The following is a 144,179-nucleotide window of genomic DNA, read 5'->3' as shown; positions in this document are numbered from 1 at the left end:
GAAAACATTTGCCTTGACTTCCACAGGATCCAACTTATGATGTAAACGTTGAAACAACTTGAGTCACATTCCTTAAAGTCCCATGGGAAGTTCTTCCTCACCTCCCACACCCCCACAAGGGGGTGGAACCAGATAGTTCCTGGGTTCATCTCTCAGCCCAGACATCACATTTAGACTTCAAATTATGCAAATAATTCCGATGCTAAAATTCAATCACTACATGTGCCTTTAAAATGAATGGCAAACTGCTTATTTGTATCCTGAATCAAGGGGTTATGCCCCTTTAAATGTTCTTTCCATTCCCTGTGCTTGCTGTAATCAGCAGATGGCCATATCTTCCCCATGTAACACCCCCCCCTTCCCCTTAAAACAGACCCTTCTAATAGCTCCTATCCTGCATTGACCAAAGCCATTAGAAGGATTGGGCCATTACTATCCTGTGTAGCGAACACATAATGCTCCCAGGGACTGCCTTTCCAACCCTCTTTGCTTGTTTTGATGGATGAAATCAGGGCCCAGTGGTGGGTGAAAAATCACCATGAGGGTGATGGCCTTTCTTTTCAAGGACACCTCCCAAACAGATTTGGGGTTCTTTTGTTAAAACAATGGCTTTGTGGATAGAGCACGCTCTAAAAGGACACAACACTCAGACCTCTGCTGCTTGTTACTATACTAGTACTCATTCTTTCCTGAACATGACCTCACTGTCCACCCAGTCTTATTTATGCTGTAAAAGACCAGCAGCCAGCAGCCCTGCCCAGAGCCACGTTGCAGGGCTCAGGAAGGCTCTAAAACACTGCCACCCAGTGGCGAGATGTGGTATGACAACACACACAAGCTTAGAAGTGGAAGGAAAAAGAACAGGGCAAAAGCTGCAGAAAAGAGCGTTCCCTAACACAGACAATAGCTGGCTTGGGGACGGCCAACTAGGGCAGGTGACAGAGACATGGAGAAAGACAGCTGGAGAAGGAAGAGGAATTAAGAAATGTAAAGGATGGTACATTTGAGCCATCCTTTCTAAATGGAAGAACACACACTTTCTCTCAAGTGAGAGGAGGAGGGAGAAGTCAGGAAGATGAGTCAATGAGTCTGTCTCCACAGGGGTGACTCAGTCTCAGCCATGTCCCAGTTTTGAAAGATCCTGGGGCTCCACTGAATTTGAGGGAAGTCACTGTACCCCAGTTTCTTCGCCTGAAGAGGCTAGCTAGATCTCCAGGTCCCCTTTGTTTTCTGAGAAACCCAGTAAACATGATATAAAGGAATGCAGAAAATAGAATCCGTGGGCAGTCCTTGCATCATTTGTGTGACTTATAATTCCAGTTATAAGTAAAGCAGAACACACACACACACACACACACACACACACACACACACACACACACACACACACACACACACACACACACACACACACACACACCTATGCCTATTTTCATCTCCTGGTGGTCAGAACTAGCTGGGAAAGACACAGAAGGGATTGTTCCAGCGTGTGGGTGATTCTCAGATAGAAACTGCTGAAACTTCAGTAGATGAAAGTCAGCCCGTAGAAATCTGGAAGCTTCCAGCATGTTCAGTGCACGAGGGGGAAAGGTTGATCAGGAATGACATACCAAATAGGCTGTACTCTATTAAAATCAAGTTAAACCAGGAGCAAATAGGTTAATAATTTTGTATGTGCTTCTTTTCAGTAATATTTTCTTTTCTTCTATGTTTTTTTTTGGGGGTCCGGTTGTGGGGCCTGAACTCTGGGTCTGGATGCTGTCCCTCAGCTCTTCAGCTCAAGGCTAGCGCTCTACCACTTGAGCCACAGCGCCACTTCCAGCTTTTTTTTTCTTTTTGCTTATGTGGTGCTGAGGAATCGAACCCAAGGCCTCATGCATGCAAGGCAAGCACTCTACCACTGAGCCACCTTCCCAGTCCCTTCTTCTATGTTTTTATGTGTTGGTAGTGGGACTTGAATTCAGGGCTTGGGTGCTATTCCTTACCTTTGTCATTCAGTACTGGCTCTCTACCCCTTAAGTCACACTTCCATTTTCAGTTTTTTGGTGGTTAATCAGAGATAAAAGTCTCATAGAGTTTTCTGCCCAGGTTAGCATTAGATCTCAGCTTCCAGAGTAGCTGGGATTACAGTTGTGAGCCACCAGCACCAGCAATATTTTCATTAAAGTTTTTTTTTCTGTTAAAGGGCAAAGTAATTCCAAAGAAATTAGATTCTGTGGGTTGAAATGTAAGAATTCAGGCAAGGGGGCCAGGAAAACGCATGTCCCAGTTCCTGCAATGCTCGCTGATCGTTCCTACCATGTGTTAGCCCAGCATTGCTTATTTCTTAGGAAAAGGCACACGTGATCACTATTTTAAAGACTGTTAGAATCACTTTCGTATCCAAGTTCTGAAGGAAGATTTGAGTTCAGGCTCCATTTGGAGAAGTCTAGGTTATATTTTCTCCCAGCACTTAGGTTTTGACGGTTTCGGCTTATCTAAAGTGTTCACATTGCTTCGCGGGAGCAGCGAAGCTAGGGATTGAAATTCTGTCTTGATGAAAATTTGAACTGAAATGCTCTGCCCAGTGCCACTTTTATAAGCTGGGAGCCATCAAGCTGGCTACAAATACCTCAAGGGGTCCTTGCAGTTGCTCGACATAAATCAGCAAAATGACAGGCAATTGACTTGGAAGACAGCTCTCACATGGTTGAGTAGCAGAGCTGCTGGAGGCAGATGAGGGCATTTTCCTATAAACGTGTCTGTGATTAGCACCAGAGTAAACAGAGTTTGGCCTCCATCCGTCAGGCTCCAGCCTGCTCTGGAGCCTTCATTAGGTAGAAATCCACATGGCCCTTGGTGCGGCAAAATTGGCAAATCTGAGAAATAAGGTTGTGTTTCAACAACTGCGCAGAAGGTAAGCAAGAAAGGAACTTGATTGTGTTGTGTTTTCAGAGGGTGATAAGAGTCAAGTATGGGAATTAGATGCAAAAGCGGTTCTGCTTGGAGTATCTGTTTTGATGCTGTTGAACCAAAATTGGCAGAGATCAGCTTTTGGCTATGTGGAAAGGTGCCAATTGGAAAGATGGACTGGATGAGGATTGTCTGTGATCACTAAGACCTGTGCCTAAAGAGACCAGGAGGGTCACACCACAAGTAAGTGGTGAGTGTGGCCAAGGCCACCTCGACTAGGCAGCTGCTGCTGAGGAGGCAGAGGGAGTGTGCACCAGCACCACCCATGTTGCCAACTGGACCACAGAGCTCTGGTTTGTTCTATTGACTGTTTCATGGAAAGCATCCGCTATGCCAAATCAAATACGTCTACAACTGAAACATCCAGCATCTCAAACTCCTTCTGAGCCATGCCAGGGTTTGGAGCTATTTCCAAGGAGAGGGAAGAGACAGCGAGAAGAAAGAAGAAAGGAGGAGGAGGAGGAGGAGGAGGAGGAGGAGGAGGAGGAAGACAATGTGGTGAAGGAGAAGACACAGAGAAAAGGAGAGAGAGGATGGAGAGAGAGAATGGAGAAGGAGATGGAGAGAGAAAGAAGGAGAGAGGGCCAGAGAAGGGAGAGAAGAGGACAGAGGAAGGGAGGAGAGGGAAGGGAAGGGAAGGCAAGGGGAAAAAAGAGAGAAGAGAGATTGCATTGACTTCCCCCCCAAAAAAAAACCTTAACAAAGGAATGCAAAAGCTATCTGCTTCCCAGACCTAATAAGTTTAAAAGCTTAAAAAATAATCACGAACCTAGATCTTTCATGATGTAACTTCAAACAACTGTTTTTTCCTCTCTCTTTCTTTCTTTCTTTTTCTCTCTGTCTTTCTTCTTTCTTCTTTCTTTCTTTCTTTCTTTCTTTCTTTCTTTCTTTCTTTCTTTCTTTCTTTCTTTCTTTCTTTCTCTGAGGATACACTTGGTTAGCTTACTTGGCTTGTGCTCTGGCTTTTTGCTGATTGTTTTGGAGCTGAAGTATCACACACTTGTCTGACCAGGCTGGCTTTGAGCCCAAATCATCTGGATCACAGACTCCTGAATAGCTAGGATTACAGGAACGAGCCACCACCGCCCATCTACACTTCTTTTTATTCTAAACCAATGGAATGAACAATTGCCCATCATCAACTGTAATTTTGAAGCTCTGATTTCTCTTCTGTCATGAGTTCTCTCTGCCTCCTGGGTCCCATGCTGGGAAGAGCAGGCATGGCTGGCCACGGGAAGGTGTGTGCATCTCCTGTGAGGTCTCCTTTTGGGGAATCACACCCATCGAGTGTGTGAACCTCACTCAGCATCATTAGTTTCTGCTTGTTTGACTTTGAGAAAAGTGTCAACCCTTTGAAATCTTGGTTTCCCCATTTTCAAGATAGGGACTACAATAGTGCTTCTTCTGCAGTCTTGAAACAAGAAGGAAGTGAAATGCTCAAAGTCCATCCCTCCTGATGACGGAGAGGGAAGAGCTTGGAGTGATCCTAGGTAGATGGCAGATGAAGCCTTTCATCAAGATAGGAGCTAAGAGAGGGGGACAGGTGTCCTTGAATTTAGGTTATCACTAATTGAAGTCACCTTTGGAACTTTGTCAGGTCTAGTAAAACATAGGGATGGGTCTTTTTATTCTTTTCCTTTTCTGGTACTGGGACTTAAACTCAGGGCCTATGTGCTGCCTTAAGTTTTGTTTTATTTTTCTTCACTCAAGGCTGGGACTTTACCATTTGAGCCACATCTCCGCTTTGTTTTTTGTTTTTTTTTTGCTAGTTAATTGGAGATGAGAGTCTCACAGACTTTTTTACCTGGCCTAACATTCAAACCATGGTCTTCAGATCTCAGCTTCCTGAGTAGTTTGTAGGAATGCAGGCGTGAGCCATTGATGCTCAGCTCCAAAGTCTTTGCATTTTTGGCTGCAGCCAGTAGACAGTTCCTTGGGAAATGAATAAGAACTTGATTTCACCTTCAGGACGTTTCTAGCTGAATGAAGAAGCAACAGAAACACACAGCAACCAAGGAACTCTCTTGAAACAAAACACCGACTAGGACAAATTAGGGGACATCTGCTGAGTTTTTGTTGTTGCAGAAAACAAACGATTAGAGGCAGTTGAGATGCCCCAGGAACAGAGGGGAGATGCATCTGAGCTTTCTTTCCATGAGGGAATGAAGCTGGACCAGCCACAGAAAAAGGAGTCAGCCCTGCCTGCAGTGATGGATGATTCCAGGTGAATCTGTTGGGATGTTTTACTGTCTTGGAGCAATTCCCCGCCCCTCTCCCCCTCATAGGGACTTTGTTCAGCTGAGTCCATTTCCCTTAAAAAAACAAAAAAAAAGTCATTTCCTTTGGTGTGGGTTTTATTCTTCAGGTCCTGTCACTTTGGAGGCCCCTCTTCCCTCTAGATGAGCTCCACCAGACTGGGACAAGTTTCTCAGTGTATGTGGGGAGGAGGAAAGGACACCAAATGAATTCCAGACTTCTGCCTGGAGCAGCTGTCAGTTCACCGTTGTGACCCTATGGAATGGAGGGGTGCTAGTAAGGGGTAGTGACACCTAGGGCTGGGGAAACCATTAGGCTTAGTGGCATCTACTACACTGGGCTGATCAGGGGGGGTCCTAGGGCTCAGTGTAGACAGGGCCAGAGGCTATGTGAGGGTGGAGCCACAGGCTCTGTGGGGCGGGACCAGGGACTCTGGGGGCAGAGTGGGGCTTGAGGAGTTTGGATACAGGTATCTGCTGTCTGCTTGCTGAGCCCTGAGCCCTGCAGGAACCACAATGGGAAGCAAACACACCTCTCTCCATCTGTGTGGTGATGGCAGTGTACACGACAAAGTGTGGAGGGGGAATGAAGGGCGGCCCCCAGAACTGGGAGGACAGCCCAGGCTCTGCTCTTTCAGCACTGTTGCTCCTTAACTGTAAGGGCACCAGAGGAGGGGCCTGGGAGGCAGAAGATGGTGGATGCTGGGCCCTGCCAGGTGGATGGACAAATGCTGAGATGGACAGAAACCCTGGGACTTGAACATCTCTATGTCAGGGGAGTTAGATGCTGATTTCTGCTGAAAGAGAATAGGCCCCACAGGTCAGCAGGTGGCTGGTTGGGGGCCGGCCAGCTTGCGTTCCACAACCCCATGCAGGCTTTCCTTGTTATTTATTACCCTACTCTCTGGGTGGTCAGGACCAGTTCTGCCTCCCTTAGGAAGCAGCCAGACTGACTGGAGATCCAGGTGCCCTGCCTAATCCTTACACATGGGGACATAGAACAGGACTGGCCGTCAGGAACCTGTCTTCACTAAGGGCATCTAGGCCCATCAGGCGGTGGTTAGATAGCCTAAATCTTTCCCTGGCTTCAGGGAAGCTCTCCACCAGCTGGTAACACCTTCAAACAGGTATCTATTCCTTCACTCCCTGTGGCTGCCTTTGAATTTGAACTCTGCAAAGCCAAAGTGACAATAAAAACAAACAAAGCGGGTGCTGCTATGGGAGGGCAGCAGGCAGGTGACCTGGAACTCAGGAGGTGCTGTCTTTTTTTTTCTAGGTCTTCAGTTTCCCCATTTCCAAATAAAGCCGCTCAGGATCCACACGCTGCCGCAGCTCTGATTCCAATGTGGAAATATAGCAGCATGCAATATGTTGTTTTGGCAGGGAGCTATGAATTTCAGGATGGAATGTCTGTCACGGGGACCCATCCAATTAACTCACTTGTCGAGAAATCAGAATAAATAGTGGAGGGAGGTGAGTGCAGATTTTGCTCAGAATTTCATTCCTTGTTTGCTTTCTGGCCTAGGCAGGTTTGCAATCACCAAGACAGACGGGGAAGGAAAGAAAACAGGGCTCCAAGTGGGTCAGCCCTTTGATGGGTCATTTGCATTCATTTTGGAGCTCCAAAGGGTCAGCCCTTTGATGGGTCATTTCCATTCATTTTGGAGATGTTACAGAGACACCGTGGCAAGGAGACTCAGGGCTGTTGTGAGGTCTGAGACTGATGTGGTCTAGGAAAAGGATTTACTTTCTCTGTCCATGAAAGAATTAAAAGACAGAAAAGTAGTTAAGGTAATAGTGCTTATTCGAAGTTGAAAGTCTTGAAAGTAGTGGGACTTTGTTTAGGAAGGGGCCCCAAAGAGGACTCAATGGAGTGGTGTTGGAAGGCAGTTTTATACAATGGGGCTCTTCCCATAGCTCCTCCTCTGGGCTTTATACTGGTTGCTTGGTGGCTTGTGTATGTGCCAGCTTGGCTCTTTTCATTAACTGAGCAGGCACCCAGGGAATTATGGGAAGAAGTGTTTGAATGGGGCCTCAAAGCATTATGGGAAGAAGCAGCATTTGATCAGGAGCCCAAAGCATTATGGGAATGAGAAGTGCCATGACAACTCGTGTATAATCTGCCACAGGTTGTACCCACCACTTTTATACCTATCTACCTAAAAGTGCCCTTTCTTTCTTTCAAAATGAAGCTGGGCCTCTCTGGAGAAGTTTCTGTACCTTCCTAGGCTTTCCAACATGGAGTTATTGGGTGAGCAGCCCAGCCTGAGCTAGGCCTGTGTTAAGCATATGACAGGGAGATCACCAGACACTGCCAGCAGTGGTGGCTGGCAGTTAGAGTGGTGACATGGCTCCCCTGTACCTGAGAACCTGGCATCTGTGTGAACTCCATGAGAAGGATCTTGCTACAGCATCAAGTCTCTCAGGAAAGCAACAACCCAGATGTGTGGCAAGATGGTTCTCTGGAGGATACTGGTCATACTGTGATTAGTGTGGGTCCCCATTGTTGTGAAAACATTCCAGGAAGAAGCAAGTGGCACTGGGAGGGTTGGAGAACTCAGCTTTATTACACGGGTAGGTCCAGAGGAGTTCCTACTCCAAAGTCTGAACCCCAAAGACAGGAGTACAATCCTTTTACACCATTTGGGTTCTGCGTTTTAGCTCTGGGTAGTGGACAGGTGTTTGGAGTTTTGGTTTATCCGGAAGATTAAAGTTTCTTGAAAATTACTCAAAGCATAAAGCTCAAGCCAGTTCTGATCAAGCTGGTTCTGGCCATAGTAGCCTTTTCCTTACCAGGTTGAGCTAGTTCTAATAATGGCAGTCTTATTATATTTTTTATCACCCCCTTTGATATTCTCTCTGTATTAGAGAGCATCATCTTTAGTAAATTGTGTTGATCTAGGGGTTAATATCTTTGCAACACAAGGTTGGGTACAGCCACCTTCCTTTCTACTGCCAGCTCTAGGAAGCTAAAGAGTGAGAGAATTATGATGAGGCAGTATGAACAGAATGATTAAGCACTCTGCTGTTATGACTAAGTCTAGGCCCACTAAGTCTAGAGCCTGCCTAGTCTTGAGAACCATTCTCCAAACTGCTCCTGATGGGCGGGTCTTGGGAAACTCAGCTAACAATGCCCCTGGCCCTCAGTTCAACCTGTAAATGGGTTGAAGGTACAGAAACTTCTCCAATATGGTTTATCCTGATCCAGTGGTGTACGCACAATTCTGATATTCATCCTCCGATGTTATGGTTTTTATGCACAATACAGTCATGGTTATTATTGCTAATACTCTGTTCTGGAAGGTCATCCTCAGGCTTCTGCTGTATGTGTGGATGGATCCGTCAGCCAAAGAGTGACCAAAGAGGGGCTGTTGTCTTGTTCTCTGCTCAAAGTGATTCGCAGCAGGTCTTCTGGTGAGCTTTTGACTTTCTAGGTCTCTGGATCCCCTGAGACAGCTGTTCTCTTAACATGTACAGGGTGGATCCAAGGAGTGACACCTGTAGCCTTTCAGCAGTAGGCATTGTTAAGATCACAGCATGGGACCCTACCAGCTGGGTGGGGGCAGTTTCTTTTCTCTAGGGGTGTGTGTGTGTGTGTGTGTGTGTGTGTGTGTGTGTGTGTGTGTGTGTGTGTGTGTGTGTGTGTGTGTGTGTGCATATGCACCAATAATGAGGATTGAACTCCAGGCCTGGGCACTTTCTCTGAGCTCTTTTGCTTAAGACTGCCACTCTACCACTAGAGTCACAGCTCCACTTCTAGCTTTTTGTGGTTAATTGGAGATACGAGTCTCACAGACATTTCCTGCCCAGGCTGGCTTCCAACCACAATCCTCAGTTTTTGGTCCACACTGACTCCCTTGCTTGTTAAGGGTGAGTCCAGGTGAGGGATGCTCTTTCCAACACTTCCCAGGAGATATGATGGAGTGGTCTCTCCCTTCACTCTGTCCCTGAATGGCTTTGAGCTGCTGTGACAGCTCTGTTTCTCGTAATTATTCAGAATCTCACCTTAACCTGCCCAGAATAGATGGGAGCTCGCCATGCAAAACCTCAAAAGGGGATAACCCCAAGGAATTAGGTACACATTGGACTCAAAGAAGAACCATCAGAGATTTGAGTACTTTTAAGCTTATGCTATGAGTAATTTTCAGGGTCACCCAGGGTGCCCCAGTCTCTTGGGAGAGATTGGGTAAGGGGTTTTTAGGGTACTATTCATGTACTCAACTCTCCCTGAACTCTGTGTGTGTGGTAGGCTGTATGGAGTTTTCATATGATACTTAAAGGCTTAGGCATAATCTGAGAAATCTCAGAAATAAATGCTGGCCCATTGTCTGATCCTATAGACAGAGGCAGTGAGTATCATGGTATGATCTTTTTATTTTTTTTTTCCGGTCCGGTCGTGGGGCCTGAACTCTGGGCCTGGGCGCTGTCCCTCAGCTCTTCAGCTCAAGGCTAGCACTCTACCACTTGAGCCACAGCACCACTTCCAGCTTTTTTCTTTTTGCTTATGTGGTGCTGAGGAATCGAACCCAGGGCCTCAGGCATGCAAGGCAAGCGCTCTACCACTGAGCCACTTTCCCAGCCCCATGATCTTTTTAAAAAGTGTCTTGGCCATCTCCCGGGCCCACTCACTGCATAGTGAGTAGGTGTATACCAGCACTAAAAGATAATGGGGGCTGGAAAAGTGGCTCAGTGGTAGAGTGCTTGCCTTGCATGCATGAGGCCCTGGGTTCAATTCCTCAGCACCACATAAGCAGAAAAAGCCGGGAGTGGCGCTATGGCTCAAGTGGTAGAGCACTAGACTTGAGCTGAAGAGCTGAGGGACAGTGCCCAGGCCCAGAGTTCAGGCCCACGACTGACAAAAAAAAAAAGATAATGGGATCCTTGGTCTGGCTTTATCCCTGTGAAGTTCACTTCTGTGTCCTTGCAGGGAGGTGTCCCCAGAGTTTGTATGTCAGAGGTCTTGACAGTTCATTGGTTTCCTTTATTTTTTGCACAGTTTATAGATCTTTGACTGAGATGCGTACACAGGGTGGGGAATCTAACAATAAAGCAATATCATTCTAACAAGGACTCCAGTTTAGTTTTCCTCCAGTGCCATTTCATGGTACTAGATTACTAGCTGATAGGCCAAATATTATGGGACAAAGAGGTACTGGTTGGGGAGTCTCCACTAATCTTCTGTAGTCTGATGTCCTCCTTCTGAGTTTACCCATTTCTCCTGTTCTTGGCTATACTTCAGACTTTCTGGCAGGCTTGGGGCCACTAACACCTGGGCTTTTAGGCTTTTAGCAGCCTGCTTTGTCACCTGGTCCGCATACTTATTTCCTTTACAGGCTGGGTCATTGCCCTTCTGATGCCCTCTGCAGTGAATTACAGCTACCTGCAGTGAGACCAAATGCCTTGAGCAGTCGGAGGATTTCTTCCCTGCATTTGATTTCTTTTCCTTCTGCCGAGAGGAGGCCCCTAAATCACTCCATGTATGTGAAGGGTAATGCAGACATGTCTGGAGTCAGTGTAGATGTTAACTCACCTGGTGGCAGCCAGTTCCAGAGCCCTAATTAGGGCCCAAAGTTCCACCCATTGGGCCAACCACCCCTTTGCCTCCAATGTCTGGTTCTGGGTAGTGATTGCACATCCTTCCCTGATATAAATACTCCTATCAGGGAAGGAGGTCAAGTCTAGGGACTTGAGGGATTGGTCAGTTAGGTGAGGTCTGCTTGGAAACACTCTGTCTATCAGGTCTTTACAGATGTGGTCCAGGGGGTCTGGGTCTGCTGGCAGGAAGGCAGCTGGATTTATTACTCTGTTTCCAGCTTGACCCATGGATTCACAGAGTAATGCCTGATAGTGCATTACTTGGTGCTAGCTAGCCACCTGTAACTTTTGCTATCCATTAAGGTGATCACTGCATGAGGCTCTTTGACATTGATATTCCAGCCCAGTGTTAGCTTATCTGCCTCTTGAACTAGACTTACAGTGGCAGCTAGGGCCCAGAGGCCTGGTAACCATCATGTTGCCAAAGAGTCCAATTGTTTGGAGAAATAAGCCACTGGCCACTGCCCTGGTCCAAATTCTTGGGTGATGATGCCCAGGGTCATTTGGCTCTTCTCTAGGACAAAGAGGTTGAATTCCTGAGTTATATCAGCCAGTCCAGGCACTGGGGCAGAGGTCAGCAGTGCTTGATTCCCTGAAAAGCTTGTTTTTGTTTTGTTTTGCTTTGCTTTTCATTTTTCTATAGCAAGGGCTCTTATTCTGAGTCTTTTACAACTTCATATAGAGGCCAAGCTAATACCCCATATTCTGGTATCCAAATTCTGCAGAATCCAGCTGAACCTAGGAATTCCTACACATTTTTCCCCCCTTGGTGTTCGGCCTAGGTATTGAGCAGATAGCTTGCTTTCTCTCTGGCTCCAGTGATCTGCACCCATGGGAGACTAGGAAGCCCAGATATTTTTACCATTGTTGACATATCTGGATCTTTCCCAGTAGACTCGGTATCCTGCCTCTGTTAAAAGGGTCAGAAATGCCCAGGTGCCCCTCCAGCCATCCTTTTGGTTGGGAGGAGGTCATCCACATACTGTAATAAAACATAGTTCAGTTGGTTCCCTGGGAAGATGGCCAAATCTCCAGCTAAGGCTTCCCCAAATAAAATGGGGGAGTTCTTAAACCCTTGTTGGATCCAGGTCTAGTGATTTCTTTTCCCCATGTCAGGATCCTCCCATTAAAAGTGGCTGGCTCACCGGGGCCAGGTGCAGAAAGAAGAAAGGTGTCATTGAGATCCAGGGAAGTGAACCAGCTAGTTTGTACAGCTCTGAGACTTAAGGTGATATATGGCTTTGGGACTACTATTATTGTTACTGTGGTATTATTAACCACCTATAAGTCCAGGCTGGCAGTCTGGGGACTGCCCACAGGGACAACCCTTGCTTTTTCATCAGCAGCAATGGAGTGTTCTATGGTTACTGGCATTCCATCAGGACACCTGCTTTCTGAAGCCTCTGGGTATGGATTTTGATGCCCAGCTGAGCATCACGAGGGGTTGGGTACTACCTCTGTCTCATGGGGTTTCCTCCTGGGGGTGGTGAGTTTTAGCCATGCCAGGAGAATTGAGTTCTGCCCAAACAGGTAATAGGCTAGCTGGACTGACATTCACCTCATCTTGATTGAAGAAACACCACTGTGATTCTCATGGTAATATCACTTTCTATTCTTAAGGTCTCCTTAGTTCCCAGTGTCAGGCAGGCTGGCTCCCTCTGGATGAAGGTGATCTGAGCTTCCAATTTGGACAGAAGGTCTCTTCCCAGGTAGGGGGATTCAGCAGTCTGGTAAGTGTAGTCTAGTAAGTACATATAACTCATGGGATAGCCACCAAGTTGGCAGACTTGGGTTTGACAAAAAGGCCATTTGGCCTGGGAGCCAGCAGCCTCCCATGATGGTGATTTCCTTGCAGTGAATGGGGCCACTGGATGTGTCACAATAGAATGCTCTGCCCTGGAATCTAGAATGAAAGGCACTGCATCCCCCTCCACCATCACTTTGACTGTGGGCTCCTAGGGACCAACGGTCAGGGAGCTCAGATCCCCCAGTCTGAATCTTGTGTAGCCATACCAATGAGGTTTTCCTGCCGGGACTCTGCCGATACTTTCTTTTTCAGTGTGGTGGTGTTTTCTCACCTGAGTTGGCCTGGCCTCCATTTCAGTTAGGGCATCTATTTTTCCAATGGCTGAATTTCCTGCAATAAGTATATTTGTTTTTCTGTAGGGGAGGGGATACCCATGGTCAGCTTCTTGTTTTGCTGTAGTCCAGGGCATTGCATAGGGTTAGGATATCTAAGATTTGCTGGTCTGCTTATTTCCAGCTGCCTTGGTCTCCAGCAGCTGGGTGGCATTCATCCCTTCAAATGCCTCTAATTTTTGAAATTCCATCCATTTGTCTATATAGGACTGGGCCAATCACTCAAGTTAGCTGGTGCGTCTGAAAGACGGACACCAGGAGGCCTAAGAGGGCCTGCAGTTTCTGAATAAGGGGCTCTATGGTGTTTCCAGTTCAAGAGGTCAGTAGTATTGAAGAATTGATAATGGAATATAGGTGGCCCCTCTTGGACTGTGCCATCCAGGCCAAGTGGCTAAGGGCATCAAGCTTTTCAAAGGGGCATTTGCAATGCCTGAGCTTGAGCCTGCTGTGTAGGTCTGCCTGAGGCATCAAGCCACAAATGTGGGGTTTGTCTGTACTGGTTGAGGCAAGACTGATGGTGGTGGGCTTTCAGACGATGCCCCAGGCACCTCTATCTGCTGCAGAGGTGCAGTGGGGACATATAGCAGAGGTTCAGGTGCCTTTACCCTGGGGATTCTCCTGATATATATGGGTTTCTTTTCTTTCTAAGACCCTAAAGGTTTTCCAAGACCCAACACTGACCTTGTAAATTTGCACAGAAGCTCATCCATGATGGCAGGGTTAAAGCAATCAGTATCCAGGAGTCTACAAAGGGAAACTAGTCTAGGTGAACAAGCTCTCTGTCACCAGAAGGTAGACTTCCCTGGGAAGTCACCCTGGGACTGGTGAGTGCCTTCCATTGGCTGATCTATACTGAAAGTCAGCCATTCAACAAAACAGAGGGTCCAAAGAGGCCTGGGAATCGTTTCCACTCTGTAATCTCCAAAATACGCCTTTTTAAGGTTCTTAAGCATACAATCTAAGATTGTTGGTTCTGAAGGACTCTAGCCCATCTTCTTCCCTGCTTCCCTGTCATGGCAGACAAGGGAAGGTCACGTGTGTACTCTACCTGGCCTCATCTCTAAAGGCGTCTTGGCTGAAGCTGTGCCTGGTTAGAGTTTCTACTACAGGATGTGAATGACCATCATGCCAGGCAAAGTCACCATTCCATGGCCTCAGGTTAGGACCCATTCAGATTCAGTAACTTTTGGTCAAGGAGCCACAAATAGTTTCACCTTCACTCACACTTTCATACAAAAGGCTAAACCAATCCTTCCTGGCTGTGGGAGTGCCCTGAACTGGTGGCCCTCTCTAAAGAGAATCCTTGAACCGATGACTTCTTTTAGAACAAGGAGCCTACACTGGTGGCTCTCTTTAGAAAGGGCTGTGGGAAGTGATCAGGCTCTCTTTTTGTCCTGGTGGACAGAGCTGGCTGGGTCAGAGACCCCTGGGCCCTTACTTGATTCAGAAGCAGATGTGTGGGAGATGGTTGCTTTTTCAGAGCTGTGAGCATCCAGAAGGAGAACCTGAGTAGCCATCAGGTGGCACCGCCTTCTTCAAATCCAGGAACTTCACACGCTCTTGAGAGCAGAGGCCTGTACTGGTGGCTCCGATGGCAGCACAGTTGGGTTGCTGTTTCCTAGTCAGGAAACCAAAATATCGTGAGAAATGCTGGGTGGGGGGTGGAGGTGGGGTAGTGGGGGACGAGCAGCATTTGGAGAGTTGAACTCTCCAAATTTATTATGAAGGCGGGCCCAAAGGATTTCCTCCTTTGAAATCTGAGCCCCGACTTGGGCTCTGGGTTTTAGTTCTGGGTAGAGCACAGGTGTTTTCAGTTTTGATTGGCCTCAACCATTACAGTTTCTTGAAAATTACTTGAAGTGTAAAGCTCAAGCCAATTCGGGTCAAACTGGTTCTGGCAAGAGTAGGCTTTTCCTTGAGCCAGTTCTGCTAATGGAAGGTTTTTCTTATCACTATGGGATAGACTATAAGAGGCAACTCATAAAACGTTTTTACTGAGTCCTGTGAATTAACTAAAACTCCCCCAACTTTGTATCTATGTTCTTTGATCTGAGCTATTCTCAGCTACAGTCCCTTTGCCATCACCTTGTCTCCAGATAACCATATTATGTGGAAGGTAAACTGCCCCTCAATCAAACCAAGCAATGGCATCTTCTTACTGTCTTAAAGCAAACAGCCAAAACCAGGAGACCACCTTGTTCCTATTCTGTTCCAGTTATAAAATGATACCTTCTCTGGAACTCCTCCAGAGACAAAGACTGAGCTAATGGTCAACCAAGCCATTTCTTTAACTTGGATCTGTGTCCTTCTCTCCCTCCCTGCCCACATTTCTTCTTATTTAACCTGAAGTCAATGTCTATAGCTCTGAAGATGTACTGAAGTATTGTCTTCCCATGGAGGAAAGACAATATTATTTGGCATATGGAGAAGGGGTATGACTAGACTTTACTTGATACTTCTGGATTTCAGGTCTGGGGTACAAACACCTGGTTTTAGGACCCCACTGCAGTGCTGCATAGGAGACTCCCAGCACTAGAGATTGCCTTTGAATGCATTTAGAAGAAGTTTGAAGATAACACTTTGGGCTGGGTATCTCTGTATTTCCTCTGTGGCTCTCAGCCTTTGGCTCATTGCCCAGGTAGAAATAAAGCCCAAGGCCATTTTCACATGCAGTCTGTATTCTTGGGTTCTTAAGGAACCTAACAAGCCAGTGTTACACAGTCAGAGGGGCAGCAAGGAGAATACATTTAACTGTCTGGGAAACAACAACAACAACAAAAATCCTTGGCCCCTAGGGCCTACACACCTTTTCTAGTCTAGTGCTTTTGCAAACCTCTTTCTCAGGAATCCAATGGCTCCTAGCCTCCCCTTTCATAAGTTCACACCCCTGAACTTTGCATCCGTATTTTTCCCACAGTCTTGGAAGACTTCAATCCAAGGGAAGTATAGTTGGCCTTTCCCTTTGGAGCAAAGTGCCCCCAAATATTGATACCAGGAAGGGCAGGCTATATGCAGCCCAAGCTCATGCTGGCTGTCAATCAGGAGGCAAAGGCATCTTCTACAAGGGCTGCAGACTCCTTTGTCTTTGTGCTCCATGCTGCTTGCATTTCAAAGGCTTCTAGCAAATTCCCGGTGTCATTCCTGGAACCTTCACGAGTCTCCATGGTGACTAGTAAGTAGGCCCAAGGTCTTTCTTTTCTGATTTTTTTCTTTTTTCAACAGATTAGAGCTGAGGCTTGAGCTTTAACAACAACAACAACAACAACAAAAACAACAACAAAAAACACAAAAAAATCAAGCCACCAAATGCGAACTCCCCTAGCTCTTCTCTACTCTACAGAAATCCCATTCTATATAAATACATATTCTAGTCCTTACCTGCCTATGTCCAGACCATAAAAAAATCAACAAAACTCAACAAAACATGCATCTGGGTTTTGGCTTTGTTTTGTTTTGCTTTGTTTCCTTTGCAAATATTTGAAAAAGGAACCTGGTTTTCCTGATTTCCTCCATGAAAAGGCTCTGTGTGAACTGTTGCACTCTGCAACAGATACACCCAGCCCCTGGCCCAGAGTGTAATGAACTGTTTAGTCAGCCCTGGCACCCACAGAGGATGAACAGCAGTCTGTAAGTCTCCCATTGCATTTGGCAGATGTGTCCACTTATAACTCCTAGGGTTTTCCTCATACACAAATTACTTAGTGATAGGCTCCTATCCTAAGAGCTTCCTTGTTGGCCGATGGTGTAAATGTCAGAGTGTATTTACACAAACCTAGATGGTGTATGCCAGTCACTTCATAGGCCCTGTTCATGCAATGAAGAGACACAGTAAACACGAGAAGTGTGAGGAGCAGCCATTCTCACACTGTTTAGTGTGTATAATCAACCTTTTAATAAGTAGGAGAGCTGCCTAAGATTTGGGTTCACTTTCTCTGCCAATTAAAAAAAAATTAAAGGAGCATGGTGCCAGTGGCTCACACCTGTAATCCTAGCTACTCAGGAGGCTGAGATCTGAGGATCACTGTTTGAAGTCAGCTCAGGAAAGAAAAGTCCATGAGATTCTTATCTTCAATAAACCACTCAGAAAAAAACTGGAAGTGGTGCTGTGGCTCAAGTGGTAGAGCACTAGCTTTGAGCACAGAGAGTCTCGGGACAGAGTCTGGGCCCTGAGTTCAAGCCTCAGGACCAGAAAAATTAAAACATTAAAAAAAATTTAAAGGGCAGGAAAATGTTTAAAGGAGATAGAGCAGGTTCATCTGAGAGGGAAAGAACTAGCTAAATGGATTTCTTGCATGCAAGAAGGGGACCTGGGGCCTAGGGTCCAATGGAGATCTCTCAGAGGGTGGTTGTATTGGTACAAGGACTCCTCTGATATTTCCTTCTCCAAACTTTGTGCTGACTGGTTGATGGCTGTGCATGCCGGCCTTGGCTCTTTACATTGGGTACCCTCACCTCCCCCCATGGGAAGAAGAAATGCTAGGATGGGCCTCATATTATCTACCACATGTTATGTCCTCCATTTTATATTCCTATCTACTTAACAATTTCTTTTTTTTCTCTCAGGAGTGTATGCTAACCATAGAAGTGTAATGTAGTTTAATGTGTGAACCAGAAATGTAGTCTGTTAGCATCATTATTAAGTCTTATGTATGCACATAATTGTGTTGCTATATCTTGGTATGATTGGCAGCACAGGTGTATGTACATTAGCTATTGTTGCTGACAGTGAGCACTCTATTGTATTACAATGTTTTGATGGCTACAGTGTTTTTAGGTGTTGGATTCTTTTTTTTTGCCATTATCATCTTCTGGGACTCCCACCATATATGGAGTTTACCATTGACTGAATCACAGGACAATTTGGGTGCACATTAGGATCTAAATATTACCATTACCACTGTGGCCTCAAGATCCTGAGCAACAACTTCTCTAGCCATAAAAGAAATGCAAATCAAAACAACATTGGGCTTCCACCTCACCCCAGTTAGAATGGCTATAATCTAGAAATCTAATAACAACAGAAGCTGGAGGGGATGTGGACAGAAGGGAACCCTACTGCACTGTTAGTGGGAGTATAAACTTTTTTTAACCATTTTAGAAAGCAGTGTGGAGGTTCCTCAAAAGACATAGAGCTCCCCTGTGACCCAGCAATCCCACTTTTGGGCATTTACCCAAAGGATTACAAACAAGGCCATACTGAAGCTACCAGCACAACTATGTTTATCACAGCATTATTCACCATAGCTAAGATATGGAAGCAACTCATATGCCCCTCAGTAGATGAATGGATCAAGAAAATGTGATATATATATATATATATATATATATATATATATATATGTATGTATACATAATGGAATTCTATGCCTCCATCAGAAAGAATGACACCATCTCATTTGTTAAGAAATGGAAAGACTTGGAAAAATTATATTAAGTGAAGTAAACCAAGCCCAAAGAAACATAGGTTCCATGGTTTCCCTTATTTGCAATAATTCGTATATGTTTAGGACAAGCAGAGAAGGTCAAAAGCTATATACCTATGACCATATAAGATGATGCTAAGAGAAATGAAACCCAAATAGGGACACAAAAGATTTTATCTTTGTTGCAGCTGTTTTTAAAGAATGTACTTATAATGTATTATGTGATTTTTTTTTATTTCTTTTGTATGTTCTTCCTCCCATGGTATAACTCATTTTCACTGTGCCCTGTAGAGGACACTATGTTGAAAACGAACTTTACAGATTCAGGTACTGGGGGGCAGGAGTTGGGGAGGTGGGAAGGGAAGGGATGGTAAGAGCAAAACAAAGGAGGGGATAACAATGCTCAATAGGAAATGTACTCATTACCTTACTCATGTAACTGTAACCCCTTTGTACTGTATCTTTACAATAAAAAAAAAAAGAACCGGAGCAAGAATCTGGGAGATTTTTCAAATGAGATTGAACATTAAACTTTGTCAGTAGATTGACATACCCAGATTTGTATAATCTTCTGGGAGTAAAAATCCTGTATCATGTGTTTTTTCAGTGCTGTGTTGCTCAATATATAATCAAGGAAGTGAAGCTGTGGCTCAAGCCAGCCTTGAACAAAACAAAACAAGTGAGAAGCAAAGTTCTGATTTCAAGCCTCAGTACTGGCACACACAAGCAAAGCTGGGTCAAACCTGTGATCTTAGCTACTCAGAATACTGACATCTGAGAATCAAGGTTTGAAGGCAGCCAAGGCAAGGAAGTCCATGGAACTCTTATCTCTCACTGGAAAAAAGCTGGAAGTGGAGGTATGGCTCAAGTGGTAGAGCAACAGCCTTGAATAGAAAAAGTCTAATCAAGAGGCCACGCTTTCTTTAAGCCTCAGTAATATTTATTTATGTATATATATACATATATGTTATATATATAGCTACATATACAGTATGTACATATATATAAATATGCATATATGCTATACCTGTGAATGTATATTTATTCAGGAAGAACTGCTGGTTCTGTCACTCCCACCCCCAGATCAAAGTAGGACACTTGAATTTCCAGAAGTCTTCAGAGGCATTGTATTCTCCATGGGTGGCCATTACAGGCTCTGTATGCCAAAGCTTTGTAGTGGGCTGTGTGTGTGTGTGTGTGTGTGTGTGTGTGTGTGTGTGTGTGTGTGTGTGTGTGTGTGTGTGTGTGTAACCCTCTCTGTTGTATTAGTCTGAGAGGAGGCTTACTGCAAGGTTGCAGGGGTTTTCTCTCCACCCACATACCAAACTGTCCATGTCACTTCCATTTTGTCTCCTATCAGACTTTGTCTTGCCTCCAGGGTAGGCAGGAAGCCTTGCAAGTAAAGGGTACGATCTTGTTTCTAGAAGCTTCTAACAATGGAGGCTTTTCCAATGGGTTAACCTCACTCAGACTTGCTCTGCTGTTTTACATCATGATTTCTTAATTTTCCAGGAGACACAGAGCCTTTGAAAATACAATAAAAGCCCCAAACCCTCTCTCAGAAATGTGTGCACACAGGAAACATTACAGAGAAACTGAGGAGTTTGCTGGACTTCTGGGAAGAATCCTGCTTCGGGAGGCATTGACTCTTGCCTGGGAACTTTCTAGTCCTTGTTGTGGACTTCAGATGAGCCCCATTCTTCAGCTGCCAGACACAGCAGCGATAGCTGAATCCTGGCAGTGGGCCCTGTGGTAGGTCAGGCCAGGCTGAGGCCCTCACAACTTGCAGATTTACTTTCAAATCCTCAGTTCCCAGATGCTGTGCACACCAGCATGAAAGGCCTGGCTCTCTCCCCAAACTGCACTTCACACCTCTCATAAAACTCTACTTTGGAGAGGTCAAAGTCCCAATTCCAAACCTCGCAGTGCTCAGGCTCAGCATCTGGGTCTAGAAGGTCCCCAAAACAATGACTCTGAGAAAGACACAATTTGGGAGTCCTAATCTAACCTAAAGCTTAAAAAAATCACACACACTGTTCAATATTTCTACCAATTCTTTTTTTGTGTGTGTGTGCCAGCCCTATGATTTGAACTCCAGGCCTGGGCTCTCTTTCTGAGCTTCTTTTGCTCAAGGCTGGTGTTCTTCCATGTAAACCACAGCTTCATTTCCAGCTTTGTTTTGGGTAGTTAAATAGAGATGAGTCTCACAGACTTTCTGACCTGGGCTGGCTTTGAACTACAATCCTCAGATCTCAGTCTCCTGAGTTGCTAGGATTATAAGTGTGAGCCACTGGCACCTGGCACTTCTAATTATTTTTTTGGTGATGGAATAACTTTAATTCCCCTGCCCAGTGAGCTGTCTATTCATATTTCTTTCCTTGGTCTGCTATCACAAATTAATACAAACCTTGTGAGTTGAAAGAACACAGATTTATCCTCCCATGATTCTGGATGCCAGAGACTGAAAATAAACATTTTCTCTCAGAAAGTTCTAGCAGCATTTTTGGTCACCTGGTTCTCAGTGTTCCTGGGGCATGGCTCTATCACTGTATGGCTGGGTCCATCTTCACAGCGCTCCACCCTTCTTCTCTGATGTGTATATCTTTTATGGGTATCTCTTCCATGGACATTTGTCATTGGAATTTGGGTCTACTCAGACAATTCAGGATAATTGATCAAGATCCTTATCTCCCTTATATCTGCAAAAGCATCTTTCTTTTCCAAATGAAGTTGCATTCATAGGACCCAGGAGTTGGGTTTTGGAATATCTTTGTGAGGAGCCTTCATTCAAATCCCTTTACTATTGCTCATTCACATCGGAGTCTCCAGCAGTGCCTGGCCCAGTCAGAATTCATTAGTCATGCATGTATTTGCTTCTGATGGTTTGGATTTAAACTTGGATCCAAACACTCTTTCTGTCCCATTACCAGGTCTCAGTCAAGGGCCATACGTGTTTGGAATAAAATCCACATCTTTGGCATTCCTTGACTATAAAAAATAGTTGCCCAACTAATTAGACTATACAGTTTCTTATTGCCCACAGGGATTTCTGTTGGAGTATTTTATTTCATTGTTTCCGTTTAGCACATGGCACGTATACAGACATTACATAGACAGAAAGTGACTATGTTGGAAAGCTTTTCTTTCCTTAAGGGTAGAATCTTCTTAGACCCTCAGTGGTTGAAAATAGATAAGATTTTATTGATGAGGGAACTGTTTCTATTATGCATTTCATTATAGTTAAGATAAAAAGCTACAGATTTATTTATTTAGTGCTGGTAATGGGGCTTGAACTCTAAAGTATCACAACTTTGCTGGGCTTTCGAACTCAAAGCTGGTGCTCTACCATTTGAGTCATACTTCTGCCTTTGTTGTTGTTGCTAATTAGAGCTAAGAGTCTCACAAAGAGAGCTAAGGGCATTTCTATTTGGGCTGGCTTTGAATCACAATCTTCAGATCTCAGCCTCCCAAGTAGTAAGGATTACAGGTGTGAGCCACTGAGTCCCAACTAAAAAGCTACACCTTTATAGAATATAACTACCCATTTGCCAATGATTCTGCTGTGGGAAGGCTCACTGATACTTAGTGAATTCCATGTATTTGTTTAGACGATATGCACATAGATCAAGAGACATTCTTCTTCCTCCTTTAAAAATATAGCCAGTATAATCCCCCTAAGAGACCATAAATGAACATTGTAAGGTTTTAGGCAAGGTAAGAATACGCAGGAGGAGGTAAAGGTGAAGAAAGGAAAGTTTATTGGGGTACACTCTCAGGCAGACTCCTTGGTCAGGGTCTGGTTTATATGGCCAGGGTCAGCAGGAACTTTTAGCACGTAACTTATTTTGCGAGTTTGAACAGCTTCAGGGTAGTGAAGAATGATTGGGACAGGTGGTGTATAAGGAAGTGGCTTTTCTCAGCTGCCTCTGCCCTCCATTGGTCTGACAAACATCATCAGGCTTTACCCTACTCTGGAGAACACATTTCAAGCTTTCCATAAAGTACTTTTGACTTTACAATCAAGAACAGTTTGATAAGGTTAACATGAGAATCAGTCTGGCTTTAAAAAGCAATCTCTTTGGTGTGTAATTCACATGCTATGCACCTTGCAATTCATGTAGCTAGTCATATTTTATTTATTTACATTTTTGCTCGTCATAGGAAGTGTTTGGAATCCAGAATCCAACCCTCCCCCCTGAAAAAAAATCAAGGAATATCCAAATTCTTTGGTCTCTATTCATTGTGAAAATTAGTTCAAGTTGCTTGATTTTTCTTGTTTTTAATTCACATTCTTTGTAAATACAAGGATTCTGGGAATAGGACTTGATTAATAATTGTTTATCCGTTGTTCCCATGAACAAGCAATAGAAGAGTCCAGAGAGAAGCAGAGAAAAGTGAGTTCCCTGTCTGCTAAAGGATGTCATGGACATTAGAAAATGGCAGAAACGCACCCAGAAAATCAAAACATCCTGCTCTACTCATCCAAGTTGAAATAGGAAAAGTTTAAGATGCATTATATACCAGGACTTTGAACTTCATGTCATAATAAAATCCAGCAACACACAACATCAATTGGTGAAATCAGACCCTCTAAAACAAACAACCTACATGTTACCCCAAGGGAACTAGAGCCCATGTCCAAGTTCAAAGAATGGTTAGAGCAATCTCCTTCATAGACTGCTTTCTGTTCTTCAAGGACTTGGGCAGACTTTCTTTCTGTCTTAGATGTACTGTCGATCATGTACAAATAGGCTACTTCATCTGCAAAACACTAGCAAACTGGTCTATTACAGTTAGTAAGCCTTATTGTTTCAGAGTGCTTTGTATTGCATTTCTTTTTAACTCATTGTAAAGTCTATATTTTTAGTTAACATTCTCATTCTCTCTGTCTTTGTCTGTCTCTCTGTCTATCTCTGTCTCTGTCTCTGTTTCTCTGTCTGTCTGTCTGTCTCTCTGTCTCTCTCTGTCTCTCTCTCTCTCTCTCTGTCTCTCTCTCTGTCTCTCTCTCTGTAGTACTGGGGCTTGAACTCAAGGCTTTACAATTGCCAGGCAGACACTTTACCTTAAAACCATACCTCCAGCCCTTTGGGGAACTAATTATCTTTAAGATAGTGTCTCATTTCCTGACAAACATGTGTCTAGACTGTGATAAGCCTGTTCTAGGCTTTTTGTCATTGCTGGATGACAGGCATGTTCATCATGGCAATGGAGTCTCATGAACTTTCTGCCTGGGCTGGTCTGAAATCCCAATTCTCCCAATCTCAACCTCCCAAGCAGTTGGATTACAGGCAATAGCCATCGATGCATGGCTAACATCTTGAATTGAACTGCTTGATAATCAAAGGTGGCTTTAAAGTCAGCTTTATTAATGAATGTGTGTTGGCATGTGTGCTTTTATAACCAAATACAACAGATTCACATCTTGGTGAGCATAAAGCTAAAACAAACACACCCCCAAAATAAGAGTGGACAAAGAGTTCTTACCTACAGCAGGTAAAGTGGGTATTGGAGTTATTTTTAAAGTAATCGCCTCTGTGAATAAAGAAGCCTGGGGATTGTAGTGAAGGAGGCTACATAAATTCCCATAAGAGGGCACCTTAGGAGCGGATATATTCTGGAACATGCTTGATTAAGGAATATATTTCTGAGCATGCTCGGTTCAAGGTCATAGTTCAAGAAAGAAAGATAATGGGTAGATTTTTGGCAAGCTTCTTTTAAGTGATGGAACACATGCTTGAAAGGTTAAAATGGCCCACAGGAATGCTTTGGGGCATGCTCACCTTGCAACATTAAAATACTTCAGCTGAAGAAAAGGAAAGGATAAGAACGCTTTGAAGGTGCTTTAATGTAGGAGTTTGGCCCTGACAGTTTCTGCCTTGCTGAGCAGCTAACATTTTGACTTTGTATTAAACTTTCTCCTTGCTGCTCACTGACTACAGATAGAGGATTATTTATTCATTGAGAGGCTGGATTTTCCTATGTAGCTTTGTGAGAGAAACTAGATAGGTTATTTTTGCATAAAACTGGGTTCAGACCAAGTAGAGTTAGGAGACGAGTGACTCTAGATTCTAAAACTCGCTGTGGTCACCACTAGACAAAAAGGCAGAATTCAGAGGTTTTGTCTTTGTAACTCTTTTTTTTTTTTAAATTTATTTTTTTGTGCTAGTAATGAGGTTTGAACTCAGGACCTGAGTGTTATCCTTGCATATTTTTGCTCAAGGCTAGTGCTCTACAGCTTGAGTCATAACTTCCCTTTGGGCTTTTTGGTGGTAATTTGATATATAGTCTCACAGACTTTCTTGCCCAAGCTGGCTTTGAACCACTATCTTCATATTTCAGTCTCCGGAATAGCTAAGATTAGAAGTTGTCTTTGTAACTTAGGCACTATGTAATATACACCTTGGATACGACTATGTATTGAAACTTACTTTTTAATTTGTCAGATATGTGGTAGATGTATAATCTGTCCACATAGAGGCCTTCTACATCTCTCCTTCCTCCTCCTTTTTGGTAGTAGTGGGGATAGAATTCTTGGGCTTGCTAGGCCAGTTAAGCCGCAAGTTCTTTTGCTTTAAGTCTGATTTTCAGATATGGTATCAAAGGTTTGCATAGGCCAGCCTTGGATTGTGGTCACCCTACCTCTGCCTCCTAAGTATCTGGAATTGTAGGCATAACCATCATATCTGGCCTATACGGGCCTTCTTGAGAGTGGGTAGGGTGTTGGACAGAAGCTGCAAACCTGCACTTTCTGGCCACAGGGTTAAACCAAAATATGCAAGTATTTGGAACTCTTTGTCCCTGGGTTACTACCAAATGCTTTGGAAGTGTGTGTGTGTGTGTGTGTGTGTGTGTGTGTGTGTGTGTGTGTGTGTGTGTGTGTGTGTGTGTGTGTGTGTGTGTGTTGAACATACTGTGAAATCTCACTTGCTGATAGTTTTTATAAATCCAAGCCTTTTTTTTGTTTGTTTTTTTTCTGGAATCATCCATTAGTTCTGCTTGGTTCATCCAATTTCAGACTCACTCACTCTGGATTTCAAGATACTTTTCCATCTTGAAATATTTTTATTTTTTTCTGCCCGAAGTGCTCCTTCTTGGTTTTCCATGATCTTTCCCGGGCATCCCATGACTCTCTGGGACCTAACCTAACACCAATTCTCCTGTCACGAAAGCTCCCCCAGGAGTGCTTTGGGATCCTGCTAAGGCCTTGGTCTCTGTCTATTTTGATTCTCTGTCTATTTTGATCCTATTTTACACTTAGTATCTTGTTCTTTGCTGAATCAAGAGGAGAAATCAGGCACCAAGCCAGATTTCCCAGTACTTATTGAATGTGAATCCCTCATGTTAGCTAACTCTCATGTGCCTCACTTTAATTCTGGTGTTTTGATCTATCTTTTCTAAGTTGTGGTAAAAAACAAGCATACTAGAAAATCAAAATTCTTGTCATGTTTGGCGCATGCAAGGCATGAACTCACCCTCTTGCTGGACTTGAATGACTGCTCCTTTGATTTAAGAGCTGTGCGATCTTTTGTAAGTTATTTACCTTTTCTGTGCCTACAAAGTAGAAATAATAATCATCCCTATTTCCTAGACTTTTATAAAGACCCTATAGGATAGAGTCTAATAACATTACATATTCAACCTCTTAGCTATTTTGGTCATTCACTTTACATTCTCCTCTTTCTTTCGTTCTTTTCTTTTCTTCTTTCTTTCTTTTTTTTTTGTCGGTCATGGGGCTTGAACTCTGGGCCTGAGTGCTGTCTCTCAGCTCTTCAGCTCAAGGCTAGTGCTCTACCACTTGAGCTACAGCGCCACTTCAGGTTTTCTAGTGGTTTTATTGGAGATAGGAGTTTCACGGTCTTTCCTGCCCGGGCTGGCTTTGAACTGAGATCCTCAGATCTCAGCCTCCTCAGTAGCTAGGATTACAGGTGTGAGCCACTGGCACCCAGTGCATTCTCCTCTTTCTTGAGAGATCATTTGTGGTTTTGAATTGTATTGTAACTAAAAGAAAGCCAAGAGCCAAGCCATCAACTTCTGTAATGGAATGAGATCTAATGTCCAGGCACAACAAGTGTTCTTCATTGGAAAGCTACAGCCTGATACCTTTGGACGTTTTTGGGTACTGATTAGAAGGTCCTATTAAAGATGAAAAGATCACCCTTCTCCATACAGCTTGATAGCTGTGTGTGCGCTTTTCCACAGCACCTATTCACAGACATGAACTGACTGTTGAGGGTGTGTTGGATGATCTGGAGAAGGTATGTTTATACCTGCTTCATTGCTGGGTTTCCTGGGTCTAGTTCTACCTGGATAAAGACAAACTGGGAAGACAAAGCTCTCTGTGTTCATTCGGGATCCTGGTGAGGAGGGCATCTTCCCCTTCTGGAAATATTCAGCACAGAGAAGCCAACATCAATAGCTGCAAAAAGGATCAGGTCCTTGATGACTTAAAACCAGCCATTAGCAACAGAAGTGATGGCAAATTAAGGCCACTGGCAGGCTTGCTGGAATGATCCAGGGGATTTGTCTTCATCACAAGGAGCAGAGTGGGCTACTGCTGGGAGAAAAGGGCTGAAGGCTGCCCTGGTTCTTCTGGATGGGGCTCAGAGTGGGTTTTATTACCATGGTTACAGCATCCTGTATCCTTTGAATGGCTTGTAGTTGTAGTTGTAGTTACCCAAAGAACCAGCACAGTTACAGAGCTTCAGGTCCCCCAAAAGAAGTTTGTTTCCTTTTGGGGGAACATGTGCGTTTAACTCCTGCATCTGTACCGTTCCCAGGGTCCCCAAGGGAATGCCACCTACTTTGGAGGCACATTATGCTCTTCTGGTAATCTGCAATATGTCCTTATGCTCATCCCCTTTCTTGCTGTTCCTTGTTCCCTGTGCTTAGGGACTATGGCCAGTGGGGTTTGTCTTCTCTTACAGTAAGTGCACTGTGGAGAGTGCAAATGGTACAGTTGCCCTCACTTCATTTCTACTTAGACCGGGGCCTTCTCTGTTTATTTCCACATGGATTCTGGAGAGGAAAGTAAAATAATGCTTGTGACCTTTCAGCAGGGCACCAGCTGCTTCTCCGCCCTTTCCCCTGTGATTTAGCAGAGCGCACAGCCAGTTCTGTAATAGCCTTGTTTCTGGAATTCTAACCTCCTTCCCAGCAGAGTATGACTCATGCTGAGAGCTACATGCTGCACCCAGGGTCACTTGGCAGAGCAAATGCTCAATGGAGATGCACTTCCAAACACGGAAATCTGTCCATGGGAGCAGATTAGGTTTAGTTAAAAACAAAAACAAATAAAAAAAATCCCACTTTGTCCTGACTCATCTTCAGGTTCAAACCTGTGATCCTCCTTTTAGCTCTCCAAGGATATAATGAGAAAGAGGTACAAAAATGGGCACCATAGTATTCTGCATTATACCCAGGAGAGTGCTTGAGTACTAGGACTGTACCAAGCTCCAAGGAAGGGGGGTAGGGCGTGAATTGAGGCTGAGCTACAAACAACATTGGCAGACACTGTCATCATCCAAACTTTTCACATTTTTATATTGGGACTTGAACTCAGGGCCTTTGTTTGCTTGGTTGCCACTCTACCACTTGAGCCACACTGCCCGCCCTGTTTTTCTTTATTTTTTTTTCTTTGCTGGTTAATTTGGAGGTAAAATCTCTCAGACTGGTCTCCCCAAGCTGATTTTGAACCTTTTCCAGATCTCAGACTCCTGGTAACTAAGATTACAGGTGTGACACAGACACCTAGCTTCTTCAAAAAGAAGTGTGTGTGTGTGTGTGTGTGTGTGTGTGTGTGTGTGTGTGTGTGTGTGTGTGTGTGTGTGTGTGTGTGTGCTGGGGCTTAAACTCAGGGCCTTGTTTGCTCAAGACTAGCCCTCTATCACTTTGAACCACTGAGCCACTTCTGGTTTTCTGGTGCTTCATTGGAGGTAAGTATCTCATGGACTTTTCTGCCCAGGCTGGCTTAGAACCTTGGTCCTCAGATCAGCCCCTATTTTTTTTTTTTTTTTGTCAGTTATGGGGCTTGGGCTCTGGACTGGGCGTTGTCCCAGCGCTCTTCAGCTCAAGGCGAGCACTCTACCACATGAGTCACAGTGCCACTTCCGGTTTTCTGGTGGTTAATTGGAGATAAGAATCTGATGGCCTTTCCTGCGTGGGCTGGCTTTGAATCATGATGCTCAGATCTCAGTCTCCTCAGTAGCTTGGATTATAGGCGTGAGCCACCAGCACTCAACAAGAGTACCTGAACTCTTTTCATCCAGGTTTTACCCATGTCACCAGTTTGTACAGAGGTCTGGGTGGGAGCTCAGGCTTTGACGCTGGATGGACTGGAAGAAGGAATGGGTGCTGGTTTTCCCAGCCAGAAACTAAAGGAATTCATCTTCTACAATCATGAGTACTGGGATGGTCCCAGCCTCCACCCTCTCAGCCTCCAAAAATGTTCTGTCAGGGCCAAGCCCAATTGCTCCCCGTTTCTTCCTTCTAAAAACAAGAAACGTCGACACTTGGTCAAGCTGTAGTTTTTGTAATAAATACTGGAGGATGTAGGATGTGGGGAAAAGGAGAGAAGAGGAGCTGGGTGTTTGGACAAGTTTAGGGTGGAGTTAGAGACTGTGGAATGGGCTGGAAATACACAGAATATGCTTCTTACAGTATGCCATGGCTTCCCTTTGGTTTTTCAGAGAATAAGTAAGAGACTGAAATTACTTTGTTTGCTGGACTGTGTTGTTCTGCCTCTGTAGGAAAGACCAGGCTGTGCTCACATGGGTGAGTGGATTCTGGGCCCATTTATCTCAACAGGACAAGCCTTGGAAAGTGTGATCCTTCCTAGAAGTTCAACTGAAAGGCAGAGGGAGAAATGGGGAATTCCTGGGTGCACCCAATAGGTCATGGTAGAATATGGAGGTGGGGTGGCATTGGTTTATATTCAGACTGTGTTTGCTCTTGGCTTAATGCTCTGCTAGGAAATTGGTGTCCTGCCTACCTGGATGTAGGGTGACTAACTGCATTTTACTCTAAGTTATTGTTGTCTTCACTATTGGCATCTGGAAATGAGAGGGATGAGTACAGAGACACTTAAAGGCCTGTATATGACCGCTTCTGTTGCTGGCACCTTTTCTCTTAGAAAAAGACATTGGCTCATGACTGAATGATCCCTGCACATAGAGAAAAAAAGCATCTTTTCTCTTAGTTCAGTTTTTGTTTAAAGGGACTCAAAGAGACAACTGAAAAGATGCTTCTTCTAAGCCTGGTGAATTAACAAAAAGTCCCCAAACTTTGAATCTGTGCCCTTTGATCTCAGGTATTCTCAGCTGAAGTCCCTTTGTAATCTCCGAGTGTGCAGGAGGAAAGAGAAGACACAGATAGGCATCTTCTGTGGAAGGTACACTGTCCCTCAAACAGTCAATATCTTCTATTATCCTAAAGCAAACAGCCCCAAACTCAGGAGACTACCTCGGTCCTATAATAAAATGATAACTTCTTTGGAATTCCTCTAAGAACAAAGCTAATGGCCAACCAGGCCACACCTGTGACCTGAGACTGTTTTAACTCTGCACACCTTCCTCATCCTCTGCCAGTTCTCCCTATTTAACCTGAAGCCAATGTCTGAGCCTCTGAAGACAGCTGAAGATGTGCTAAAGTACGGCCTTCCGTGGCTGCCATGTAAGAAGTCTCCTTTCCCCGCCCTTCACCGTGTCTCTTTATTTGGCATATGAGGGCAAGTGGCCCGACCTAACTTGGGACTGCTGGACTTGGGTCTGGGATTTAAAAAACTTGGTTTCAGACCATACTCTTTCTATAGGCTGTTCAGGAAATGGCTGTTAGAAGTTGGAGTAAAAAAAAAAAAAAAAAGCTAATGGTTTTATTTCTGTCTCTTTCTCTCCACAGATGAGTTTGAAATTCTTGCCTGGGGCCATATGGAGAGGATTTTCCAGAAAGAAATTTATATACTGTTCTGTTTCTACTCAACTGTGTAAGTGAGCCTTTTGAAATAGCCCTGTCCTTACATCAGACTGTGACATGAATAATTGTTTAATTGCCTTTTAGGCTACATAAGATAAGGAACCATGTCTCAAAATTATATAATTCTCTTAAGCAAATGATAGTCAAACTTCCCCCTGCAGTTTTCAAAAAAGAAAAGAATTTCTCACATAGGTTAAACATTTTATTCTTTCTCAAATGCTTTGGCCTCTATTTTGTTAAATTGGATAATGTACACAAAAGCATGTGTATAAATTTATCACATAACAAAAAAAGTTCAATTTTGTCACGATTGTGGATTTGAATGTAGTGTTGAATGGGAACTCAGTCACGAGAGAGAAGCCGCATTTTGAGAGGTCAAATTGGGAGCCTTGATTGGAGAGCTGGCAGCTGCAGGCGAACTCTTGTCTCAAAGACCCACAGTACCCAGAATACACTTAACACGGTTAGAAAACCGAGCCATGGCAGTAGTAAAGCAAACAAGAAGCAGAAAACAATACCAACAAACCAGATCACCTTCAATGAAGAGCTGAAGTGTGACATCATGTTACTGAAGGAGAGCCAAGAGACATGAGACAGGAGTCATGGAGTAATGTTGCCTGAGCTGGTCTGGGCCTACATAGGGTCAGCCTCAAGGGACAGGGTTACAGGAACCTGGAGACTCATGAGTTCAAAGCACAGGACTGACAGGACCAGTAATCTATTGTCCAAGTCCCCACCCCTGCCTCTAGGAAATCAGGTATGCCTACCATCTGGGGGTGGAATTTCCCTGTCTCTACCATGAAGACAAGATGGAAGTCTGGGCCTGGGCGCTGTCCCTCAGCTCTTCAGCCCAAGGCTAGCACTCTACCACTTTAGTCACAGCACTACTTCTGGTTTTCTGGTGGTTTATTGGAGATAAGAGTCTCATGGTCTTTCTTGCCTGGACTGGCTTTGAACCATAATCCTCAGATCTCAGACTCCTGAGTAACTAGGATTACAGGCAGGAGCCACTGGTTCCTGGCTTATTTGTCTTTTTTTAAATGGTAGGCCTTGTGACTACTGAGATTCAGCTTCCTGTTACAAGAGTAGGGCCAGTCTCAGGTGACTCATATCTATAAAACTAGCTAGATCCTAGATCTCAGGAGGCTGAACTCTGAGGATCAGGGTACAAAGCCAACTCAGGAAGAAAAATCCCCAAGATTTTTATTTATAATTAGCAGCAAAAAGCTAGAAGTGGAGCTATGGCTCAAGTGGTAGAGCATCAGTCTTGAGGAGGAAAAATAAAAAACTGTCTGTACCTAAGCCCTGAATTCAAGCCCTAGTACTGTGGGTGGGGTGGGGGTGGTGTGGTGGAGGTGGGGGTAGAAATAGGTTCTATTCTGTTTGCCCAGTTCTTTATGTATAGAGAATCTTTTAAGCCAGACCTAAAATGCATACTTTAGCAGCTTTTGCCAAACAGTTTAACAGAGGCTAAGGATCACCTGGAACCCTCCAGAAAGTGGAGTCTGAAGCTGGGTGTGCAGGTGTATTCTAATATAGTTGAATTCTCACTAGCCCTGTTTTCTTCCTTCAAAGACTTTAGGCACTGACCTGACTTTAAAAAACAAACAAACTAATAAAACTCAGGGGCTGGGAAGGTAGCTCAGTGGTAGAGTGCTTGCCTTGCATGCATGAGGCCCTGGGTTCGATTCCTCAGCACCACATAAGCAAAAAGAAAAAAGCTGGAAGTGGCGCTGTGGCTCAAGCGGTAGAGCGCTAGCCTTGAGCTGAAGAGCTGAGGGACAGCGCCCAAGCTGAGAGTTCAGGCCCCAAGACTGGACCCCCCACAAAAAAAAATCTCATTCAGTTGCCAGTCTTCTGCAGATTTCTTTTTATTAGGCCAGAGCAGAGGAGCTATTGTATTCCCCAGATTAAAATTGTTTTTCTTTTAAAAATTAGCGTCTCTGAAGTGACCTTACAATTGGCTTGCTTGGTAGGTGTTCTATCCCTTGAACCACACTTCCAACTGGGCAGGTTCAAATTGTGATCCTGCAGATTTTAGCCTTCTGAGTAGCTAGGATTATAGATATGAGCCACTAGCACCTGACCTTCCCCCCACCCTATTTACTGGTTGAGGACATCTCTTTCCATCTCCTTCCCTCTCCTTCCCTCCCTCTTTCTTTCCTTCTTTCTTTCTTTCTTCCTCTTTCTTTCTTTCTTTCTTTCTTTCTTTCTTTCTTTCTTTCTTCCTTCCTTCCTTCCTTTCATTTTCTTTTTTCTTTTGTTCTTTCTTTTTCTTTCTTTCCCTCTCTCTGTCTCTATCTCTCTCCTGCTTTCTTTCTCTTTCTCTCCTTCTTCCTTCCTTCCTTTCTTCCTTCCTTCCTTCCTTCTTTCCTCCCTCCCTCCCTCCCTTCTTTTTATCCTTTCATGTATGCCAGTACTGGGACTCAAATTCAGGACCTGGGCGCTGTCCCTTAACTTTTTCTTCTCAAGGCTGGCACTCTACCACTTGGGCCACACTTCTACTTATGACTTTTCCATGGCCACTCAGATATAAGAGTCTCTTGGATTTATCTCTCTGGTGGACTTTGAACCACGAACCACTTTGAACCTCATCATATCTTAACCTCCTAATTAGCTAGGATTACCGGCGTGAGCCACTGGTGCCTGGCTTTCAAGACCTTTTTCTATTACATATATCTACCTTGAGAACAGGCATTTTGGGGGGCAGAAAGCCAAAGCCAGTTGTTCTATGAGTTTAGTGCAGCTAGAATGCCTTACAAATATTAAATTACGTTCTTCTCGGTCTCTGCCTACATTTCTGGCTATATGTTATGGTGTCTGATCATTCAGCTCTCTGGGGAGCCATTAAGAGTTTTACTATTTTAGAATGTATTATAGTACATCAAAAAGCTATACTTCCTAGATGAAGGCAATATAGAGATTTGAGACTGCTTGGCTACAGACAAGTCAGTAGAAGGGAAATCACACGTGGGAATATGGCTCAATCTTAGTAAGGGGACAGCCTCAGTGGTAGTCCCTTTGGGACTGGATGTAGGAATGAAAGAAGATATAACCAAGACATTTAGCTCCATATATCAAATAGAAATTTCAAAAAAAAGCAAAGTTTATGCTATTGATGGATGCAAATTGTTTCAACATTTAAAATCTCAGCAAAGTCTTCTTCCTTTTCTGCCCTGTGAGAAGCAGTGAGAAAGAGCAAAATGTATGTTGTATGCATTTTGGAGGTCAAGTGTGACAGAGTCAGCTCTGGGGAGGATAAAAAAAAATCAAGAAATTTGGAGTGAGACCAAGTAGGGGTCAAATCCTGCCTCTGACAATTTAGGCAAATAATATCCCTAAGACTGATTTTTCTCCATCTAGAAAATGGATCAGAATAAACATAATAGAGTCAGGTATGCAAGAAATGGAAGGAAGCCACTATTTGGGGGCCTTTTTATATAAGTTAGACAATGTCACACTTTCTGCATTTACTTATATAATTGTGTGTGTGTGTGTGTGTGTGTGTGTGTGTGTGTGTGCACATGCATCCGAGTGCATGTGGGTGTGCATGCCAGTGTTGGGGTTTGAACTCAGGTTCTTTAGTTCTCGCTTGGCTTTTCCAAACTCAAGGCCTGTACTCTACCACTTGAGCCACACTTCTACTTCAGGCTTTTTGGTGGTTAACTGGAGATAAGAGTCTCTTGCACTATCTGCTCAGGCTGGCTTCAACCTGTTGATCCTCAGATCTCAGCCTCCTGAGTAGCTAGGATTTCAGGTATAAGCCACTGGGTTAGAGAAAAAGAAAATGAGTAGCATGCTTTTTTTTTTAATCTAGAGAATCAAAATATTTCTTCCTCAAAATTCAATCATTGCTGCATAATAAGGACAGAACACTGTGTGATCTTGTTTTGAGACTTTCTAGCTTTCCATCTCAGAAAATGATGTTTTACTTCTCATCCTTGAATACTATTCCCAATGGCTCATCTTTCTGATAATGCCTTTCAGGACCTCGAACAAACTAACAATATAAGAGATGGATGATTTGGGATTATTCAGCAGCTTCTTGCTATCACGAACAGTTTTTCAGTTCTGTTTACTCTTGGGCAATTTCATCTTTGACGTTGAGTCCTGTCACCTGTCAATGGAATGAGCAGTTTGTACACAGAGGCAAAAGCTGAGACAGAATGGAAGGCTGGCAGTGCTCATCAGCGCCCCCTCTGACCATGCTGACAATGGCACACAAATGCTACCAAAGGCTGAGGCTCAGGTTCTTAACAGAATCCAGGACATTGAGGGCCCAGCCTGCTGGCCTGACCTGACCTGACACTTGGGACCTGTTCTTTATCTGCTGTTATTTGATTAGAGGAAAGAACAGGGTGAAAGTTTACAAATATTGTGCAATTGAAAAGGCAGTCTTGCATAATACTAATAAATCTGGCACAAGGTTCACAGGGAATCAAAACAACTTAGGAAATGTCAGGATTTTTTTTTCTGTTGAAATGTCTGATAATTAACCACTTCTTGTTTTCTAAGATACAAAATGTTTTTTTGTTTTTTTGGGGGGGTCTGGTCATGGGGTCTGAACTCTGGGCTGGGGTGCCGTCCCTCAGCTCTTCAGCTCAAGGCTAGCACTCTACCACTTGAGCCACAGCACCACTTCCAGCTTTTTTGCTTATGTGGTGCTGAGGAATCGAACCCAGGGCCTCATGCATGCAAGGCAAGCGCTCTACCACTGAGCCACCTTCCCAGCCCACAAAAATGTTTTTTGTTTTTGTTTTTGTTTGTCGGTTGTGGGGCTTGAACTCTGGGCCTGGGCGCTGTCCCTCAGCTCTTCAGCTCAAAGCTAGCATTCTACCACTTGAGCTGCAGCACCACTTCTAGTTTTCTTGTGGTTTATTGGGGTTAAGAGTCTCATGGACTTTGCTGCCTGGGCTGGCTTTGAACCATGATCCTCAGGTCTCAGCCTCCTGAGTAGCTAGGATTACAGGCTTGAGCCATTGGTGCCTAGCTACAAAGATTTTTTTTTTAAATTATGTCAGTACTGGGGCTTAAACTCTGGGCCTGGGAACTGTCCCTTAGCTTTTTTATTCAAGTTTGGTGCTCTACTACTTGAGCCATACCTCCACTTTTGGCTTTTCTTTTTTCAGTCTCCCAGGTATTCCTGCCTGGGAGGCTTTGAACCACAATCCACATGGCTCAGCCTCTTGAGCAGCTAGGATTACAGTTGTGAGCCATTGGTACCTGGCATATTTGATATTTTTAAGTGGTGTTCACTCACAACATTCCAAGCAGAGGAATTTTTAATTTTATCTTTACATTTTATAGGAGAACATGGATATTCAAAGAAATGGACAGATTCAGTTTGTGGTGGGTGGAATTAAGAAGATTATTACTGAGACTCCCAGGAGAAAAGTCATAACGGAAAATATTTCTACATTTCAGTATCAAAAACACACACATGCACATGCATACACTAAGAACAATGAACAATATAAGTCAGCTGTACATGATTATTTAATAAAGCAAAAATTCAAATGATAATCTTTGAAAAAGATAAACACCTTTAATATATAAAGAGCTCTTATAGACCAATATAGGAAAAAAATGGATCCACATTTTACCAACACAGCAAATTCACAATGGAAAAACAATAATGACCAATCAACATAAACATGCCCTTTAGCCATTAGTGACAAAATAAAACACAAAACAATACAATTCTCCAACCTAGTGGGGATAAAAATGAAAATACCATTTGGGCGCTAGTGACTCACACCTGTAACCCTAGGTACTCAGGAGGCTGAGATCTGAGTTCGATCACAGTTCAAACCCAGCCTGGGCAGGAAAGTCTATGAGATTCTTATCTCTAATAAACAACTAAAAAAAGCTCAAAGTGGCTCTGTGGCTCAAGGGGTAAAGCACTCACCTTGAGCAAAAGAAGCTCAGACACAACATCCAGGCCTAGAGTTTAAGCCCCAGGTCTGGGGAGAAAAAAAAGAAAGAAAAAGAAAAGAAAAGAAAAAGAAAATATCCAGGATTGGCAAGCAGTTGCGGAATTAGAGAAATAGGCACCTTTGTACTATGTAGCTGAGACAGTGTGACCTTTTGGAGAACAATTTGACATTTTATATCAAAATCCTTGAAAGAAAGCATAACATTGATTCACTGTAGAGTCAAATTCCAGCAGACAACTGGACAAGTTGCCAAGAATCTAAGAGCAAAAATGTAAATAGTGTTTTTGTTTAGAACAGTAAAAACTTAGAAGTAAGTTAAAATATTGGTAATATACTATCATTCAAAAAAAGAGAAAACTTTACCAACTTCTAGGAGTAGTTAAATAAAATTTTATTTAAGAAAAATATGGCTAGGCACTGGTGTCTCACACTTGTAATCCTAGCTACTCAAGAGGCTGAGATCCAAGACATACAGTCCAAAGCCAGCTCACACAAGAAAATCTGAGACTCTTACCTCCAATTACTTACCATAAAAGCCAGAAGGGGAGCTGTGCTTCAAGTAGCAGAACACTAGCCTTAAGCAAAGAGCTCAGGAAAAGTTCCAAGCCCCCCTACCCCCACTCTATTGTCCCAGGCCAATACAGATGCCAGGAGTGTGTGAACTTGTTTGATGTGCTTGCAGGGCAATTCACCTAAGCTGGGCTGTAAACATCCCATGGTGGGTCCAACTGAAAAGTCCCTACCTCCCTTAACCTCTGCCTCCTTGCTCAGACCTCATATAAAAACCCAGCTCCTGTCCCAACTCTCTGGCACAACCTCCAAACCTCGCTGTTCTTCAATAAACAGTCCTCACATATTTTCTTTTTCTTTCCTTTTTTTTTTTTTTTTTTTTTGGTTGGTTGTGGGGGCTGAACTCTGGGCCTGGCCGCTGTCCTTCAGCTCTTCAGCTCAAGGCTAGTACTCTACCACTTTGAGCCACAGTGCCACTTCCAGCTTTTTCTGCTTATGTGGTATTGAGGAATCGAACCCAGGGCCTCATGCATGCCAGGCAAGCACTCTACCAACTGAGCCACCTTCCCAGCTAGTCCTCGCTTGTTGATGATCGAGTCTTGTCTATTCCTTTTCTGTTGTCCTCCATTTTCCCAACACTCAGAAGGCTGAGATCTGAGAAATGAGGTTTTTAGCCAGCCTGGGCAGAAACAGCCACAAGGCTCTTCTCCAATTAACCAGCAAAAAGCTGGAAGTGGAGGTGTTACTCAAGTGGTGGAGCATCAGCCTTGAGAAAAAGCCCAATGAGAATGTGAATAGCTGAGTTCAAGCTCCAGTATTGGCACAGAGAGAAGGGAGGGGGGAGAGAGAGAGAGAGAGAGAGAGAGAGAGAGAGAGAGAGAGAGAGAGAGAGAGAGAGAGAGAGAGAGAGAGAGAGAAGTGTATGCTAATGAATACATGCACATACATAACTAGGATGGGGGGCAGGGAGGGAGCACAGTTCTTTATACATAAAACAATTCACTTAGTCCTTATCATTTCCTCTTCAAATTGGTGCTATAATAAAGTCAATTTCCCAAATGATGAAACTGAGGCAAAAGAAGATGGCATTTGCTTACAATCACATTGCTGGCAAGTGGCAGAGTCAGGGCTTAAATCCAGGCAAAATGGCTCCAAAGTCTCTGCCTTGTGCTATTGCAGGTAAGAGAATATACTCTCTGTGGGTTCTGCTTGACTTGGACTGAGAAAGGCTTGGGACACCCTCATGAACCAACATTTCTTCTTATTAATTTAAAAATGAAATCAGTATTTTCTGGTTCTTCTATATTTAAATAATTGCTTCCTGGTAAGAAATTACAAGTTTTTGTAAAGACGTCCAGTTGAGCCAATTCCACATTCCCCTTGTTCCAGTGCTTTGGCAATATATAGGCCAAAATAGGATAAAGAGAGGCCTAGCTTTAGCTTTCCTAACCCCTCTCTCTGCCAAGTTCTTGATGGTAAACCTCACCAAGACAGAAAATGGGTCAGAGGGTGTTTTTTCTTTAAATTTAATTTATTTTATTCCATTTCATTCTGAACATTCTGTGCTTATTAATGTTTCCTTCTGAAGGAATTACTGCATGCAGCCAGCATTCCAAAGGCCTGATGTGCAGACCATGAATTCAGGGCTCTGGACAGACTCCCTTCCCACTGCTGTCTGCCAGCCTTACCAAGATCCTCGTGATTTATGCTTGGTGTTTGCTCAGAATCCCAGACGGCAGTGGTATGAGGAAAAATAGTTTTTTTCTCGTTCAACTCATTTGGGCTCTAGATTTCATAACACATATCAGCATGCTGATTTTTCTTCTTCTTCTTCTTCTTCTTCTCCTCCTCCTCCTCCTCCTCCTCCTCCTCCTCCTCCTCCTCCTCCTCCTCCTCCTCCTCCTCCTCCTCCTCCTCCTTCTCCTCCTCTTCCTCCTCCTCCTTTTTCTCCTCCTCCTCCACTGTGTTTTTTTCCTTCTCCCTCTCCTCCTTCCCCTCCTTCTCTTCTTTCTCCTCTTCCTCCTGCTCCTTCTCCCCCTCCCCTTCCTCCTCCTTGTTACAAAGAGGTTACAGTTCCATAAGTCAGTTTATGAGTACAATGCAAAAAAATTAAAAAAAGAATTTGGTATTGATTTTTTTCTGAAACCAGTGTCAAACTTTATCAACTATAGATGGCTCCAACTAAATTCTCCATCCCCACAGATGATGATGCTGGTGATGGTGGCTGCTACAGCTTCTGGCCTTCACCCAGTGCTTTGCACATCTTCCTTAAATGACTGTTCTCAGAAAGGGAGACCAGGGCATCTTCACCATCAGTCAGGCCTAGTACAGAGCTCAGGGTTAGAAGTATAGGGCTCTTAAACTTAGTTCTGTCCAGGTTCAAAGTCTCTGTCTGACAGTTGAAGTCTTGGATGAAGACTAGAGGTTACTACTGATGATGTGGAGACTTTCCACCCAACAGTCCTCGAAAGGAACACTAACAGGGCCTGCAGACTCTACCCATGTTGTTTGTGGCCCCAAGGAATGAATGGGTGAATGGTTACAGGAATAGAGCTACTTCTAACACATAAAAAGATGTGGGCCATGGGGGAAAAATAACAGCCATTATGTAAAGTTTCTTTTTTAATAGGAGGGAGGGATTTTTTCCATGAATAGAGTGACAGGAAGTCTGAATTTTAGATGTGGCTTTGATTCTCTTTAGGTCTCTTAGGAAGAAGTTCTTTACATTCTGGAGGAATGAGAGTTGGCTAAGTATTGCCGGGAGAAAAGGAAAGACTCACCCTAGATCCCAGTCTGGACTCTGGTGTAGAGACTGGAGAACTTTTTCTTAAAGGGGCCAGCCAATAAATGTTTCAGATTTCCAGAGTCAGGAAAAGTCTCTGTTCAGACTATTCCCAGCCTTGCTGTTGTTACACAGAAACCCTCACACATAAACCATAGGGCTGTGTCTCAATACAATGCTGTTTATAGATGTCAACCGTGAACTTAAAATAAGTTTTGTATTTCATAAGACATTACTCTTCTTTTGATTTTTTTTTGGGGGGGAGTGAGTGGTCGGGAAACCAGGCCCCCTACTTTGCTAGGAGAGGTCTCTCTGATCATTAAGTTTCATCCCCAGTTCCTCTTTTTCTGATACCTGCCATTTAAAAAGTAACCAATATTCTTCACTCTGGTTGGCTATGCAAACACAAGCAGCAGGCTGGACTTTCCCTGGGGACCCTAGTTGGCTCATTTGCTCTAGAGGTCATGCTGCTGGGAAGAGGGAACCTTTCCATTTCCTCCATAATAACATCACAGCCACTGCAGTGGGTGTTTGTGGACCCACACTAGCATGTCAGTTAAATGTCTATGTTGACATTTAATCATCGGAGTATGGTCTGAGGAGATAGGCATTTGGGAGCTGACTGGATCAGATCATGGAGATCCCTTGATGGGGACCACCCTTCTGCCCTGTGAGGGTGTGTGGAAGGAACCATTTATGAAGCAGGGAGCAGCCCTCAACAGATACCACATCTGCTGGTGCCTTGATCTTTTAACTTTCCCCAGAAATAAAAGTTTCTCTTGTTTATACACCCTGCATTGTCCCCATCATCATGTGACAATAACCCAGACTAAGATACCTGCCCATTGGCTAGGAAGGGATTTTTACAAGTGCTTTTTCTGTGTGACTTCTGGCATGTCACTCTAGTTCCCTTTCCATAAAGTATATGAAGTCCAACGCTACTGGTTCACACCTGTAATCCTAGCTACTCAGGAGGTTGATATCTGAGGATCACAGTTCAAAGCCTATGAAGACTCTTATTTCTAACTATCAAAAAGCTAGAATTGGAGGTGCGGCTCAAGCGGTAGAATGTCAGCCTTCAGTGTAAAAAAAAGCTCAGGGACAGTGCCTAAGCCCTGAGTTCAAGCCTCAGTACTTGCACACACACACACACACACACACACACACACACACACACACACACACACACACACGATGTGTATAGTCCTTAACCCAGAGAATTTAAAAATATTAATGTAAGTATAGCTTTTCCAATAGTTCCTGACACAGAGAAGTCTTTCTAAATATTAGCCATTATCATTCTTGTTGTCATGGTTACACTGTAGCTGGGATGCAGAAGGAAGTGACACTCCAATACCTGGCTAGATCATATGTTAGTTCCAGGAGTAGCAATGATGTTGAGGCCATTACATGGTCTCCAGGACAATCTCTTGGCCTTCCTACTCTTCTTAGAGTAATAACCTCTTAGGGTTGGACACTCTCAGAATGTTCTCATGCATACTCCCAGCCAAGGAGGGATTGATCTGCAGCCACAGTTACAGAGAACCACTCTTCTGTTTTTTTTATTTTTGTTTTTGTTTTTGTCGGTCATGCGTTTTGCACTCAGGCCTTGGGCACTGTCCCTGAGCTTGAGCTAGTGCTTTTCCACTTTAAGCCACAGGGCCACTTCTAGTTTTCTGAGGGTTAATTGGAGATAAGAGTCTCACGGACTTTCCTGCCCAAGCTGGCTTTGAACCATCATCCTCAGATCTCAGTCTCCTGAGTAGTTAGGATTACAGGCATGAGCCACCAGCACCTGCCTATGTTTGCATTCTTTTATGAGATGTTTGTTCACTTAGGTACAGACACAAGAGACCCAGGGAGAAGCTCAGGGAAGGAGCCATAGCACAGCATGTAGAGCGATGGGAGGGACAGCAAGGAGCTCAGTACGCAGAAGGCTGGAGCAAGGGAAAGGTTTGAGCCAATGCTTTTATTGGAGCTTTTTAAAGAAAGGCAGGAAGTACAGGAGGAATATCTTAGAATAAGCTTGTGTGACTAATCCCATCAGGCTTTAAGCCAGCAAGGAGAGGGGTAGGGATGGGGTAGGTTGGGTAGGGGGTCTCTAATTATGGAGGAACATTACCATCTAGAGGTGAGGTCCTGCTAGAGGTTTATTTGCCTATCAAAACCCTGCTCCCAGACGGCACTGTAACCTTAGCTACTCAGGAGGCTGAGAGCTGAGGATCCTGGTTCAGAGTCAGCCCAGGCAGGAATGTCTTTGAGACTCTTCTCTCCAGTGAACCATCAGCAGGCTGGAAGTGGAGCTGTGGCTCAAGTAGTAGAGCCCTCATTTTGAACACAAAAGCCAAGGGACAGCACCCAGGAGGCGTGTGCGCACACGTGCGTATGCGCACACACCACACACACACACACACACACACACACACACACACACACAAAAGCCTGCTCCTGAGGTACATCTGAGTCCCTGATCTTCAATAATTCCAAAAGTACAGAAAATTTAAAAGTATTTATGAGAAAACCCTCTCCAGTGAGATTTCAACTACATCCAACACCGTTCAAATTTCTGGATTTGTTCTTGGGTTGCCTTCATAGTCAACACTTTTGTTCCTGAACTTTATGACCCTCCCCTCTGATACAGCCCTATGTTTCTGACTCTCCAGATATGTCATGCCCAGATGAATGTCCATGTTCCTATCTGCCTTCTCCAACAGTGTTTGACCGCTTGTAGCTGACTTGCCTTTGAGATCTCTGGAGAAAGGGAACAGGCATCTTCAAGTCCCAAGTGTTAGCATTATCCCTGCCTCTGGTCCTCAGCTCCATCCAGACTTGAGCTCCTCCCTGCCCTAGAATTCCCACCATATAGCTGGCCACTCTCTTTCCACCTGCCCATACCACCAGCCCCAGAGCTACCTGCCACCTGGATAAGGGTAGATGCCATGTGCTTCCTCTCCCAGGAGATATGGTCCCTTTAATAAACCTTATAATAATCTTTCTCCTGTGCCTGCCTGCCTCTGCATGGTCCCCTGGGATGGTTGTGAAGGATTCTAACATCAAGCATGTGGTCCATGAGAACATCTCATCCAGTGTTTGCTGACTTTGTTGGTATCTCATTCTCACACTTGGTTCTCATGGATAGACTCAGTCTTCTTAGCATCACCTGCATTTCCTCCATGTGCTTCCATTCACCCTCTTCATGTGCCTGATGCACATAGCTGCAGCAGCAACCTAACCTACATTAGCTTCACTGCCCCATGGCTCTGAGTGATCCACCAGCAATTAAGGATGCAACCAAGGTGCCAAAGAATGTACGTCACCAGCATCAGCTTCTTGGCCTGGGTAAACATATGTGTAAACGCTAGAGGAGTATTTATCTGGGCAGGCAGGAAGTAGTGAGCTCAAGGAACCACACAGCTGGCGTCCAGTGAGGTAAGCACAGAGGGAAGGCAGGAGAATTTTCCATTCTATTAAAGCATGAGTAAAGTTGTCAGGAATCGGTGGGTGCAGTGAGTACGAATTGCAACTCATTTGCATAAAATCTCTTTGCAAATCTGGGCTTTTATTTCGCCATATGTTTCTACTTGAGCTTTTACAAGACTTTGACAGTTACAATTGCAGGGGGAAAAAAAAGATCCAAAGCCTGTTCAGGATATTTTGTTCATTTATTTAACAAACATTCAGTAGTACTTATTTATGCCAGACCGTGTTCTAAGGACTTTATTTATAACTATGACACAGGGCTGCTTATCATTCATTTATGCATTCATTCAATAAAAGTAAATTAGATAATTTCTCCAAAACTGCACTGTACTTGGAATAAAAAAAGGCCCAAGATATATTTGTTGTTGTTTATCCTCTCAGTGGTTTAGTGGGAGAGCCTGACAGACAAATCAACAGTATAACACTTGTAGTGGTGGTGGTTCAAGGGCCTGCATGGTGGATGCCATTTGTCTTCCAAGACAAAGGGGAAAGCCATCTAACTTAACTTGAGTAGGTAGTGTTGAATCTGTGCTTAGAAAGTGAGTGAGGGTCTCTGAGACGAGGAAGGGGTATCATAGTAGGCACTGCCTGGGTTCAGCAGGGCCAGGGGAGCTTAGTTCACATCTGCCTCAAGCCAAGGGTCAGGAAGACTCTTGTCAGCTCAAGAGGTTGTTATGAGGTACCACGCTCTGGATAGCTTAAGAAGCACAATTGAGCCTGGCACAGTGGCTTATGCCTGTAATCCTAGCTACTCAGGATATCTGAGGATCTTGGTTCCTAGTCAGCCTGGGTAGAAAACTCTGTGAGAATCTTATCTCTAAGTAATCACCAAAACCAAGGCAGAAGTAGAGCTGTGACTTAAGTGGTAAAGTGCCAGGTTTGAGTGGAAAAGCTGAGGGCCCAATTTCAGGCCCTGGATGCATTGGTAACACTCATCCACCTACACCCCCCCCACCCATTCCCCCCACCCCACCTCCACACAAATAAATAAATAACCCTGTACCAAAGTTTGAAACCACAAGAATTCACTGCTGATTAGTACAGGAATGGAAGATTTCTTTTGTAAAGTAATGATATGTGTTTCCAGAACCTTGCATTCTCATTTCTCTTATCCCAATAATTCCATTTTTGGAGAATTTAGGAATCATAAAAATTATAGTGCTAAGATATTCCTTGTAGCTTGTAAGGAAAAAGTGGAAGTGACCAACGTGTTCAAGAGTAAAGAAGTGTGTCAACAAACAAGACTGCATCTACTTGATGAAAAATAATGTGGATGGGGCTGGGAAGGTGGCTCAGTGGTAGAGTGCTTGCCTTGCATGCTTGAGGCCCTGGGTTCGATTCCTCAGCACCACATAAGCAAAAAAGAAAAAAGCTGGAAGTGGCTCTGTGGCTCAAAGGGTAGAGTGCTAGCCTTGAGCTGAAGAGCTGAGGGACAGTGCCCAGGCCCAGAGTTCAGGCCCCACGACCAGACCACCCCACCCCCCAAAAAAGAAAAATAATGTGGAGATTTTAAACATGAATGGATGAAGTCATAATATTCAATGTGTATCTGTGAAAATGGAAGCAGGTAGCTTGAGGGGATGGGTGAGGCTGGGAGAGATGGAGGAGAATGATGAGAGAGGTGACATTGATCAAGATGACAGATAAGTTGATATTAGGCAAAATGAGCCCCAAGGTAAGGACTCCTATGGTTTTTCTTTCTTGCCATTGTTTCTAACATATTTATAAGATGATTTCTTTGTCGTTTTGTATGTCCCTCCCCCAAGGTATAACCCCTCTTTTCACTGTATTTGATGTTGATATAATTTGTGAAGGAGAAGGAAGAAAACAAATCGTTTAAATAGGGATACAGGTGGACCCATTGCTACAACGAGATGGACAAGACATTATTTCAAAAACTGAACTTTACAGCTTTGGTGTGGGGGGGTGGGGGAGATGGGAATGGATGGGAAGGGGAAACAAAGGAGGAGGCAATAATGCTGGATAAGAAATGTACTCATTACCTTGCTCATGTAATTGTAACCCCTCTGCATGGTATTTTCACAATAAAAAAAAAGATGCATTGTACTCAGAGACTGACATATAGAGTTAAACTCTTTTGTACAACTACTTAATGTAAATAAAAACTAAATACTATTTACAAAGAAAAAGTAATTTTTTTGTTGTTGTTGTTGGTTATGGGGCCTGGGCGCGGTCCCTCAGCTATTCAGCTCAAGGCTAGCGCTCTACCGCTTGAGCCACAGCACCACTTGCAGTTTTTTCTTTTTGCTTATGTGGTGCTGAGGAATCGAACCCATGCATGCCTCATGCATGCAAGGCAAGCACTCTACCACTGAACCAACTTCCCAGCCCGAAAAAGTAATTTACTTGATTTATATGTAAAGTAATTTACATGATTTACATGTAGTATTCAATGGGAACAACATAAAAAAAATTCTACAATATGGAAGTAACCATGCAAACAAAGCAACAATAAGAGCAGACTGGGCTGGGAAGGTGGCTTAGTGGTAGAGCGCTTGCCTTGCATGCATGATGCCCTGGGTTCGATTCCTCAGCACCACATAAGCAGAAAAAGCTGGAAGTGGTGCTGTGGCTCAAGTGGTAGAGCGCTAGCCTTGAGCTGAAGAGCTGAGGGACAGCGCCCAGGCCCAGAGTTCAGGCCCCATGACCACCACCACCAACAACAACAAAACAGAACAGATTGTACCAACAATGATTATGTTTACCTGGTTGGTACTTGCATTATGAAGAATAAATTCAATTCAAAGAGATGGCCAAGATTACATTCAAGGTAGCTGTTTTCTGTCCACTTTCCCATGTTTTCTAGCATTTCAGTTGTGTATAAATTATCCACAATGCTGATGTTTTACTGAAAAGGTGTGAAGTCTCTAGATAATACACCAACAAAAACATCTTTAAAATGTTTTTATTGTGTTCGACATCGCTTTTCTGCACAATATACAATTATTTAGAAAGTGGAAACAAGGAACCAAAAAACCCAGAAACAACACTGGTGAGACTGAGATCTGAGGATTGAGGTTTGAAGTCAGCCAGGGCAGAAAAGTCTATGACACTCATCTCTAATTAAGCAGCAAAAAGCTGGAAGTGGCTCAAGTAGTAGAGTGCCAGCCTTGAGGGGAAAAAGTCAGGGAAGAACACGAGGCCCTGAGTTCAAGCTCTTGAAGGGGATATCAACACTCTAGTCCCTTCTGTCCTTTGCGTCCCTGATGCCATGAGAAGAATTGTTTTCCTGTGCCATGTGTTCCTGCCATGATGCACGGTGTCACCACAGGCCCAAAGCAACTGTGTGTGACTGAAACCATGAGCCCAAATTAGCTTTTCCTCCTTTTAAATTGCATCCCTCAGGTATTGTTACTGTAATGGAAAGCTGACTACGCACACTCCCATCCACTTACCTGGCTCCAGCCCTCATCATTGAGCTAATGATTTTCAAATCTCAATCACAAATCCTATCTTTTCTCCAAAAGTTCAGACCCAGCTTCTTCCTGGGCTTTCCCGTAAGTCTGGATGTCCCATAAGTATCTCAAAATCAGTATGGCCCCACCTGAACCCATCATTTTCTCTTCCAAAACCTGCTTTGTCTCCCACAACCCCAAGTTTCATTAAGGCTGCACCATCTGACTCGGTACCCGAGAGAGAGACTAAATGAATTTCTGTACTCCTTTTCACTTATTTGCTTATGAAAACCTGCTGAGTTTAGCTTATAAATGGCCCAGATCCATCTTCTCTATTCCCCTAGGCCCTCATCGTATCTTGTCTGGATTATTACATCAACTTGCTAACTTGTTTCTCTTTCTTCATTCTTTGCTTTCTATCTGATCATAAGCAAAGGCATCTTACCTAAACTTAGCCATAATTGTATTACTTCCCATCTTTATTTTATTTTAGTTTTTGTTGGATGGTGAGGCTTGAACTCTGGACTTGGGCACTGTCTCAGAGCTCTTCAGCTCAAGGAAAACACTCTACCACTTAAGACACAGTGCCACTCTCGGTTTTCTGGTAGTTTATTGGAGATAAGAGTCTCACTGGAGGACGGGAAGGGATGGGAAGGGGAAACAAAGGAAGAGACTACAATGCTGGATAAGAAATGTACTCATTATCTTGTCCATGTAATTGTAACCCCTCTGTACAGTATTTTCACAATAAAAAAAAAAAGAGTCTCACAGACTTTCCTGCCCAGGCTGGCTTAGAACTGTGATCCTCAGATCTCAGCCTCCTTAGTAGCTAGGATTATAGGTGTCAGCCACTGGCACCCGGCTTACTTTCCATCTTTAAAAACAAGGAAACTCCATTATCCCAAGAATTCAGATTCCTTGACAGCTCCAAGGGCCTGTCACAATCTATCCTCAGTTTCCCTTCCTGGTCTCATCTCCAATTCCAAATGGGAGTTCTTTTTATTAACTACTCAAAATCTTCCACTTTTCGCCAAATAGACCACACCTTCTCTCTGCCCAAACTGATCCACAATCTTCTCTCCCAGTTTCCTATTGGCAATGTTCCTATTCAAAGCCAAGTCACCATGCCATTTCTGCCACCATGCAGGGCACCTTCCTCTCACAGGACTTTGTCCTACATCTGTTGTCCTCCCTCCTCTTTCTTTCTCCTTCCCGTGTCTTTTTGTGGTACTGGCAAGCAAACCCCGAGCCTCTAGTATCTAGGCAAGTTCTCCTATCACTTACGCCATGTCCTAGATCACTTTGTCTAGGCTGGCTTTGATCCCATGATCCTCCTCCCTTCACCTCCCGAATAGCAAGGATGATGGGTGTGTGCCACCATGTACGCCCAACTATTTTATTTCTTTCTCTTTTTAAAATTTTTTATTTTTTATTGTTGTTATAAAAGTGACATACAGAGTGGTTACAGTTACATAAGTCAGATAATGAATACATTTCTTTTTGGAAAATGTCACCCTGTCCCTTGCTCTCTCCAAGTTTTCCCTCCTGTCCCTACCCACAAGTTGAATAGTTCATTTTCCACATAGTGTCTAGTGAGTACCACTGCCACATTTGTTGTCCCTTTGTCCCTCCCAAAGACAGATATATGAACAAACAAGAAAAAAAGAGAGGAGGAGGATTGGGTGGGGGGGCGGGGGAAGGATGGGAAGGGATGGGAAGGGGAAAAAAAGGAGGAGGCTACAATGCTTAATAAGAAATGTACTCATTATCTTGCCCATATAATTGTAAGCCCTCTGTACAGTATTTTCACAATAAAAATTAAAATTAAAATTTAAAAAAAGAAAAAAAAGAAAAGAACACAGCAACAGCAACAACAACAGCAGCAAAGAACAAATCTCTCGTTTCCATTTCTTTCTTTTTTTTTTTTTATTTGGTCGGTTGTGGGGTTTGAACTCTGGGTTTGGGTGCTGTTCTTGCGCTCTTCAGCTCAAGGCAAGTGCTCTACCACTTGAGCCACAATGTCACTTCCAGTTTTCGAGTGGTTTATTGGAGATAAGAGTCTCACGGACTTTCCTGCCCAGGCTGGCTTTGAACCGATCCTCAGATCTCAGCCTCCTGAGTAGCTAGGATTACAGGCGTGAGCCACCGGCACCCAGCTTTGTTTCCATTTCTTGAAGTGTATCTCAATAATTTTTTTTGGCAGTCATGGGGCTTGAACTTGGAGTCACTGTTCCTGAGTTCTTTTGCTCAGGGCTAGCCATCTACCACTTTGAGCCACAGCTCCACTTTCAGCTTTCTGGTGTTTCATTGGCCATCAGAGTCTCACAGCCTTTCCTGCCCAAGCTGGCTTTGAACAATTAACCTTAGATCTCAGCATCCCGAGTAGCTAGGATTACAGGCATGAGCCACTGCACCTGGCTAGTAAATATTATTTTATATGATCAGATGCACATAGGCATTACATGTTTGTGTTCCTCTCCTAAGAGTATTCTCCTTTGGTCTCACTGTGTGTGGATGCCTCAAGTACTATATAATTTATCATGTCCCATTGTATTTTAGATCTAGCTTCCACATATGAGAGAAAACATATGCCATTTGTCTCTCTGAGCTTGGCTTACTTCATTTAACATGATTTGTTCTAGGTTCATCCATTTCCCTGCAAATGACATAATATTATTCTTTCTAATGGCTGGGTAAAATTTCATTGTGTATAGGTACCACATTTTTTAGATCTACTCATCTATTGTAGCATCCGGTCTGTTTCCACAACTTGGCTCTTATGAATAGTGCAGTAATGAACATGGATGTGCAGGCGTCTTTATGGTATCTTGGTTTATGATGTTCTGAGTAGGTGCCCAGGAGTGGTATGGCTGGGTCATAGGAAAGACCTATGTATTTCTTATTATTCTTAGTTTTGTGTGTGTGGTCCCAGAACTGAAGATGATGCCTGGTGCTCAGCAGTAGCTGTAAATATTTGCAGTGTCAATGAGCTCCCAGCAGGCCGGGACAGGTCTAACTCTGGGCTCCATATCATTCTGAGAAAAGAGAAAACAGCCCAGGCACTGAATCCTCTCTGCAGTTATCAGCTCAGCTCGCTCCATTCCCATCCTCTGAGCAGTGACTCTCACACTTCATTACACAGTCAGAGTCTCCTTCCTTCCCCCCGAAGACTGATTTAGCAGTGATGAATGCATCCTGCCCAGTATTGATTGAACGGTGAGCTAGACGTATTCAGAGAGGCCTGAGTCGGGAGAAAAGATACGTTTTTCTAAAGCAGGAGTAGAAAATGGAGCTCAACTATATCCTAGGGTTCAGAAGAAATAGAGCATAAGGACTTTGCATTCAATTTAATTAAACTTATGCAAAAGTCCACTATTGGAGGCACCCAAAAGACAAAAGATCAGCACTCCTAAATTCTATTTACCTGTTAGGTGGTACCTTAGAGTCCAAAGTCCCACCATCCGGGAAGTCTCAGTCAAGGGCTAGATGCTCCTCTCTTCTCACAGTAAGCAGATTTTCATTTAAGACAACATGACTGTCAGGATTTCTTTTGCCTCTTGGACTATAAGTTAGACAACATACAACAACATTGTGTTTATTTGTTCTAGTCTGTTCGGAATTTAGCTCCATCCCCTATGAGTTGTCCTGGAAATCGTCATTTAATTGAATTGAATGAAATCGTCTTCCTTTCATCCCTCAGGAGATTAATGAGCACACAGCTGCACCCTCAAATATTTATAGAATGAAGGAAGGAACACAATCCAGGAGCTCACAGAGCAGAAGATAGGTTGAAGGGTAAGGAGGATGGCTAGGTGTTTGTGGCCCCAATCTACCTCTGCACGCCACTTAGGGTCCATGTGGAGCACAAAAAGCAAGGGATCGAGTTCAAGGAGGAGTTGTGAAGGCCAGATGGAAACGTAGCATGATGATCATTGCATTTCTAGGTCGGAGGAAGTCCAGGCACAGGAACCAGGGCCTGGAAAGACTGAGAGGAAGGAAATGCTGGGTTAGATCTAGCTGGGACAGATGGGGATTTAAGGAGGAGGGTGGGACAGAAGTCTGAGTGTGAGTGAGCAAGGAGGTGTAGAGGGGATGGAGGTAGAGTCCAGCACTGCCCTCTGACCACCCCTGAATCCCAGGTGGAGAGAATGGGGTGAGAGGCTGGGAGGCATGGCATGGTAGGTGCTCACCCTGAGCCAGGCCTGGGCATCTGGAGAAGGATTCTCCCCCCATCTCCAGCTGTGGGAGTGGGGAGGGAAAGGGAAGTGTCTGCCTGGTAGGGTGGGGCCATTGCCGGCTATGAGTAGCTGACCCAGAAGGGAATGACTAACTAAGGCTTGGCTCTGATCAGGCTAAAAGAAGGACGCCAAGTTATGAGCTGATGATAACTGACTGGGCCCTGAGTGTTTGGGGTCGTGCCCATGGGCCGGGAGGGCGGATAAAACAGGCTGCCCAGCCCACGGACTGCTTTCTTTGCGTCCTGCTTGCAGTGTTCCTGGTGGGCCGGGCAGCAGCTCAGGAGAGGACAGCTGTTGTGGGGTGGGCAGGTGACTACCTGATCCTACAGACCTAGCTGGCTCTGCACCTACCCAGGCAGCTTGCAGACCCTCAGGCGCCAGCTGGGGCTGGTGGGAAGCCAGACGGCAGCAGGTGGGGTGAGGACCAGCATGGCAACTGCAGCCTGTGAACCCATGGCCAGGCCCAGCTTGACCTCCATCTCGTCGGGGGAGCTGCGCAGCCTTTGGACGTGCGATTGCGAGCTGGCCCTGCTACCGCTGACGCAGCTGCTGCATCTGCAGCCAGGCGCTTTCCAGCTGCGGGGCGATCAGCTAGTGGTGCCTGGGCCAGGGGACACGGGGGCAGCACACGGGGGTTTTAACGTCTTTGGTGACGGCCTGGTGAGCCTGGACGGGCAGCTCTACCGTCTCAGCAGCTACATCAAGAGGTGGGTGTCCTTGTCTCCCTCCCTTGGGGATCATCACCTGGTCCCCCACATTCTGTGGTGGACACCCCAAATCTGCCCTGCACAGACCTCCATCTGGGACTCTTTTTCCACCCCTCCCCTCCCCTCGTGGCTGCCTCTAGACGGCTCATTAATATCACTTGGAGCCTGCAAACTTCCTGCCCAGATTTTCTGCAGCTTGAAGCAGTACAGAAGTCAGCGTGAGGGGCGTCTCGGGGAGCATAGGGTGCAGACTCTCTTGGCCACCACTCAAGGCACCCAGTGCTTTTCCTCTCCCACTCTTTAACTGGGTGGGAAGAGCTCAGATTTGGGGGGTGTCACACCCTTTAGGAAATGTTTGCAATGCCCACATCACTCCCTTGGTTTTAGATTTTGGAATGTGCAGACTACACGGGGTGCAAAGAGGAAGGAGGTACCATTTTGAACATTATTAGCTTTATCCAATGAGGAGATAGGTCCAGCAGAGAAGCAATGACAAAAAGTTCACTTCACTGGAGACCTGGACTTCTCTGTGTCTCGTGAATGAACCAATCAGCCGTGGGGGATGGGGGTGGGGATCAAAACCTGGGGAAGCCCAGCCGGGGAGCATGTGGGAAAACAGATGCAATAGGGTGGCTTTTAAAGTCTCTTATAGATTGTGGGACAAACCTGAATCTTGAATTAAATAAAGGCATCCAGTTTGCTTAATTGTGATGAGCAAAGTAACTGAAATGCTTAGGCTGGGATGTGGGTCATCCATCTCAGCATATAAAGAAGGAGGGCAATTCATGTCTGATTCTACTAGCCTCCCACTCCCAGGGACCAATCTGGGGGAAGAGAGTGAAAAGCTCTGTTTATATGTAATCCAGGGATTGAGCACTCCAGAGAGTTGAGTTGAGATCTAGAGTCTGATTGATTAGGGAGCCCCTCCCACCTCCTATCCCCCCACATGCCTCTGTAACTCAGAAAGGCAATACTGGGCACCCAGTGAGTGGGATGGATCCTAGAAGGGCAGGTAAAAATAAGAGAGAGATTTGCAGGGCCTTCTTCAAGGCTGCTGGAAGCAGAGCAGGAGAGCAGGTGGGAGGGTTTGCTTTGCCTCACCAAGACAGTGAAAGCCTTTGAGTACCTGAAAAGTCATTCTCCAGCAAGAGTTTCTCCCTTAGTCATAGGAAAATTGTCAGCTGATAAGCTGGGGCCAGTGAGAGGAAGGAGTCCAAAATCAGATTTATAAATGGTTAACAAAGAGATGACTGTTGGTCAGTCACAAGCTCCCATCTATAATCCTATCTACTTGAGAGGCTACGATCTGAGGATTGTGATTCAAAGCTCAGTCTAGAAAGGCTGGAATCAACAAAGAGGACCTCTAGCTGACTTCTTCTGTTTGGCATGGAAGAAGCATTATGGGCAATCTAAGTAAGCACAAGGAATGATAACTGGCTATTCATTTATTTGAGTACCAGAGGGTACCAAGCACTAGCTCACACCAGCTTACAAAGTTGGCATGATTGTCCCTGACCATTTTAAAGTGGGGGAAACTTAGGACTCAGAGATAAATGATGAACCTCAGGCAGATACCGAAAGCGTTCTATGTAGAAACTGGGCTTCTAGGTAGCATCATCTAACAGGGATATCAAACATTTGGTCCTCCAGTCATGTAAGGCCCTCAAAATCACTTGGTACATGACTGAACAGACATGCAGGGGTTTTTTTTTTTGTATGCTTCTTGTCTGCTGCCTTCTTCCTGTATTGATAATTCTGTATGGCTCTCAAATGATGTTATAAATACCCCCAATGGTTGTTGGCAGAAAAAAGGTTACCCAACTCTGGAACCTATGCTGCCAGAAAACTGCCTTGAGCCAGAAATAACTCTTCCTTCTTTCAGCTTTTCACATAGTCAATAACTGAGCAAGTAACTCACAAGTAAATAACTGGGATCTATCAGCCCATGGGTACCTTCTACAGTGAGCCTAAAAAGAGGATGGATGTGCAGGAGATTTAAGGAAGGTCCTGAAGGCAGAAGTGTAACCTGCTTCTGCTCACATCTGGCCATCTGTTGGCTAGTTGAGTGACAGTTATGCACTGTGCTGGAGCAGAGGGCAAGATGAATGGGGAGAAACTCATGAGGCAAGCTAGGGAAGAGTCAGGGAAGGGACACATTTTGATTTGTGCTGAACAGAAGGCCCCCCTGCCTCTCCCTCTCTCCCCCAGTGGAGCTGTCTGCTGCTCAGACTCGGGGGTCTCAGCTGCATATGAAGCTTGCAGGGCTGTGCACCTGTCCTGTGACCCTCCTCCGCTCTGTCCCAGTTCTCAGATGTGGAAACCTGCCCAGAGTAGCAGCCTCTGTACAGGGTGCCTCACAACACTGTTGAAATGATACCCATCCCCACACTGAGCTGGGAGTCTGGCGAGACCCAGCTTAGAGGAAGTGCAGGCAAGCTGGGAATGCCAGGCTCTGCACGTACCAGCTCAGCCACCCTGAGATGTATCCTTTAACTCCATGGGACTCCGTTTTCTCAGCTATAAAGTGGGAATAATAATCTTCTCAATCTTAGAAGGCTCATGTGTAGACTTAAAATTGGGAAAGGCCTCAAAAAACAGTGATTGGCATACATTTATCCCTTGACAGATGTTAGAATCCCTCTCTATCTCTATATAAAATATGTCTGTCTATCTATCATTTGTGCGAGCGCGCGCGCATGTGTGTGTGTGTGTGTGTGTGTGTGTGTGTGTGTGTGTGTGTGTGTGTGTGTGTGTGTGTATTCCACTAGAGGGCTTTGAAGTCTGGTTCTGGAGCATGTTAGACTTGCTTGCTTAGCTGAAACTCTACCACTTGAGCCAAGTCACCAGCCTGATGTTTTTGCTGGTTATTTTGGTGACAAAGTGTCACTAACTTTATGCTTGGGTGAGCCTCAAGCCTCAATTCTCCAGAGCACAGCCTCCTATATAGCTAAGATTACAGGCTTGAGTCACTAATGTCAGGCTAAGCTTTTATATTATTATTATTATTATTATTACATAGACCCACAAACTAAGTATATTGCACATATGATTTAATTTATTAGCCACCTCATAGAATAACTTTTTTGGGGGGGGTCTGGTCGTGGGGCCTGAACTCTGGGCCTGGGCACTGTCCCTCAGCTCTTCAGCTCAACGCTAGCGCTCTACCACTTGAGCCACAGCGCCACTTCTGGCTTTTCTCTTTTTGCTTATGTAGTGCTGAGGAATTGAACCCAGGGCCTCAGGCATGCAAGGCAAGCGCTCTACCACTGAGCCACCTTCCCAGCTCCTCATAGAATAACTTTTGTTAGCACAGGTAAGGAAAATGAATTCTAAGATGTTAAAGTATTTAGATGCCTTCCAAAAGAGGGTATTTTAACTTTGAACCCTTGTGGAAGTCACAGAACCAGCCATCACACTCTGATCCATCAGTTGGTCCTAAAACCACAGGCAGTGCTGCCTCCCTTCCTGGCTTCCTCCTCCAGAACTTGGCTCTGACCTCCAGCCACACTGAGGGCTATTCTCCTAGGCTTACTGGGCACTGTCAAAGGTCTGCCTGGCTTGTTGAATGCAGCCACTCTGTAGCTCCAGAACTCTTGTTTTGCCAATCTCTTTGTCAGAATAATCTTTCATTTAATATCTGTCTCACTTCAATAAATGGCTTTAACTCTTGGCCCCATCCCCTCTATTCCCATTTATTTAAACAGACTAGACATAACCTAGTGGAGTTTGAATACACAAATGCATCAGATGCTTTACATTTCTCTGGCACGTGCAAGTTTGAATGAATTATTGGTTTGTAAGACGGCATGGCAGGTGCTATGTCTCTAGTGTGTCTCAGCGTCGAATGAGTTTGTAAGGTTCCTGGGGATATTGATCCAATATGATGGAATAATATGATGGAATAATACTGAGAGAGGCTCTGTCTACTTTTTTTTTCTTTTTCTTTTTTTCTGTTGCCAGTCCTGGGGCTTGACCTCAGGGCTTTGGTGCTGTCCCTGAACTTTTTTGCTGAGGGTAAGTGCTCTTGAGCCACTTAGTGCTCTTACTGCTTGATCTACTTCTGGCTTTTTAGTGGTTAATTGGAGATAAAGAGTCTCATGGACATTGCTGCACAGAGCTGGCTTCAAACTGAGGTCCTCAGATCTCAGCCTCCTGAGTAGCTAGGATTATAGGCATCAGCTACCAGCACTCAGCTTGGATTCTGAAGTATAACAAGATCCCAGTGCCATGTGATCCTAATCACACTTAGAGCAAGAAGGTCTTATTCACCCATCATTTCATATTGAAATGGCATATTCGTCAAAGAGACCATTGGAAGCAAGATGGTTTCTTTTCTCATCTTTGTGTTCCCAGAACCTAGCACACAGGAGTTTAGTAAATCTTCATTGTATATAGGCACGGATGGACAAAATCTCTGTCAAATCAATGTTTTATCCAGACTAAGCACCCACAAGCTACTTTATGAATAAACAGATGGACATGTAGATGCTTGATTCAAGCCACAGATGTGAGCATCCCAAATCTGAACATTTTGTTAAGTCTCACTGAAGTTAGTGTAGAAAGAGAAGCTGACGAAGCTCTGCACAAAGTGATCAAGCAATCACTGAGAACAGACACTTGCTCACCCTAACAGTGGTCTGTGCCTGAGGGCTTTTGCTTAGGGTCCCAGCCAAAGACTGTGAAAGCCACAGCAGGTCCAGGGCCTCCTACATACACAAACATGATTGCTGCATGTACCTCTTTTTCTCTGCTCTGCAATCCATGTACTTTTTTTTTCCTTTTTAACTGTTGCCACTTAACACGCCACACAAAGTTTGCTGTGTTAAGCATTTTGAGAGAACAGTTGAGTGTCATAAAGTAATTTCATATGTTTGTGCAACCATTACCTCTGGCCACCTTCAGAATGATTTCATCCCAGATCAAAGCTCTGGGCCCACTAAAGAATTTCTTAGTCCTGTCTCTTCCAGCTCAAGTAACACCATTTGTTTTCCCTGAATGAATTAGATTATTCTGTTTAACTAATAGAAGTTTGAATTATTTTGTGGGTTATTTCACTTAGCACATTGTCTTCAAGGTTTATTGAGGTTGGAGTCCATGTCAATATTTCCTTTCTTTCCTTTCCACCACACGTTTAATCACTCTTCTGCTGCTTCCACGTTTGGGCCACTGTGAATGCTGCTTCCAGGAACAGAGGGGTTTAAATGTGTATTTGAGTTTATACTTTCATTTGTTTATTTGGAATATAAAGATTTATTATTTTTATTTTAATCGGCAAATACTTAAAAGCTTCTATGATATTCCACTGGGATGTTTTCATATAGGTGTATATATATTTAAAAGACAGACATACCGGGCTCTGGTGGCTCACTCCTGTAATCCTAGCTATTCAGAAGGCTGAGATCTGAGAATCTCAATTAAAAGCCAGGCAGGAAAATCCATGAGATCTTTATCTCCAATTAACCACCAAAAATCCAGAAGTGGAAATGTACCTTAAATGATAAAATGCTAGCCTTGAGTGAAAAAGCTACGAGACAGCATTCAGGCCTTGAATTCAAGTCCCAGTACTAGCATATAAACCCCCCCCCCCCCAGAATCAACTTTGGGTTTGAATTTCTGTTTAGAGTCAGAGGAAGCTTGGACCTGCTTTCCAGATCCATGCCAAGCAAGGATGTGAAATGTAGTGGGACCCTGTGGGTTGGCATCACCCAGGAGAACTGGTCTTTCAGCCACTCCTGGGTTTGCTACCAGCAGAATAATGTGCTGTTTCTAGAACCCATCTTTTACACATTACCTCCTTAAGCTATTTCTTTTAGTCTTCCAACCTGAAAAAAAATGAGTACAGAAGCTGGAGTAGAGGAGGCGAAACTGCTCATCATATCCTGGGAACTCAAATGAACACAGCCTTGGTTCATGTCCACTGAAGCTTACAGAACTTCACTTTGTGGACCAGCTGAAGGGACCAGGATAAGAATTGCTCATGATGTTCATCAAGCATCAGTTAGGAGCCCAAGTCTCTGTGTCCATGTCACATATCCTGCATTTTTATCAAGATAAAATTCTGTCATTGCTACTCTGATATATGAGGGAGAAGGTCAGCCAGGGGAAGTACCTCACTCAAGGTCACAGCAAACTCTCTGGCCCTGGACTGGAGTTCACACACCAATTAGGACATGAATTAGATCTCATTGTGAGACACTGCTTTTTCTTCCAGTCTTTGCATTAAAGCCAGGTTTAGGAAGTTTCAGCCCAGAGGTATTTAGGTGCCAAGTTAAAAGTGATGAAGAACTGAAAATTGAAAGGAACTATATAACTTAAAATGTTTGCTTTTTATCCCTAATGTAACTTCAGCAAATATAATAAATATTCAGTACGTAGAGGCAATATTTGCATTACTAATTCGGAAATATTCATGATTAAACATCAAATAGCTTGTCCCTAAAGTACTCTAGTAAGTTTCATCTTTGAATAAAACCAGTGATTAAATGTCAATTACTTAAATACCTGCAGGACTTAACAACTAGATCCTTTGATCCTTTTGTACTTTATTGACTTACATATTCAAATCTTGTAACAGTGAATTTCAAAGGGATTCTCATATTTACTTAGTTTACTAGACTTTTGAGGCATTTAACAATTGGATCATATAACTAAGAGACAGGAAATGGAGGAATTATAAAGGATCAGTAGGCTATCTTGTTCATAATTTAGCTTTTCCAGATTCCAGTGACCTGTAGTCTCCTGTGATCAAAGAATATGAAACAGAAATTTCCAGAAATAAATAATTGAGAAGTCTTAAGTTGTGTACCATTCCAAATAATATGGTGAACTCTCCTGCTGTGATGCTCCTCCTTGGATCATGTATTCATGTTGTATATGCTACTCTTCTCTAGTCACTTGATAGGTTTCTAAATTAGTATCAAGGTATCACAGTGCTTGTGCATAGGGTCTGGTACTATCCAAGGTTTATGGGCATTCTCTGAGGGTCTTGAAATATATCCCTAGAGGCTAAGGAGGGATTACTGTAGCTCTTACTTAGCTTAACTAGAGACAGGGATTTTATTAAGTAAGACTCTTACCACAATCTTTTGTCTGCAAGTTCTAGTATCAGAGCTTCTCAGATAAAGTGTTTTCACACATCTGAGCTATTTACAACTTATTACAGTCCTTCAAAATCCTCCATATAATCAAAAGCACATTAAATTATGTTACACATCCATTTATTATACAGGTGTTTTACTAAATTCAGATTCTAAAATGGGTACTTCTTGTATAGGTTAGTCCTCTAACTCAGATATAACCCCCAGTTCTGTATATATAAATACACACGAGTGTGCACATGCACTCATGTATGCATGCACACACACTCTCTTGCTCACACACATACACACTAAGAAATCACTTTTTGAGTCCTATACAGAATTCAAAATGTCTTGCATAGAATTCTTTGGAAAACTGGTAGTTCTTTCTACTGGTAACCATTCCTTTCTTTTAGAGGCCAAAGAAACTACTAGGATTTGAACTCAGAGCCCTGCTCTTCCATAGAGTCATATCTTATTTCCATCTTGAATGTGTGTGTGTGTGTGTGTGTGTGTGTGTGTGTGTGTGTGTGTGTGTGTGTGTGTGTGTAGGCAGAACTGGGGGTTTGAACTCAGGGCCTCAGGCTCTTGATTAGGTCTTTCACTCAAGGATGACCATGTACTCCTTGAGCCACATCTCCACTTCTGGCATCTCATCGGTTCATTGGAGATATTCTCTCAAATTTGTCTGCTTGGGTTAGCTTTGAAACATGATCCTCCCATCTGTAGCTAGGATTGTGCCTGGCTCCACCCTAAGTTGATGTATCTACACCTCACTCTCTTTTCATGTTTTGCTCAGGTGAGGCTGGTGATGAAAGGAAAAATCATACAAATCATAGTCATACAATCCTGTTTTGCTTTTTGTTTGTTTTTGTTTTCCCATCCTGGGGCTTGAAATCAGGGCCTGGCCTTTGTCCCATAGCTTTTTTGCTCAATGCAAACTCTCCACCATTTGAGCCACAACTCCACTTCCAGCTTTTTTTGGTGATTAATTGGAATTAAGAGTCTCATGGACTTTCCTGCCCAGGCTAGTTTTAAACCTGGATCATCATATCAGCCTCCTGAGTAGTCAGGATTTCAAGTGTGAGCCAAGAGTGTTCAGAGTCCTGTCTGCATTCTTTTGTTGTTGTTGTTGTTGGTCATGGGGCTTAAACTCTGGGCCTGGGTACTGTCCCTCAGCTCTTCAGCTCAAGGCTAGTGCTCTACCACTTGAGCCACAGCACCACTTCTGGTTTTCTGGTGGTTTATTGGAGATAAGAGTCTCATGGACTTTGCTGTCCAGTCTGGCTTTGAACCACCATCCTTAGATCTGAGTTTCCCAAGTTGCTAGGATTACAGGTGTGAGCCACTAACGCCTGGCATGTCTTCATTCTTTTACCCTCTCCATACTCAGGTCTTACCTGCTTTCAGCTCCTGACCCTTCTTCATGCTTCATTTCCTCCTTCCTCTCTGGAGTCCTCTCCTTTCAAACACCCCAGAGCATCAAACATCTGTTCCCCTTTACCAATTCTAGAATACACTCAATCTCTTTTCCTCCCCTTCTTCACCATAGGACCAACTCCCAGACTATCACTAGTTCAGGTGGTTTTGAAATGGAGACTATTTTCAAAGGCAGATAAAGTAGAAGTCAGGAAATACCTCCATGGCTCCATCAGGGGGGTGTCATGATTAAAAGCTTTCAAAATCATGTTTGGCAATCCTGCAAAAGATAATGACATAGACCTGGAGACTGCCAAGCAGGATCTGTGTTTTCCTGCCTGGGGTCAATATTCTCCCACATCCTCCCACATCTTGGCTGCCATCTTGTATCTGGCTCCTAGGAGGGGGTTGTGGGCCATGGGCAAGTGGGAAGGATGCCAAGACAACAGTGTGACCATAGCTCCCTGCAGCAGTCCATTGCTTTCCAAGGCTGTAATTTTCATGTCAGGCAATGGAAGGACAGCTAATCTGACAGAAATGGCTGGAGCTGTCTCTGCCATGAGTAGACAGAAGCAGTCACTTGGTATTGTAACAAAAGGCAGTGCATGCTGTCTGCTCAGTCAGCCCATGCAGATGTTGCCAGATGTCTGAATGGGAAGCCAGCTTTGTGTTCAGGAGGGACTGGGACAAAGGTGTCTTTCAGCCCACTGCATGCCATCCAGCTGTCTCTGCCAACCACACAGCCTGTGAGCTTGCTGTAGTTCAGAAAACAATAAACTAGCCACCTTCCTAAAAGGAAGCTAATTTGCACTCTGAGCTTTAGATTAACAACGGTGGTAGTGACATATAAAGACTGCTTAGAAAATCTATAGGGCAGTGAGAAGGAGCTAACCTGCTAGAAAATGAGAGTCAAGATTCAGAAAAAATCTTTCTAGGCTAGAATAATGAACTAAAACCAAGGAATCTAAATTTAATGAGGATATGGGCAAAGGTCCAATAATAGCTTTTTTAAAAACTGCACAAGGATTGAAGAAATATAAATTAGTAATAGCTCATACAGATGTTGCTTGATTTTGTTATTGACCCAGGGGCTGCATTTATCTTGAGATTAGGGGGGAGAAGTGGGAAATAAGAAAAAGAAAATACCCCCTACCAGTTAGGTAAGATGAGTCCGCAGTAGAAAACTCAGCCAGTTTCACTGAGTGTACTTTATTCTTGAACTTGGGGACTTAAAAGTTTGAGTTAGTTTCAAGCAATCTCTTTTAGCCCAAATAATAGATGGATCTGGCTTTAATCTGATAAAGAGATAAGCATTGACACCAAGCTATCTCAAAGTCCATGTCACCTTTGGGTCTTACACTGAACCCTTGGTCAATCAGCTATGAGCAGGAGAACGAGATTTATCTATATGGTATAACATATGAGAACCTCTGCATGGACCCATTCCCTTAAAGGCTTGAGACTGGGTCAGGCACTTGTCTAGTAAGTACATCTTCTTCCTTAAATGAGACATTTGCAATTTGTCTTCTTCCCCTCCCCCCCCTAGGTATGTGGAATTGACTAACTACTGTGATTATAAAGACTATAGGGAAACTATACTGAGCAAACCCATGCTGTTCTTCATTAATGTAATGACCAAAAAAGACACTTCAAAAGGTAAGCATATAAATAATTTTGGTGGGTTTCTGTCTTGCTGGGCTATAGGCTAAAGTATGTTGATGGTGTGGAGCATGGAGAAATTAGGACAGATGTCTCATTATAGTAAGGTCAACAGCAAGGAGTCTGGTATGTGAGACTATCTGGCATATGGAAGCAGATTGCAGAACCAATTTCTTTAAAAAATATAATTTTATTATTCTTATTAAGATGTAAAGAGAGGTTATAATTTCACAATTCAGGTAAAGGACCAATTTCTAATGGTCCTAGAGCAAGAAGCTCTCTATTTGGAAGCTTCTTTCTTCCTTCCTGCCTAGTCAGGAAGTGATTTCACTTTCTGAACTTTCAGAGATTCTACTTCCTGTCTAGGCAGGAAGGGAGCTGATATTCTAGGCCTTCAGGGGTTGTAGAAATACCCGGAATTGTAAAGATGACATGTAATCTAGTTAGTTATCAAACACTTACTGTGCTTTAGGCTTGCTTTACTGTGATTGATTGGCACAAGGTCCCTCTGGGGTTTATCATCCAAATGGGAACATTTAAACTATGGAAGTCAATATTAACAATTTTTCTGGGACAATAATATACATTTGAAATGACCCAAGAAACTAAAATATGTTTGTCCTACATATATTATCCTTATTCTATAGATGAGAAAACTAAGATAAAATAAATAGCAAGTTTAGTTGCTTTATGTTTGATGTTTGTATGTGAGAATTTTGTGTGTAGACATGTCTGTTACTGTGACAGCTTAATTCTAATAGGAAAAATTTTATTTCCCCTTCTCTTTCTGCTCTCAGGGTTAGATCATGGGCATAATGTTCAAAGATAAGGGCAGAGTAAATTGAACTTGCTTCTAAATGGCTTTCTTAAAATAAGTACATGGTAATAAATGATGTACAAATTTCAAGTAGACATCCTCCAACATTGCTTAGGATTAGTCAACTCTTGACACATTTCCTAGTTTAAAGGCAGGACAACTCATTGTGCAAAGGGGGCCAGAACACTCAGTGACAAACAGTACTTGTCAAGCATCTGAGCCCCTCGTGTGCTATGGCTTGATGCTGACCAGAGAGCTGGCTGGCTCTGGGGAAATGTAATTCACAACTGTTCCAAGGACATCTCCTGCATTGACCTCTCAGAATCTAAAGAAAGAATAAGAGACTTTTCCATTTGTGAGTTGCCTACAGAGAGTACACACTTGTATGACAATTATTGTGGAAGGAGGTACAGAAACTCACCATTGATTGATCTTGGGAAAAGCTGTAAAATAAAGAGGTTCTATAATATGGAAACATAAGATGATTGAGATTATAAAAATTGTAACTAAAGCAGCTCGTCGGCACTGCTCTATTTTAAGTTGAACTCTTAAAAAATTATAAAAGCTGCCATTTCTTCAGGACAATTACCAATGTCTGTAAATGTGAATGACATCTTCTAGAGTTGTACAGTGCACAATCTGCCCATCCACCATAACTGTGGAATATGGTAGCCCTGCTTAAAGTTCCTTTAAGGAGCCTGAAGGTCTTGGTTTGGTTTCTGTGGAATTTAATTCAAGGTACCAAAAAGCTTGCTTGATTCATTTTACTTATCACTTGTCTCAATGAAGATATAGGCTGTTTATATATAAAGTGCCTGAATAATTCAGAAGAAAGGAAAACATGGGTAGGAAAATAAAGATGAATAAGCTTAGCTTATTCCTTGTGGGCCGGGAAGGTGGCTCAGTGGTAGAGCGCTTACCTTGCATGCATGAGGCCCTGGGTTCAATTCCTCAGCACCACATAAGCAAAAAGAAAAAAAGTTGGAAGTGGCGCTGTGGCTGAAGCGGTAGAGCATTAGCCTTGAGCTGAAGAGCTGAGGGACAGCACCCAGGCCCAGAGTTCAGGCCCCACGACTGGACCTCCCCCCCAAAATGTATTCCTTGTTCCTGGAGCCCCACAGGTTTGCTCTGAGATATCTAGAAGCAAGTACAAAATGTTCAGTTTTTCATGATGGTTCATCTTTTATTTTTATTTTTATTTTTTGTTGGTTGCAGGGCTTGAACTCAGGGTCTGGGCACTGTTTGTGAGCCTCTTCATCCTCAAAGCTGGTATTCTACCACTTGAGCCACAGTGCCACTTGCAGGTTTTGAGTGGTAAACTGGAGATAAGAGTCTCACAGGGACTTTTCTGTTGGGGCTGGCTTCAAAATGTGACTCTCAGATCTCAGCTTCCTGAGTAGCTAGGATTACAGATGTAGGCCACCTGCACCTGCCTAATTACCTTTAAACAGAAGATGGCATGGGTATTTCTGTGTCTCCCTTCATGAAGAACTTAAAATTAAAGCCATGTATCTTTTTATACCAGTTCTAGGGCTTGAACTCAGGGAGCTTTTGTGTTCAAGGCTAGTTAGTGCTCTGTCACTTAAGCCACAGCTCCACTTTCTGCTTTTTGTGTGATTCATTGGAAATAAGAGTCTTTTGGACTTTCCTGCCCCCGGCTGACTTTGAATCTAGATACTTATATCTCAGACTCCTGAGTAGCTAAGATTATAGGCTTGAGCCAACAACACCCTACAAAGCTATGGATCTTGATCTTGGATATTAAAAAAGTTAAGAGTTTAATAATAACATTCCAAGACCTAAGAAGTGAACAAGTATCCCTCAGACAGAATCAGATATAAAGGATTAGAACATAAACCAAAAGAAACAATAGATACCAACCTTCAGTTGTCTGATGGTTCAAATCTGTGATATTAAATAGCAGGTGAGACATTTTCTCCACTTGGAGTAGTATTAGGGAAGGAAGACAGGAGAATAAGCCTCATATGCCTAAACCCTTGAAATCCTAGACAAGCCACACAGCAGAGATGCTGCCAGGTGTACCCAGAGGGCCAGGAGAAGCCAGGGTGGGGAATGGAAGGCTTTGCTGGGCTTTGCTGCTGATACTCTGCTTTGCAAATGTGGAAATGTTTTGGTTAGAGCCAAGTTGTGATTTAAATACAGCAAGGTAAAGAAGTCTGAGACATGAAAACTGACCTTGTTGAGATTTCATTTTTTCCCTCCATATGCTGTATGTATCTTGTAGGAGCAAAGTTGGCCTGGGTAGTAATTATACAGTGAAGCTTTTGATCCCTGGGACATAAGTAACACACTGTAGTCCCCAGGACCCTGATTTCCTAACCTACTTTTCCACTAGCCCTGAGCTCTCCCTCCAATTCATACCAATGCTCCCTCTAAATCTTCAGAATTCTCCAGAGCATTTTGGGAAATCTCATTAGGTGCTGCGGGAGCCGACAAGGGAGGCTGTGAATGACTAAAATCTCTGTGGAAGGTGGAAAAAACTGCTTTATTAAATCCTCAGAAGCACATGCATGTCATGTGCACACTTCTTGCTGAATTCTGCTTGTTGATTCTAGAAAGGACATACGCGTTTCTTGTGAACACAAGGCATCCCAAGATAAGAAGACAGCTGGAGCAGGGGATGGACATGGTCATCTCCTCCGTGATTGGAGAAAGTTACCGACTTCAGGTCAGCTTAGCTACTGAATCCAGGGCTGTGGGCCACATGCAAGGGGTCTGTGCTGTTCATCCAAGGACTGTATTTCTTGAATCTTTACCCAACAAGATGGCCCATGGATACCTGGCACCATAGATATTAGTGAACCTTTATGTATACTAGCTTTTCCTCTACTTATAGATGCAAGACAGTTTTATTTATTCATATTTATGTATGTATGTATCTATCTATGTATGTCCAGTCCTGGGGCTTGAACTCAGGGCCTGAGCATTGTCCCTGACTTTTTTTTTTTGCTCAAGGCTAGCACTCTACCACTAGAGTCACAGTTTCACTTCTAGATTTTGGGTGGTTGAAGATAAGAGTTTCACAGACTTTCTGGCCCAGGCAGGCTTTGAGTCATAATCCTCAGATCTCAGCCTTCTGAGTAGCTAGGATTACAGGTGTGAACTACCTGCCCCCAGCTCCCAGTTTTATTTAGAAAGTGGGGTCAGTCAGAGGTTAACCATAACCAATCATAAGTTAGAATAACTATAACCATATGCAGTAATAAGAATTATTTAAAATGTACAGACTATTTCTTTCTGGAACTTTCTGGTTTGTATTTTCAGATGTGGGCCAGTGAAATTATAGAAAGTAAAACCATAGATAAAGAGGGACTTTACCATATCTGACATTTTGTTTATTAGTGTCATCATTGTCATCAGTTAATTGGACAGCCTCTAGCAACTTATTTAAAATGGGGTGGGAATAAGCATAATTTTATCTCAAATAGGTATGGTTGGAAAAGCAAAGATGCAGTTTTGTTTTATTTTGTTTTCCTTTTACAAACATAAAGACAACAGCTTCAAAAATTTGAGAGAGTGCAAGGGAAAAAATGGGGAGTACTTTGGATATTTGGGGTAGTAGTTAATTCTACAACGTTGACATGATAATCATTTCCACAGATCAATGAAATGCTTCTCTTTTCTTCCAGTTTGATTTTCAAGAAGTAGTGGTGAATTTTTTCCCTCCAGGAACTGAGGTGATTCATGGAGAAAATCTGAGCTTTGCATATGAATTCAAGGCTGATGCTTTATTTGATTTCTTCTATTGGTTTGGGCTCAGCAATTCCACTGTGAAGGTGAATGGGAAGGTCTTGAATCTGTCAAGTACAAGACCTGAAAAGAAGGAGACAATTAAGTTATTCCTGGAAAAAATGAGTGAACCTTTAATCCGAAGGAGCAGTTTCTCTGACCGGAAATTCAGTGTAACTTCTAGAGGTATGTACAAATTTCTCAGGGACAGTGCAGATTGCCATGACAAAGCCTGGAAGAGAGAGGGTGTAATGTATGAGGAGTAGCGATTCTATCAGCTGGAGAGCTCAGAGGTCAGAAAAGAAATATATCACACAATTCAGAAAGAATTGGAAAGCATAACCCCAAAGGTATGGTGTTGCATACTTGTGGTCCCAGCCAAAGCAGGAGGGTAGCCTGAGCACAGGAGTTCAAGATCAGCCTTGACAACATAGCAAGAGCCAGTGTTAAAGAGAGAGGAATCTGGTGCTAAAGGCTCATGCAAGTAATCTTAGCTATTCAGAAAACTGAGATCCAGAGGATTGTGATTAAAACCAGTCTGGGCAGATAAAGTCACTGGCACTCCATTTCCAAAATAATCAGCAAAAAGCCAGGCTGGAGATGTGTCTCACGTGATAGAGAAACAGCCCAACAAGTGTGAGGCCCTGAGTTCAAACTACAGAGAGACAGAGTTAGACACAGGAAAGGGAAGAAGAAGAGGATGGGGAAGTAAAGGGAAGGAGGAAGAGGAGGAGGGGAGAAAAAAAAGAAAGGAAAAAGAAAGGAAGGAGCCACACCAGAGGGAAAAGAAAAAGAAAAGACACAGTGAGCTTTCCTTTTCAGCTTGTTTACGTTTCCTGACATAGCAATCATATCGTGTGGTATACCCAGAACATAATCTTAAAAGTTGTTCATTCAAATAAGGATTCATGTTCATTTCGGTATGGTTAAGTTTGACGTATTTTAAAAGAACACTGAGTCCCCTACATGTGTATATTCTGGCCAGCAGAATATCACTGAAGCCATAAGTCAGGGAGGAGCACATGGTCGAGGCATCTATCTTTAACAGTGTGTGGAAAGGCTCTCCGATCATGCAAGACCACAGAAGAAAAAGTCTGGAGGAGGACTCATTTAAGCAACGATAAATGACATATGGCAGCTTCTTGGTTTTGATATCCATGCGGCTCAGGCAGATGGCGCAGATCACGTCTTGTCTGGATGTGTGTTTGGCGGAGCAGCAATCTCTGTCTCAGGCTAGCAGCCGCCCCGGTTCAGGACTCTGGTTTTTAATTGCAGGAACCCAGCAGTCTGTGAACCTGCAAAGGGCTCAATATACAGATGTAAAACACAATCTTTATTACTTGTGTTTAGTGATAGTCACTTCCAGTGTGTGTGACACACATGCTTACACAGCTATTTTGTATTCTCATTCTCTCTCTCTCTCCCTGTCTCCTTCCTTTTTCCCCCTCTCCTTTTATCTCTTGCTCTCTCCCTCCCTGCTTGCCTTCCATCCTTTCCCCATTCTGTCAATGTCTATCCATTTCTTTCCATCTGTCCCTGACTCTCTCTCTTTCTGAATCTGTCTCTCCCCTCCCTCTTGGTCACTCTCTCTGTTTCTATCTTTCTCCAATTCTGTCTCTTCCCTCCACTCTCTTTCTGTCCCACCCCACCTTCCAGAGTAAGTCTGTCTGTTTGTCACTCAATGTTGTCTTAGCTTTCTCTGGGAAAAATGTAATAAGATAACAATATAATTGCTATGTCAGAAAATATAAACAAGTTTAAAAGGAAAGACCACTGAATCTTTTCTTTTCCCTCCTTTTTTTCTTTCTTATCCCTCTTGTATTGCTCCTTCCTTTCTTTTCTTTCTCTTTTCTCCCCTCCTTCTCCTCCTCCTTCCTCTCTACTCTTCTATCCTCTTCCTCTTCTTTCTCTCAGAGATGCCCTGCCCTACCCCATGACAGATCCTTTTGGGTTTTTTTTGGAATGGGGGAGATTAGTATCCCCTTCAACAGTAAGGTCATACTTGCTGGATCCTTTTCTGATATCCTCAGCCTTACCCACTGGCTACAGCAGCCTGGGATGTTTTCTGTTTCACGGGCTCACCCACGATGAGATGACCATGAAGCCTCTGTGAAGTTGGCCATGCTTGCTAGAATGTTCCCTCAGAGCCAGATCTGGAGCCCCTTGGGTTCTAGAGTAATGGGACAGGAGCCTTCTTGGAAGATGTCACAAATGACATGGTGTACCTGTTGCCTAGCAGGTAGGTCTTAGAGCCAGGGTAGGCTTGGTAGCCAGGGTAGGCTGCCAAGGCTGGTAACCTAGCTCTAGCCCCTTCAAAATATCTGCTCCCCAAATGTGAGCCTTTTGCTCTCTAGGAAGCTGTAGAGCTGTAGATCTACAGCCTACAGGGAAGCAAGTGACAATCACATCCCACAGATGAGCAAAAAAGCAGCACATTTTGTTTAGTCACATTTTTAAGTTTTTTTTGGAAACCAGGATTCTCTACTAATTATTGGATGGCTATGTTGCATGAGTGTTAAAGGCATTTTGGGGGTTTGTTTTGTTGGTAATAATGATTGCTTTATTTACTGTTTTGTAGGTTCAATAGATGACGTTTTTAACTGCAATCTGTCACCCAGATCATCTCTGACAGAGCCTCTTTTGGCAGAATTACCATTTCCAAGTGTTTTGGAATCTGATGAGACACCCAACCCATTTATCTGATTGGACAGAACATTCTTGCTTTCACCCCTGCATACCAGGCCTTAGCCACAATACAGGTAGAGGGGAGGGAGCTGAAAGGAGACAGGCACATTCGCCCCCTTGTGGTCTCCTCCTTCTCCCTATGGCTTCCATGGAGAGACTAATCTTCAGTTTTCCTGGGCATGGTGGCCTGGCAGGCTGGGTATAGCTAGTTTCCTTCTATGTTATGGTTACCAGGATGAAAAGGCTTTGGCTACATGGCTTGAGAGGGGTACAAGGTTCCTCTATTTCAACACTTCTTCAAAGAGACAGGAGGAACAGAACATTCTGCCATCTTGGTTAGCCATGGCCCTCTGAGAGCATTCCTGGGGGCCTCTGTAGGAGGTGTCTGTCTTGGATGTCGACCTGTGATGTTTTATAAGTTGGGGTGTGGCACTTCACTTTGGAGATGCTTGTTCATCCCCAAGCCTAGAAAATTTGGGCCAACATCACTATTTTTCCCTTAGGACAAAAGACAAATGATGAGATCTTTCATCACGTTTATGTGAACCCTTCTGAGAAACACTCAACATCAGGTTTATTGGAGGACTGCCCAGGTTGCTAGGATCGTAACCTTGTTTCCTACTGCCTGAAATGTGAACCCTGATTGGCATCCTCCTTCACATTCTGCCCACTGAAGAATGAAACCAGGTGGGGTACTAACAGTCTGTGACAGGGGAGAATCCACACTGCACATGGCAGAGTCCTCCATCTTGACAGCACATCGAGACACTTGGGCATTTAAAATATGTTCCCAGCAATGCTAACATGAAAAGAAAAATAGAAGAAGGCTGTGTCATTACCATAATTCATTGCTACATCAGTGTGTTTCCACCTCATAGCCACAGTGGAATTCTTCCAGAGAAAAAGAAATTTCTCCAATCTCCATATGAAAGCTTGCACAAATGAATCACTACGTATGCTCATAATGAGGTAGCTTTATGGGTATTTTCTATCATTAAAAACATATTCCTGTATTATACAGTTTGATAGCTCTGCCGATGATCCTGCCATCCATATTTGAAGTGTTATATAGTATATTTGCACAATTAAAACGTTTCTTAGTATTCAAAATAGACTTGATTAAATTTGTGACCCTAGGTCTGTGTGATTGGTGACTTTTGGTTTGTGGGTGTTGTATGTGTCTTGTCACTCACTTATAATAAAAATTGTGGTTTCTGAAGCCACTTTCTCCAGAATAGTCTTTTGAAGAACAAGGCCATGAAGTATTTGGAGGAAGAAAACAAAATTTGATTATCTTTCAGAAAAGAGGAGAGAAATGTTACTCAGTAACAGAAGAGAATAAACATCCATTGTTCAATTTAAAAATGCATTATTCAATAAATGTGCTGACAATAAGCTTTATATCAGTGCAAGCAAACCTTAGGTGGACATGAAGTATTAAATGTTTCTCTAACAAAACAGAATTTCTATTCACAAAACTAACAATGTTTTACAACTAAGTAGCTGAACTGAGAAAAACCATAGTAGTCACCCCAGGAATAAAGAGTTAGGGCATTTCTTTCATCATTAAAAACTTTAGTTGTCTCTGAAACAAATGAATTCATTCATTCAATGTGAATTCAGCAAACATTTATCAACCACCTACCAGGAACTATGCATGGTTGCTCATGTATTTTTATAGCAGATATTACAAAAAAAAACCCCAAACCATGAGATTAGGAAATCTATAAAATGGACACAAAATTTAGCACAGACCATGCTGGATAAAACAGTCTGGATATTGGCTTTATGTGGATATTTTAGCAGCTTAAGATCAATAGAAATTTGTCAGATAACACTGTGATTAGTTTGTTTCTACCAAAATTCATGCTGAAACTTGATCTTGAAAGTCATCTGTTAATGGTATTCAGAAGTGGCCTTTTGGAAGGTAACTCGGATCAGAGAGGTCTACAATGATTGAGCCCTCATGATGTTATTAAGGGCTTAATGAGAAGAGAGACCCAAGTCAGCAAGCTTGCTCTGACTCTCCATGGAATTCCCTGTACCACCTCAATTCCCTGCAAGGTCTCCACCAGCAGGAGCTGCTCAAGAAGCTGAGAAAAAGCCAGCACCAGGCTCTTGGGTTTCAGAACCAAAATGTATCTCTTTCCTTTGGAAAGTACCCAGCCTCGAGTATTTTGAGATAGTAGCAGAAACTGTTTTCTGATGCACAACAATGACCTAAGCAATTTTTCCATTCACCCAACTCATTCATCCAACTCATTCAACACACTGTATGCCTAAAAGTAGATGCTGGCAGATAGCAATGCCCAAACATGACATTGGCTTTCATGGAGACTCTAATCTTATTTAAAAAACAAACAAAACCCCGGAGGCTATAGGTCAGTGTGCTGAGCTATGAACAAGGTCTTGGGCTCAATCTCTAGTACCAAATTTAAAATATAAATATAAAAAAGACTAACATACAAGTTAATAAGAACAATAACATACTATGCTGTAAGAGAAATTCAAAAGGGGAAGTATTAAGGGCACCTGTGATGTAGTTTGAGTGAAAAATGATAAAACAAATATATGATGACTGATTTATCCAAATGATTTATCCAGAAACTATGAATTTACTCCAGGGAATTAGAAGTCTAGAAATTATTTAAACAATGAAGACATTATTTTTTCCTTGTGGTCAGAATTTGATTTTTTGGCTACAAGATAACTTTGCTCAAAATGATCACCTAATCTTATGTTCAGCTCAAATGAACTTTTTTTTTATGGTTTTAAATAATCTATCTCCAAAGAGCAAAATTATGTTCCCCACTAGAGAAAGAAGAATGTGTGTGTCAGCTTCAAGACGGAGTTTCTAAAGAATTTCAAAAATGCTTTAAGTAGTAGTATCATTAAAATAAATTACTTTGAATAAAAGAGCATGTGCATGTGTGTGTGCGTGCGTGCGTGCGTGCGTGTGTGTGCGTGTGTGTGTGTGTGTGTGTGTGTGTGTGTGTGTGTGTAGTAAATGTAAAATGAGTGTTTCTGCTCCTTATGTAGACCTGACTGGCATTGGTAATTCCCAGCGCCCTGCCATGGTTCACTTCTGATGAGTCCAAAGAAGAAAGAAGGAGAATCAGTGAAAGTGGGGACCATCCAGAATGTCACATTTAAGATCTATGCTGCTTTGATAGGCTCGATAGTCTGAAATTGCTCTTATGACTTTATTTGATTGACATATAAATTTGATGAGTAGCAAGTTGGAAGATCTTAGAATCTAGCACCTTAGAAATAGATTGTCCTAATGAAATAGAGATTATAGCTTTCTTCACCCCTCTGGAGTTTTCCATAAGATGATAATATTATTCTGAGAGTACTTGCCCAATACCTTTCTTCATGACAGTGGTGACCTATGGGCTTCAGGAAGATCTACATCTATGGTGGCTAATTTTATGTGACCACCTGGATGGACTACAGCATCCAGATATTTGGCCATTATCCTGGGTATTTCAGCCAAGGTATTGCTGGATGAGCATTTTAATGAAGGATTTTGAATAAGGCAGATAGCCTTCGCTAAGGTGGGTGGGCCTGTTTCAGTCAATTATGGGAGCAAATACAATGAGATCTTAACTTCCCCAGCAAGAGTGAATTCTTTGTACACAGAGTGATTGCATGCAAGCCACAGCATGTAGGCCCTTAACTGAGTCTTCAACATCCTGGCTGCTCAATAGATTGCCAACTTCCCCACTGTGTGATTTAATTAGTTAAAATGGATAGATAGATAGATAGATAGATAGATAGATAGATAGATAGATAGATAGATAGATAGATAGATAGATGACAGATTTCTAATTAGTTGTTACTCTGGAGAATCTTAGTTTAGAATATTGAGAAAAATGTCTTAAGATATGTACACATAATAGACAGGACAAGTAGGTTTTTTGGTTTAACACCAGAATGTTTGAAAGCACTGCATACTACATAGTATTAGAAAGGCTTACCTGGTGCCAGTGGTTATAATTGTAGCTATTCAGGAGGTTGAGATCTGAGAATTGAGATTTAAAGTCAGCCCAGGCAAGAAAGTCTGTGAGATTTTTATCTCTGATTAACCACCACAAAGCTAGAAGTGTAGATGTGGCTTAAATAGTAGAACATAAGTCTTGAGCACAAATGCTCAGGGACAGTGCTGAGGCCCTGAGTTCAAGCTGCAGTCCCAGCACTAAAAAAGAAAGAAGAAAGAAAGGAAAAAGAGAGAGAGAGAGAATGAAAGAAAGAAAAGGAAAGACTTTATCTAAAGTATAACAATCTAAGGAAGAGTGATGAAAGTAGTTACATTGATCAAGATGCATTATACTCATAAACTGACCCCTACGCACAACTACTTAAACGTAATAAACATTTTTTTAAAGAACCAAGGCAGAGAAACTTTTTCAGTATGTTCACACCTAAAGCTGCTGCAGATCACTGTAGATTGGTTTAGACCTCTTTTAAGCTTTTGGAAGCAGCCACTGGTGAATTTCTCATGCATCCTCCATGAACTTGCTCTTGGATCTCACTGACTCCTTCCTATTCCCCCTCTTACTGAGGAGATACCTTTCTTATTACTAGAGGCAATGTTCTATATATAGGACTTATATATAGGACATATATAGGACTCTTCTGGATGTCTGTTAGAGAGTAGACTCTGGTTCAGGTGCTCTGGGTGAGGCCTGAGCTTCTGTAGTTGTGATGCATTCTTGATGGTACAGAGGCTGCTGTGGGAAGGCTGTAGGTCTGCCCACAGTAACCCATCTCCCGTTCTGTGAATTACCTAGGAACTTTGTTGAAATGCTGCAGCTCAGTCCACCTGACTTACTCCGAGTCTAAGTTCTCACAAATATACCTTCTCTTCCTTGGACCCTCTGCTCTGTCTTGTGGCTTCTGATGCTCCCTACTTGCTTATCACCTTTGGCCTATGAACTTGGCTATTCCTCTCTCATTTCAATAAATAATATTAAGCTGAACACCGTTGGCTTAATCCCAGCTACTCACGAGGGAAAGTTCTGAGGATTACATTTTAAAGCCAGCTCCAGCAGGAAAGTCTCTGAGACTCTTATCTCCAATTAAGCACAGAACCAGAAGTAAAACTGTGTAAAATAATAAACACCAAAAATGCAACCAGACAGAAGAGTATCTTGTGTTTGTGTGGCTCAATGTTGATAAGTTATTGTCAAGATTGTCAGTGTCACAGCCCAGCCATGTGGACCGTAGTCTAAGAGGCAACTTAAAGGATGTTTTAACTGGGTCCTGAAATTAACTAAAAGTCCCCCAACTTTGTATCTGTGCCCTCTGAGCTGAGCTATTCTGTGCTGCAGTCTCTTTGTCCTCACCTTGTGTACAGGAGGAAAGAGAAGATTCAGAAGGAAAGAGAAGATGCAGATAAGAGCTTGTGTGGAGGCAAACTGCCTCTCAAACAGACAATGCCTTCCTATCATCTCAAAGAAAACAACCCAAAACTCAGGAGATTACCTTGTTCTTGATCCATTCCAGTAAAAGTGATAACTTCTCTATAAGCCCTTCAGAGACTGAAGCTGTGCTAATGGTCACCCGGGCCATACCTATGGCTGTTTCAACTACCCATACCTTTCTTACCCCCTGCCCACAATTCTCCCTATTAACCTGAAGCCAATGACTGTATCCCTAAAGATAGCGGAAGATGAACTAAATCGCTGCCATGTAATAAATTACCCTTTCTCTGCCCTTTACCATATCTCCATTAGGGGACAAATGGCTAGACCTAACTCGAGACTAGAGAATCTAAAACCCAGTTTCCTCAGTACTCATTTAATAGTTAAGGAGACAGGACCCTCTGGGGGAGAAAGCCACAAAGACCTGTTCTGGCTCTCACTCCACTCAGTACATAACTCCTCATTTCAGCTTTCAGAAGAGGAGCCAAATGCAAGATATTAATAAGAATTCACAGTTAAAACTCTATAGAAACTGCTGCCATGTTTTAAAAATGTATTTCTCTTAAATTATGCTATGCTAATTAGCCCTACCATTTCCAGACAGTTAATCTGCTATTGGATGTTACTTTCTTAATTTAGCTGCCACTACTAAATCCTTTTTTAGAGTCATTGCTTTTAATAACATTGGCAGAAGTCTGGGCCTCCTGATGTGTTCCACCATTCATAGCTTTAAACTTTTGAGTATCTAAAAAATGGTATATTCCTTGGAGTATGTGGATGAGACTTTGCCCTCAGAAAATTCTAATTTAGCTCTCCAATGCAAAGATGCTCCTGAGATTCTTTTTCTTAGCTACATTTTGCAGCCCACTGAGGGGCCAGTGCAAGACAAGGAGATGTTGTAAATTGCTTCCTAAACATGTCACCAGCAGAGTTCAAGGTGCATTTCCTGTCTTCTTTTCACAAGAGTGACTGAGAGCTGTGTTCTAGTCATTCTGTAATTACTAAGCACCTCCTGTGTGTCGAAATACCAAGTATTGGCAATAATACAAAGCTCAAAGACTGTCCCCCTCTGGTAGTAACTGCCATACAGGGGTGGAAGATGTATTTGAGTCCATGGCTGTGGCTGGCAATTTTAAAGTACAATAGTAGGTGACAGGAACGTGGCCTGGCGAAATGAATCATATTTGTGTGTGTGTGTGTGTGTGTGTGTGTGTGTGTGTGTGTGTGTGTGTGTGTGTACTAACCATGCATTCATCCCATCTTTTGGCTAGATTAATTGGCTTGTGGATTTTTTTTTTTTTTTTTTTTTGTCTATGCTGGCTTCAAACCTCCATCTTCCTGATTTCAGGTACCTGGGGTAGCTAGGTGTGAGCAACCAGTGCCTGGCACCCTCTCTGATTTCTTAAATTGAGATGCTATGGTTTCAATCTGGGCAGTGTCTCCCAAAAGGCCATGGGGTGGATCTCTTGAGTGCTGCCCTTGGGAGGTGCTGTTGATTTTCAGGGACCCAGTGGGCCATAGTGGGTGCTCTGCAGGACCTGGGTCTCTTCCTCTTTTTTCTTTGCATCTTGTCGCCAGATGTGATCACTGTTTCTGGTGCCCACTTCCACCATGGCCTTCCCAGCCATGAGGTCATGAGATCCAGGAGTGGCTCTGGATTGCCTCTAAAACCGGAAGTCAAACCACGCCTTTCTCCACTTCCTATATAGCCCGCTTTAGGCATTTCCTTGCAGTACCCCACAGCTGACCAAGGCACAGGATGACCTGTTTGGACAACACGTACCATCACAGAAACACTTCACTCTCCCTCAGCCACATCACGTGTGGTATTTTTTTCTTTAACTTCCTCTTGCTTGGACCCATGACTATGTGCCCACATTTGCTTAAGCTGAAAGGTCTGGAGCGGGTGAAAATTAGCAGTGGAAAGTCTCCCACGATTCTTTCTTTGCTCATTTTCTTGCACTTTTTGCTCCTCTTTCCCCAGTTCACAAGGCAAAGGTGAGGGAAGCTCATTGCAAGAACGGCCCGCAAGGATAACCATCCCTTGGCTTCAGCCACCCAAGTCAGGGTGGGGTGGGCGGAGCCTGGGCAGGAGGGAATCCACCCCCCCCCGTCTCCATGGCGACGCGTCACAAAGCACCGCTCTCACAGTGCGCTGTTCCGGTCCAGTCGGGTGGAATCTTTATCTGGACTTTGGGGCAGGATGACTCAGCCTGAGCCCAAGGCCAAGAGCCTCTCTGAGGGCGCTCGCAAGCTCCAGCCAAGTAAGACTGCGGTCCCTGCCTGTCTGATGGGGGCTTTCCTGGGGAAGGGTACTGGGCAGCCACCGGGGCTTCCTTCTTTAAGGGCTCTGCCTCTCGGGGATGGGAAGTCAGAGAGACTGAGGGTGTTCTTGGCAGGGCCTTTCCAACAGATCAAAGGGAACGAAAGGGACAGACACGGAGAAGCTAGACCAGAGCTGGCTGGGCTGGAGTCCTATCCCCATTGGGTCTGCTAAGCAGCAAAGAAATGGGGGGACCCATGGGGACCAGGATGCAGCAGAAGGCAGAAGGAGCTTCTCCCTTTTTGCAGCAGAGATCGGACCCCCACCTGGCTGCAGCAGCAGAGACTGTGAGCTGCGGGATTTAGACAGTCTTTGCCTGGGCAGTTCTGAGATTCCTTCTGTAGGTGATGCCCTCTGATGCTGCTGCCAGAGACTTCGAGTTTCCCAGCTCAGCTTTGTGTGGCTGTACAGGGACATCCACGGTAACTGGGACACTAGTGGCATGATTGCTGTGTTGTCTCAGCAGACATCCCCTTCCATGGCCTTTCTGTTGGCAATAATGAACCGTCTCTGATGTCTAATCATTTGAGAACAAAAGGAAGCCATGGATTTGTGCTTAGGTGACACAGAAAGAGGAAAAACACTTGCCCTTAGGTCCTAGAGGTAGCCAGGCAGTTCTGTCCCTGCACACTCCTGGAACAGGCATTGTGCAATCCGTGGCTGCCATGTGCCAGTATCCACCTGTGATCAGCAGAGGAAAGACTCCATAGGCACCCAAAGGAAGAGCATACTGGCCAGGTGATTGACTGGCAGATGCTGCCTGGGGCCCTGTTCCAGGCCAGCTTGGGCAAAAGTCTTGAGAGGCTCATCTTCAACCCATAGTTGGGCCTCATGGTATATACCTGTCTCACCTAAACAGGTAAGAGGCTGAGATCACAGTTTCAAGCTAGCACAGGCAAAAACGTTCACAAGAGCCCATCTCAATAGAAGCAACTAGGTCATCCCAGTTACTGCAGGAACCATAACATAGGAGGATCATAGTCTAGGCCAATGCCCAGGTGAAAAGCAAGACCATAACCAGTGCAATAGAAGGTGCTGGGGAACCAGGCACTAGTGACCACTCAGGTAGCTGAGATCTGGATGATTATGGTTCAGAGCCAGTCAGAGTAGAAAGGTCAGAGAGACTCCAGCTCTAAAATATCCAGGAAAGGAGCAGGGCTGGAGGTATGGCTGAAGTGGTAGAGTACCAGCTATAAGCAATAAAACTGAGCAATAGATTGATGCCCTGAATTCAAATCCTGGTAACTAAGTTCTAAGATCAAATCCTATGACCACCAAGTTAAAAAATAATGATATCCAGGTGACATAAATGGTTAATGTTTAGTGAGAACTCTCTATGCTAAGCATACATCTTTTAAGAATATTGAGACACGCAGTCTGGGAATATGGCTTAGTGGTAGAGTGCTCACCTAGCAGGCATGAAACCCTGGGTTTGATTCCTCAGTACCACATAAGCAGAAAAAGCTGGAAGTGGCACTATGGTTCAAGTGGCAGAGTGCTAGCCTTGAGCAAAAAGAAACTCAAGGACAGTGTTCAGGCCCTGAGCTCAAGCCCAGGACTGGCCAAAAAAAAATCTTGAGACACTACAAAACAGACACAGCAATTTTAATAGGATAAATGAGTGGGTCGAGACAATAGATCCTAGGCAGCTGTGTTTAATATTATTTTACTTTATGCTAGTCTGGGGGCTTAAACTTGGGGCCTGAGTGCTGTCTGAGCTTTTTTTGCTCAAGATTAGCATTCTACCACTTAAGCCATACCTCCACTTCCAGCTTTTGAGTGATTCATTGGAGATAAGAGTCTCCATGAACTTTCCGGACTGGGCTGTCTTTGAACTGTGATCCTCAGATCTCAGCCTTCTGGGGACCTAAGATTACAAGTGTGTGAGCCAGCCTGGCTAGCTGTGTTTATTGTGGTATATACACAATGGAATTCTATGCCTCCATCAGAAAGAATGACATTGCCCCATTTGTTAGGAAATGGAAAGACTTGGAAAAAATTATATTAAGTGAAGTAAGCCAGGCCCAAAGAAACATAGGTCCCATGGTTTCCCTTATTTGCAATAACTAGTATATGTCTGAGTCAAGCAGAAAAGGTCAGATAAGTTGATGTTAGGGGAATGAACCCCAAGATAAGTATTCAAATGTTTTTTTTGTTTTTTTCCTTTTATGCAATTGTTTCTAACATATTTATAAGATGATTTCTATGTTGTCCCTCCCTCACGGTATAACCCATGCTTTCTCTGTATTTGATGTTGGTATAATTTGTGGAGGGGAAGGGAAAAAACAAATCGTTTAACTAGGGATACAGGTGGACCCATTGCAACAATGAGACATACAAGTAGTTATGTCGAAAAACGAACTTTACAACTTTGGTGGGGGGTGGGGGGGGAAATAGGGTGGGGGGAGGGGGGAGTATGGGAAGGGATGGGAAGGGGAAACAAAGAGGAGGCAACAATGCATGATAAGAAATGTACTCATTATCTTGCCCATGTAATTGTAACTCCTCTGTACATATTCTCAAAATAAATAAATAAATAAATAAAGTTATAGATATCTCAATCCAATTCTCATGGTATTTAAAATGTAACAGGTAACCATTACAAAATGAGAAAATGGCTGGATTTTATTACTAAAATGCACAGAATAGAATGATTTCAAATTTCAAACGTATATAGGTAACCCTTACTATTCATAGTGGATGGTTTCAAGACACACACTCCTCCACACCCTACACTTGCTATAAAACAATCCTGGTGATAATGTGGGACAGTTGCTATGTGACTAAAGGGTGGGTGGTATATACAGAGTGGATACTCTGGTCAGGGAGATAGGAGCTAGACAGCAGGAGATCCTATCACAGTAGACGGGTGGGCTTGGCTAGTGGGCGCCACTGAGTTCCTAGGAAAGTGGATGACACTTTGTCAGTAACAGGAGGTCCAGGCAGCTGCTACAGTCTGCCACACAGTCAGCCCTATGAGGCACTGTGGACTGTAGGGGATCCCTCTCTCCCTGGGGGGGATTGTTCTTTATTTATAACTCTAGGCTCTCCCCTTCCACCTGGCTGACTGTTCTTCTCGGCCTTTACTGACTCTTCCTCTTTTGGCCTTGAGAGCCTGACTTCAGCCTCTACTTCTCTAATCTCCTCTCTCCCTTAGCATTCTCATAGCGTTCAGTAACAGAATAAGCCATTATACCAAGTTCAGGTCAGCCCTGCTCCATATAAGCCATAGGGTTTTCCCTTAAGACACCATTATTACTTGGAGCAAATAGATTTGATCTTGTTACCTGAGCCTCCTGCAGAACTTGGATTGTAGACAGGTACCATCAAGCCGAGCTTGTTGGTTGAGGTGAGGTCTTGCTAACTTTTTTGCTTAGGTTTGTCTTCTACTACAATCTTCCTGACCACTTCCCCAGTAGTTGGGATGCCAGGTATGAACTACCATGCCCAACCATATTACTTTAATGTTAGATGGTCTTGGATCAAAATAGCCTGCTTTGCCACATTTCAAATGACCTTTTATCTTTTTGCCCTTTTAGTAGGTGATCAAGAATGGGATTCCTATGCCACCACGATGAAGTTGGCATTCACACCCAAAAGAGGAGTCATGACTGCTTCGATTCGGTACGTTCTTGTGTGAACCCTATGGATTGACTCAGAAACTTTACTTTGCTCATTTGTCTTTTATTATTCAGAATCCCAAACCATCAGAAATGGATGAAAACATGTGTTCAGATGTGTGTGTGGGGGGAGGGGAGGGCTATTGGTCCAAATATGGCAACAGTTCCTTCTCCCCAAGGACAGCCAGACCACCGTAGGAAACCCAGGAAATCAGTGTTTCTAGTGTAACTCTGTATTTAGGGTTCACCAGAGACCCAGGATACAATCCATTCCCTGTTCTATGGCAACCAGCCAATGACTATGGAATGAATCCACGCGTGGATAGGTGAATGAATACTCTAAAAGGACATTTCGGAGTTAGCATCCATTTGTAACATGAGGGGGTTCATTGTGACATACATGCAACAGCGCCCTTGAACCAATTCATCCCTTCATATTCCCATTCCCTCCCCTCACCCCCATCTTTTCAGACAGGGTTGGATGAGTTTCATTATGCTACATTCAGTGTGTGTGTGTGTGTGTGTGTGTGTAACATGGATCTTCATTACCCCTTAGAATCCTCTCCTTTCTCCCTCGCCCCTCCCACCTACCCCTCCTGAATAATCCTCCCTTTACCTTGTCTGATTTCCATTGCTATCATCATTACCTTTCTAGGTCTGTACTCCCCCAATGCATGAGAACATTCAATATTTGGCCTTTCCAGCCTGGAGCCTGGCTTCTCTGGCACCACAGGGTGATCTCTAGTTACCTCTATTTGCCTGCAATTGACATACTTATTTACCACTGTCACCAACACTCATCCCATCCTGGAAGCTGGAGGAAGCAACCCCCCTCTCCACTCCCCAAGCCCCCCTCCCGCCCTTCACTCACTCCTCTGCTATTGCAAGGCTGGCTTGCAGCGCCCCCTGCAGGCAGACCTGAGCTGAAGGTGTTGGACATGCCTAGCCCCAGTGGCTTGTATGAGCTCAGCTTGGCAGTGAGTGGCCTGTCTCTCCTTATGACCCTGGCAGGTATGGAACCAGCCTAAGAGGCTTCATGGCCTGTGTTTGCTCTGTGAAACGTTTCCACACCAGGGTGTTTTTTCTCCTTCAAGCTGGTGAAAAGCCCATGCTAACCCCTGAGATTTCTGCTTCCCCAAAACAAGCTGGAAGCCATGAGTGGATCTATTCTATTCTTTTTTTTTTTTTTTTGGTCGGTCGTGGGGCTTGAACTCTGGGCCTGGGCGCTGTCCCTCAGCTCTTCAGCTCAAGGCGAGCGCTCTACCACTTGAGCTACAGCGCCACTTCCGGTTTTCTGGTGGTTTATTGGAGATAGGAGTCTCACGGTCTTTCCTGCCCGGGCTGGCTTTGAACCGCGGTCCTCAGATCTCAGCCTCCTGAGTAGCTAGGATTAGATCTATTCTATTCTTAAAGAAATAGCAATGATGACCCCTGTCTGGGATGAGGAATCAGGAGACACAATTCAAAACACCAGCAGAAGCTTTCACATCTGTAATCCTAGCTACCCAGGAGGCTGAAATCTGAGGATTAAAGTTCAAAGCCAGCCTAGGCAGGAAAGTCTGTGACTCTTTATCTCCAATTAATGACCAAAAAGCTAGAAGTAGAAGTGTGGCTCAAGTGGTAGAGCACTAACTTTGCATATAAAAGCTAAAGGAAAGTGCCCAGGCTCTGAGTTTAAGCCCCAGGGTATGCCCACTAGCAGAGTGATTGGCACAAGGAAGGGATGCAGTAATTCACATTCACTTTCTCCAGAATGATATGTTGGTAGACTTTCAAAAGTAGAATCCTTCAGGGTGCCTGCATTCAGGGTTTCTGGCTAGCACAGGGAGCCATATTCTCTTCCTTAACTGGGAGAGTCATCATCTAACTGCAGTGAACACAGCAGGTGCACAGACAGAAGTACTTGTCTGAGCAAGAAGCGTTTGGGATGAGAGCCAAAGCCAAAGAGATAGTTGGGTAGTCTTAAGTCAGTGGCCTTCACATGTATATATATTTAAAGTTTTCAGCATAAATTTAAATTCAAGAGATAAAACTCCTAGCCTAGCCTAAACAATGGACATTTTAAGATAAATTTTTGTTTGTGTCAGTCCTGGGGCTTGAACTCAGGGCCTAGGCACTGTCCCTGAGCTGTTTTTTTTTTTTTTTTTTTTTTGCTCAAAGTTGGCACTCTGTCACTTGAGCCATAGCCCCAATTTCAGCTTTTTTGGGGGGGGTAGTTTGTGGGGGGGTAGTTTATGGGAGATAGGAGTCTCACGGGCTTTCCTGCCCAGGCTGGCTTTGAACTCTGATCCTTGGATATCAGCCTTCTGAGTAGCTAGGATTATAGGCATGAGCCACCAACAGCCAGCTAAAATTAAATTAGCAAATTAATACTTTTCAGGAGGCCTTTAAAAATCCTCCAGCTTCTTTTTTTCTGGGAATGGAACCAGAATCTTAAGATACATTTCCAGACCAATTTTGTTGTTATTGTCTTCTCTCTCCTTTTTCTTGGTCACCATTTTCTTCTTCTCTTAACCAGTATCTGGTTTTGAACTCAGAGTTTTATATTTGCTTGGCTTGCATTTTCAGCTGGCCACAACTCCAGCCCAGTTTTTTTTAATGGTTATTTTGGACATGGAGACTTTTTGTGCCCCAGCTGGCCTCAAACTTTGATCCTTCAGATCTCAGCCTCCTGAGTAACTCTTGGCTTTTGAGACAGGGTCTTACCATGTAACTCAGGGTGGACTTGAACATGTGTCTCTGCATTCCTAGTGCTTTCCTTCCCTTTAGAAATCTTTCTACTTAATTTCCCCATCAATTTTCTCTGCTGTGATACAGCTTATATCTGAAAGTAGCTTGTTGACCCCTGTATAATACTTCTTTGCAACTCTTTGACTGGATTAATGGAAATTAATTTTTAAACATGTTCAGTGGGTTATCACAATTACTGTGAGTTACCACAATTATTTTTGGTACACAACTGCTTAAAGCAATAAATGTCTTGACAATGTTAATAATTACTAAATATAAAAGGCAATTTTGGAACTATATTTTATGAAGTTAATGGAGCATTTAGTTTTGACTGCTGTTATTTTGGGGATGGGAGTACATGAGAGCATTAAGTATTTTTCTGCTCATTTTCCTTTCTTCAATGTAGAGATGTTAGTGTTAGGAAAGCTTGTTCAAGCTGGTAGCTGGTAACTTAACCCTGTAATCCTGGCTATTCAGTAGGCTGAGATCCTGAGGATCTCAGTCCAAAGCTAGTCCTGGCAGAAAAGTCTATGAAACTCTATCTCCAAAAACAATCAGCAAAAAGCTGGGCTGGAAGAGTGGTTCAAGTGGTAAAGTATCAGCTAAACAAGTTGAGCAACCTTAGGGCCTTGAGTTTGAACTCCATACCAGAAAAATACAAACATGTTCACTTACATAAGTGGACGTGAATGAGAAGGGCTAAGGGTGGCCATGCCATTCAGTACACTGAAGTTATGTGCCATAGTCAGATAATTTCCAATGGCTGATTCTCTCTGATCACTTGGTAGAGTACTCCTGCAAGTTTATTGAAAACAAAATGAAACAACATGTCATCTTATTATAATTTCTGAGACATCTACCCAAAAGGCACACCTTAACAAGTGACTATTGGATTCTACCAGCTACTCTTCTGCCTAAACACAATTTATTTAATATTATATACTCAAAAAGGACTCAGGAAATAGAACTATTAGCCAGGTGCTGGTGGCTCATGCCTGTAATCCTGGCTACTCAGGTGGCTGAAGTCTGAGGATTGTGGTTCAAAGCCAGCCTGGGCAGGAAAGTCCATGAGACTCTTATCTCCAATAAATTACTCAGAAAAAGCCAGAAGTGGTGTAGTAGCTCAAGTGGTAGAGTGCTAGCTCTGAGCCCAAAAAGGCTCAGAGACAGTGGCTAAGTAAGCCCTGAGTTTAAGCCCCCGGTCTAGCAGAAAAAAAAAAGAAAATAGAACCATTGATTACAATCAATGCTTTCTGATATAAACTTTTTTTTGGGGGGGGGGGTCTGGTCGTGGGGCCTGAACTCTGGGCCTGGGCGCTGTCCCTCAGCTCTTCAGCTCAAGGCTAGCACTCTACCACTTGAGCCACAGAGCCACTTCCGGCTTTTTTTCTTTTTGCTTATGTGGTGCTGAGGAATCAAACCCAGGGCCTCAGGCATGCAAGGCAAGTGCTCTACCACTGAACCACCTTCCCAGCCCAGATATAAACTTTTTGATAAACAGCTTTTGTTTAAAGTGCTGGTTCTGAGGCCTGGGAATTGTCCCTGAGCTTTTGTGTTCAAGTCTAGCACTCTATCATTTGATCTACAACCCCACTTCCAGCTTTTTGCTGGTTAATTGGAGATAAGAGTCTCATGGATTTTCCTGCTCTAGCTGGCTTTAAACCATGATCCTCAGATCTCAGCCTCCTGAGTAGCTAGGATTATAAGTGTGAGGCATTGATGTCTATATATTGTTAAATGTTTTACTGTTAAATAGTTAAAGAAATTATGATTGATTCTATCAATTCTATTGAAGTAAATATTTCAAAATGTGATTGGACTTAGGAAAAAATATTAAAATACCTTATCGAATGGTGAAAAAAATAAAAATCTAAAAACAACCATCATGATTCTTATCTACCAGTTGGTTTAATTGAGTAATTTTGAGAAAAATGTGGAACCCCAGTGAAGTCTAGCTAAATTTAAAACAGTCATTACCAACTGCTTGTAAACCTCCTCTGCTTACACTCATTTTTCTCTCTAGCTAATGACATTTCCTAAGGATTTTTTGAAAAGCTTGAAAAAGAAAAAGAAAAAAAATATGCTTTACTTTATATGAAGAAAAGAGCCATTTTAAGTGCTAGCTGTCTGCCGCTCTTTTAGAGGCTTCTCCCTGCTGACAGGCTGACAGTAATCTCTAGGACCCAGGACTCCAGACGTCACTCACTAGATGTCACTCAGCTCTGCTGCTTTAGGACACGCTGAAATCCACAGCAGCCCACATTGGTTAAAACTGCCTTTGATAAACCTTGATGCAAAACTTCTCAACAAAATTTTGGCCAATTGACTTCAACAATTCATCCAAAAAATCATACACCACGATCAAACAGGATTCATTTCAGGGATGCAAAGCTGGTTCAATATAAGCAAATCAATTAATATAATTCATCACATCAACAAGAGCAATGATAAGAACCACATGGTTATCTCAATAGATGCAGAAAAAGCATTTGACAAGATCCAACACCCCTTTATGATGAAGGCTCTGGAAAAACTAGGAATCCATGGAACATTCCCCAATATAATAAAGGCTGTATATGACAAACCTACAGCCAGCTTATACTTAATGGTGAAAAATTAAAGCCATTTCCTCTAAACTCAGGAACAAGACAAGGATGCCCACTCTCTCCACTTCTCTTCAATTTACTATTAGAATGGCTAGCTACAGCAATAAGACAAGATGCAAACATAAAAGGGATCCAAATAGGGAAAGATGAAGTAAAACTCTCCCTCTTTGCAGATGACATGATCTTGTATTTAAAGAATCCCTTGGAATCCACTCCCAAAATACTCAAGCTGATTCAAAACTTTGGCAAAATAGCAGGGTATAAAATTAACCCTCAAAAATCAATGGCTTTTCTGTATGCCAACAATGTGAAAAGTGTGGCTGAAATCAGGAAAGCAACTCCATTCGTAATAGCCCCACAAAAAATAAAATACCTAGGAATTAACTTAACCAAAGTTAAGTTAAGGACCTCTATGATGAAAACTTTAAAAACCTGAAAAAGGAAATCAAAGAAGAACTTAGAAAGTGGAAAAACCACTCATGGATTGGAAAGATCAACATCGTGAAAATGGCAATACTTCCCAAGGCTATCTACAAATTCAATAAGATATAAGATACCTACCAATATTCCAACCGCATTCTTCAAGGAAATAGAAGAGGCAATCAAAAAATTCATATGGAACTATAAAAGACCCTGAATAGCAAAAACAATCCTTAACAGAACAGTGCTGGAGGAATATCAATACCAAATTTCAAACTTTACTACAAAGCCATACTACAAAACAGCCTGGTATTGGCACAAGAACAGACCTCAGGACCAATGAAATAGAATTGAAAGCCCAGAAATGAACCCACAGACCTATATCCATCTAATTTTCAATAAGGGAGCTAAAAAAATAGAGAGGAAGGGCTGGGAAGGTGGCTCAGTGGTAGAGCTCTTGCTTTGCATGCATGAGGCCCTGGGTTCGATTCCTCAGCACCACATAAGCAAAAAGAAAAAAGCTGGAAGTGGCGCTGTGGCTCAAGTGGTAGAGCGCTAGCCTTGAGCTGACAAGCTGAGGAACAGTGCGCAGGCCCAGAGTTCAGGCCCCATGAATGGATCCCCCCAAGAAAAAATATAGTGGAATAAAGACAGCCTCTTCAGTAAATGATGCTGGCAAAATTGGTTAATCACTTGTAGATAACTAAAGCTAGATCCTTATATATCACCCTGCACCAGAATCAACTCCAAATGGATCAGAGACCTCAGAGTCAAAGCAGACACTCTGAAAATATTACAGGATGGAATAGGAGAAATCCTTGGTCTCCTTGGCACGGGCCAAAGTTTTCGTAATAGAAACCCGGAAACACAACAAATCAAAGAAAGGATGGACAAATGGGGTTGCATGAAATTGCAGAAGTTCTGCATGGCAAAGGACATAGCTAGCAAGATCAATAGAAAGCCTACAGATTGGGAGAAGATATTCACTAGCCATACAACAGACAAGGGTCTCATATCTAAAATATACCTAGAACTCAAAAAATTAAATCCTCAAAGAAACAACTGCCTAATAAATAAGTGGGCTAAAGACTTAAAGAGAAACTTCTCTGAAGAGGAAAGAAAGATGGCCAGTAGACACATGAAAAAATGCTCAACCTCTCTAGCCATAAAAGAAATGCAAATCAAAACAACACTGAGATACCACCTCACCCCAGTTAGAATGGCTATAATCAAGAACTCTAATAACAACAAATGCTAGAGGGGATGTGGCCAGAGGGAACCCTACTGCATTGTTGGTGGGAGTGTAAACTTGTTCAACTACTTTGGAAAGCAGTATGGAGGTTCCTCAAGAGACTCCACATAGAGCTCCCCTATGACCCAGCAATCCCACTTTTGGGCATTTACCCAAATGATTACAAACAAGACCACACTAAAGCTACCAGCACAACCATATTTATTGCAGCATTATTTACCATAGCTAAGATGGAACCAACCCAGATGCCCCTCATAGATGAATGGATCAAGAAAATGTGGTATATATACACAATGGAATTCTATGCCTCCATCAGAAAGAATGGCATTGCCCCATTTGTTAGGAAATGGAAAGACTTGAAAAGTCTTGAAAAGTGAAGTAAGCCAGGCCCAAAGAAACATAGGTCCCATGGTTTCTCTTATTTGCAATGACTAGTATATGTATGAGACAAGCATAAAAGGTCCAATAAGATGAAGTTAGGTGAAATGAACCCCAAGATAAAGACACAAGTGCTTTTTTCTTTCTTGCTATTGTTTCTAACATATTTATAATGTGATTGTTTTGTTGCTTTGTATGTCCCTTCCCTACAGTATAACCCCAGTTTTCACTGTATTTGATGTTGGTATAATTTGTGGAGGGGAAGGAAAAAAAAACATTATTTAAATAGGAATTCAGGTGGACCCATTGCAACAATGAAAGGAACAAGATGCTTTGTCAAAAAATGAACTTTACAACTTTGACAGGGAGGGAGTTGGCGTAATCGTGGAGATGGGAGGGCAGGAATGGTAGGGGAAAAACAAAGGAGGAGGCAACAGTGCTTGATAAGAAATGTATTTATTACCTTGCTCACGTAATTGTAACCCCTCTGTACGGTATTTTCACAATAAAAAACTTATTTAAAAGAAGAAGACTTCCTGGGGAGAGAATGATCCTCCACTCTGGACACCAATGCTAAGACGCAAAGTCTGCGCCAGTGTAGGGAGTGGGAGTGGCAGGCAGGGGCCCTGGGGATTCTTGTTACCAGGTTTCCCATTTGGGATCCTTTCTCTCCTGTTGCTGTATATATACCCTGGAACTGGGGAAGGAAAGTTGACAAAGGAAGGATCTAAATCATGAACACAGATGAATAAAGCATTTTTATAAACCCTGTTTATAAACTGGGTTATATGCCTATGGACACACATTGACTAATGTCTAGTATGCTCATGGGAGAATTGCAATATTGCAACTCCTTTGAACAGGTAATTTTCAGTTCAACACAATGAATACCAGGAAGCTGGAACTACATGTTATCAGGGTGGTGAGGAGGTCAAGGGCATGAGATAGATGAATGGAGAGGTGAGGGACAATGGACATGAATGAAAATGGAACCAGGTAGCCTGAGAGGATGGGTGGGGCTTGGGAGAGATGGGGGAGAATGATGTAAGGGGTGACATTGATCAAGATGCATTGTACTCATAAATTTGATATGGTGAATTGGAATCCTTCTGTACAACTACTGAAAGATAATTTGAAAAATTGTTATTAAAAAACAAAAGACCTGCATAAATATGCAAATTTGATCTCAGATAAGATGTGATCCAGGAATGTGTAGATAGAGAAATAAATAAAACAGTTCCATTCAGATGAGTCTAACTTCCCAGATGTTTGTTTCTCTTGCATATTACCTGAAGTCAATATGAATTTTTCTATACTATTAGTGGGGTTTGAACTCAGGTACTGGGCCCTGCACCTTAGGATTTTTGCTCAAGGCTAAGTGAGCCACAGGTTGAACCATAGCTCTACTTCTGCTTTTTGGTGGTTAATTGGAGACAAGGGTGTCACAGAGTTTCTTATCCAGGCTGCCTTCAACTTTGAATCTCAGACCTCAGCCTCCTGAGTAGCTAAGATGACAGTTATGAACCACTGGTGCCCCGCAATCTAAACTACTTTAAACATGCACAAAAGATGTACCATGAGTCTCCAGCTACCACGCATCTATAACTAGCACACAGGTAAACTTCAGCTTGTCCCTCCACCTATGCTTCCTACTGGACCTCTTCTTTCCCCTCTTCTCTTCTCCCTTTCCTTCCTTTACTCTTCTTGTTTGTGTTGCCAACACTGGGTTCAAGCCTAAGGTCTTACACTTATTAGGGAAGTGTTATACCACTTAGGCTACATTCCTAGCCCATTTTACTTTTTAAATTTAGAGTCTCACACAGTTAAGAAAAGTAAAGGAAGGAGTGGGTTGAAAGAGATGAGAATGTTGAAAGGGTGACATTGATCAAGATATACTGTACTCATAAACTGCTTTGTTCTATGGTACCTCCTTTATACAACTACTTAAAGATAATAAAAATTGAAATTCTTCACTATTGAAGGCAGCAATCATATTTGCCCAATGTCTCATAATTTGGGTGGTGTTTGTGTGTGTGTGTGTGTGTGTGTGTGTGTGTGTGTGTGTGTGTGTGTGTGTGTGTGTGTGCTAGTTCTGAGGCTTGAACTCAAGGCCTGGGTGCTGTTCCTGAGCCTTTTGCTCAAGACTAGCTCTTTATTATTTGAGACACATCTCCACTTCTGGCTTTTTAGCTGGTCAATTGGAGATGAGTCTCTTAAACCTTCTTTCCTGGGCTGGCTTTGAACAACACACTCCTCCTGAGTAGCTAAAATTGTAGCCATGAACCACTGGCACCCAGCTGTCTCATGATTTTTTTAAAAGTGGTTTGAGCTGGGCACTGATGGTACTCCCCTGCAATCCTAGCTACTCAGGAGGCTGAGATCTGAAGATTGTGGTTCAAAGCCAGCCTGGGCAGGAAAGTCCGTGAAACTTTTATCTCCAATAAACCACCAGAAAACCAGAAGTGGCACTGTGGCTCAAGTGGTAGAGCACTAGTCTTGAGCTGAAGAGCTAAGGGACAGTGCCCAGACCCAGAATTCAAACCCCATGACTGACAAAAAAAAAAAGTGGTTTGAAATTGAACTCAAACAGGACCCACACATGATATTTTCTTCTTACATCTTTTCTTTCATTTAATCTACACATTCTCCTAATTTTTTTCCGATAATTTTTTTTGCTGACAAAATAGAACCATTGGTCTGGGTTTTTCTAATTTAATTCCTAGGATGCCATTTAAAATATTCATCCTTTCATGCATTTCCTGTAATTCAATAATCTAGAGAACCCATCTGATTCCAGTTCCATATCTTGGCAAAAATAGTTAGTAGGTAGTATTTTGTTCATCCATCCAGAAGCATCAAGTATCTGGCACCCACTCTCTTTTTGAGCTCTGACCCTGGTGGTCATTTCCTAGAGATATCATTTCATGAGGACTTGCAAACCTAAAAGAAGTATCTTGATTTCTATGTTTCTTCCTTTCATCCACTGGGATTCATGTACATAGAGAGACTTTTTTCCAACTAACTATTGGGTTACACAGAAGTACTCTGTATAAGACAGCATCTTGCCCTTCACAAATTTCATCTCCTTATATATTTTCTGGGATCTTATAAGGAATCATCCTAAATAATGCGATTGTTTCTTACCAAAGAAATCTGAAAGTTCAATTTGATCTGGTACCAAGTCTTAATTTAGCCAATCTTTAAAATAGATAATAGGGGCTGGGCACTGGTGGCTCACACCTGTAATCCTAGCTACTCTGGAGGCTAAGATCTGAAGATTGAGGTTCAAAGCCAGCCTGGGCAGGTAAGTCTATGAGACTCTTATCTCCAATTAATGCCCAAAAGGCCAGAAGTAAGGCCATAGCTTAAGTGGTACAGAACTAGCCTTGAGTGAAAATGCTCAGGGATAGTACCAAAGTTCTGAGTTGAAGCTCCAGGACCTGCACATGTGCGCAGGCATACACACACACAAAATTCATAATACTGAAACTGATGTGACATGAACCATTTGTGAGATTTGGCCTTTTATCCCTTCCCCTTAGTCTAAATTCTACTTTTTTTTGTAGTCATAAAGGTAACCGAAGATTAGGATTCACGTACTCACTTAGTGATCCTCTGAATCAGACACTGTACAAAGATGAGTACGTTTGGAAATCCCCTTCTAATGACAGTGTGTTAACAAAGATAGATCAATCTCAACCTGATAAGGTAAGCTAGTAGCTCCTTACCTGCTGAACTTAGCACTGTATTGCACTCATAGGAATGAGTCTGGATGTGTTATAGAGAGCCTTCATCTGTCTGTAAGGATTTAAATACACAGCCTTTCTAGACTATGTCTCGACTACCCTCTCACAGTTAATTCCAATTATATTTCCTCTAGCCCCTCGGGATTGTAAGATTTCAGAAAGTCATATGGGATGAGTCATTTTAATGGCAATAGTTCACTGACACTTAATTTATGCAGCTGTCAGTCATTATCTCTGTCTTGTTGTGGGACATTGTCATCATCTGGGAAGGAAGTCCCAGACCCACAAAACCCTTCACACTCCCCAGTACCTTTGCATTGGTAGCCATTAATTAGCTTTCTATCCCTGTGGATTTCTTACTCTGGATACTTTTCAGGTAATCTTTTGTGCCTGATTCCTTTCACTTCACATACTTTTGGGGGGCCCACTTATATCTTCACAATCATTATTCCTGAATAATTGAATACCTCATGTATATATCACAGTGTGTTTATCCATAAATCCATTGATGGACATCTGGTTGATTCTACCTGTAGACTATTGATTGACTGGTGTTGCTTTGAATAGGCATGCACAAGGACTTGTGTTTGATAGCAGGTTTTGTGCACACATAAACCTCCTTGTCTTTTATCATGGTGGTTTTTCTCCAGAATGATGTTCTCCTGTCCACAAATGGAAGGATCCTCTATCTATTCAAGGCTCAGCTTAAAAAGAGTCATCTCCAATTTCCTTCCTTGGAGGACAGAAGTAACTGATCTTCACTCTGTGTTGAACTTGAGGCCTGGTGCTGTCTGCCCTTGTCTCATCATAAAAGGCAGGGTTCACTTGTGGTATATGGTTTCACTAATGTGACTGCCACCGGGGTGCACCACCTGGATACATTGAATGGGTGGCAAGGTGGGAGAATAGGTAAGATTTGTTGCTCATAAGAATGTGAAAGATAAAGAAGGAAGAGAAAAGCTTGATACTCAGATTTCTGGCTTATGTGGCTCATGCTGACAGCTTACTGAACTGGATCATGGGGGAGAACCAGGTTTGGCAGGGAAGGGGATAGAAGGAAATGTGAACTCCACGTAAGGTAATTCCAGGAAGCAAGTGAAGATAGACATCTGAAGTTCATCTTGAGAAAAACGATTTGGAGGTGAAGACTTGGGATACAACAGAACACACACATACTCTATTTTACTTTCTTCCTCACAGAATCTATTCACCATAACTCTTAAATGCTTTCTTTAAAATTTTAACATCAATGTAAAGGAGGTGATACAAAATTATACACATACACATATAATTTCCCTGTAAGTGCTATTAAAGGTTCTTACTCATTGACCACTAGCATGTTAAGTGCCTGTGTGCTCCTAGCCAATGAGATCTGTTTTAAATGCCTATGTGCCATCAGCCAATGAAAGCTAGTGTGAGAGACTGAAGTTTGTGCTCTCAGCCAATGAGAACTAGTGTGGTAGTCTGTACTTCATACTCTTGGCCCGTAAGTATTGTTGTGCTAGACTAAAATGTTATGAATCTAGCCATTGAACCACAATAGCTGCTACCATTACACAGAGAGGAATAGTATAATACTTACCTCCTATGGTCTTGACAAACACCCTTATAGTATAGTTTAAAGGCTCTACCCTGAGTCTCGGAATTCAGGCTTAATAGCATAAGAGGTATGCAATCAGCAAACAGCTTCTTCAATTGATGCATTGTGTTCACAGTTCATTTCTTCAGTATTCAAATTATAAGAGAAAGGAGAGAATTGAGATAGAACCTGGAGTTCAAGAGACAATAGATCTGAGTATCCTGGTTCAAAGCCAGCCCAGACATAAAAATCCATGAGACTCTTAGCTCGGATTACTAAACCAGCAAAAAGCCAGAAGTGGAAGTGTGGCTCAAGGGGTAGGGTACCAGTCTTGAGTGCAAAAGCCAAGTGAAGAGTGCAGGGCTCTGAGTTCAAGCCCTCATGCTGTCAAGAGGGTGGGAGGGGAGAACTAGAGGAAGAAGTAGGGTGCAGAGAGGGATTTCTTTGTGAGACAGGAGAAGGAAAACCTGAGGTGTTATACTGATGGCAACCACCCAGGAGAAAAGAAGAAATAGAAGTTGCAAGAGAAAAGTGAGGACAGTCGAGTGATGTGCTGAAACAGACTGAAGTGGACATGATCTAGCGCTCCAGATGTGGCTTGTCTTTGCTGGGAAGCACTTCTGGCTCTTCCCTCCTCACAGAGTAGAGGAGGATGGACAGAAGAACTTCTCTGCTGGTGACTTCAATTTTCTTATAGAGATAGGAAGGAAGCCTGGTCATTAGAGAGGGAAGATAGGAAGAGTGGATGGAGGTTTCAAGATGAATAATCAGAATCTCACCAATAAGTGGTGAAGGGGAGATGGGACCCACCCATCCCTGCCCTAGGGATACTCAAAGCTGTGTCTCTCTCAGGAGTTCCCTTGGAGAAAGCAGCCACTGTTACTGCTTCTGGGCATGCATGACCAGAACTCCTTAGCTTTTGGGCATTTGCAATGGCATTATTTTATTATCTATATGAAATGTCACAAAGATGCATACTGCTACCTGTGATACAGGTAATCCCTTGCCTCTTGTTAACAGACTTCCTGACTATGTGTGATGGCCACTCGTTAACAGACTTCCTGACTATGTGTGATGGCCATGTTGTGGCTGAGCTTAAAGGATTTCAAAGAATGTGACGTGGCCCCATTACAGTGGCTCATGCCTGTAATCCTGGCTACTCAGAAGGCTGAGATCTGAGGATCCCAGGTCAAAACTAGCTCAGTCAGGAAATTCCATGAGGCTCTTATTATTAACTAGTCAGTCAAAAGCCAGAATCAGAGGTGTGGCTTCACAGTGCTAGCATTGAGTGAAAAGCTAAGGGACAGCACTCAAGCCCTGAATTCAAGCCCAAGTACACACACACGCACACACACTCACGCACACACAACCACATACACTCAAAGTGGACGCATGAGTCCTTATATTCTTGGTTGCATTTGGTAGACCTGTGCAGATTCTCTTAAACACTGTGCTTTCTTTGCTAGGACTTTATTAAGTGGACCCTCCCTAAAGGACGTCTGAGCACAAAAAGAACACCTTGCCCCCCGCCTAGGGCAATCCCAATATCCATGGAGGATGTGAAGAGGGCAATATCCAATCAGTTTCTTTCCCAAACTAAAAGAGACTTTGTGGATGTTTTTAAAGGTAAGCCTACTTTTCTTCTTTTCCAGGTAACATGCTAGGCACTGCCACAATACTCATCATCAACACTATTGGGTCTTTTCTCTCAAGGACTTCACAATCTAGACCAACACAAGACATTTTCATCCACTAAAACAACCAAGCATAGATAAGTGCTTCTTGCCCCTCTAGGCAGGGTGCTTGTGGTTCCAGTCTGTTTGGTTTGTTTTTTGTTCTTTGGTGCTGGTACTGGGGCTTGAACTCAAGGCCTGGGTAACTGTCCCTTAGCTTTTTCACTCAAGGCTGGCACTCTACCATTTGAGCCACAACCCCATTCCCAGCTTTGTGGTGGTGAATTGGAAGTAAGAGTCGTATAAACTTTCCTGCCCAGGCTGACTTTGAACTTGGATCCTCAGATCTCAGCCTCCTGAGTAGTGAGGATTACAAGTATGAGCCACTGGTACCAGGCTAGCAACTATAGATTACTTTGTTTCCCTTCATAAATTGCTAACATTAAGCCCTGTGCCTTTCATAAATTAGCATATTCAATCCTTACCATACCCTATGTAGTTATTGCTCTCTTGCCAAAGGTGACCCTGGCTGGATGAAGTTCTGTAGTAGGAGTCAGTCTACTTTAGTATTCCTGTCTTGAGACACCTAGGTTTTAGCTTCCTCTTCTTTTCTCATTCAGCCGCTACATCTTATTTGGTTTCCGTTTTCTAGAAAGGTGGCAATGTTTCTAATCTGTGATTGGTCTGATGAAGCATGGAGACATCCCACTGGATTCCATGTGAAAAACTTTTAACCTTTCAAGTTCTGCCCCCAGCAAGTCATTGACACGCCTTTTGTGGAGTCCCCAGGGACCTTCCGGCCATCCACATCTTTCCTGGCCTCTGAGCAGCAGTTGGAGTTGCTGGCTGAGCTACCAACCATTTCATGGAGCACTCTTCTCCCTGTGCTTCTGTGCTGTCACACTTTTCTGTGTCCCCATGCTTCTCTGGTCATTTCCCCATTTCATCTCTATTACAAGCTGGGCACCCAAGGCTCACACTTGTATCCTAGCTCCTCAGGAGGCTGACATCTGAGGATCACAGTTCAAAGCCAGCCTGGGCAGGAAAGTGTGTGAGACTCTTATTTTCAATTTGCCACCAACAAAATAAAATAAGACCCAACCAGAAGTGATGCTGTAACTCAAGTGGTGGAGTGCTGGCCTTGGGCAATAAAGCTAAGGAACAAGTGCTTAGGGTCTCTATTACAGTTATTAATTCCTTTAAAAATCCACTATCTTAGACTTTTACTTTTGTATTCTTTTTTTTCTGTTTCTTTTCTTTTCTTTTCTTTTTTCTTTTTCTTTTTTGTCAATCATAGGGCTTGAACTCTGGGCCTGGGTATTGTCCCTGAGCTCTTCAGCTCAAGGTGAGTACTCTACCACTTGAGCTACAGCACCACTTCCATTTTTCTGGAAGAGAAGAGTCTTACATACGTTCCTTCCAGGGCTGGCTTTGAACCACTATCCTCAGCCTCCTGAGTAGCTAGGATTACAGGTGTGAGCCACCAGGCGCCTGGCTCATGTTTGTATTCTTTACCCACCTTCTCCAAATGTGTCCTAATTCTATTTCTAACAAGTAGAAGTTCCATGACACTCCCAGTTTGTTACCTTCTCCTTTCCATGGCGGCCACCTTCCTACATTACCCATCAGCCCTTCCAACTTCCTTACTATATGGAATCTAGGTGAATCTTTAAAGTGCCTAGTTCTGGTTATACTATTTCTTCCTCCCACTGGCTTTCTGTTGCATTTCAAATAAAATCCAAGTTTTAGCTCCTGTTAGGCTAGTCCTTGTTTAGTTCCTCACCCTGTTCCTTTCAACCTCTACCTGTCCCCATCTACCTCACACATAGAGTTCCAGGCATATGTACAGGCCTTATTTTATTTTTATTTATTTTTAATTTAATTTTATTTGTTTATTTATTTATTTTATTTATTTCTTCTCCAGTCCTGGGGCTTGAACTCAGGGCCTGGGCACTAATAATAGCTCAAAGCTAGTACTCTACCACTTGAGCCACAGTGCCACTTCTAGCGTTTTCTGTTTATGTGGTACTGAGGAATGGAACCCGGGCCTTCATGCATGGTAGACAAGCATTCTACCACTAAGCCACATTCCTATTCTGGGCCTTATTTTAGTTCCTGTAAGATGCTCATTTCTTTCCCATCTTTGGCCAGTGTATCCTGTCCCCTTTGCCTGAAATGTTCCCTCCCCAGTTCTTGTAGCTTGGCTTTGTTGTTATAGACCCCAGCGTCAATATCACCTCTCCTGTGACACCTTTTCTTAACATTTCATCTGAAGAGATATGCCACCATCCCATTTCATCTACATTGTATGCTTTGAATTCACTTGTTACTGATTCTTTTGTGTTTTTCCCTTTCCTCAATTTTTCAGTAAGATCACTAAAGTCCTTTTATGTAGAACCAGCTCAGGAAATAACAGACAATATATGGAAGATACTCATTTTGAAACTAGATAATAAGATATCAAAACTCCTCTATTCCTGTAGATTCACACAAGGGTCATTGGAAAACATTTGAAATGTTTGTATTCTCTTTTATTATTGCTTTGTGTGTGTGTGTGCCAGTCTTGGGGTTTGAACTCAGGGTCTGGGGACTGTCCCTGAGTTTCTTTTGCTCAAAGTTAATGCTTGAGCTACAGCTCTTACTTCTAGCTTTTTGGTGGTTAACTGGAGATAAAAATCTCACCGACTTTCCTACGTGGGCTGGCTTCCAACTACAATCCTCAGATCTTAGCCTCTTGAGGTCCTAGGATTACTGGTGTGTAATGTCAGCATTCTTAAAAGATGTCTTTGAGGGTCTGGGAAGGTGGCTTAGTGGTAGAGTGCTTGCCTTGCCTGCATGAGGCCCTGGGTTCGATTCCTCAGCACTACATGAGCAGAAAAAGCTGGAAGTGGTGCTGTGGCTCAAGTGGTAGAGCGCTAACCTTGAGCTAAAGAGCTGAGGGACAGCACTCAGGCCCAGAGTTCAGGCCCCACGACTGACAAAAACAAAAAAGATGTCTTTAAGTTTCCAATTAAAGTTATCTATTCAGCACAAACACATTCCCATTTCCCCATGTGCAGGTTAATATGTAGGGCTTGTTAATAGGCTCTCCTAAATGTCATAACTCCATCTGCTTCTTTCCTTCCCAAGTCCTGCCTTAGTGAAGGATACCAGTATCTGACCTTGGATGACCTCTATTCCAACTCTCTTCTCTGGTTGGACCCTTCTAGTCTCCTGTCCTTACTACAGCCACAATGAGTTTCTGGACATAAGGTGATGGCACTCTTTGGCTAAAACCCACCAGAGACTCCTGTTACATTCCAGATGAAAGCTCAAAGACTTAAACCTTATGATGTGCATCGTCCTGTCCTTACCCTCATCCCTCTACAACCTTCTCCCTACTGCCTCATGCTCACTCCATTGCTTTATGTCTTAAAGACTTATCACACCCCTGTGGTCTCTCGCCCTATACACACATTGCTTCCTCCCCTAGCAGCACCTCTCCCTTCCTTCTTTTAGCCACTCTACCATTTAAATCTAGTCTGCTCAAGAAGCCTTCTTTGAGCCCCATCTTTGGTTTAGTGGCTTGCTCATGTACTTTAGTAGCCCTAATTTTAATCTCTTTTTATGTGTGTGACTGTCCTGAGGCTTGAACTCAGGATCTGAGTTTTTGCTTTTGTGCCCAATGCTTATGCTCTACCACTTGAGCCACTTCTGGCTTTTTGGTAGTTAACTGAAGATAAGAGTCTTACAGAGTTGGTTGGGTTTTGTTTTGTTTGTTTTTCCAGGGCCAGCTTCAAATTGCAATTCTCAAATCTCAGCAACCTGAGTAGCTAGGATTACAGGCATGGGCTACTGGTGCCTGGCTTTATTCGAATCTCTTTTTCAGAGACCTGTCACTCAATGCTGTATTGTCTTTCTTTGTGTGTTCATTTTCTCTAATTCTTTAAGCTTCTGAAGCTCAGGGACTTGTCTTCGCTTTGTGTTCTCATTATTGAATTAAGGCAAATGAATGAGAATTAATGAAGATGTCTGGAGAGCTTGGCTTTGCTAAATCAGAACAGCTGGGAAGATGGCGGAACAGGTTCCCACATGGCTATAGAGAATGTACCAATGGTCCTAATGAATGGCTTTTGAGTTGTCTTTGCCATTCAAGGCTCAAAGACTCTTTCCTACTCAGCCCTCCCTAATATTAAATGCACCATTTCTTTTGGGGACTGACTTATTAGTATAGATTCACAGTCATGAATGGAAAAGACATGGGGTTGTATTGTGGAACCCCTGAGGAGTAGAAGTAGAATGACTCCCTGGCTGTGGTCCGTGTCTGGGACCACTGAGTTCAGCTGAGTTCTAGATCATGGTTATTTTATCTGCTGTACTTCAGCTGCAGGATGGGGGCTGGGGGGTTGAGTGTTGCTTGTGATACCATAAAAGAGCAAAACCTGGATGGGGTCCTTTGTGTCTCTGGCTGTGAAGAATGAGTCCATGGACCAACATAGAGAAGATGGCAAACATATGCTGAAGAAAATGATAAGGAAAGGGGCTGGGAAGGTGGCTTAGTGGTAGAGTGCTTGCCTTGCATGCATGAGGCCCTGGGTTCGATTCCCCAGCACCACATAAGCAAAAAGAAAAAAAGCCGGAAGTGGTGCTGTGGCTCAAGTGGTAGAGCGCTAGCCTTGAGCTGAAGAGCTGAGGGACAGCGCCCAGGCCCAGAGTTCAGGCTCCACGACCGGACCCTTCCCCCCCCAAAAAAAAGATAAGGAGAGCTTCTGTTAGACAGAAGAGGTCCCAGTGGAGGGCACCACCTGGGGTGCATTGTGCAGGGGTAGATAAGGTGTTTCTAGGAGAGAGTTATGTGACTCTCGAGATCATTGGACAGACTACAGGCCATGTCAGTCCCCAGACCCAATCAGAGACTCCATGCAGTCTGTATGAGCTCCCTGTGCATCTTTTAGGACTTCTGATTGGATTACCATTCCAGTGCACACCTCTGAGGTTCAATCAGTCCAATCAGACATGCAAGTCTTCCAGGGGCATTGGGCCATGATGACGTTATGCCCAAGGGCCTGCATGTGTGACTGCTCAAGGCCATGGTGATTTAATGTCATGGGGCCTGCACACAGAAATGCTCAAGGCCATGGTCAGAGATGTTGAACCTCTATGGAAGGAGGCCTTTGCCACAATTGCCAGCCAGGCTCTTTTTCCGCTCTCACTTGGTCCTTTTGTATGAGGAAACCTCTCTTTTTTGAAATGCCTGGAAGGAGTTTGGTAATGTGAAATTTTACATAGGCAACAAATAACATTGTTTTGGGAAACTGATCCCATACCATGGAGGAACATAACACAGTTTACTAGGCATTACATTAAGTATTACATTAAGCATATATCCTATAGGCCCTCACCAGAGTGTGACTCAGATACTAATTGCTAATCGATAGCAATTCTGTTTTTGGAGTTTTCTGTTGCTCATTTATAAACTTAGTAAATATTTAATGAGATCTAAGTATAGAGGATCAATAAAGAACAAGATTTCATCTTTGTCTAAAAGAAACGTTAAGTATGTCTAGGTCCTGCTTTTGTGCTTTTGCTGGGTCTTCATCTCCAATAAGCTCACTTCTAGGCTGTGCACAGTGGTCCACATGGGAAGAAATTCATGATCTTTCCTGTCCTGGTCCCTTCTGGGACACACTGCATGGATACGCTGGATATTTATTTATTTATTTATTTATTTATTGTGCTTCATTGTTGGCCCATTGTCAAAGTCCTTCACTGTTTGCCTTTCAATCTATGTCTTCCTTATTTTCCTCTAACACACCACCTTCCCACTCTCTCAGGCCTCTGGTAGCTCTTGATTTAAAACACTAACCCCATGATTGCTAAACACCTGGAAAGTTTGTTCACAATTTGAGCACCTTCCCTGTTTCCAGATAACCTCAACCTCTGGGATAAGATGAAACAGGTATAGTTCCAGAACTCCTTCTTCCTAACCTCTTAATTCCACATGAAAACCACACTTCTCGTGCAAGACAGCACATTCCATATCTGTTTGTCCTGTAGATAGCCCTTTGCTGTCCTCTTCTCAGCCCTCTCCTCTCTTCTCCTCTGCTCCTCCCCTTCTCTCTTTTCTTTCCCCCTCTCTTTTCCTCCCCCCTTTTTTAATGCCAAATGGGACTTGAACACAGGACCTGTACACTGTCCCTTAGGCTCAAGTCTGGTGCTCTACCACTTAAGCCACAGCTCCAGTTCTGGCTTTTTGGTAGTTAACTGAAGAGTCTCATGGACTTTTCTGTCTGGAATGGCTTTAAACTTCAATTCTCAGCTCACAGCCTCCAGAGTAGCAAGGATTACAGGCATGAGCTACAGGGTGCCCAGCTCCCTAGATAGTTCTCTAATCACAGTAGTTGGGGGCTGTTTTGAGGCAGAACATTGACTCAATGACTTATAATCTTGGCAAACATCACAGATGACATTTAGGGAATGGAACATTTGCTGTTGAATGGTTGTTCCAGGGCAGAGAGAGATGAGTCAAGCATTTCATCAGAAAATTTCCTGCCTCCTTAAAGCTATCAGAAAGCCAAAATAAGGAGTTACTAGGGAGTTCTAGGTAGGGAGTTACTCCCAACAGCAGTGTATGTTTTTCTTAAGTATCTTCATTTGCGTGTGAATCTTCTCTCTGGTCTCCCAAAATAAGAGATATTATGTGAAATTCTTCTCTGCTGATTCACAAAGATTTATTGGTGTTGTGGTGGTTTTTTTTTTTTTTTTTTAAACCAGGGCTCTATCTTAACAATCTGTACTCATCTGGCTTGCTTGGTTAACACTTTAACACTGTGTCACACTTCCAGCCTTCCTTTTTGCTGGTTATTTAGAGATAGAACATTTTGGACTTTGCTGCTCAGGCTTTGACCACAATTCTTTAGATCCCTGCCTCTGAGTACCTAGAATTACAAGCCTGTAAAGACAGCACCTGACTTTATTTATTTATTTATTGAAAAAAGAAAATCAATATCAAACTGCTCTCTGGTACTAGGATAGGGAATTATGCATCTTTTCATATACAATGCAAACCAACAAATGCCATTACAACACATTTGGTATACAATGTGTATTAGAAATTATCTTCACAAGAACACCTAATTTGGAAGATAACCAAATTAAGTGTCAAGGAAGTGGCGCTGTGGCTCAAGCAGTAGAGCACTTGCCTTGAACTGAAGAGCTGAAGGATAGCGCCCAAGCCAAGAGTTCAAGCCCCACGACCAAAAAAAAAAACCATAAAAATAAAAAAATTGTCAATAGCAATTTGCACTGCTTAGATATTGCTCCTGAAACCCATTTCTTAACCTTTTATTCTTCTGAATAAAGTTGCTGTTGTGTAATATGCCTCCAAATTGAGGCTTTGTGGCAAGAATTAGGGACATGTGCATTTTAAGTGAGATTACTTGTGACCTTCTCCTCTGTAATCTGGTAGTATTTGTAGACTGGAGTTTAATCAGTATTTAATGATGACACACTTATATTTGTTATTTATCATCAAATACATATATGCACTTACACACATATATGGCAGTATTGAGATTGAGCTCAGGGCCTTGCACTCACTAAGCAAACATTCTACCACATGAGCCACACCCTAGTCTTTTTGATTTTTAGATTTTGAGACAGAATCTCCTGCTTTTGACTAAACTGGTCTCAAAATTCAATCTTCTTACCTATGCCTCTTTAGTAGCTGGGATTACAGGTGTGTGGCACCATGCCTACCTCTTATAGAGCTATTTCAAGGAAATAATCATATAACCTTCCAGCAGTAAGGGATAGGCTTTGAATAGTTCTTTTCTACATAATGAAATGATATATACCTCTCTAGGGCTGCCGGATTAAGCAAATAAAATAGCCTCTCCAGTTGAATTTGAGTAAAACTATTTAAAGGAGATAAGAGTACTTAAGCTGAAAAAGTATTTAGTTTTTATCCGAAGTTCAAATTTAATTGGTCCCCTGTGCTTTAGAAGGTGAACTTAGCCAATCCAATCTCTCTCTTTCTCTCTTTCTCTCTGTCTCTCTTTGTCTCTCTTGGTCTCTCTGTCTCTGTCTCTGTCTCTGTCTCTGTCTCTGTCTCTGTCTCTGTCTCTGTCTCTGTCTCTGTCTCTGTCTCTCTCTCTCTCTCTCTCTCTCTCTCTCTCTCTCTCTCACACACACACACACACACACACACACACACACACACAAACACACACCATAACCCCAGTGCAATAATGAGGCAAACCTAGCAGAGCTACGGATGCTTTCTGTGCCCGCTGAGCAGAACAAAAGGACACACAGATATATTCACTAGAAATTACTGATAAGCAGCTGGGTGCTAGTGGCTCACACCTGTAATCCTAGCTACTTGGAAGGCTGAGATTCAGAGGATTGAGGTTTGAAGCCAGCCCAGGCAGAAAAGTCTATGAGACTCCATCTCCAAAAAAACACACACAAAACAAGGCAGGAGATGTGGCTTAAGTGGTAGAGCACCAGATGAGCAAGCAAGCTCAGCAAGCAAGCAGCTGGGAAGCCCTGAGTTCAAGTCTAGGTGCCAACAAAAGACAAAAGAAACCAGGTCTGGGATGGTGGTTCAGTGGTAGAGCGCTTGCCTTGCATGCATGAGGCCCTGGGTTCGATTCCTCAGCACCACACAAGCAGAAAAAGCTGGAAGTGGCACTGTGGCTCAAGTGGTAGAGCACTAGCCTTGAGCTGAAGAGCTTGAGGGACAGCGCCCAGGCTCAGAGTTCAGGCCCCATGACTGACACAACAAACAAACAAACAAAAAAAAAGAAAGAAAGAAAGAAAAAAGAAACCACTTATGATCATCTGAGCTTATACTTTCTATGCCTGAGAAGGTAGATTGTTTCTAGATGACCTTCCTAAAGCTATACTGGGACTCTAAACATAAGAAGAAGGGCTTACAGTGATAAATTGGAAGTTAACTGCCAGAAGCAAAATGAAATGAAAAGCTACTCAAGAATAGCTGACCAGAAGAAATCATTGCCTTTCCTTTCTCCCTCCACCCCAGCTCAGAGCATGAAGGAAAGTCGCCCAGTGTTTCTGGATTGGAAAAAGCACCTTCCCCGACCTCTAGATACTGAGTTTCGAAGGAGTTACCAAACTCCAGCTAAAATTCCAGAGCTGCAGGATTTTAGTTTCCAGTATGGATGTTACTCGCGCCTGCGGATTGCTTCTCAGGGTCTAGGTAAGCACACTTCCAGTTATTAAAACAACATCATAAGTCCTGTTGATATGGGCCAGGACATGTCACCCCATATACCCAGAAGCCAATAGTGTGGCTCCAACTTTCAAAAAGGAAGTTTTGTTGTAGTCAACCTAGAAGGGGATCAGGACACAGCTCATATCTGTCTCTCCCAATGGCTTATAGCAAAGGAACTGAAATGGTGTGTCTTGTGGACAGGTATGTAGAGACTGAGCAATTTCCAGTCTGTTACTGGGTTTGCACTGTAACTGTTGGCAACTTTCTGACTTTTGACTGAGACGCTCTAGTTTTTATTTTCCATTCACTCCTCTGAGTCTTGGGTCCTTGGGAAAAAAAATGCACATCGTGTTTGTTGTTGTTTATGAAACAGGGCAGTTGTTGGCTAATGACTCAATTTTAGTGTCTCCCTGCTCCAAGATTCTCCATATAGTCGTGTGTGTGTTTGTGTGTGTGTGTGTCTTTGCGCGTGCATGTGTGCATGCGTGTTGCATGCGTGTGTGCCAATATTGGGACTCAAATTCAGGGCCTTGTTTTCCTGCTTGGCTTTTTCATTCAAGGTTAATAATCTACCACTTGAGCCATACTGCTACTTCCAGCTTTTTGCTTGTCAATTGGAGAGAAGAGTCCCACAGATTTGTCAGTCAGGGCTGGCCTTGAGCTGTGATCCTCACAAGTCAGCCTCTTGAGTAGTTAGGATTATAAACCTGAGTTATCAGTGCCTGGCTATTCTGTGGTGACTATCTAATGCCTTTTTTGGGGGGGTCGGGTGGTGGGGCCTGAACTCTGGGCCTGAGCACTGTCCCTCAGCTCTTCAGCTCAAGGCTAGCGCTCTACCACTTGAGCCACAGTGCCACTTCCGGCTTTTTTCTTTTTGCTTATGTGTTGCTAAGGAATTGAACCCAGGGCCTCATGCATGCAAGGCAAGCGCTCTACCACTGAGACACCTTCCCAGCCCCTCTAATGCCTTTTAAGTATTCTTTTTTTTAAAAGTTAAACCATGCTAGACACTACTGATACTTTTTTCAGGATAAAACAACAAAGCTCCTCTGTAGTCTGGTTCTTGCATTTGGCCAGTGGCCCTTTTAAAGGGGGCCATTGTTTGTTTGTATGTTTGTTTATTTTTGTCATTGAGACAAGTGCCCATAAAGAAAACAACTTAAAGGTAAATGAGGCAGGATTTATTTTGGCTCAAGGTTTCAGAAGTTTCAATCCATCAAAGTAGAGAGAATATGGCAGAGACAGAGACAGAGACAGAGACAGAGACACGGAGACGGAGACGGAGAGAGAGAGAGAGAGAGAGAGAGAGAGAGAGAGAGAACCTGTGCTGGGGGCTCTTTCTCTTTTCTCTTTCCATAGGCTGGAGTCCTGGATGGAATAAGCCACCCATATACCCACATTCAGTATGGGCTATCCCATCCCTTTACTCAATCCTCTCTGGAAATGCCCCCGACAAACCCATCCAGTGATGTGGCTTTACTATCCTAGATGCTTCTCAATACATTCAAATTGACAGTCAAGATTAGCCTCACACAGCTGGGCAATGGTGGCTCATGCCTGTAATCTTAGCTACTCAGGAGACTGAGATCTGAGGATCCAGGTTCGAAGCCAGCCTGGGCAGGAAAGTCTGTGGGACTCTTCTCTCCAATTACCCACCAAAAATTCGGAAATGGAGCTGTAACTCAAGTGGTAGATCACTAGCTTTGAGCAAAAATGCTCAAGGCCCTGAGTCCAAGCCCCAAGACTGGCACAAAACCCAACAAACCAAACAGATAAACAAAAAACAGCAAAAGTAGCCATCATAAGACATCTGAAACTGGAGACCATATTTAAGGTGTTCTCTAGGTTCACAAAGATATTAGGCAAGTTGTAGGAATTACATTTTTGTCTGTCTTCATTGTTCTTATGATAGTGCCATGAATATCAGAATCCACATTAAATGAACACCATTCATAATCAAAGAAGTGACTTGGGGCTTACATGCACCTGCAACCTTCAGGCATCTGCATGAAGTGCTGGCTGTCTTTGTTCTTCCAAACTGTTCCTCCCAAGATTCTTGAGCTCACTGGAAGGTCTTTTAGTGTACCAAAGCAAGAAGGTACATATATTCTACAGGAAAAAGAAGCTTCCCCAATGGCTGTTGTTTATTGAGAGGTGATGAATGAATGTTGTTACCATTTTAACACTGTGTAAGTGTAGACTTAGGGAGGATTTCTTTCCTGAGACCAGATGATCATATTCAACCTCTGATCAGTGCATTCCAACCCTGCAGCCCCAATAGAGATAGTCAGCAGCTCCCAGAAGCCCACCATAGCACCTGTCACTATTACAGGGATGGTAAAAGTAGCACCTCATTATTGCAAATTCAGAGTCAACTCCAAACCACGCTTGGGATGAATGGGTTGTGTTCAAGCAAGAAGGACAGCTTTTCTTTTTTTCCTCAATCATTTGACTCTCTCTGTGTCTTCCAGTCCCTACCATGCTGCACAGGTACCTTAATAATGAACAACGCATAAAGAAGCAGACATCCTACCAGCGTGACTATGGGAAAGCCTACCTGGACTTCTTGATGATGTTAAACTCCTTTTCTCCCTCTCAAGTCAGTGAGTACCTGCAAAGTGTTTCTGAAAAAGGTAAGACGGGGTCTTGAATTACCATTCCATGCTTTATCATAAAACATTGCTTTATGAAAGGAGTAATGGTTCTCAAAGCTAACATTTTAACTGGAGGTGAATGTCTACACACAAAAGAGAAACATTTTCTTAAAAGAAAATTCCACAATCATGTGCAAACCTCAATCCATTGAGAAACAAATTTCTTTAAAGAGGCCCTGGAGATTTTATTCCCACTTATTAAAAAGGAGACAGAGCGTTTCTGATATCATTTTACCTGCAGCTTACTTGTTCTAGGATGACTTCTCTTTTGCTTACAGCTAACTGGTTTCTCCAGTGGCTGTTTGTACTAGCTCAGGTGTTTTGTTTTGAATTCTGTTGACTTTGTTTCCTGTTTGGTGGCACTTCTTTGGAACAAAATTTAAAGTCCATGAGAATCTCTGAAGTCCACATCCAAAAAGAGAGCAGATGCCGTTCTCAGAATGGCGCTGATTTATTTACACAGCAAAGACTTATCCCATTTTGGAGTTGAGTGCCAGGGATGGATTTGGGAGCAGCTCAGGGATCAGTCTAATGAAGAGTGCATAAAATGTCAACCAAGGGAGCAAAGGATGTTGAGGAGAGGAGGAAAACTTCTTCTAGCTGCCGGCCACTTTGGAGTAAGGATCGTGGGGAGATCACACGTCCCCTCATTACTCGTTTGAGTACACACCCCAGTGAGTGTATAAAGTATGTCCATTAGAAGTCCTGTAACCTTAAAATAGGAAATAGAAACAAATTTGTGAAGATTATAATATATATATACATATATATTATTGTAAAGATACTGTACAGAGGGGTTGCAGTTACCTGAGCAAGGTAATGAGTCCATTTCCTAGAAGATTCTAATTGTTTTTCTGGATCCAACATATCTCTGGCAGTCTACTTTATGCTCAGGTCAATGTGGGGTCCACAACTCCTTTGTGCCCATGAACAGGCTTTAGTACTGGACTTCCTCCCATTTTCAGCAGCTCTCCAGCTGACGTTATCTCCCACCTGACCTTCTCCAGTCCCCAGTTACTGCTCTGTGTCTGTCCCTTTGCCAGTGAGAGAGATCTGGTTCCTCTGAAGTATTCATGGAAATCCTTTTTATCCTAGGATTTCCAGCTCGAAGCAAAGCTAAAGCCTTAGTATAGATAAGACTAGAAGGGAGGGTGTGTGTGTGTGTGTGTGTGTGTGTGTGTGTGTGTGTGTGTGTGTGTGTGTAAGGATCTGCTTTCCATCCTTAGAAGTATTTGAATACATTGGGCTTCAGGGAAGTCCAGGAAGCAGGTGTTTGGCTTCATTCGGAGGCAGAAGTATTTATTTCCTATTGGGAGCCTCATCCCTCTCAACAGATGTCTCTGGGCCAGTTCTTCACTTCTGAAAGAAACTAAGTCTTCTGGAGGTCTGCTTGTCTCATTCTCCCAAAAGACAGAGTGGAAGGTCAACAGAAAGCCCAGGCTGTCTTTCTGCCCTTTCCCAGCTTTGGTGCAGATAAGCAAAACCATCCTCTGCATTTTGCAAAATCTTCCTTCTGTCTCTAGCAGCCACATGTGTTGGACCCACAAATCATTTCTGTCTTCCCTAAGCACAGACTGCCATCTGCCTAGGGACTGGCCACACTGTACATAGTCCCCATTTCTGCCTGTGGGGAACCATGGTGATTGCCAGCACATTCTTCTCTCCATGTGTCAAGTGTAAACCTCTAAGGTGAAAGTCAGAAGTGGTTCATTTTCAAGATAAGATATTTGACCCTTGAGTGGAAAATTACTAGTCGTTTGCTTGGATAAGCTTACAGACATGACATAGTTTATTCACTGGAAGTCCATAGACGAACAAGACTGGTTGGAAGAGGCTGATTAACAAGAGGAAGAATGTACCTCAATAAAATGAGAAAATGGGTAGGAACTATGTGCACATACCAGAAAGCACATACCCAGAAAAGCCTTCCTGCCACAGACGAGCGTGTGAGTGTGTGAGAGGTTGGGAAGGGAGGATTGTGTGGTTGGAGACAGATGAATTACCTAAGAAAGTAGTGCAACTTAGGTGACTTCCGGGAGAGAATGTAAACCCCATAATAGTCAGCCAATGAGAAATTGGGGGAGGGACCTTGCACACTAGGGATAAGTTGCTTGTTGTATCAGTGGACTTTTTTGGGGGGTAGTTGCTTGTTGTAATAGACTAGAGTGTATCTGCCCACCTGACATGTGGTCTTGAAAGACCACCACTTCTGTTGTACTTCTTGTCTCTGAGTCCATCCTTTAAGTTTGGACAGGTGAGTGGGTTTCTCACACCAGGGTTTCCTTAGAGTGACCCTTGTGGCTTCTGTTCAACTTGGCATCCACATTCTTCAAGAGACCAGGGCAAGCTGATCTTTCAGGTGAACACAATCTATCCACCCTGCCAGGTTTTCCTTCTTAAATGGGTGAGAAATGACTGGCTGCTAGTAGGATCACTTTAAGACCAGTTAGGGTTTTGTTTTTCCTTGACTCTCCAGCTTTTCTGGCTCTGTAAGGGTAGCACTGGTGGCAGGTACCCATAGGCAGAGGTCTAAAGCTTTTGCTCTTCTGTGCTGCCTTTGGCTCATACAGGAGCTGCTTCCTGTGGCTTCCAACTGCTTTGGCAGCTCTGCTTCAGAACAGCTCATTCACCAAAGCCGATTGTGTGAGAGGTTGACAAGCAAGTGGGAGGTTCACATGGAGTACTTCCACCCGAAGACTCTTGTCATTTCCAGCATCAGCGATGACATGAATGCTTTTTAGCTGTGAGCATCTCAGCAGTGCTTTCACCATGGGGCTGAGCTGGTGGGCAGAGAATAAAACTCTGGCAGATGTCTTAGGTTGAACCATTATCTGCTCAGCTGAAATTATATGACTGTATTATCCTGCGCAGGTAGTAGGTCATGATGGTATAGGATCCCAGAGCATGGGGCTGAGGGAGACAAAGGAGACAGACACAGATACAAAGAAAAGAGGGAGAGAGGGAAGGAGAGACTTACAAACACACACACACACACACACACACACACACACACACACACACACAGAAGGGATGTAGAGGGAGAGAGGAAGGAGCAAGAAAGCAGAAGGAAGGAGGGAGAGAATGATAGACTGAGAGAGAAAGGGAGAGAAGTGGAGGAAGAGGGAAGGGAGAGAGAGAGAAACTGGAGAGGAAGGAATGAGCAGATAGCAGCTGAAGGCGAAACTTCCATTCCCAGTGACTCTCTTGTTAGCATTATTTTGTGCAAGCTGAGCATGCTTAGTCCCCCCAAATCTTAAAGCACCAATATGATCCTACAAGAGGAAAAATTCCACACCCAACCTTATTGCTGGGTTAAAACCCAGGTGCCAAAAAATTGCCTCCAGGTTATTTGTTCAAAGTGTATAAGAAACATAGATGAGGCTTGGATCTCATCCTCAAATATATCATGATATATATTCACATGCTCCAAAATGCAAAAAGAAATATTTTTGAATGAAACAGAAAGGGCTGTTCACCCTGAATTGGACCTCTTAATCCATGCAAAGGTTGACCAGATGTCTTCAGTGGCCCATCTATTTTCAACATTGTTTTAAACTGAGTCTGATTCAGACCATCCAAAAGCATACTTTCTGAGCATCTGTTATCCTTTGTGTCATCTACCCACTTTCTTCCCACTCATATGATAAATTTATCTGAAATCTGGTTTTCTGTGAGATTTGTCTGCTCTGAAGGCTTGTTGTTACCAGAGGATGGATGAAAAGCTTCCCTCAGCTTCCGAGTTTTCACACAAAATCACAGGTTCTTGAGATCCACATGTGAAAAGAGTTTCAAGGTGTCTCAAAGAAGGGAGACTCTCAGGGTGAAAATTTTAACAAGGATTTAATTTAGTGTAGCAGAGTTAAAGTGAGGAGAAACAATATAAGAGAGAAACATTTCTTGTTTCCCACATAGGAAATGGGAGTTAAATACTCAAAATAATGGCTTGTCTTTTTCTTTCTTTCTTTTTTCTTTTTTCTTCCTTTCTTTCTTTTTTCTTTCTTTCTTCTTTCTTTCTTTTTCTTTCTTTCTTTCCTCTTCCTCCTCCTCCTCCTTCTTTTCTTCCTCTCCTCCTGTTCCTCTGACTAGAACTCAGGGCCTTGTCCAACTCTGCTTATCCTTTTTGATTAAGGCAGTATTCTACCATTTGAACCATGGCTCCACTTCCAGTTTTATGCCGGTTAGTTGGCTCAAGTCTGCCTATGCTAGACTCAAAACTGGATCCTTAGCCTTCATTTCAAAGGAGAAGGCAGATTTAAATAGTCACTCTTAGGTTTCCTATTGTTTCTAATTTAGCATCTAGAAGTAGGTATAGTGTGAAAGAAGCTTAACTGCCTTCCTCAGTTTATCTCCTGGTTTCTGGGTCTGTCCCTTTTAATATTTGTTAAAAAATATTTAATTTCCCTATAATCTCATTTATCTGCCCTGCCTCCAAGACTTGGAAATTCTACTTCTGCACGTTTCTCTGAGAAAAGAGAAAGCATATATCCACAAAAGGACTGTACAAGAAGGTTTATAACCATTTTATTTTGAACATCCCCAAACTAGGATATAGGCAAGTCTCCACCCACAGGAAAACAGATAAATAAACTGTGATATACTAAAATCATGGCAATAAAAGAAATAATTTATTGATCTATGAAGCAAAATGAATGACTTTTTAAAACATTATGGGAGATGGTAGACACAAATAGCTATAACATCTGTCAGGAGCTGGTGACTCCTCCTAACTACTCAGGAGACTGAGATGTGAGGATCCCAGTTTTAAGCCAGCCTGGGAAGAAAAGTCTGTGAGACTCTTTTTTCTAATTAACTAGCAAAAAGCCAGAAGTGGAGTTGTGGCTCAGTAGTAGAACATCGGCCTTGTGCAAAACAGAGAATGGCTTCTGTCAGATTTCATTTCTCTAAAGGTCTGGGAGGGGTAAAGCTTAGCTGTGGAGTAGCTGTCTTGGGGGGTAGAAAGCACTGACTAGAGGGTATCCAGAAGGGTCTTCTGAGCTAATGAGAATGATTGCTTTGTGTGGGTGTGGTCTCTACATGTACCAAGTGTTAATTGATCAAAATCTACATGTAATATCGGAGCACTTTATTTTTTTTCCCAATTACACCTCAGTCTAAAAAATACTGGGGTTGCCTGTTTTCACTGTATTTGATGTCGGTGACCTACATGTTATTTATACATTTTTCTAATTTGGGAAGAGGAAGGGAAATAGCAAAATGCTGCAATAAGGATACAGATTGACCATTGTAATAATGAGATATACAAGACACTATGTTGAAAACGAACTTTACAACTTGCTGGGGGAGGGGAAGGGGTTGGGGAGCTGGGGAGGGAAGGGATGTGTAGGGGAAAAACAAAGGAAAGATAATAAGGCTCAATAGGAAATATAATCATTACCTTACTCATGTAACCGTAATACCTCGCTGCAGTATTTTTACAATGAAAAACATTAAAAAAAATACTAGGGTTGGCCGGGTACTTTTGGCTCACAACCATAATCCTACCTACTTGAGGGGTAGAGATCAGTAGTAGTATGGTTCAAAGCCAGCCTGGATGAAACTGTTATAAGAGCCATCCAACCAGTGCAGTAGTGTGTTCCTGTCATCCTAGCTACTCAGGAAACATAAATAGGGGATTGCATTCTAGGCGAATCTGGGCAAATATAAAAGAAATCCTATCTCAAAAGTAATTAGAACCCCAAAGGCTGCCTCATGGCTCAAACTGCAAGCATAAAGCTGATTTCAAGCTCCAGGGCCACAAAAAAAAGAAAAGAAAAACCATTGAAGTCTCCCAAAGCATGAGATTCACAACCATATTCCCAGCTAGTCTAGAAGCAAAGAGCAGAAGATTGTGGTTCCAGGCTAGTTTAGACAATAGCACAAAACTTTATCTGATTAACTGAAAAACAAAAAAACTGGGGCATGGATCAAGTAAGAGAACACTCATCTAGCAAGCTCAAGACCTGAGACCAAACCCCAGTAAAACAGGGTGTGTGTGTGTGTGTGTGTGTGTGTGTGTGTGTGTGTGTGTGTGTGTGTGTGTGTGTGTGTGTGCATGTGTGTGTGTGTGTGTGTGTGTGTGTGTGTACTGGGAGATACACACACACACACATAAATAACTGCTCTTTATCTCTCTCTCTCTCTCTCTCTCTCTCTCTCTCTCTCTCTCTCTCTCTCTCTCTCTCTCTCTCCAATAGCTATGTATGATGGGAGGCTGGGCAAATCATAGTTTTAGGCAAAAAAATAATATTGAGCTAGGCACTGGTGGCTCATGCCTGTAATCCTAGCTACTCAGGAGGTTGAGGGCTGAGGATCGCAGTTCAAAACCAGCCCAGGCAGGAAAGTCTGTGAGACTCTTATCTCCAACTAACCACCAGAAAACCGGAAGTAGCTCTGTGGCTGAAGTGGTAGAGCACTCGCCTTGAGCTGAAGAGAGCAGGGACAGTGCCCAAGCCCAGAGTTCAAGCCCCACGACCACCACCACCACCAAGTATTGAACTATTTTGCGTGTCTGCTATCCCAGCTATGGAAGGAAGTGTATAATAGGAGTGTAAGAGTCCAGGAATGGGCCCTATCTCAAAATAACCAGTGCAAGTAAGGGGTGGAGGCATAGCTTGACGGTATAACACTTGCCTATCACCTAGGAATAAAGGATAAAGAGGCTATGGTGTATTAAAATGTCTTTAGTAGGCTGGGCAAATCTCAGTGCTTCATACCTAATCCATTCTAAGATAGTGGAAGGTAAGTACAATGGCCTCTATTCACAGATGAACAAATGAGGAAGAGCAGAGTTTACATATATATATTGTCCATTGTGGGTCTTGAACTCTGGGCCTGGGCACTGAACATCAGCTCTTCAGCTCAAAACTACTGCTCTACCCCTTGAGCCACAGCGTCACTTCCAGTTTTCTGGTGGTTAATTGGAGATAAGAGTTTCATGGACTTTCCTGCCTGGGCTGGCTTTGAACCTGGATCCTCAGATCTCAGCCTCCTGAGTACTAGGATTTCAGGCATGAGCCACCAGTGCCTGGCAGGTTAAATATTTTTAACAGAAACTTTGGTTTCTTTGGTGCTAAAAGCAACCCATGTTCTTTCCCTGCTGATCCCTTGAATACTAAGGTTACTCATCTTAAGAATTATACTCAGACATAGTATTCATGGATTCATTTGACTTCTTACCCAATGTGAAAATAAATACTCTTTTTTTTCCTGGGAAAATAAATACTCTTGTTAGGTATTCACCTCCTCCATAGATTTTTCCCTATTTAGCATTTAATATTCAACATGGAGTATTCATCCTTTTTTCTCCTTATGCTTCTCAGATAGACGAATTCTTGAACGCTTTATTCATTCGCACTGTCACCCTGGTAAGAAAAATCATGGAAACCAAAGGAAGATTATCAGCGGCACATCCATGGAAGCTCCAGAACCTATCTAGTCGTGTTCCCAATAAGGAAAAAAAGACACAAATTGCTTCAGATTTTATTTTGCTTTAGTTTTTCATACAAGATAACATTCTTTAAGGCTACAAATTGTCCTCTCCATATAACTTTAGCTGTATGTGAGTAGTTTTGATAGAATGTCTTATCTTTTTTCTTTTTGGATACTCAGCTTGTGGTTTCAATTTTCATTTCCTCTTTAAACAGGAACTTCTATGAGTGAATTCTTATTTTCCCAGTGATTAGAATATGAAAATTGTTTCCATTGTTGATTTATGTTTTTTTGAGTGAAGTTAAAAAAATTCACATTGCAAAATGAATCAAAGTTACCTTTAATGATATTAAATATATCATAAACTGATGTATTCACATGAATATTAGAGGAAACCTGCTTATTGTACTTTTCAGATCCTTCATATCTTTCTGTAATTATATATTTGAACTATCTAATTTTGAAAGAAAAATGTTAAATCTCTTGCAATAAATTTATTTGGTGCTGGAACTGAAGCTTGAACTCAGAACCCTGTGTTCTCATTTGGCTTCCCCACCCAAGTCTGGCTGACACTCTACCACTTGAGCCACATCTCTACTTTTGGCTTTTTGCTAGTTAATTGGAGATTAGGGTCTCACAGACTTTTGTGCGTAAACTCACTTTGAACTGTGACTCTTCTTCCTCAGCTTCCTGAGTAGCTAGGATTGCAGACATGAGCCAATGTTGGCTAGCATGATAAATGTGATTTTAATTTCTCCTTTGTGATACATATATATATATATATATATATATAAGATACACACATCTTAATCTTATATATACATATATATCACATGTATATATACATATATGTATACATACGTACACATATGTATACACGTATATATCTTATCCATATATACGTGTATATATGCATACATGTATATCTTATGTATATATATATATACATATATATCTTAAGGTTTATCACACATGACATCACAAAATTTGAATTAGTCAATCAATATATGAAAACTTAGCTTTTCACTCAAGGCTGACACTCTACCACTTAAGCCAGCTCCACTTCCAGCTTTTTTCTAGTTAATTATACATAAGAGACTCAGATTTTTCTGCCCTATTTGGTTTTGAACCATGACCCTCAGATCTCAGCCGCTTGAGGAGCTCAGATTACAGGTGTGAGCTATCAGTGCCTATTGCCAGTTTGATTTTATCACACTATATGTGGTCCTCAAAAATGTGTGATCATGTTTTACCTTTGTAATATGTTATGATTTCATTGTGCCTTTTTTCACATGCTAGGATGGTAGCAGTTGTTGGTAAGAACTTTGCATGAATTCTCTCTCTCACTTTAGTGTATATATGTAGGACTCTTCTCACAGCACCTACTCCAAAGCAGGGATCCATAGTCCATCAGAATCCTTAATTGAACATTAAAAAATGAACAGTCCTTTCATGCCATAAACATTTTTGTGCCTAACAGTGCCCCTGACAGACAGACAAGGAACTTAAATTCTAGATTAAGAAATTAAGAGGCTGCTGCTGAAGAAGGCTTGCTCCAGCTGAGGCCTCAAGAGTAGAAGTCAGAGTCAGTCACATGACTTGATGGGGACTTCCAGGCCTAAGGAGAAGGAAGGCCAAGCCTTCAAAATAATGAAGAGTGTCACAGCAACCTGCAGAAAGCACAGTAGCCAAAGCCCAGTGAGTTGTCCAGGAACAGGAGGGGCAGGGTGAGGAAGTCATGGCAAAAGCAGGGCAAGGTCGCAGGTGTCCATCACAACCTGACCACCTGTGTATTCCTGAGAGCTTCAAGTCCTAGGTTCTAGTTACTGTATTCTAATACATTCAGTTTCTATTGATTCAAGTTGAATATCACCCAAGTGCATAGTTCGGTGTTGTATCAATCTCCTTCCAAACTATGGCAGCAAAGCATTGAGCAAGATCTGAGTTTTCAGCCATGGTAGACCTGTCTGTAGGCTAGTCTTAAGATTTTCAACTGGAGGGAAACCTTGACCTCCTAAGTAATTTTTTTACAATCTCCCATACATTGAGGTTCACATTGATGTAAATCTCTGTGGGTTTTAACAGCAGAACAATGCCACATGTTCACATAGTACAGTGTAGTTTGACAGCCCTAAGTATCTTCACCATCCACTTTCCAATCCTCCTCTCCTCCTCTCACACTACTAATTGATTACTCTTTAGAATCTGGTCTTGGTGATGTGCAGGGAAGACAGCCAAGTAACCCAGAACTGCCTCTCTTGCTCTGGGGCAGCAGCCCATGAATAAGTAATATTCTACCTTGGAACCCAGAAACCACCTATGGGCCTGCAGAACTTACCAGTGACTGAACCACTCTAGAGCCAGAAATTCTGTTTATAAATACAGCATTGGAATGTATTCTTTGACAGCCTTTTTCTTTAGGCATTGGTAACTTGAATTACTCATTCCAGTTTCTCTCTCTCTGTATCCGTAGCCCCAGCTCATAGTCCTCCTGCTAGAGAGTGCATTTTTTCCAGCCCTTGACTGTGAGCTTGGTCATGTGACTTTCTTTGGATGATGGAATGCTGGCAGACCCAAACCTCTCTGTAGGTCCTTGCAGGAGTGCATGCTGCCTCCAGCAAGTCTGCCCCAGCGACCCACAAACCATGAAGGATAAATGATTTTGATTTCATGGCATGGAGGTTAAGGGAACACTAGATAACTAATTTAAGTACAGTGTTTGCTTAGATGATATGTCTGGAACCCTCAAAATAAGATAAAGAACTTGGTGTAAGCAATTCCCTCAAAATTATTAGGTCCTATCATGACTAACAAATATGTGTTTAAAAAATGATTACTAGCCAGGTGCCAGTGGCTTATGCCTGTAATCTTAACCCCACAGGAGGCTGAGATCTGAGGATTGCAGTTCAAAGCCAGCCTGGGCAGGAAAGTCCTTGAGACTCTTCTCTCCAATTAACTATCAAAAAGCCAAAAGTGGAGCTGTGGATCAAGTGGTAGAGTGCTAGCCCTAGACACAAAAGTCAAGGTCAATGATAGGTTCTGAGTTCAAGCCCCAGGACTGGCACACACAAAAAGTTATTACCTTAGAACTTATAATACACACAGGTCAATTCTTTCTGACTAGGACTCCAGATGCCCAAAGGATATAGGAAATAATTTACAACTGGGACCATATCAAATTAGTTTCTGCACAGTAAAAAGAATCGACAGAACCAAGAGACAACCCACAGAATGGAAGAAAATTTTCACTAGATGGTTCTTGAACAGACACAAGATTAATATCCAGAATGTGTGGAGAGATTTTAAAAAAAGAGCAAGAGGCCAAGTAATCAGATCAATAAATGGACAAACAAGCTGAACAGTCAGTTCTCAATACAAATGGCTAATAGATAAATGAAATCTTCAACATCCTTATCCATAAAGAAAATATCAAAAAACAACTTGGAGATTCCCTCTTACCCCAGTCAGGATAACAGCCACCAGAGAGATCTAGGAAGATGGTGGAGGAGAAGCTGGAGGCTAAACAAGCTCTTGCATAGAAACCAGTTTTAGTGTTCCACTGAAAAGTCCAAGGCTAGAGAGTCACACCAAGTATGCCATCATAGTACAGAGAGTTTGGGCAGAGAGGAAAAATTCAGGCAGCTTGGTTAAGGAGACAGATTCGAGCACTTGTTGGTGTCTCTGGTAGTGTATCGGTGGCTGCAGCCAACCATATCAACAGAGAGAGCCTGGGACAAAGGCACCAGAGGCAGTGTGTGAGCAGATTCTGCTCACCACCAGCAAGACCTGGCAAGGAGTAGAAATCTTCATCCTGCTGACTACAGAGACCCGCACACCGTGGATGGCCTGAAACCCAAGGGAAAGGCATGAGTACCCCCAAGACATCCTCATTCCTTTTCACAGAGCAGCAGTGGGAAGGTAGCCCCTCCCCCATCACTGGAGAAGAACTCTATCTTTGATACTGACAAACACTGGGCCAGAGCAGCTAGCAGGTAACTCAGGCCTTGGAGAAAGACAATAGGAACCATTCAATAGGTCAAAGGAACCTGACCTGCGGGACTCAGCTACACCCAGAGGAAAGTTACCCTTCCCAGGAAAAGGAAGCTTTGCCCATGGAGGAGTGACTTTCTTCACTGGGTAAGCAGAGCCAGAGGCTTCCCCACCCCACTGTAGCTCAGGAAGCAGACCCAGCTGAAGGAGGGTAAAAGAAAAGCAATTGGAAACTCAGTAAATATAAATCCTGAGAATGGCTCCAGGCTGAGCTGTGTGTGTCTCAGGACCTAGCCCCTCAGGGAAAAGCTACTGATGGCTGACAGGCCTGAACCCTACCCACAACCAAGTCCCATCACAGCAACTTCAACCTAAAGGAAATGGCCATCTCCCTCTTTTGTGATACTCAAAGCAGCTAACACTACCACTGAACTAGCCTGGGAGTAGGGTCGTAAAGTCCCTGGTAAGGAAGAGCTTCATTTGGCCTGTTCAAACTGATGTAAGAAACCAATCAAGCCACAGGCAAACCAAACACCACAAAAAAACCAGAGACTCCACCAAGAGACTGGTGGAGAACACAGAGGAAATACAAGATTCCCCTTCCCCCCAACCAAAATTTAAAAAAACTCTTTTTTCTACCTATTTTTTTTTGAAATTAAAAAAAAGATTGTTTTCTATTTTTAGGGTTTTTAAATTCTCTGTTTACTTTGTCCTTTTTGCTTTTTGGCTTTACTTTATTGCTGTTCTGTTCATCCCCAGATATATACCTTATCCTTCATTGTGTGCACACTCAAATATCGATTATTCACACACTCTCATCCTTAACTCCCTTAATTGTAGTATTATTTCTTTATACTTATATAATTTTTAAGTGTTTCATTTTTAAATTTTTTATTTTTCTTTATCTCTTCTCCTTTTCTTCTATCCTTTTCCTCTGTGAATTTAGGTCTTGGTTATATTGGCTCTCTCCCTTTCCCTCCCCACATTCCTCTAATCTTATTTTCTCCTCACAATTCTCCCTAAACCTATAAATTTCTGGTCCACTGACTCTTTCTTTGATTTTTTTAGTACACTGATTCTTAGTGGTTTGTTGTTGAACTAAATTTTATCTGCGGAACTAGATTGTATATGTACTAATTTTGACTGCATCAAACAATCTTGGCAACTACAGAGCTCTGATTGATGCTGGCCTTAAAATAGTGTTTTGGTATGGAATTGGTTTTGCTTTCATCCCAAATGGGCAGAACAAGCCTGAGAAACACAAGAAAAATGACAAGTCCAGGTATTTCAACTCCCGTTCATAATAATCAGGCAACAGAACAGTTAATGAATAATCCAGAGATTTCCTGAAATTCTCTACAAACATAACTGGTAAACATGCTGAGTGAAAGGATTGAAAACCTGCAAAGGACTCTATATGAGCGAGATAGGGAAATCTGTGAGCGTGATGAGGCTAACCAAAGATTAATACAGGAACTTCGCACATCAGGAGGTTAATCAAAGATTAATAGAGGAATTGCATGAGTGGGATGACAATATATAAAGATTAATAGAGGCATTCATGGAATCTACAAACAGAAAGCTGGAGGAATCCATGGAGGCCACAAAGGGAATGCTGAATGAAGCTCAACAGAAGAAAGGAGAGTCCAAGAAACAATAAGGATTTGAGAATGAACACTGAAAACCAAATTAAGAAGGTAAAGAAGGCCATACATGATCTAAAACAAAGCTCCAACAAAGAATTTGAAGCCATATAATCTGACCAATTAGAAGGAAAGGAAATAAAAAAGTAAAAAGTCTTGACAGTAGGTTAGACCATGCAGAAGATCGAATCTCTGAGGTTGAAAACAGCCTAGACATTATAGACAATGAACAGACAAGTAATCAAGACAAATCCAAGAAATATGATAGGTCTATTCAACATTTAGAAGACACGATCAGATGGCCAAGGCTAATAGGTAAAGAGGAGGACCCAGAGACAGAAGTGAAAGGTCTAGGAAATTTAACAGGATCGTAACAGAGAACTTCCCAAACATGCAAAGAGATAGGCCCATTCAGATACAAGAAGCCTTTAGAAGCCCAAATAGACCAGACCAGAATAGGATATCCCACCAGCACATTGTAATCCACACAGGATCAATTCAGACCAAGGAAAGGATCCTTAAAGCTGTCAGGGAGAAAAGATCAATCACATATTAAGGGAAACCAATCAGAATAACTTCAGATTTCTCAGCAGAGATAATGAAAGCAAGAAGAGCCTGGAAGGATGTATGACATGCCCTAAAGACAAACTTTAACTATCAACCAAGAATAGCTAAACTATCGTTCATAACAGAAGGTCAAATAAAAACCTCCCACAGCAAAGAAAAATTGAAACTATATCTCTACCAAACCAGCCCTACAAAAGATACTTAAAGATGTCCTACACATAGAAAACCAACAAGACCACAATAAAGGCCAAGAAACAGAACCCGGAGAATCCAAGAATCATAGGAAGAACCCAGGTGGAACAGCCCGCAAAAAGGTAGATAACATGGCAGGAACTACCAAATACCTCTCAGTCCTAACTCTCAATATTAATGAACTTAACTCTCCAATTAAGTGACATAGACTGTCTAGTTGGATTAAACAGCAAGATCCTTCTATCTGCTGCCTTCAAGAGACACACCTTGCCCACAAAAGCAAATATATTCTGAAATTAAAGGCTGGAATAAAATTTACCAAGTAAATGGCCCCCATAAACAGGCAGGAGTTGCAATCCTAATATCAGATAAAATAGACTTCAAATTAAAATTAGTGAGAAGAGATAAAGAAGGTCATTACATACTAATTAAGGGATCTCTCCTTCAGGAGGATATTAAAATTCTAAATTTCTATTCACCAAATAATGGAGCACTCAAATTTATCCAAGAAAAACTATTTTCTCTAAAATCTCACATAGATCTGAAGACATTAATTGTTTGGGACTTTAACACATCACTATCCCTGCTAGATAGATAAACCCGGCAAAATCTCAACAGAGAAACCTCAGATCTAAACAACTGTATAGATCAACTAGACTTAACAGACATTTACCAAATATTTTACACAGTAGCATCATAATACACGTTCTTCTCAGCAGCACACAGAACATTCTCCAAAATAGACCACATTTTAGGTCACAAAGCAAATTTGTCCAAATTCAGAAACATTGAAATTATGCCCTGCATTCTCTCAGGCCACAAGGGAATGAAATTAGAACTCAATACCAAAAGTGACCGAAGAAAATCCTGTAACACATGAAGGCTGAACAACATACTGTTGAACCACCAGTGACTCATGTAAGAGATTACAAAGGAAATTCAAACATTCATGATATTTAACAAAAATGAACACACAAATTACCAGCTCCTCTGGGACACAGCAAAGGCAGTACTCAGAGGCTCTGAGTTCCTACAACAAATTGGAGAGATCTGAAACCAAAAATTTAACGAGGCACCTGAAGCTCCTTGAAAAAGAGCAACAAGCTAAACCCCAATCTAATAGATGGAAACAATTAAAATTAAATCAGAATTAAAAGAATTAGAGAAAAAAACCACAGAAAGAATTAACAAAGCAGTTCTTCAAAAAAATTAAGAAAATTGACAGACCATTAGCAAATCTTATCAGAAAAAGAAGAGAACACACCCAAATAAACAAACTCAGAGAATGGAAACATCACCACAGAAACAACCAAGATTCAGATCATTATAAGGGAATGCTTCTCATGACTTTATGCTAATAAATATGAAAATCTGGAAGAAATGGACGAATTTCTGGCAAATATTGACATGCCCAAACTAAACCAATATGATTTAAGCCAACTTAACAGACACATATCAAGCATCAAAATAAAAATAGCAATAAGAGACCTCCCACCCAAGAAAAACCCAGGACTGAATGGAATTACAGCTAAATTCTACAAGGCCTTCAAAGCAGAACTCACACCAATACTCCTCCAACTCTTCAATGAAATTGAAAGTGAATGCTCACTACCAAATCTTTCTTTGAAGCCATCACAACCCTCATCTACAAACCAGACAGTGACTCATCAAAAAAAGAGAACTATAGACCCATTTCTTTGATGAACATCAATGCAAAACTTCTCAACAAAATTTTGGATAATCGACTTCAACAACTCATCAAAAATATCATACACCATGGTCAAACATTTCAGGGATGCAAAGCTGGTTCAATATATGCAAATCAATTAATATAATTCATCACATCAACAAGAGCAAGGATAAGAACCATATGGTTATTTCAATAGATGCAGAAAAAGCATTTGACAAGCTCCAACAAATCCTTTATGATGAAAGCTCTGAAGAAACTAGGAATCCGGGGAACATTCCTCAATCTAATAAAGGCTGTGTATGACAAATCTACAGCCAGAATTTTACTTGATGGTGAAAAATTAAAGCCAATTCCTTTATTTCAGGAATGAGACAAGGATGTCCACTCTCTCTACTTCTCTTTAATTTAGTGTTAGAATGCCTAGCTAGAGCAATAAGACAAAATACAAACATAAAGGGAATTCATTTTCCTAAATGAACCCTAAGATATGTATTTAAATGTTTTTTTTCTTTCATGCATTTGTTTCTAACGCATTTATATGATTATTTTTTTGTGGCTTAGTATGTCCCTCCCCCACAGTATAACCCCTGCTTTCACTATAATTTGTGGAGGGGAAGGGGAAAAACAAGTCGTTTAAATAAGGATACAGGTAGACCCGTTGCAACAGTGAGAAGTACAAGTTGTCATGTCGAAAACGAACTTTACAACTTGGGTGGTGGGGGGGGGAGGATTGGGGGGGGGCCAGGGGAGACTGGGGAGGGAAGTGAAGGGTAAACAAAGGAGGAGGCTGCAATGCTTGATAAGAAATGTACTCATTATCTTGCCCATGTAATTGTAATCCCTCTGTACAGTATGTTCACAATAAAAAATAAAATAAATTAAAAATAAAATAAAATAAAAAACAAACATAAAGGGGATCCAAATAGGGAAAGGTGAAGCAAAGCTCTCCCTCTTTGCAGATGACATGATCTTGTATTTAAAGAACCCATGGACTCCACTCCCAAAATACTCGAGCTGAATCAAAACTTTGGCAAAGTAGCAAGGTATAAGATTAACTCTCAAAAATCAATGTATGCCAACAATGAGAAGAGTATGGCTGAAATCAGGAAAGCAACTCCATTCGTAATAGCGCCACACGAAATAAAATACGTAGGAGTTAACTAAAGAAGTGAAGGACCTCTATGATGAAAATTTTAAAGAGCTGAAAAAGGAAATTAAAGCAGAATTAAGGAAGTGGAAAAACCTTCCATGCTCCTGGATTGGGGGGATCAAAATTGTGAAAATGGTAGTATTACCAAAGGCTATCTACAAATTCAATGTGATACCCATCAATCCCAACCTTATTCTTCAAGGAAATAGAAGAAGCAATCCAAAAATTCATATGGAACAACAAAAGACCCAAATAGCAAAAACAATCCTTAGCAGAAAGAACAGTGCTGGAGCAATATCAATACCAAAATTCAAACTCTACCACAAAGCCATAGAAATCAAAACAGCCTGGTACTGGCACAAGAACAGACCTAAGGACCAGCAGAATAAGAACTGAAGACCCAGAAATGAACCCACAGACCTATAGCCACCGAGTCTTTGACAAGGGAGTTAAAAAAATAGAATGGAAGAAAGACAGCCTCTTCAGTAAATGGTGCTGGCAAAATTGGCTAAACACCTGCAGAAAACTAAATCTAGATCCCCATATATTAATCTGCACCAGAATCAACTCCAAATGGATCAAAGACCTCAGAGTCAAAGCAGACACTCTGAAAACATTACAGGAAGGGATAGGAGAAACTCTAGGGCTCCTTGGCACAGGCAAAAAAAATTTTAATAGAGACCCAGAAACACAAGAAATCAAAGAAAGGTTGGACAAATGGGATTGCATGAAGCTGCAGAACTTCTGCATGGCAAAGGGCATAGCTTAGCAAGATCAATAGAAAGCCCACAGACTGAGAGAAGATCTTCACTAGCCATACAACAGACAAGGGTCTCATATCTAAATATACCTGGAACTCAAAAAATTAAATCCCCCAACAACAAGTCCTCAAAGAAACAACTGCCCAATTAACAAGTGAGCTAAACACTTAAAGAGAGACTTTTCTGAAGGGGAAATAAAAATGGCCAATAGACACATGAAGAAATTCTCAACTTCTCTAGCCATAAAAGAAATGCAACTCAAAACAACATGGCTATAATAAAGAAAGCTGATAACTACAGATGCTAGAGGGGATGTGGCAGAAGGGAACCCTACTGCATTGTTGGTGGGAGTGTAAACTTGTTCAACCACTTTGAAAACTAGTTTGGAGGTTCCTCAAAAGACTCCACATAGCTCCCCTATAACCCATCAATCCCACTTTTGGGCATTTACCCAATGATCACAAACAAGGCCATACTAAAGCTACCAGCACATCTATGTTTATCGCAGCATTATTTACCATAGATAAGATATGGAACCAACCCAGATGCCCCTCAGTAAATGAATGGATTTAGAAATGTGGTATACATGGTATAACCCCTGCTTTCACTGTATTTGATTCTGGTGTCCTGCACCTTGTATATACTTTTTTCTTGGGAAGGGGAAGGGAAATAATAAAATGCTGAAATAAGGTTACAGGATGACCCATTGTAACAACGAGATATATAAGACACTATGTTGAAAATGAACTTTACAACTTTGTGGCGGGGGAGAGGCAGGGGGCGAGAATGGAGGAGGAGGTGGGGAGGAAAGGGATGGTAGGGAATAAACAAAGGAGCAGGTAACAATGCTTGCTAGGAAATAGACTCATTATCTTGCTCATCATCTTACTGTAACCCCTCTGTACAATATCTTTACAATAAAAATATATATTAAAAAGACAGTCACCAAGTAAACAACTGTTGGAGAGGATATGGGAAATAAAGGAACCTTCATTCACTGTTGATGAGAATGTAAACTACTGCAAGCACTATGGAAATCAGCAAAAAGTTTTCTCCAAATACTAAAAGCAGATCTTTATGACCTCACCATGACATTACTGTTCTTATATCCAAAGAAGAGTATACCAATTTACCAGAAAGACACCTATATAACCATGTTTATTGCAGCACTATTCATTCAAATAAGGGAATCAACGAAGAAGCCCAACAACAGATGAATGAATTACTAAGATGTGAACACACACACATACACACACCACACACACACACACACACACACACACACACACACACACACACACCACACATACACACACAGATACTTTGGAGTGTTACACAGTCATAAGGAAAAAATGAAATCGTGTTATTTTCAGGAACATGGATGCAATTAAAAGGACATCATATTGAGCAAGACAAGATAAGCTCAATAAATAAAATATAATCAAATATTTTCACTCATCTGTGGAAGTTAGACCTAAAAGATATACATATTCATGGGATTATGAATGTATATTACCACACTGAGTTTAATTCAATCTCTTTTTGTTTGTTGTTATTTTTTCTGGTACTGGGGCTTGAACTTATGTTTTCAAATTCTTGCTTGACTTTTTCCACTCAAAGCTGGTGCTCTACCATTTGAGCCACATCTCTACTTCTGTTGAAATTCAGTTTCTTACCAGATATTATCTGAACTAATTTTGTTAACCTTCTTTTGCTACATTTTTCATTTATTTACTTTTTTGAGGCACAGATTGGCTATATTGACCAGTCTGGTCTCAAACACATGGTCTCAAGCAAGCCTAAGCCTCTTGAGAAACTAGGACCTACAAGTGCACACTATTAGTACACCTGGCTCACTTACTTCTTGAGTAAACTAGGTAGCTTTTGTCTTTCAAAGAATTGGCCAAGTTCATTTAAATTGGAAAATGTATAGATTTACAGCCATAAAATTTCCTAATTAACTCTTAATTACTGTTGGTTTCATGACAGTGGGACTATTTTTCCTGATAGAGGTAATTTGTATTTTTTTCTTGAGTAGTCTGGCCAGATGTTTACATTTTATTGATATTTTCAAATAAGTAGTATATGCTTTCATTGCTTTAAAATATTATATGCCTGATTTTTTTTATTATTTCTACTTTCTGTTTATTTAAGGCCCAGTTTGACTCTCCTCTTCTTTCATTTCTTAATCTAGAAACTTTGAGAACTATATATTTCTATATTTCCCCTATGTAATGTCTTAGCTACATTCCATAAATTTTTCTTTGTTAGCACTCTTATTTTCATTCTGCTATTAAGTCTTCACTTTCACTTCTTTTACTTTTGAATTGCTTAGATTTAAAATTTCCAAACATTTTGAGACCTAGATAAAATTTTCTTATTGAGTTTAATTCTAGCACACCCATAAAATATCTTTTTTTGACCTCTGCTGTTTCAAAGAATTCATTTAATTACTCGAGCGTGGTTCTATGTTGGGGAATGGTCCATGTGTACTTGAAAACAATGTGTTTCTGCTTTGTCAAGTTTGTTGACAGTTTATTTCCAATCTTCTGTTTCTTTACTGATATCTTGTCTACCTGATTTATCAGTTATTGAGAGATGAGCTTGCAAGTTTTCAGTTCTAATTATGAATTTATCTAGCTTCTTTTATTGCTACCAGTTTTCCCCTCAAGTATCCCGCAGGTTTGATATTAGATGCAAATACATCACTAGGTTTTCCTTCCATTTTCCATGATATGAAGTCTCTCTTTATCATATCCCTTGTTCTGAAGTCTGCATTGTCTTTTACTGGTGTATCTATTAATCATCTGGCTAATTTTAGGGTTTTATATATATATATGTATATGTATATATATATATATATATATATAATTCTTTGACTTTTAAAAATAAAAGTATCTTTCAACTTATAGTGTTTTGTAGATAGCATGGATTTAGGTATGCTTATTTCCCCATTGCTACAATTTCAGACTTTGAATTAGTATGCTTTGGTCAATTGAAATTTAATATAATTGTTGATAGGTTTGGACTGACAGCTGTTGTCTTGATATATATTTTGTTTAGTTATTTTTAATTTTAAACTATTCACTTATTTTGTGCTAGTACTAGGGCTTGAACTCAAGGCCTGGGCAACCGAGCCTTAGTTTTTTTCAGTCAAGATTGGAGCTCTACTACTTGAGTCTCACACCTTCAATTCCAGCATTTTGGTGGTTAATTTATACATTGCCTTTCTATTCCTCTTCATCTGTTTCTGGAGATCTGAATTGCAGTCTGATGTCATATGCTTCTTCCTATAGAATTTTATTTGTCATTTCTATAATCTTTCCTGTAGGAAGGCCTTTTGTGTGGTGGTAAATGTTAACCTCATCAGAAGTTGGGGTGGGTTTGAGGTTTAATGGTGCCAGGGTTACCCTCTGTCCAAGAGAAGCTTCAATCTTTCTTTACTTTGTGTTAGTCTTTAAAAATGTCTATTTCTCCTTCGCTTATGAAAGTTACATAAAATTTGATAGTTACAGAATTTTTCTCTGATGGATTTTCTCCCCCTTGTTATTGCTCTCATCATTTCTGACAGGGAATCTGCTGTCATGCTTTGTTTCCCTGTTATGATGTGTCTTCTCTCTCTCTCTCTCTCTCTCTCTCTCTCTCTCTCTCTCTCTCTCTCTCTCTCTCTCTCTCTCTCTCTCTCTCTCTCTCTGTTCACCATTTTGGGCAAGATAAAAAATGTTTTTGCTGTTTAGTCAGTTTGGGGTACTTATCCTGCTTGATGCTTGCTGAGTTTCTTAATTCCATGATGGGTGTATCTATCATTAATTTTGGAAAATTCTCAGTCATTGTATCTTCAAATATTTCTTTTGCTCTGTTCCCTCCTCTTCTCCTTCTGTGATTTGAAGCTCTTGGATGCTTCCTTTGTCCAGCTTTCTGATTCATTTTTCTCACATGGTATTTCAGTTTGGTTAACTTGAAGTATTCACTGAAGTTCACTTCTGTCAAACTCACTGATGCTTTTCTTGTTCATCTCATATTTTCCATTCAGCCTACCAAAGGGATTCTATTGCTCTAATTTTATTACTCCCATTTTAAATTATTTCTTTCTTATGATTTTATCTCTATACTGAAATTACCTTTGTGACACTACTTTTTGTCCACATTTTCATTAGAGAATTTAATATGTTGATCATTGTTATTTAAGATGATTCACCAGAGAATTTTATCTCTTCCATAGCCAAGTTTGTTTCTCTTAATTCTTGGCAATGTGTGGGGTTTTTTTTTTGTCCTTTCAAGGGTGTTGTGCTCTTTAGTTGAAAGCTGTACATCTTGTGTAGGATGGTGGAGCCTGGGCTGGTTTTAATTCCAGAGAATGGACTCATTTTTTCACCTGGTGGATATTTCATTTGGGTTCATGCCAGAGCTGAACTGGTCTTGAGGTTCATTGTTGTTATATGACTTGGACTATTAAGATTACTTTTTAAAAAACCATAGATTTTGTGTATATAAGAAGCAAATTTATTGGGCTGGAAAGATAGGTTAGTGGTAGAGTATTTCCCTAACATGCATGAAGCGCTAGCTCCAATACTTCAGTACCACATAAACAGAAAAAGCTGGAAAAGTGCTGTGGCTAGAGTGGCAGAGTGCTAGTTTTGAGTAAAAAAGAAGTTCAGGGACAGTGCCCAGGCCCTGAGTTCAAGCCCCAGGACTGGCAAAAAAGAGCAAATTACTCATAGTTCTTCACGGTAAAAACTATTTTCCTTCTCCTCTTCCTCTTCCTCCTCCTCCTCCTTCCTCCTCTTCCTTTCCTTCCTCTTCCTCCTCCTCCTCCTTTCCTCCTCTTCCTCCTCTTCCTCCTCCTCCCCCTCTTCCTCCTTCTTCCTCTTCCTCCTCCTTCTCCTTTCCTCCTCTTCCTCCTCTTCCTCTTCCTCCTCCCCCTCCTCCTCCTCCTCTTCCTTTTTTTATATCAGTACCGGGCTTTGAACTCAGCCCAGCTTGCTTATTTGCCTAGTGCTCTACCATTTGAACCACATCTCAGCTTGGCTTTTTGATAGTTACTTTGGATATAGAAGCTACTGCACTTTTCTTTCTGGGCTGTCTTTGAACTGTGATCCTCTAGATCTCAGCTTCCTAATTAGCTCAGTTTATAGGCATGAGCCACTAGCACTTGAGCTAGTGACTTCCTTGAGCTCATTTCTTAAGCCCAGTAATCAACTCCCCAAAGCTGTTATCTACTAATACCATCACTTTGGGGGTAAGGATTTCAATATATGAACTTGTGAAGGACACAAACTTTCAGATTATAGCACTAAGACTACGATAGTCCTCAAATTCTTCTATTCATTAATGGTAGAAAATTTTTGCTCAGTCTTAAGCCTCTCAAGTGCACCTCAGTGTGGTCATGTCTCCACATTCCTGTGATCCTCTGAGAACTATTCTACTTTTAGCAATTAGCAAGGTACCCACGCTTGTTAGCTTTGAGGTTGTGGTACTCTCCATGGTTCCAGATACACCTTATTTTTTCTTGTGTGCCACTACTGAGACTTGAACTCTGGGCCTCTTGCACTACTTGCTCAGCTTTTTCAGTCACAGTAATTGCTCTACCATTAAGCTACTTTCAGCTTTTTTGCTGGTCAATTGGAGACAAGAATCTCATGGATTTGTCTTGCCCAAGCTGACTTCAGACACTAATTCTCAGATCTCAGCCTCCTGAGTAGCTAGGATTCTAGGCAAAAGCCACCAAAACCCCCTTACATAAGATTTATTCTTTCTTTAAAAATATTTGTATTAAGTAGTTGTACAAAGGAGTTGGCATTCAACAAAGCAGTTTCTGAATGCAGTGTGTCTTGATTCATGTCTCCCTTTTCAACATTGCCGCCCATCTCTCCCAACCCACCCTTTCTCTTACTTTTTTAAATTTTGTAGGATATATATTGATTTTTTAAAAAAAATCGTTCAACAATGCAGTTTATGAATACAGAACATCCTGATCGGTATTGCCCCCTGAAAATAGTGAAAATGTTCAGCTTTACTCTTTTTTTTTTTTTTTTTTTGGGTCCAGTCATGGGGCCTGAACTCTGGGCCTGGGCACTGTCCCTCAGCTCTTCAGCTCAAAGCTAGTGCTCTACCACTTGAGCCATAGCGCCACTTCCGGCTTTTTTCTTTTTGCTTATATGGTGCTTGGGAATCGAACCCAGGGCCTCAGGCATGCAAGGCAAGCACTCTACCACTGAGCCACCTTCCCAGCCCTCAGCTTTACTCTTAAGCAAGCATTGTGTTCCTGGTCTCAGAGTATGGCCTTCTCAGGGCTCTCCCATCCATAGCTCTGGGCCCAGCACTCATTCCTACCCTGCCCCATGGACAAAGGGTGTTTTCTGTTCTCTTCCCCTGGCTTAGTGAGTTTGCCACCTGTACTCTGAGGGGAGTAGGATTTCTCTTATCTTCATAGATTAAGGCTTCTATCCACAGGGGGACAGGACTACTATAGTAAGGCCTGAATTGTGAAAGGTGTTTACTCCCAAGGTTCACCAATTCCTTTTGTGAACTCCTGGGGGAGGGGGTGTCCATGAAGACAGTCTATAGCGGGGGAGGGCTCTGCCTATAGCTGCAATCTCATTGGACTTCACACTCCTTCTTGCTGCTGCTCCATTCTGACAAATGATTAGGTGTTGTTCTGTCTGGTGTCCAGTCAGTACTTGCATCTAATCTCTCCCTGAAGATTTCTGTGTCTCCTTCAAGTTGGCGGCCCTATGACTACAGGTTTTCCAGGGGCACAAGAACAGTTGTGAAGTTTCAGCCTGACCAGTTTTCTGGTGTGTGTGTGTGTGTGTGTTTGTTTTTACAAATGTGGGAATGACATCTTTTCTAGATCTCTAGCTTCCCGAGAAGGAAATGAAAATCAGAAACAGGATTTTATTTCAAACTCCCTTTTTAACAGCTTCTAATGCAGATTTTGAATGTGTGCCAGGTGCAAGTGGTTAAACACCTATCTGCCTTGCTAGTCAGGAGGCTGAGATCTGAGGTTTGAAAACATTCCAGGCATTGAGCCTCTGATGTCCAATAAACCAGTAAAAAGCTGGTAGTGAAGGTGTGGCTCAAGTGATACAGCACCAGCCTTGAGGAAAATGCCAAGTGAGACCATGAGGCCCTGTGTTCGAGCCCCAGTACTGGCACATACAAAAAAGTGTGCAAGACCAAGTACCAGTGGCTTACACATAATCTGGCGTAGTTGGGAGGCATATTGAAAAGAGCACTACTTTCTACATAGAACATATTGCAGGGAGGGTAATGTTGATCAGAATACATTATATACATGTCATAAATATCTAATAAAATCCCTTTGTACAATTAATTTATGCTGATAATGGTTTTAAGGGGAGTCCATATTGAAGTCCAGGTGCACCATGTGAGGGGTGGTGGATGTGGATGGAAATGTTATCAAAGCAGAGTTAATCAGGTGCTGATGGCTTACCCCTGTCATCCACGCTCTTTAGGAGGCTGAGATTTGAGGATCACTGATTGAGGCAGCTTAGGAAGACAAATTCCTACAGATTTAACCAGCAAAAAGCCAGAAGTGGAGATGAGATGTTAGTGGTAGAGTAGGAAAAAGCTAAGGGAAAGTGCAAGGCCCTGAGTTCAAGCCCCAATACTGATACAAAAAAAAAAGCAAAGCTAACAGGCCTTTGCTCTGGACTCAGTATGGGTTAGGAAGGGAAAGAGGGGATAATATTCCAAAGACTTTGCACTAAGAAATTGCAAGAGTGAGTTTCCATCTAATATGGGGGATTGGGGGATGAGGTAGAGCAGGACTGGTCAATCAGGGTTCCTTCTTGAAGGACAGATGGCACCCAAGTATAAGTCATGATGATTACAGATTATACCCTGCCTGAGCAAGATGATGAGAGTATGTGAATAGTAGAGTTCTTTTCTTCCTTGTTCCATGCCTGACATTTCCTCTCCTCCCCCCAACTTCACCTGGGCATCAGTTACTGTCCCTTGTGAAGGGGAGGGCTGGAGAGGAGGAAGAACTTGCCCTGGTACTCCAGTTACAAACCTTGGCTCAGACAGTAAAAGGCAAAGTTCCACCACAGGGAAACTTCATTGGCTTCGTCTGCTCCCAGCAAGAAAACAAGATTTTCTTCATGAAACACCTTTCTAGCCATTAGCAATTGCTCCAAGGAATCAAGTAAATAGACTTCTAATAAAGAAGGGAGGATTCGCTGTCAACTACCATGAACTGGAGAAGGAGGAGGACAAGTTCTGCTTGGGGAAGACTAGAAACATCTCATGATCACAGGTAAGAAGAAGCTATCTTATTTTTGATTTAAAAAAATCATACAGGGTTGGGAAGGTGGCTTAGTGGTAGAGTGCTTGCCTAGCATTCATGAAGCCCTGGGTTCTATTCCTCAGTATCACATAACAGAAAAAGCCACAAGTGGCACTGTGGCTCAAGTGGTAGAGTGCTAGCCTTGAGCAAAAGAAGCTCAGGGACAGTGCCCAGGCCCTGAGTTCAAGCCCCAGGACTGGCAAAAAAAAACATACAAAATTTTGTAGAATTTCCTCAGCTTGGGGTCTAGGCATAGAGCTGTTTGCTGTAAAAATAACTAGCAAGTTCATTTCTGTAATCCTAGCTACTCAGGAGTTTGAGATCTGAAGATTGTGGTTCAAAGCTAGCCCTGGACAGGAAAGTCTTTGAGACTCTTATCTCCAGTTAACCACTAAAAAGCCAGAAGTGGAGCTGTGTGTGGCTCAAATGGCAGAGCACTAGCCTTGAATATATAAGCGATAAGCGCAGGGCCAGTGCCAGGCCCTGAGTTTAAGCCTCAGGCCTAGCACCAAAAAAAGGAGAGGAGAGGAGAGGAGAGGAGAGGAGAGGAGAGGAGAGGAGAGGAGAGGAGAGGAGAGGAGAGGAGAGGAGAAGAAAGGAGAGGAGAGGAGAGGAGAGGAGAGGAGAGGAGAGGAGAGGAGAGGAGAGGGGAAGGGAGGGGAGGGGAGGAAGGAAGGAAGGAGAGAGAGAGAGAGAGAGAGAGAGAGAGAGAGAGAGAGAGAGAGAGAGAGAGAGAGAGAGAGAGAGAGAGAGAGAGAGAGGATAGTATAAGGTATCTGTTTGTGTTGTCAAGGAAGCATGCTTTGCTCCTCAGGAGGAGACAGAGGCAGGTTTGTGCCATGGGCCTGACCACACTCCCCCACAGCCTGGCACCAACAATAGGGAGAGTGATGTTTCTGACTCTCTGTGTTTAAACTGGTTGTTGCTATGGAATTTTGTCCCTGTAATCAGAGCCTTTGCCTTGATAACTTAATTACACTTAAAAAAACATAAAAGAAACACCTTGAATTTGAGTAAATCCTGAGAATATCACAAAGTCATTTGATTAATAGAAAGTTAGAGCTCTTGTCAGGAGCTAGTGATTCACACCTGTAATCCTAACTACTCAAAAGGCTGGGATCGGAGGATCATGGTTCAAACCTGGGAAGTAAAGTCTCTAATTAACCACCAAATAGCTGGAAGTGGAACTGTCACTCAAGAGGCAGAGCACCAGCCTTGAGTGAAAAAGCTAAGGAACAGCACTCAGGCCCTGAGTTCAAGCCCCAGCCCTGACACACACACAAACAAAAAGCTTTTTCAAGAGCATTAATTGAATCAAGAGAACACTATTCAAAGCTATAAGGAGCACCTGGAGTACCGGAAGATGCAAACCTTACAGTCATTATCTTATTAAGTTATGAATGTCATTTTAAACATTTTGATTGCATGGCACTTTCTACATCAGTTTCTATTTCATCTTCTTATCCTCCTGATCAGCTATATTCTCTCCTTGCATTACCCAATCATGAATCATTTCATTTCCATGGTGTCTAGAGCTCCATGAGTTCTAGAGTGTTTGCTCTCTTGGCTGTGAAGTTGCTTTGTGTTGTTTCTTTTTTGGAGGTCCTTGGCAGTGCACTCAAAGCTTTGTACATACAAGGCTGGCACTGTACCATTTGAGCCATGCTTCTAGCCTTTTTGCCTTTTGAAGTAAGGTCCCACTTCATGTGCAGGTGGACCCAGGATGTGATCCTTCTACTTGTGCTTTCCCACATCAGTGGGGATTTCAGGCACTTCAGGCATGTACCACAGCACCCTGCCATTGATTGACATGAAATCTTGAAAACTTTTATATCGGGGCAGGCCTTAAACCACTATCCTCCAATCTTAGCCTCCCTAGATGGCAGGATTGCAAACTTGCGCCACTACATTCTGTCTAGAAAGTTGCTTTAGAAAAAAGGAGACTGTAGACATAAAGTTAGTGACAAGACTGACAACTTCTACAACCACAAGACTGAGTAATTGTTGTTTTCCCCCCAAATAAGCTAAAAGGGACCATCAGATTATGGGTTTTACATCACCTTCTAGTTTTGTAGAACTACGAATATCTGTAATGATGGGTTTGGCTGCAAGTCATAAGACAGTATTAATACCTAAACATTTAGAAAATTAAGTACACCTCAGCATCAATTTGGTGGCAAGGAACTCCCACAGGGGATTGTGTGACTCAAGTCAGAGATTTGCTGGGGCCATCTTTTGGGCTTTTGTCCTCACACTTGGGCCAGTTGCAAGATGGTGACCGCATGGCCTTCCAGAGGCCACCATAATCCATCCAGTGGGTTTCCACTCAACTCTGATTGGCCAAAGTTGTGTTCCATCTTTGTGTTTGAACCCAGATCTCTGAGGAGGGTGGGTTATCAAGGCTATTTCTCACTTCATATACTCTGAGCCTAGGGACAAGTTCTTTCTCTTATGAACCTCTACAGGGTGACAGTTCTTTTTTTTCCACCAGTACTAGAGCTTGAACTTACTCAAGGCAGGTGCTTTACCACTTGAACCATAGCTCCATTTCTGGCTTTTTGATTATTATGTAGTGATATTTACTGCCTGGGCTGGCTTCAAATTGGAATCCTCAGATCTCAGTCTTCTAAGTGACTAGGGTTACAAGCATGAGCCACACAGGTAGATACCTTGTGAGACAGAGCTTTCAGTCAGGAAAGCTAAGGGGAAAGGTACTGGGTAGAGAGGCACTGATACATCAGTGTCTTCACTGTACGTTCTCTGCCTCCCATTATGTAATCCTCTTCCTCTGCTTATCTTCTAGACAATGGGACTCCACAGAACTCAGCTCAGGCCCTCTTCCTTCCCTCCTTTGTATCTTAGGAAGTCTCAACCAGACCTCTGGTTTTAAACCCCCTCTAGATGCCGGCAACCCTCCACATTTAGTCTCAGTTCCAACCTCTCTGCTGAGCTCCAGTTTGGTCATTTTACTGCCTACATGGTCTCTATTTTCATGTCTCAGAAGCATCTCAAACATCGCATACCCAAAGCAGAGCATTTTACATTCGCTCAAACCAGCAGCTCCTTGGGTGTTCCCATCTTAACAAATAGCACTGCCCTCTGCTCAGTGGTTCAGTTCAGGACAGGTGACTTGACGCTTACCTTCCTAAATACTTACCCATTTTGAGCCATTATATATGGTATACTGAGATGCTCAGTAAACATTCATTCAAAATGGAATGTCTGGGCACTGGCAACTCACTGTAGTCCTAGCTTCTCAGGAGGCAGAGTCATGGAGGATCATGTTCAAAGCAAACTTGAGTAGAAAAGCTTGTAAGTTCCCGATTAATTCGCAAAATTCCAAGTGGAGGCATGGATCAAGTGGTAGAATGCTAGCCATGGGAAAGCAAGCCAAATGAGAATGCAAGGCAATGAGTTCAAGCTCTAGTACAAGCATGCGCGGGTGTGGGCACATGCGCATATATGCATGTGCACGCATGCGCGCGTGCTTGCACGCACTCACACACACACATACACACACACACACACACACACACACACGCACACACACACACATGATTGAGCCAGGCATTGATGGCTTATGTCTATAATCCTAGTTACTCAAGAGGCTGAGATATGAGGATCACAGTTCAAAGCCAGCCCAGGCAGCAAAGCCAATGAGATGTTTAGCTACAATTAACCGCTAAAAAAAACCTGGAAGTAGAGGTATGGCTCAAGTGGTAGAGTGGTAGCTAGCTTTGAGCGAGAAAACTAAGAGACAGCACCCAGGCCCTGAGTTCAAGCCCCAGGACTAGTACACATACACACAAAAAAATTGAGTATACTTGTGTAAGCCACACCTTGACTGAAGAGTGTAAACATGGAAATTAGAAGGAACAGAAGAGCAACACTGTATGGCATTCTGAGGATGATCTTCATTTTGAGGATGGCTTGCACACAGTGTGAACAAATCTTCCCGAGAAGAACAATTGCATTTGTCAGTCACAATGCAAACATATCTGCCCATCCTTTGTCAGGACTTCATGATCACAAAAGGAGTGATTGATGTGAGTTTTGGAAGTAATAGAGCATCTCCCAGAGGCATTGGCCTCCAGAATGCTTCTGGGAGCAACGCCATATCTCATAGCACAGTGAGCACCTAACATGCATTGCAATTATAGTGCACAATAAAATATATGTAGCTCGGAACAATTTTGGAGTCTGAAAATCCAAGCAACATAAGACAGTTCATCAAGAACTACTCCTTCTTTGTCACCTCCTGGTGACAGGAGTATACATAGGAGCAATTGATGGCATATCTAGCCGGGAGCAGAGAGGGGCAGAGGTCCTAGCTCTGGAAAATTCAAGGAGTCACGTATGAACTACTTTAGGTCTTCAGTGACCTTAGACTCTCTCCTTAGACTCCACCTTCCAAAGGCGCTACAGAATTTCCTGTTACTGTCATCCTACAGACAAAAATCTTCCATCACAATGAAACCTTGGAGGATATAAAGCATGTTCAAACAGTAGCAATGATGGCCACAGTGTTAACAAATGGATGGTAGCAATGATGGCCACAGTGTTAACAAATGGATGCTTATGGCAGTCAGCTACTGCTGCATAACAAGCATCTGTAAAATCTCAGTGGTATACAGCAATGGGTATTATTTACGTGTATCTGTAGCTTTGTTGGAGTGGTTGACTTTGTTGTCCAAGCTGACAGGCTAGTTGGATTTGACAGAAACATGCCCAACATGTATTCTTTTGGGTCGCAGCTAAAGGAACAGTGACTACCTGGGGCAGGCTCTTCTTATGGCCATGATAGACACACAGGAACAACTGTTGAAGCCTTTGAAGTATAGACTGAGAACTGGCACACTGCTTCTTTGTGCAATTAGTCCAGGTGAGCTGCAAGACCAAGGACAAAATCAAGGGCAAGCCACAATTCCTTTTGTTGCAGGAACCATAGAGTTTTAGGGTAAAGTGCACTGTCAGGAGAATAATTCATCCCGTCACAGTATATGCTACACACGGAAGAAAATACAAGAGAAAGCCTGTTGAACCTGTCTGATCCAGTTCAAACCTGTCTGTCCCTTTCTTCTAGACCACTTTTCACAATAATTCAAAATACACCTTCTAATCCCTTTGGAAGATGACTCAATTCTGGTCCCATCATTCCCAAATCTATTTGTTATTTATTCAGCACTGCCACGGCCTGCTTTCCAGGCGGGTGCTCTGGATGTTGATTCCATGAGTGTGGTTGTTACGGGAAACGTTTCATTGCACATCTGCTGACACGATTTACTGTCTTTCTAAAATTAAAAAAACAAATAAAGAAGGAGAAGGAAAAGGAGAGGGTAACTCATACTTCGAGGGCTTGAAAGGATAATGAGTAATTTATTCAGAGCTACATACAAATCAGACGATCGTCTTTCAGACAGAATCAATAATATAATTTTAAGCCCCCACACAATTTACAAATGCTAGCACTCCGGCACAGCTGGGTTGCCATGGGCAACCAGGGCATGCCAGCTCCTGATCTGAAACGAGGCTGCTGTCTCCCAGCCTTGTAAGCACATTCTACAGACAGCATTGCAGGGAGCCGAGGGCGGTAGTGTTGGCTCTGATCTGGCCGCACTACACAAATGCACTCCTGTGATGGCTTGGATTAGCTCTTGTCTGAATTGCTTGGCTTGCTTTAAACCTCAATTTGCACAAGACTTCTTCGACAGCCCTTCTGTGTCTGTATCTAAGCAGACTGGGGATGCAGAGGGAGGCATATGAAGGAAGGAGAAAGGAGGATGAAAATTCCTTCCATAGTTCCTGATGGTCAAAGGAGCCAAGGCTGGAGCCCGAGTCTCTCAGAGGGAGCAGGATGACTGGGAACTGAAAAGTGGGCCCAATGGAGCTTCTCTAATGAGAGGGTTTAATGGGGTGTTGGCTGCTGGCACACTAGAGCAAGACACAGAAAAGCATTTTTTTAAAAAAAAGCTCCTCTGGGAGCAGGAGTAGGCACAGACTGATCCCATTAAAAGGACTGGGGGAGGGGATGGGGCACAGGAATGAGCCATGATGCTTCCATTTGGCTCTGTTAGTACCACCTTAAATACATGGTCAAGGGAGCTTGAGCGTGAATTACATTATTTCCTGATAGGAAAGCTACTGGTGTTTTCAAGGACCAAGAATACATTTTGCGTGCGTGTGTGTGTGTGTGTGTGTGTGTGTGTGTGTGTGTGTGTGTGTGTGTGTGTGTGTGTGTGTGTGTGTGTGTACTGGGCCTTGAACTCAGGGCCTGCCTACTATCCTTTAGCATTTTTCCACTCAAGCCTAGTGTTCTGTACTACTTGAACCACAGCTCCACTTCTGGCTTTTTGTTGGTTAATTGCAGAAAAGAATCTCCCAGAGGTTTGGTGGGGGTTTTTTTGCCCACTCTGGCTATGAACTATGATTTTCTCAGATCCCAGCTTTCTGCATAGCTAAGATTGCAGATATGAGCCTGTCAGATCCATCTCAAACAAGAAACTAGCAGGAGCTATTCTAAGAGTTCAATTCTGCTTAAGAAAATCTACTATTGCCACTGTTACCTTCAGATAGAAACTCCCACAGAAGAAGTCACAATCCCAGGCTCCTTTGAGGATTTCCCTAAACAACTCTCATAACACTGTTGTAAAATTAACAGTAATTAGGATTATTACTTAAACATTTTGCCATTTATATCTAATTACCATGTATTACAATAAAAATTACCATGAAGTACGTGTCAGGTTCACTTTGTTGCTGACTTTATTTAATTACAATCCTTATTTCCATGAATTTTGCTGTGAGTTTTCATGCTTTTTGTGTTATAGTCTGTTCAAAACTATAAAATATTTACAGAGATGGATATCAGGACCCTATTCTTGTCTTGTTTTTCTTGAAGAAAGGGCTTAGTTGGATATTTGCTATCTTGGTCAATTAGTGCAGAGATCCTGGACAACCCTCTCTCTCCTAGCCAAAACCCCATCTCTGAGAAGAAGGTGACTATCTATGCTGCCCAGAAAGGAATTGATCAGCCCCTGCTGGTGGCTCACACCTGTAATCCTAGCTATTCATGAGACTGAGATCTGAAGATCACAGTTCAAAGCCAGCCAGGCAGACAAGTTCAATGGACTTTTATCTTTAATTAACCAGCAAAAAAACAGAAGTGGAGATAGGGCTCAAGAGGTAGAACAGGATTGAGAAAATGTGATAACACACACATACACACACACACACACACACAATGGAATTCTATGCTTCCATCAGAAAGAATGACATCACCCCTTTTGTAAGGAAAGGGAAAGACTTGGAAAAAATGAAGTAAGTGAAATAAGCCAGACCCAAAGAAACATAGGCTCCTTGGTTTCCCTCACTTTAATAATTAGTGTATGTCTAGGATAGTCCTAGAAGAGGATCACAATAGCTCAATAACTATGTACATATGACCATAGAAGATGACGCTAAGTGAAATGAACTCCAAGATATGGGAGTAAGAGGATTTTCTTTGTTGTTGTTGTGTTTAATGCACCATGTGATTTCTTTTTTTCTTTTGTGTTTTTTATCTATGGTTTATCCTGTGTTGTCACTGTATTTGATTTTGTACCCTGAGAATTGTATATACATTTGTCTGAATTAGGGAAGGGAAAAGGAACAACAAAATGGTGAGACAAGGACAAAGGGCAAACCAATGCAACAGTGATATTCACAAGACAATATGTTGGAAATGAACTGTACAACTTGGCAGTGGTGGGGAAAATTGGGGGATGGAAAGTGGGAGAAAAATGAGGGAGCGGGTAACAAGTTCAACAAGAAATGTACTCACTACCTTATATATGTAACTGTAACCCCTCTGTACATCACCTTAATAGTAAAAGTAATTTTCAAAAAAAGCTAAAGAAGAGTGCTTTGGCTCTGAGTTCAAGCAAGCTTAGTATCAATACACACACACACACACACACACACACACACACACACACACGAATGAATCTCATGCAGAATGAATCTCATTCCAGAGATCCCCTAGTGAGACTGTCTTTGGGTGGTATCCATACAGCATCCTGAACCCAGCAGTGATCTCCAGAGAGCCAATGATACTTCGAGCTCAGACTTGTCCAGCTGGACAGTGGCTTTCAGTCAAGCAGGGGCTGCAGAAGGCAGAGCCTCTGGCCTGGCTACGGCGTGCCTGCCTCCCACGCCAGAGAACACCAGGTCACTCCATCACCGCCAAGGAGACGAACCCAGGAAGGACACCACCTCACCATGCAGACCTGGCCACAAGCCCAGGGGTGGAAAAGGTAAGGGGCTAAGGGATCCGAAAACACACAGCACCTCCAGCAAGGGAAGTTGAACACACAGGGCTCTGGGACTGGGTTGGAATTCCCCCAGATGTGACCAAATGTTCACCAACAGGGACTCCATGAAAAGCCAGCATCCAAGTTTGATTTGTCCTAGTCCCCTCTTGATCAGACATTTCAGCCCATCTGCTCCGTAACCATCTCTGACCTCCTGCCACATCCCCCAGTGTCTCCATTCCCCAACTGACTTTCAAGTGTCTCTTCCTTCTCCTGCCTGCCCCAGCCCCACTGTTTTTGATGTCTAATTCCTTTCCAGCTTCATTCCTTTTCTTTCCAATTATCTCTCATGATAAATTAGAGTCATGCTAATCTGTAATGGATAATAAATAAATTGCAACACTCCATTTCACTTGATTTCAATTCAGCAAACATCAGTGAAGCAATTCCATGATCTGAGCCCTGGAGGAAAATCAAACATCACAAAATCCAGTCTCTCAAGACTTTACACAGCTAGCATGGTTTTTCTTCAGGGGAGATGCTTTTAGAAGGTATGGCAAAAGGATTTAAGGAAAATGAGAATGTATTTATGTTAATGCAGAATATAATAAGCTTATCAAGCCCATGATTTTGTGATTACTATTGTTTATAAGGAGAAAGAAGATTGTATATAAAATAAGCAAAGAAAATATTAAGCAAGTAACACAGAAATAGCTAAATCTGTGCAGATGATTCGTGGTTGCTTTGAAGGAATCAGAGCTCAGTAGAGGAGGAGGTATGTTTCTTTTTCATTTTTCTTTTCTTTCTGAAACTGGCACTTGAAGTCAGTACCTCATGTTTTGGCTCGTTGACTTGCACTCTTCCAACTGAGCCATGCTTCTAAACCCAAGATGGGTGTTTCTAATGTGGAAGGAGGGGGAAACAAGGAAGGTTTCCTGGAAAAAGTGGCATTGAGAAGCCTTGAAGGCAGTCTTGTTTCTCTATAACTATGTGAAGTAAAAGCTGTGACATGGAGGAAACAGCACGAAGGAAGGCACACAGGTAACGGAAGCGCACGGATAGCATCTGCAGAGTGAGACGGGAAATGTGTCATAAGGAATGAAGAATCTGATTTGTTCTTTTTTCACTAGTGACTTGTACAGATCACATATTAAAAGGAAGTTTTTAGCCAGGCACTAGTGGCTTATGCCTGTAATCCTAGTTACTCAAAAGGCTGAGATCTAAGGACCATGGTTCAAAGCCAGCCTTGGCAGGAAAGTCTGCCTCTTATCTCCAATTCATTACAAAATAAGCCAGAAGAGGAGGTGTGGCTCAGGTAGTAGAGCACTATCCTTCAGCATAAAAAGCTCAAGCCCTGAGTTCAAGCCTCAGATTAAAAAAAAAAAGAAAAGAAAAGAGAGAGGAAGGAAGGAAGGAAGGAAGGAAGGAAGGAAGAAAGAAAGGAAGGAAGGGGAAAGTGAAGGGAAGGAAAGGAAAGGAAAAAAGAGGAAGAAAATCTTTCTGGAAGGCAGGGATCTTCAGATCTGGGTAAGATCAATAGGACTGGAAAATGATTTACTGAGACAGGATTGGAATGAAAAATAAATTCATAGCATACCTATAATCCTAGCTATTTAGGAGGCTGAGATAGGAAGGACTGTAGTTTGAGGTCAGTCCTGGCATTAATGCTATGAGTTCCTTTCTTGTCAAATAGCTAGATTTCTTGTCATACAACTGTCATCCTAGCTTTATGGGGAATATGAGTAAGTGGTTTGCAGTCCAATTTGGTGGTCAAGGCAGCAATAATGCAAAAAGGGGCTGTCCGTGTGGATCAGAAGTAAGAGTATCTGTTTCACAAGTCCCAGGCTCTGAGTTCAAACCCAAAAATAATTTCTACTCCCATGGACTTTTCTGCTAAGGCTGGCTGCAAACCATGAACCGCAGACCTGAGCCTCCTGAGTCGCTTGAGCTACAGGCTTGAGCCACCAGTGGCTGTATTGACACAATACTGCACAATCCAAGGTGGTTGACTGCAGGCGTTCTACTACACTACATGGCAGCTAGGACTAACTCCAAAAGTTGAAATGAGAATACACCAATTCTACTTCTGGTGATATGTACCTAAAAGGACTATAGTCAAGATTGTAAAGAGAAATCCCCATCTCTACATTGACACCATCATTTCCACCATAGCCAAGGTATGGAAATAATTCAGCCCTCTTTTTGACCTTTTGCTAATTGGGTTAATCTTGTTTAAAGCCCAAAGTTCCCCCCAAGCTATATTGCTTGTGACTGGACTGCGTTTGACAGGGTGGGCACAGCTGAGGCCTGAGGCACCTCACTGACATCTCAAAAGAGTGATGAGATCCTAAGTTCCCAGTATGAGATGCACAGGTGCAGATCCAGGCTATACAAGAGAGCGCCACTTCAAACAAAAGGAGTGGCCTATGGGTAGCATTATTTAAGTAAGCTGTGGGAAACAGGCATGCTGGAGTTATTTTTGATTTGTGTTAGAACCTGTGAGATCCAGGGTTACTCACAGAGCAGAAAAAACCTAGGGGAGGGAGTAGGTAGCAGGACCCAGCCCCATGAGAGTCTTTTTTGTGTGTTGGTTGTGGAGCTTGAACTCTGGGCCTGGGCACTGTCCCTGTGCTCTTCAGCTCAAAGCAGGCCCTCTACCACTTGAGCCACAGCACTACTTCCAGTTTTCTAGTGGTTTATTGGCCATAAGAGTTTCACAGAGTTTCCTGCCCGGGCTAACTTTTAACTATGATCCACAGATCTCAGCCTCCTGAGTAGCTAGGATTATAGGCGTGAGCCTCTGGTGCCTGGCTGCTAGAGTCTTTAGACTCCTTTCAACTCTGAGGACCCCTAACAAGTTCCAACCTCGGTCAGCCCTTTCATATAACACTCCTTCCTCCCTTAAGTCCTTCTCCTGGGAAATATTTCTAGAAGTTTCTTAGTCCTTTGCAGGTTTCAGCAAGGTTTGTACATTATTCCCCAGGAGGGCAGCTGCAACTGGGCCATGTGGGGAGATGTTTAAGTGAGGAGCAGTTCTTGATACAGTTAAGGCCCAGCATGTATTAGCTAGTTTTAGTCTGTTGTTTATCTTGGGCTGCTATAACAAAACATTCGGTATCATGCAACATATAAAGAAAAGAGGTTTATTTGGCTCATGATTTTAGGGGCTGAATAACCTAGACACCATTGCTGTGGTGTCTGGTGAGGGCCCAGGTGGCTGCATCATGTCATAGAGAAGGAGAAAGGGTCATGAGCAGACAGGGATGGGCAATGTGAAGTCACCTTGCTTTGTAACTATATACAAGTTCAAGTCCACTCTCACAAAAGAGCAGTGGGCCCATTCCAGAAGGAGGAACCTCTGTGGCATCATCACACCCCTGAGCACCCCGCCCCCATCCCGCAAGACCTCACCAACACTGCCACCCTGGGCCCCTAGCTTCCGGCACAGAAACTTTTGCAGTGCAGATCTTTTGCAACCCATAGCACACATCTGTGCAGGAAGATTTGATACTTGCTTTGTTATAGCAGGAAAGAACCAAGGCAAATTTTCTTTCCTTAGAAATAAACTAAAATCTAGAAGCATAAAGGCTCTTCAGTCCACCTTAGCAGGTGTGTTTAGGTTCCCCCATGCCTGACACAAGACAGATGGGGATGAATTCGACACAGCACCTGCCCTTCTGCTTCCCAGCCTTACACGGTCGGTCTGCATAGTGGAGGACATTGTTGCTG

At 42.7% G+C, this 144,179-nt stretch overlaps 2 protein-coding genes across 5 annotated transcripts; both read left to right on the top strand.

Moving 5' to 3' along the window:
• The first annotated feature begins 30,322 nt into the window (after positions 1-30,322).
• Positions 30,323-69,916, top strand: Medag (mesenteric estrogen dependent adipogenesis). Of its 2 annotated transcripts, none has more exons than XM_070003026.1 (5): positions 30,323-30,341; positions 61,442-61,551; positions 64,948-65,060; positions 66,022-66,307; positions 68,700-69,916. In XM_070003026.1, the coding sequence occupies exons 2-5, from the start codon at positions 61,506-61,508 to the stop codon at positions 68,822-68,824; spliced, it is 570 nt and encodes a 189-aa protein (XP_069859127.1). In that variant the 5' UTR covers positions 30,323-30,341; positions 61,442-61,505; the 3' UTR covers positions 68,825-69,916. The 2 variants fall into 2 exon arrangements, with proteins under 2 accessions (XP_069859127.1, XP_069859126.1); XM_070003025.1 differs by lacking the exon at positions 30,323-30,341 and adding an exon at positions 50,825-51,400.
• A 6,484-nt stretch (positions 69,917-76,400) lies between these two features.
• Tex26 (testis expressed 26) lies at positions 76,401-114,268 on the top strand. Of its 3 annotated transcripts, XM_070003022.1 has the most exons (7): positions 76,401-76,496; positions 80,095-80,179; positions 91,128-91,269; positions 94,353-94,512; positions 103,585-103,761; positions 106,248-106,409; positions 113,750-114,268. In XM_070003022.1, the coding sequence occupies exons 1-7, from the start codon at positions 76,436-76,438 to the stop codon at positions 113,863-113,865; spliced, it is 903 nt and encodes a 300-aa protein (XP_069859123.1). In that variant the 5' UTR covers positions 76,401-76,435; the 3' UTR covers positions 113,866-114,268. The 3 variants fall into 3 exon arrangements, with proteins under 3 accessions (XP_069859123.1, XP_069859124.1, XP_069859125.1); XM_070003023.1 differs by lacking the exon at positions 103,585-103,761; XM_070003024.1 differs by lacking the exon at positions 91,128-91,269 and having other exon boundaries at positions 76,406-76,496.
• The last annotated feature ends 29,911 nt before the right edge of the window (positions 114,269-144,179 follow it).

This window comes from Dipodomys merriami, unplaced genomic scaffold, assembly GCF_024711535.1.
Source record: "Dipodomys merriami isolate MVZ:Mamm:240054 unplaced genomic scaffold, mDipMer1.0.p SCAF_6, whole genome shotgun sequence".
NCBI lineage: Eukaryota > Metazoa > Chordata > Mammalia > Rodentia > Heteromyidae > Dipodomys > Dipodomys merriami.
The sequence above is the reverse complement of the archived record's forward strand: the minus strand, read 5'-3'. Positions and strand labels throughout refer to the sequence as shown.

Bases quoted from the DNA above. Each gene is read 5' to 3' on its own strand.
- Medag (XM_070003025.1), top strand. From the start codon at position 51,123: ATGGCAACTGCAGCCTGTGAACCCATGGCCAGGCCCAGCTTGACCTCC. The intron at 51,401-61,441 runs GTGGGTGTCCTT...TCCCCCCCCTAG, and splicing joins CTCAGCAGCTACATCAAGAG to GTATGTGGAATTGACTAACT. The intron at 61,552-64,947 runs GTAAGCATATAA...TGTTGATTCTAG, and splicing joins CAAAAAAGACACTTCAAAAG to AAAGGACATACGCGTTTCTT.
- Tex26 (XM_070003022.1), top strand. From the start codon at position 76,436: ATGACTCAGCCTGAGCCCAAGGCCAAGAGCCTCTCTGAGGGCGCTCGC. The intron at 76,497-80,094 runs GTAAGACTGCGG...TTGCCCTTTTAG, and splicing joins CGCTCGCAAGCTCCAGCCAA to TAGGTGATCAAGAATGGGAT. The intron at 94,513-103,584 runs GTAAGCCTACTT...CCTCCACCCCAG, and splicing joins CTTTGTGGATGTTTTTAAAG to CTCAGAGCATGAAGGAAAGT.